Raw genomic sequence first — 144179 nt, forward strand, 5'->3', positions numbered from 1 at the left:
AACTTTGTACCTGTAAATATACTTTTAATCGATCCAGCGGTGCAGTTATAGTCCTCGATACTACAAACGGAAATATATAGTCATAAATAGCGTAGTATAGTAGTGGATGTTGAAGTTGTACTGTATTTTAATTTGCTACTTAATTTCAGAATAGCGTAGTAACCAAAGATAGATGCAGCATTACGCGTTTACCTGCTCCGGCACCAGCACCAGCGGCCAATATACGCCACCACAAATCAGGCCCCATCACTGCTTCAGCATATTCATCAGGTACGGTCAAGTCTTCATTGATATCACTAACCTATTGGAACAATACCATTTTACATACATATATAAGAATACTTGTACAAATTCTATAAGATATTTTGAGAATGTTGGGTACGCAATTTACCCTTGCTAATTTCCAAGAATGGGCTAAATGACTAAGATCTGCATAAGGTTGTAAAAGATATAACTCTCTCCACAAATTCCAATCCACTTTAACGCTACCATCTTTACACATGCTATTTAGTAAAAAAATTCATATTATTTCATATAAGGACAATGTCATAGCAGTATTTCGATTCAAGCTAATCAGTATTTATTTTAATCGGATCGATATTGTTTTCGTTTCATAGTTTAACTGTAATATGATAATTATCTTAGTGGAGTTAACGATTTTTATTACATTATTATATTTAAATATTTTGGTGAAAGCATTGCTGCCACGTTAAAATCTACATAACAGGTTGAATTTACACGTGTTTCACTATAAGTTGCTCCTAATTATTCATAACGTCACTTGTACATTCATATAGATTAGCCATAAAAGTATTATTATTTCTGTATACATTACGTAAAATTTGTTACCATACACTACTAATATCGTCTCAAGCTTATCAGCTTTAAACAATGCTTGGAATCAACAATTGGCATTTGAACAAGGTACACTAGCTACATTGTGGCTGGGTAAATAATTAGGACTTACAATTTATGAATTTTATCGATTTCCTCTCTAGTAGCGTGAATTCCAATTCGATTTAAAGTGATTAAGATATCGTCGACATCAATTACTCCTATGTTTTTTAAAATATTAATGGAATTGTTATGATGCGCAATTGAAAAATTCTTTAATTTAAGTAAAGTTTGTACACAGTCATTTCGTCGACAATCGATCGTCTGTCAAGGTTGCATTATTAGTCCTTCCAACAATGTTGAAAACTACCATCAAACTAAAATTATCAGCGTACTTCCTCTATGCCTAGATATCTGTTCTCAACTAGATTGGCGTATGAGTCTTGAATAGCAATTTAATTCTGATGCGTGTACTAGATATAAGGTCCACTTTTGATAACAAGGTAGTCAGGATTTGATTTATTTAACTACGAGTATACCTGTAAGTATGCAGTACTTATAAATAAATGTAAATTGATTTTGTTGCTATCAAAACTACTTATAATATCTCTAAAGTTTCCGCTTATTATGTATATTTAATTCGTAAGCATTCCATGGGTACCTCCATAAAACTTACCACTGCGGGTATGATCAAAAGTATCAAATATTAGCCATAATCGCTTTTCTTGTTCAGTTACATATCGCACAAATTCAGTAAAATCAAGTGAGCCATCACGATTTAAATCGCCGATATTGATTACTTCCTATAAGTTAATATAATAAGTAATGTAGAATCGATTTTTAAAGAAGCTATGTTTATCTATTTTAAGAATCTTTAGGGTCCATCTTGTTAACAGTATTTTATAGAGTAATACATTTACGACATTACTATTTCATAATTAGGATTGCTATAATTATAAAATTAAAATAGCTTGATCTACTGATATTATCACTGTAACATTTATATAATAGTATCTGGGATAAACTTGGGTTAACAACTTATCTAAATGAGTTTTGCTCTTTCATATAACTCGTAGGGGCTAATTTTAAAATGGGATTATAGTTATAGGCCGAATGATTGTGTATAGCACTATCATCACCGACGTACGTATTGTTATACTGCTATCAATAATCATAGCTAATTCTACCGATTTACTAATCAAGCTCAGTTTTGCGGTAAAGTAATAACGAGATATTTTTAATAGGCTTACTTGATGATGCCTTTAATCTTTGACTTTTTAAATCATGTAACATAGTACAGCAGCTACAGTTCAAGATAATACTGCCTATACGTAACAAATATAAATCTTCGGTATAGGTTGCCTTTCTATTTGTATAATGTATAGGTTTTCTTTCTACTTACTTATTGTACTGTATATGTCAGATATACATCCCTAACGAATTGTCACCTACACAAATAATATAATAAAATATTGGCCAGTGCGTTCCTTGCGTATCCCTTTCAATAAATCTCCTTTTCGTTGGAGTTCAGCCATGACGTAATGTAAAGAAAGTAACAGCAATACTCTACCGTACTAGTTGATTCTAAATGATGTTGATGGTTGAGTTTGACTACCTATGAACTCTATCCTTGTATCTTTCCTTAGTTTTATCATTCTTCTTTACTTGATGTATAGCTATGGCGTTCAATGGTGAACTAATTATATAGCCATACATAATAAGCCAGTGAAAGCTGAAAGATGGCTTTAGAGGATTAATTCCTAATAAAGTATCAACGATCGGTTACAACTGCCATTCTAGTTCACGCTTACTACGTCTTTTCTGTTTTGTATATGAAATGTATCCGCATTTCAATGGAATCTGATACCAATTTCAATTTTTTTCTTGCAACAGGGCAACAGGTATGACCCTATTCTGTAGTTTGTGGTTGATGTTTTTCTATCAAATGGCGATAGATCAATATGGATATCACCCACCACTCGACCCTATGCTAGATTTATCTTTCTTTCTTTATTGATCTAGTTGTAGCTTAATGGCGAAAATAGATTCTAACAACAACAGAGTCAACTGTATATGAGATGTTAAGACACTGGGATTGTGACAAGAGCAACGCTAAATGATTGCCATGTTTGTACTACAGTGCGTACAGTACTCGCATCGATATACTTTAATGTCGAATTCATGGTAATTTTTAGCCTATTTCACCTAGATGCTATGTCGGTCTACTTTGTTGGTTAGGTCATTTGTCATTCAATCAATGGAATCAATTGAATGAATGATGGACGAATGTGTTCCTGGAAAGTAAAGAGTTGATTTATTGCTAGTCTGATGATGAAGCTGAAGCTTGGAATAAAGCGAACGGTGTAGGTAGACAATATTCGTCTACGGTATGTTACTCGATGTAAAGTTGAATTCAACTATGCATCGATTAAAATCGAAGAAAGTGATGGCAAAGACAAGAGTGCACCATCCTATTTTATTTTATGGAATGGAAAAGGAATGAGTCGATAGAATACATTGCGAATGATGGTAAGGTTTAGTTTTTGCAGTGGTTGAATAATTTCAAGTTGTATCTACACCGACAACGGTCGGAGCAAGTGATGATGATGAAGTTGAACATAGAGCCATAGTCACGAGTAAGCTTGGATGTAAGTGGATCATATGGTCTAGACAATTTGACTGTAGGCTCCATTCATGTAGTTTGTGTCTATCAAGATTGGCATCATTAACATGGAATTTTATACGGGCATCCATTGAAAGAGAAAGCCAAGAATTGAAAGGGAAATATAAGCAAGGCTCTTTTGATCCATGCCTTGTTATGGTGTAGACGAGGATGAAAAGTGTGACTGTCATGGCAAAATCGATCTGACTCCACTACTACTCTACTGTATGTCATGCATGACACATCATCATGGTAGCATGCATGGATAGAAGTCGATGTTGTTTCTCAATTCAATCTAATGATGAAATGAAAATGATGGAGGCAATTGCCATCATCATCGTTAAGGTCAGTATTTCCTTTTACCTGTGCATGCTCCAGGGAAGCCGGCATTCGCGATCTTTCTATTGCATCACGTAATTCGTGTATATCAATTCTACCATCGCCATTCTTATCGAAACTTTCAAATAATCGTATTAAACGTTCTTTGTCTAGCTGATCAGGGTAATTATTACAAGTATGGAGGATGATAGAGTCTTTCTCTGATGCCATCAAGAACCAGGCTAGCCAGGCAAGCACACCTCCATCAAGAAAATTAGCATGGGGATCGATGACTAAACTCGTCTCGAGCTGCTTGTCGTTGCCAAGAGGTTGGGCAGTCGTGACTAGGTCGGTACCGTCTTCAAAGCAGGGGTAGTGCCTTAAAACAACCATCTATGCTGACTACTTTCACTAGCAACGATGGGAATTTTGCTGTTTGGCTGCCGTCGTGCTGGATTGCCCATACTGTGCACTAGATCCTCCATACAGTATAGTACCGCCTTTGATGACTGTCCTAAGGGCTACAGTATGACATGGTGCGCTATACCGTGTGTCTACACTGTCCACGTTTTGCGGCTCAATAAGGCTTCCCAAAGTACAAGAAGTTAGCAGAGTTTACTGCAAGAAATATCACTTGCAACATAACTACCATAGAGTACAGTAGTTAAGAGAGAAGAGGTACGCTGTTATACATGGTTTGGCTAGTTAGCATACAAGGTAGAATAGCCAATATATGACATACAGTGAGTACCAGCTGCATAGTGCTGGGAAGTCTGGGGTGACCAAGGTTACGCCAAAGCACCAATCCATGACCAGATCCAAGGACTATTACTAGAATAACTACTACAATGACTAGTACAATGACTACTAGAATAATTTGTAGAATTACTTGTACAATTATTTCTACAATTACTTGTAGAATTACTACTAGAATAACATGTGGAATTACTTATAGAATTACTACTAGAATAACTTGTAGATTTACTTGTAGAATTACTACTAGAATTTCTACTAGAATAACTTGTAGAATTACTGCTAGAATCACTTCTAGAATTACTACTAGAATTACTTATAGAATTACTACTAGAATTACTTATAGAATTACTACTAGAATTACTTATAGAATTACTACTAGAATTACTTATAGAATTACTACTAGAATTATTACTAGAATCACTTGTACATTTACTTGTAGAATTACTACTAGAATTACTTATAGAATTACTTCTAGAATTACTACTAGAATTATTACTAGAATCACTTGTACATTTACTTGTAGAATTACTACTAGAATAACTTGTACATTTACTTGTAGAATTACTACTAGAATTACTTATAGAATGACCTTCTAGAATTACTACTAGAATCACTTGTACATTTACTTGTAGAATTACTACTAGAATAACTTGTAGATTTACTTGTAGAATTACTACTAGAATTACTTCTAGAATGACCTTCTAGAATTACTACTAGAATTATTACTAGAATCACTTGTACATTTACTTGTAGAATTACTACTAGAATAACTTGTACATTTACTTATAGAATTACTACTAGAATTACTTCTAGAATGACTTCTAGAATGACTTCTAGTAGCTTTTTCTTCTAGTAGTCCATGCATTCTCATCGACTGCAGCTGAAAAATTATATCATTCATTCTTGTATACCCTAGAATGGATGTTTCACTGAAACTGCCACCAATAATTCACACATATGCAGCCATTTTACAAATCATATTCAACTGTACAGTACTGTGTACAGCTATGATAGCGTTATTAACCCGTCCTTTTTTTAGTCAAGCTTATACGCGTATACAGTACAGTGCTGCATAATTAATTCATAAATGATATAATATAGATTATATGGATATGTTACGTATAGATAGTAGCTCGTCTATTGTAGATCTGAGTGGACTGAAAATTTGAGCTGGATCCATTTCGCAGTGGGCATGAGGAAGGTAGCTTATTTTAGTCAACGTTGATGAAAATACTCTATAGGTATTGGTGCAGTCAGAATTTCCCAAAGCCAACATTTCAGCACGTAGACCATAGTAAAATGATAAAGGGCAGGGAGCCGAAAATAAGCGCTGATAAAAAATCTATCAAGTACCGTAGAATGTTATAACGACACGCGTATACCGTATAATTCATTCAACAAGACGTCCATTTCTTGTCAAACTTCACACTTTATTACTCTATATCGATTTCGAAGAACAGAATGGACAGCATTTTGACATCTACCCACAACAGATTATTTTCATTGGCCAAATTGACATGAAAATTCAAAAGTGTGATTTGTTGAAATTTTCCCATCCAATTTCCATGTACGTCTATTATAGAAATTGGATCACTTTTTAGCTCAATTTACCGTTGATATTTACAATCTTATTGTTGGCTTTTGCCGAAGAAAATAAATGCACTCCTCTATATCTATACTGTATAACACAGTCTTGTACTATTCACTCTAGCATCTGCTACAAAAACATGATCTACTTTCATTTCAGTGTTCAATATATCGCGTGTATAGAGGTGGGCGACGGAATTTGCAGTGCGCTATTGGTTTAGTGTGAGATATCAGTGGATGAAAAGTTTTTACCATACTTTAGCTGAAACTGTCGTACCGCTAAATACTTATTCCCTCTCTAAAAAAAATTTCCAATGGGCGTTCATTTGGAAATTTTCAAATACAGAAGTGTTGCAAATTTCAGTCTAGGCACATGCACAACCGGTGGGTATTCGGTCAGCGATTACTAAACTCTTTGTCCCTGATTGGGTAGACGTACAGCGTGAACCAGTTCTAATCAGAGTACTTTAAGGTGCCCTAAAATCACAACTATCTGTACGTATAGAATTTTAAGTAAATTTTGCAGCTTTACTACAAGTTATTTTGCCTAATAGCACTGTAAAGAGAACTGGCTCTCATTGTATGCGTACACGTGTAGGAACGCTCAAATATACGGAGTGGTGAGAAATGTTAACTTTACGTGTATCAAACTCCACTTGGTGACAAAAACGCCACTTCGCTTGTAAAATTATCGTGTACTTCCGTACAAAACATTGGTGGTCGGCTAGCCCTGGAAAGCATTTCCGGTTTAAGCGGGGACTCCATATTAACCTTCAAAAAGAACAACAACAAACCGGTAGATCCATTCTTGGACTATTTGGGTGGCCATTGGAGCCGTACAGTGTACAGTGTACAGTACCATGATGTCGGCCTACAGTACAGTACACTGTAACAAGAACAGCCAGTACTGCTCATACAGCGTACAGTGTACAGTCCATTGTAAATAGTACTGTGGACATTGCACTGTACATTGTACTCGACAGTACAATGCATTTCCTGGCCCAGGCTGACCCGCTACTGTTGCTGCCGGGTATTCGAAAAGGCACACGTGTCTATTGTCGCGTCAAACCCCAGAAAACGTGACACCACCCAGACTCATCTGCAAGTTGAAAACGTTCGCCGATGGGTCAATCAGCGGCATGTTGGAGAATGCGCCGTGGAGGAAAACTCTCCACTCTCTGCTAGATCTTGTGGACAACACCATCTCAAGTGGTGGAAAAGCAATTTCTTAGATTATTAATAGTCAACGATCTTGCTGATTTCAAGGAAGGATACCTTGGACTATATCGCCAGGTCTTGATAATATTGTTGGTATTATTTTGAAGCAGTTTTATGGAGGATACAGGCGTGCATCTGTACAGTATTGCCCTAGGATAACCATTGAAAAACAACAATCATCAGTTAGTAGTTGATTTGGACGGAGGAAACCATTCCACTCAGGTTTTTTTTTACAATGTTACTTTATCCTAGACTAGATCTGAGAAGAAAGCTTCAGCTTCATTCAATCCAAAATAGAGAGACATAAGATGAAAGTGAATCTGCTTGTGATGGCTACTTCAGTCAGATTTTTACAATATTATTTTGCAATACCGTGGTGGTGACCAGTGACCACTAACTCTGCCTTATTATACTGTAACAATACTGATGTATATATATATATATATATACGGTTGATTCGATGAGCTTACACAGTCTAAACTGATAAAATGAGTAGTTCTAGAGAAGCACAAGATCAGTACTGTACTTAGTAGACGATAGATAGACGTAGAAGAAAGCCAATTTGTTTCGAGTAGCTACTTCAGTCAGATTTTTTTCCCACTGATACAATTACAAATTGGCTTTGTAGAAGAAGAAACAACTCAATACCATAGACGTAAAATACAATCTATTCTGATCAGTTAGTAAAAGTAAAGGCTATGCCAGTCAGGTTGAACAATTTTGCTTTTCCATGCCGGCTTGTATCAAATAATGAATTATTTATGAATTATAATTCACGTTCACTGTAGATTATTGGCTAAGGATAAAATTACAAATTGATCTTTATAGTAGAAGATAATTGTACTCATGTAGACGGTCAATGAAAAGTATTATCAGTTCAAAGTGCCCCTTTCTAGTATAGTTGATTCACTGTCAACTGCCAGTGAATTTTTACTGATGGCATTTGCTTTCATATTATTCTCTCTAGATTCAACATGGATTCTGATGCCAAACACACGTATGCGACACCGACACATCAGTATGATCTTGCAAGACTCAGTCGGACCGATCTCAATAGTGATAATGCCCGTGTCTTACGCAAATCAATGAGGTAATTAAGCCAATTTAGTATTGATAAAGGAAAAGAAAATTGTTGAAGGAGTGCAATATTGCTATGCATGATGTACAACTATATACAGATAGTTATAATGACAACTGGAAAGCTTATTGGTCCATGCTATGTCTCTCGAAATAGCATTAAAAAAGTAATGTACTACGTGATTAACTTCGATGGCAAGATGGCGTCGAAAATTGAAAGTTGCAATTTGTTACAACTCCTGTTCAAAATCGATATGTACAGGCAGGAGGATGTCTGCAGAACATGAATATGATGATAAAATAAACGTACAATACGATGCCATAGTAAAAAAACTTGTTTTAATGGTAGACCGTTACTTCAGCAAAATCGGCCATTTTTTTACAGTCGTATTAATAATAGTATTATACTTGGTACAAGGGATCGTACCTTAATGCAATTTCAACCATGCACAAATACAATGGATTACTGATCCCTATCTAGTAGAGTTAGGGAAGAAGTAAAACATCAATCTACAATTTTTATACTAATAGATGTAGTTTTGAAAAACGTCCATTTTTAGATCAAGTATTGTACGGTCGTACAGTGTGCGCTACCTTGCTATTTAAATTGATTGGCATATACATAAATGTCACCATTGTGGATACTCTGGCGATATTTGACAATTGCTCTTTATTCTCCGAGCAAGAGAAAATTACTAAATCCAAAATTGATTATTATACTTATCGTTGCTACTCAATATCCGTAATGATATTATTGAATGATACAGTATTACGCGTAGGATGATAACAAGAATTTAAATACAATGAAACAATAAACTTGAATATTTTCATACTTTTAAACAATCTAAAGTCAATGACTTCTTTATGCTGTATTCAATCTTACTTTTCTTTTCATAATTTAATACAATTATGGCACTATATTATTCTCTAGGACATCGATGATGATGAAAATCGCACTCCTGATCTACGCTATTGCCATCACTGTCGTCGCCATCGTCTTACTTACCATATCACAATTGAATAAAGAAAGTAATCATCCCTGTCGGAATTTCTATGGTATGCTATTACATCTTACTATGTATAGTAATTAAGGAATAGTATCGCAAATCATATTGCTTTCTAAGAAATCGAAAAATTGACCCAATTTTTTCTTGATTAAGAACTACCTTTATAATTAATTTCAACTACGCATCCTTCTTTAAATACCCTAGTGCTACTGCTTTGGGTTATTCTGTAACTGTAAAATAATGCTACTGTTGTTACGGTCAATCACTAGGATTGACCGTAACACTGTCAGCAATAGTATATGCCAATTGGAGCCATTTCTTACTGTGTATATGTAATAATAACCGAATTGATTTAATCCATTTAATAACTAGACGATAGGCGTATCCTGGTTCAGTCTTCACAAGTTGTGGCTCGAGCTACCAATTATTTACTAGCACATCAACGGGCTACTGGTGGCTGGGGGAGCATCACATTAACTTCTCAAGTGGTTATTGCGTTACGTTTAGGCAGTGGAATAAATGTCGCACGAATGGTAAAGTAAGTGTCTCAGTCAAATCATGTATACCAATCATCAATTGATTTTCGATGTACAGTAATTACGTAGATACTGCATTACAGCTACTTTTACTTTACCAGCCATTTTTGCATTCATAGGATAAGCCACCTCTTTATTATATTAACTCATCCTAGTAATGTTAATTGCTTAGTGTAGCAAATTACCTTTATAACAATTATATTCAAGTCGTTACAACTGCCGACTGTATAAGTAATCATAAATTTTTTCCTTACTAACTTCTCTTCACTCATCTTTTGCCAGTTCATCATCCGCTGTTAGTTCTCTTTCTATCGATGAATATTATGTATCAGTAATTAAAAATGATATGTATCAAGCCAACTCTTCTATTACACCAGGCCAATTGGCTTACATTGTAATGGCCTTACATGCTATGTGCAAGGATACAAGCCAATTTTTTGGAATGAATTTAAATCAAAAATTAATGAACAATTTAGAAGATTATCCAAGTAAAAATTTTAATCATCCTTATGCTTATAGTTTAACATTACTAAGCTTATGCTTGACAAACAGTAAATATAAATCGAATCTAGTCCACAAATTACAAGTAATGCAATCATCAGATGGAACTTGGGCTGATTTAGATACAACAGCTTTGGCAATTTTAGCACTAAATTGTGCTGATAGCAGTAGTAATAGTGCCATATCCAAAGGCATCCAAGCTTTACTCTCCAAGCAATCCAAAACAACTTATCAATTCGGGAATGAGTATACAACTGCTCATGCGGTACAAGCTATGCTGTCGCAAAGAATACCTATATCAAAATGGAATTATATGAAAGTACTCCAAGAACTTATGAAATATGAGATCGCCAACGAAGGGTTTGGCAGAATTGACAACACAGCTGCTGTATTACCGTCGTTGGCAAGTGCAGTTTATCTAGACTTGAAAACTGTAACCTGCGATGAGCCAAATGCTAGTACTGAATCTCGTATTATCACTATTGTCTACACTGTTCGATACCAATGTTTACCTTACGTCAATCGAACAGATGAAAAGTCAGTCGCTGTGGCATCAAAAGCAGATAGCCCTATGCTAACGTTTATGCGTGCTGCTGAAGTAATCAATCCGGCATATCGATTTACAGTCAAATATCATGCTACATTCAGCGCTTATACGGTGGAAAAAATTAACAATATCTCAAGCCAAACAAGTAACCAATTATGTCATTGGTTCCTTCAAGACGATGTGACTAATCACGAAATAATGTTGGGCGTTTCACACTATATGCCCCAAAATAACGCTAAAATAGCTTTTATTTATCGTAGGCCATAGACATTGATAATAATTCAGTAAAATGTAAATAAGTTCAGCAAAGTAAGATATGGCCTTATTAAATTAGCTTATCTTAGATACACTGCAATCCAAAATTGTAGGTTTTACTTCCCAAGTTTTTACTGTACTACATTATAAATTTACACTTAATCAATATTAGTATAACTGATATTGATTGCATACATTTCTAATGTCATTTTATCCACAAATAGCAGTTTCACCAATTATTCTATTCAGTATTCCCAGATAAGTCTTTGGACCTTGAGTGATCATATCGAGCAATAAGACTATTTAAGCAGTATTTGTTAAAAATACTTTATGTTCTATTGTAATTTATTTAAATTCACGAATTTTTTTATTTTCTAATTATATCCAATGCATTTTAAATGGTTACAAAGAGCCTTTGAACTTTAATCAAACTATTAACATAATGGATTGCACCTGTACAGCTGTTCTTAGCTGTATATCTGAGTATACGAATGCTGTACAATGTCAACTTTGCAATTGTTTTGCCTCCTCGCTTCTCACTTTTAACTTGATATGACAATGATATTCTATTGAACAGATGGCATCATCAAATTGATAGAAAGTGTCAGTCACTAGACAGCAAATGGTACGGAAGTAAATAAAGCAGTAAACTTACAAAAAAATATTGCATGGTACTTAAGTTTCTGAAAGTTGATCTTATCAAAGTTATTAATTTAATTAGTAAAACAATAAATTTTGTGACCTAAAGAGTTGTGATACTTTAGCTCTGCAGCATAGAAGTAGCCAATTACATGTTGATTTCATTTTAGCTTGAGTGTTGACCACAATTTTAGGCTTCATGCAATCGTGTAGACTACTGTATTACACGTACAGTCGTGCAAGTATCGGAAGAGTATATGAAAAATCACGGTTTTATTTGATATTTATAAGAAATTGATGTATTACTTAGAATTATTAGATATTTTATTAGGCTTTTCTAATAAATTCGTTCACAAAAGAAATGGATAGGGTACTTCTTTGGATATACGCATCTTTATTGTAAATGAGATCTAAATACGTATATTCGTGCACTTAGAAGAATACTGTACGGCGATAGTTAATATTACTGTAGTAACTTTACCAGCTAATTAATTATTGCTTCAGGATTAATGCAGATAAAGAAATAGGTTCTTTCGTTATATTCTGACCATCAATTTATGGCAGCTTGGTTTGTATTTTTTGTTTCATTTAAATACTATAAATATTCTACTGTAATGGGTCTCGTAAAAGTTTTCTACATTTAACAATCTCCTATCTATTTGAGAAAATTTTATGCGATAACTTTCGATGCACGTCAGATATTACAATCATCGCTCAATGAATACTTAACTTACGTCATTTAACCTATTTATTTATTTTACCTTCAAATCTTATCCAGCAACTTCTGATCGTACTATATTATCAAAGTATCGCTCTTAGTATTTGAACTAACATATTTATTAGAGTCATACCATCACTTGTTTTAAATTGTACCTGGTAACTTCTCCACGTGTTGTGTATAACGATTACCATCGATAAATAGTTTAACCTAATTTAATTACAAATATAATCTCACACTCAAATCCTGTCCAATAATTCACCAGCATATCTGGTATAGCGGTCATTATGACAAATAGCTTCACTACTTTCTTTCCAGGAAATTCATATTGCAGTAGAAGCGTAAAGTCTGAATTTAATAATAGTTGATTTCTAATAAAATTGACAATAATGAATATCTGAATAAAAATGGGACTGTTTTCATCTTTTCATCATTTCATACAATACCTACAAAGGCTATAATTAATAGGAAACTAGAAATAATGGGCCGTGAACTGAAATTCTAGTAATATCCGTTAGGCATATATTAAGAGGGGAAAAAAAAATCTCCATTAGACTATGTGAGGTACTAAATGACAATAATTAGACTCGTAATGGTTTTCATCCTTTCTTCTAATTTTCAGATATAGCAAAAAATGATGGGTATGACTAAATTCGATTAAAATGTGATAAATACCCTGTAAATTAATTTAAACTTTGCTCATTCCGTATTTAAGATTTTTATTAAATTGTAGTCATCTTTCTATGGCATTTAGTCTTGGGCACATTGAATGATAATCTTCACATTGAAATAATCTTCTGTCTTGAGACTATCGTTGAAGTCGCTTCTCTGCCAGATTAGAGAGCTATTCAAGTGTAGTTCTGCGAAGAAAAGTTTGACTAAATAGATAGTATTTATTATAGTGATAAAGTAAAGTTTTACTTACATGATGATCGTCCTAATAAAAAAGCAAAAATTTCTACCGTAGTAATAATAACAATACCATATTCTATCACTGTATTATTTGATAACAGATTAGAGGATCGATTATGTACAATTTTGTAAAGGATTGCTCACTTGATCAATGAGTTATATTCCATTACATATAACGGTGTGGAAGGTAATGTAAGACTTTGTTAGAGTAATGATCGTTTTCCTAGAGAATCGAAATTTCTGTCTTCAAGCCAATAGTAATACTTTATTCTGTCGTTATACAAGTATTTAGCAGATCCAAGAACCGATTGTACGAATATATAATTGTATATACAGCCTTATGAGGGAATTTTAACTTTATCAATCCATCAGGACTCTACTTTTTATAACAGATCGAGCAATTGGTGCAAGAATTCATTTGTAGTAAATAGTGACCATCCTAATATTATTATAAATAGATTAGTTTTAACGATATTTTCTTGTACATAAGCTATTAGTAATATCATATTCTATGGGTAGTATCATCATCATTATTATATTTAAAGAAATGGGTATCGGATCTTATCGGTATCATCTTATAATGGTTGCGCGAAAATTTCTAATAAGAAATCACGTCTACTAGTGTTTAACTGTAAAACTGAGACTTGCTGATTGCAACTTTATCATTAAGGCTATGTAACTAATCTGTCGTAGTGCATCATTCAGATGAAAAGAGATACAAAATAGACGACTACTTTTCATTTGCAGTAAATGGAATTAATATGGGTAAATTTCGTGGTGACGTTTATAATACGTGCGATAATAAAGACCAGAAAATGTTCACTACTGCGAGCTTATGAATGCCTTTAGCCTAAACAGCCTACTGTACAATAAATAGTCTATTATCATCGTTATTACCTATTTCAGACGTATTTGTTCGACATGCCTTACTGATTTCAGGCCAAAATAACTATGAAGAAACTAGCTGATGTTTGCACGCCTAGCTGTACGCTATCAATACTAAATTTTGTCATATTTTCAGTATATCTCTGATCGCTAACGCTCAGTCATGACGGATAGGATGTAGACACCAACATATAAGAGCTCTCTTTGTATATTTTAAATCCTAACTTAATTTCCAATTCATTGCTAGATTTATATCAAGATTTAGGTATATTAATAATAATAAATAAATTATGCCAATCAGCTGCTAATTCCATATAATCCTCTTTCGCAGTAAAATCTATTATAACAATCTGTGCCTCATTAGACAGCAGTTTATAGCTTCGATTTGTATGCTATGTTAATATTTGCTTCATTACGAATCAGTTGAAAATTTGAGGAATTATGTTATAAGCACAATCTGGTTAATGAGGCATACAATTTTTGTTTACTCTTAGTAAAATAATGTAAATAGCATTTTAGGAATTTACTCAATTTTATTTATCTGGTCAAAAACAAGTAAATTACAAGCTTAATTATTAGAGTGTAATTCTATTAGTATTGTCGTCGCAAATGGAATCAAATTACAAACTTTACTAGAGGGGATATTAATTGAATAAAATCCTAAAACAGATCTATCGGTATTCTCATCAAACAATGGAATTACAACCTTGATGAAAAAAATTCCCAAAATGGGTCTGTAAGCATTATCATCTTCTCCAAGAGAATCCAGTTGGAAACTCGATACAAAGCCGGGTATCAACTACTAAATATCTAAATTGGATCTGAAGAAATTATAATCTTCTTACCAAGAATCGAGTTGTAAACTAGGCAGTAGAAGATATCGAACTGAGTAAATTTCTAAAATAAATCTGCAAGAATTACCATCATCTCAAGAGGAATAGTAATACAAGGATCTCATAAGGAATTCAATTTAGGCTTAACGGGACCATAACTCAGTACAGCCCTTGTTACACTTTCTAGTTTATCGTAACAATAATTTAATAGTCCAGTAGGGCTTGAGTACTGAACAATCACGAGTCCAATAGAGCTTAAGTACCGAACTAACTTTATTATGCGTTAGGAGCCGTTATATATAAGAGACAATTACCAGTAACGTGCAATAACGGACATACCATGAATGTTAACGACAATCTTATCTTATTCATAATAAGATAACAACTTATTTTCCTAGATATGCTATCTAGGACTTAATCGTCATCATTACAGACACGGACGTACCATGAATGTTAACGACAATCTTATCTTATTCATAATAAGATAACAACTTATTTTCTTAGATATGCTATCTAGGACTTAATCGTCATCATTACAGAACAACTGCAGAAATATACTGAATAAACAAGCTTATTCAATATGATAGATCTTATCGATACTATGTCTACAACAATTGTATTATTTCGTAACAGTCCTTAAAAGAGTATCTGTGATAATATAATTAGAATATTTTAAATCTGTGTTACAATCGATCTAGCCCATAACCAAACTGTAAGAAAGGGTCATTGCTGATTATTTACTATATATATAAACTATTGCAAGATATTGAAATGAAAGTTGTAGATTCGAGTAACCGTTATGCTGTAATCTGAACTTAAGGTAATTAATTCGGCCATTCTCAAATGCCTTCGTATATTTCTTTGTCACATCGAATCTTTAAATACGACTAGCCATACTACTGTAATTTAAAACATATCTTATTTATTTAGTCAACTTTATACTAATCATACTCAAGTAGCTTGTAGCTTGCATACTGAGAAGGTCCATATTAATACCTTAAACGTGTTAAGCAGAATCGCTATAGTAACCACTGATGTCCACTCCCATATTTGTTTCCACCTTCATCTTTTATAGCTTTACTTTGGACCGTGTGAGAATTTTATCATCCTCATTGCAAATACATAAGTGTTAGGCAGTGTAAACTGTAAAGATATAGAATAAAGGTGTTAATGTATACCGATTAGTTGTAAAGGATACGATCGATATCGGATTCCTATTAAAAGGCCCGCTCTTTGCTTTCTAGTTCATTATAATTTTCTCGTCGGCAGTCTACAACCTCAACTATTAATAGTGAAAGGTATCAAAGCTTTCAAGCCGAGCTAACTGATTTGTGGAGAATTTATCGACTTTTTTGCCTTGTTTAACCCCCACAGTACTAAACGGGTAAATAAACTTACTTATCATGTTCTATTACATAACTTAACGCATACTTATCTCGTAATACTCATACGCTGTTGGTGCATATTTCTATCTAGACTTATTAAAGGATACATAATATGGGATCTGAAGGTGCTGAAACTGGGTTTATCTCGGATGATAATTTAGCCAAAAATCGCACGCCTAAACATACTCAGACAGGGGGTCCAATGATGCAGCGATTAAAGTAATGTCTTATTATTACTAATATAATTATAATTAAGATTGAAGGCAGTATCCGTAGAAAAGATGTCATCGATAGCCTTTTACTCGAGATGATTTAATTCGTCTTTTGTCCATCAATTTTATTTCAAACCGAAAAGTTTCTATTCCAATCGTAGGCGGTAGCGAATCTATCGCTCTATTGGTATAAATCATGTTTAAAACTAGTGAATTAATAGAGCGAATCCTTATTACAATTTATATTTCGGTCACTAGGGAAGCATTCTTTTCTTTTACCTTCGATAAAACTCTAAGAAATGATCAAATGCTAAGTTGAATCATTTAGCAATGTATATATATGTGTAGGATAAAGTAAGTTATACCACACAAGATATTCTTTTTAATCAATATCTTTTTCTAGAAATCTCCTCATATTTTCAGGTTTTATGGTCTAGCGATTTCGAAATTGACCAATTTATGATATCTTTCTATGTTTAAATTTCTTTTATTAATTGTAAAGCTCTTACCTAGTACTGATTCAATTAGTATTTAAGTCACCAGCTAATTAATGGCTCTAGTTGTACCGTACAATGCTAAGAAGGGCTTACTTAGTTTACTACTTTCAATAGGTTCCGAATTAATAACATACTAAACTAAAATCTGCTATAGTTATAATTTAATGGGAAAAAGACAATATTTTAGGATTATGCGAGCACCATATCTACATTTTTCACAGGTATTCTGATTTGCAACCTGTAGCTATGATTTATAGCCCATTCTTGGTTACTTATAGTAAGAAGTCACGACTAAATTTTTTATAATGTCAGTTCTATCGTTCGCATAAAGCAGAAAATATTGCTTAATATGATTTATCGATTGGGGCTAGTTTCCCGAGTTGTTAGAAATACACTCTTACGTTTCAAAAGCATGAAAGATTAAATTGGATACCAAGACTAGCAGTATGCTCTAGAAATATCTTGACTGAGTACAGCTCCACTAATTTTAATCGTAAACGTTGAAATGCAACTTTAATACGCTTTTACTACGTCGTCAGGAGCTAGCTTACTGTATATTTTCAATCCTGAACTTGTTAACAAAAGTTAATTTCTATTCTGTTTCCTTTTGTTCCTCAGGTCTCCATTTGGCTTAAAAGTTACTTGGGCTTACTGTATAATTATGACTATCATTACCTTAATCCTATTAATTGCTCTGGCGACAAGAAATAATGATAAATTTTACGGTATAACTTATATCTGATCAAAATAAGGCAAAGTAAAAATCAATTGCGATCAATATTAATTGATAGTTATCGTTTGCTTGGTTTATTGAAAATTATTAGCTGAAGAGCGAATGGTTGCAGTACAATCAACACAAACTGTAACTCGCGGTATCAGTTTTGTCCTTCAAAGACAGAAGGCTAGTGGTGGATGGGCTACTGTTTCCTTGACAGCTCAGGTAACTCTTGCAATCCGATTAGCAGGAGGATTTAATCCAGCTATGATCAGGTATTATATTGTATTCTCTGCATATACTACATGAAATGAATGTGAAATGGAATAAGCATATTCTATAACTTCTTCTAATCTATATATCTATTTGATATATAGATTATTCAATAATACCGCGAGTATTAAAGACTATCTTACTAAAGTTATACAGCAAAAGTATGTTTTACATGGAACAACTCCGGCTCCAACACAGCAAGCTATTACTGGTGGCCAACTTGCTTATGTTATGCTAGCATTAAAAGCAATGTGCGTCAATACAAGTCAATTTGCCAATATTAACTTAAATCAACAACTGGCACTTCGGTTAAAGAATCCAAACATTGACTTTAATCATCAATATCCTTATGCATTAGCACTACTAACATTATGTTTAAATAACTACAAGAATACTTCGAATTTTGCTTCATTTTTAAGCGAACTTCAAGTACAGTCAGATGGTGGTTGGTATGATGTTGATTCGACATCGATGGCAATCATGGCCTTGCATTGTGTTGGAGGCTATCAGAATGCTGTCCAACGTGCTATTCAATATCTACTAAAAAATCAAAATTCGAAAACTTTCCTATTTGGTAATGAATATGCAACAGCTCATGCAATTCAAGCTTTATTATCAGTTAATGTTCCGATAACTACTTGGAATTATCCTAAAGTATTGCAATCATTATTTAAAATGCGTAAATATGATGGCACATTTGGACGTGTTGATAATACAGTTGCGGTTCTACCATCAATTACTGGTTCTACATTTTTGGATTTAAAAAGTGCAACTTGTAAACCACCTAGTGGAGCTATTAATTCATCTGTTGTCACTATAGTCTACACTATTCGTTATAACTGCCCAACCCTTGACTTTGGAGATGAAACACCGCTGTCCATATCAGCTAAAGCGGGTAGCCCAATGTTAACATTTATGAAGATGGCAGCTGGTATGAGTAGTCGATTTAATTACACATTAAAATATCATGCAACATTTGACGCTTATACTGTGGAAACAATCAACGGTATATCAAGTGATAGTAGTAGTAAATTGTGCTATTGGTATCTTCAATATGATGTCACTAAACAGGAAGTTCCATTAGGTATATCTCATTTTATACCCAAGAACAACGATGAAATTTCATTCGTATATCGAAAACCTCAAAGTAGTAGTAAAAAATAATAAATAGGAATATTCACCATCACTCTTTTACTATTTGTATTGATATCATATAGTTGTCAAATTTTTAGACATGCATGGAAATTATAATACGCGTACTAATGAGCATTGTTGGGATTTGCTTGCCAAGTTTCATTCCATTTTTTTTAGTTGCTATCATTTACAAGGTAAATTTACAAAAATAGTGATATATATAGCATAAAACCCTCTTGCTATCTTCTCATCAAATGAAGCTGTCCATATAGCTAAATTTTATTTAATCGTATTTCAAAATATGTTACTACTGTCATGCGACTATCTAGAGTTAAAATAACTGGCAAGTATATTTGAATTTATAATGCATTTATATCTTACTCAGACTTTATATCCGATTCATTTAAACACATAATATTCTACTTTCAATTTCTTTTACTAACCCAGGTAGGTATTACAGTACGTTTCTATATCTGATATTATAACTATTTATGGCTGTATTCATATTCTCGTATAAAAGAAATAAATTATTAGAAATATAGCGAATATTCTATTCGCTAGTGAGGAAAAAAGAAATGTATGAATGAACCCGATCCACCTTTATCAGAATTTCCGAGCACTTTCGACTACCAAGGCCTCAGCCATGGAAGTAAAAGCTTTTCTTTTACTTTTGCGGCCTCAACTAACAGTTGTACTGCAATGGTTAGTAAAGAAATATAACGAATTCAGGAATTAGCTATAAATTATTGCACAACGCACAAATCAACTATTTCAAAAAATGCAGTATAGTAATGAATGAATGACTGACATTACTATTACAGTAACACAATTATAAAATTATAAAATCATAACTGAACTTATGATCATTATTTTCATAAGTCCACCTCATAATCATGACCCCTATCTTAATGTTAATGTATAGAAATTTTTAAATCAGTTAATCTCCGTCTTCAAGGTGAATAAAATCCTTTATTCAGTCTTTAGCACAGATATTATAAGTAAACTATTAAATGACATAAAAAAATTATGCGCCAGTCTGTGCAGACACTTCAATGTCAACATTGGCTTTTCCCAATTAATAGTAATAACATGGCATTATTATAACCCCAAAAAAGTCAATCATATTGATTATGAAAAGAAACAGATAGAAATTGATTGAATGCCTTTATAAATCAATCATATATTCCTTGAACCCGTTTCGACTTTGGATCGAAAGGTGATTGCAAATGTATATTGGCATCAAACTTATTACCAATACTTTCGATTTGATACTTTCCTGATTTTGCAAAATCTGCTGTGATAACTTGGCCTTCAGGGGCGCGAATATACCCATAACCAATACTCTTACCTAGTGCAAAAGCAAAGTCACTTCGGCGAAGGAATCCGACACATTCACCATTACGCCAAATTGTTTCTAATCCATGCAGCATAATGTGACTACAAGATAGCATAAAGATCAGCAATTTGAGTAAAAAATTTCTAGATATAGCAGCTTCCAAAATGATCGTGGTTGTCACACTATAAGAACTTTGCACTCACTCATCGACAGAGAAACAATACAACTTCTTTTTCAATCCTTCACTTTTCTGCTTTTCTATGGCATCTCGACCAAAGAAATCTACATTGGACTTTAATTTGCAAGTAAAAGCTAATCCAGCTTCGAGTGGTGTATCTTCAGGTCTGATATCAGCATGCCAGTGTCTAAAACCCTTTTCCAAACTTAATGTATCAATTGCCCTGTATCCTGAATTGCAGATATTATGTTCAGCACCCGCTTTCATAAGCGCTTCGTAGACAGGTACGCAAGAGTCTTTAGGAATATGTAATTCCCAGCCAAGTTCTCCAACAAATGTTGCCCGAATAGCTCTCACTTTATGACCTGCTATATCGATTATTTTATTGGTTAAGTATGGAAATGCGTCATTACTTAAGTCACTGGAAGTTAGCGATTCCAAAACTTTTCGGCTAGTAACGAATGTTAGAAATTAGAAATTAAACTATAGTCTGTTGTTATACATGTAATATATCATGAAAGCATGATAATATTATAAAAGATTAAAGGCATACCTTTTAGGACCTTGAACGCTTAACATGCCCACATCCTCTGATAAATCGATCAATCGACAATCCCATTTTTTATCTTCAACTATTTTTCTAATGTGTTCAAAACAGTAAGTAGCGACCGCTCCACCGACTGTGACATAAAATCCTCTCCCTACAAAATGATACATATTAACTCATATTTATATCCTGTTTGTGTCATATGCTAATAATAATATACATACTCTATCGATCAATTGTTTATTTTTACCGTCAAAATTAGGTGCAACAGATGATTTGCCATCCTCAGAATCAATCATATTAATTATCATGTCGCCTTCAATTCCTCCTTTTTTGTTCAGCATGCATGTATACACGCTATTACCTATTTAACATAAGTTTAAAGCATTACATTAAGCTAAAGCACATTTTAAAGGAAGACATACCATCCGCCTTAGTCATATCATTGCTGAAGATCCAATCAGCTGCTTTCTGGCTATCAGGCCCAAGAAGGTAAAATTTTCCAAAATATGACATATTAAAGACTGCGACGCTGTTACGACAAGTTAGACATTCTTCTTTGATCTAGAAAGTTTAAGTAACATTTAAAAGTAACTTAGTAGTTTCATGCTGAAGGTATTTGTAACTAATAATAATAAAAGGAAGTATTTTATTTATTGCTATTATCTGTAATGTAAACTTACTATATCATGATGCTTGGTAAATTCGAAGGTATAGTCATATTCTAGTTTATCCCTATAGGGGTAGTTTTTATGTGCTTCATTACCATAGGAGCCGTAGTAATCGTAAGAAAATACCTAAAATGCAAGTCATACTGTAATTTCTGCCCGAGGAGAGAATTTAATCAACATATTACTGTATTATTGCAGTAATAAATCACCTCTGTGCCAGTTCCAGATTTGTCAAACCATGATGGTCTTTCCCATCCATGCTTTTCCTGATAGACACAGCCTGCATCTAAAAGGACTTGATGGAATGGATCCTTTCTCATATTTCTACCAGCAAGGGGTTCATCTCGTGGAAAAACAAGGGCATAGTTTTTAGCATACGCTTCATGACTTCTTTCTTTAACCCATCTATTATTATTTGTCATTGATGGCGCGAACCGTCTGCAAGTTATTAGAGAGTGATTAATATAGAATTGGATGCATACAATGTAAGAAAGTGGCTATCATAAAGGAATATCATAACACAAATCGTGATTAAATCTTTGTTGCCTGTTGTACGTAGTAAACTATGTAATAAACATCTCTGAAATAATTTTCAGTACTGAAATACCGAATATCATATCCAAACATGTCCAGGTCGGGAGAACCATGCAAAATCCATTTGGCAAGCTCTCTTCCACAACCCCCACCTAACATCATTCCACTAGAATTGAATCCACATCCAAAATAGAAGCCTCGAACTTCATACGACTCTCCCATTAAGGGCTTATGGTCAGCAGTAAATGACTCTATATTAGGAATGTAGGACAGTGACATTAGTCCTTACTTATGCTATTACATAAATAGATTTTGCACTTATCAATGTATGCATATCAAAAACATAGAATGAAATAGACATGTATGCTATCAATTAATAATGCACACCAGGTCCACAGACTGTCGATTTTATGCCAGTTTCGGCTAAGATAGGCATGCGATTAACACACCCATCTACATGAGCTGCAAAAACATCCCAGTCCAATTCGTACAAACCAAAGGCAAAATCATTGGGAACCTAAAAAGGTGAAATGTTTAATAATATAAGCGATCTTTATTGAATTTAAAATTAACGTAATCTGCAATCCATAGTACAATTAAATCGATGTGTGTTTATAACCGGATTCGAGTGTTGTTACAATTGATAACACATACGAAATAGTAATGAACAACAGCGATCAGAATGAACTAAGACTTTGCAATAATAACTGTCATTACTAAAAGACGAAATCTTGTAGAGGGCAGCAGCTACGGTATGTACCTACATTATAACTACCTCAATTCAACTAATGCTAACCTATATAAGGATTAAAATTATTTATTGCTAGTTATTAAGAGTGGAATTGAATGATTAAATTAAATAGAGTCTAATTAAATTATTATCTATGCCATAGTCGTTAATGAAATACAAAGTACACACGATATCCAATGATACAAGTTCTGCTAATTTTCTTACGTCAGTAAAAATCGGATCTGGTTCGTAACCGCCGAACGATATTGCATCTCCTTGAGTCTTCAAATAAACTGAAGAATCATGATCACGAATATTAGGTAAGTTATGCACGCCTTCAATCCTTTCAGTGACGACATAAGCATGTTTCATAGGTACAAGTGGGACAGTAACGCCGGCCAACTTTCCTAGTGCTGGAGCCCAAACACCACAACAGTTGACAACACAGTTGGTTTTAATTTCACCATACTTCGTTTGGACACCAGTGACAAATGGTACACCAAAGTCGTTAATACTAGTTGCTATACCAGTCACAGGGCAGTTTTGTATGATCTAGTTTGTAATTTTTATGGTATTAAAGCATGTTTTAGAACTTGATAACTATCGGTAAGAGATTAATAATTAATTTATTGATATAAATGTAAACATCAGTCTTGACTCTAACTTTTAAAATTCAATTTACGGTCGCCACACTGGTTATAACATGCACACTATCTTAAATACTATTACAATATTTCCACCCATATTAAACAATATTTGCGAGCAAACAATATTGAAATTTGAAAAACACATCTTAAAAAACTGCGGATAAAACTCTTAGGTATCGAAATAGATTATTAACTGAGTAGTAATATGATTAACTCATGAGGTTGTAAATTGCAGCTGGAGGGCTGTGTGTATAAAACTTTTATCAAGTTTCTGAATACATCAAATTGCTATTTTAGACTGATCGCGTGTTCAAGATTTTATAGTAGGATTACTGTACAACCTATGCTATATACGTATTGATATACAGTATCTGGTAAGTATGCGGTAGCATAAAGTAATCATACATACGTTTACCTTCAATTGGGCAAATATTATAAATAATTATAATACTATCAAATAATACAGTTCAATAAGGCCACTAGTGGAATGAAGGTGATCACTCGGCTAAGATCTGCACAAAGTTAGAAGAGAGGAGAGCATGATGTTCTTACCTTTGCACCCTTGTTTGATGCAGCTCTTGTTAAAGATGTTATAAAGCCAGCTGGATCAATATCTCCATCGCCTGGACTGTATAGAGCACCAAACATATCATCGACGTTCATTAGCGGATGAACATCTTTACTTTCGGAGGGTGATAGGACATAGGATTCAACACCAAAATTTTGACCGAGCTAAAGTAAGAATGAAATGTCATACGATTGTAATGCTGGAATAAGGCTGAGTGTCTGCCTGCATCATTGTTAGCTATGGCTGATTGATTTTTAACAGACTGTTGTGTACTGTAGTCTATTGCAATAAATACTACAGACTAAGTGGGCAATTTGATTTCAGAAAGCGTCTTTGTCTCCATCTTTCAACTACACTAGACTAGGTGTACGTCAATTACGAGTATAGTAAGCATCGTTTGGTGGATGGTAGTGTTGATGATGAAAGCATCATCATCAAACAGGCAAAAACAAACAATCCAATCAACATTTACGAAGGACAATTTAAGATCAATGCAGCCTAGGTTCTTTAGGAAATGAATTTATGATCATCATACCGTCATCAATCTTTTATATTCATCCAATCTCTCCTTATTGGATGCAATGAACAAGCCACCTTTTTGAATCCATCCAGAGGAGATCCCCGTCTCTTCTTCTAGCGTATGACTGACTAGTTGTCTGGTATAATTCAAAATATCAATTTCTTGATCGCTTGGGCGTAGACGCCAAACTAAACCAGCAGTATGCCAGGTTGTACCAGCCGTTAATTGATCTTTTTCAAGAAGAACAACATTAGTTGCGCCCATCTTGGCCAAATGATAGATGGTATTGGCACCTAATGAGCCACCACCAACTACCACGACATCCGCCGATGCAGGTACCTTGATCGCTTGTTCACCTACTTGCTCTTTGAGCGTTTTATAAGGAACACCTTCCCCTACACCTTTACTATTCCATCGCACTCGATTCGATCGAGGCAAATAATAAGCTGGTAGGCGACGAGAGCACGTTCTCAACATTCTTCTCTATATAGGATATCAGGCAAGTTGTCGATGTCAAAGCTAATAAGAAATACAAATCATCATTTCAAAACATGCTTAATATAAACATATTGATGGTTGACGACTCGGCGTTTTCACCATGATTGCATTCGAACCCAATCAACTCCACTCGAACGACAAAGACTAAGTCCAAAATGAGTGCATAAGATACAACTAAAACACATGCAATCTAAAAGGAATGAAAACGATGCTAGAAAACTATCTTACCTGGAATGATCTTGCTAAAGTAGTGTAGGCGTGTAGGAAATGCGCAATAAAATGCGGCTCCAACAGCTTTTCCTTCACGTATTAATTCCCCAGCGGTTGTTGATGTTGATGTTTGCCCAAGTGGGTGCAGCGTGGATGATGAGGGTATAGCCGAAAACATGGCTTGGCAATATAGTGACGACTATCGATTAAGGGTGATAGACAAGAGTTGTATGGAGATTTTCAAGCCACAAAACAGCCCCAGTGTGTGTGTGTGTGTGTGTCAAAAGTGGCGTCATTTGCCATACCGGTGACGCTCAAGTGTGCACATTAGCCTTCCCAGCTACAGTACAATGTCTGCTAGTTACAGTACTCAGTATTGTAGCCATCAGTCCAACGACTGTAGAAAGTCGCACATAGTCTCAGCCTGCCACGCCCCAACGGGAGTGACAGGTACTGTAATAATCAAGCAGCCAAACTGGTTTGCAGTTGACAATCAGGCTTGGATGGCAAGCTGCTGCATGGTCTGCTACAAGTTGAGCCAAGCAAATTGTTTTCCAGTCCGGTTTAGCAAATTAATTCAATCAATCATTTGACAATAATGAATTGGAGGTGAATCAGAATTAGAATAATATTGATTGATTGATTGATGAGCCTAGCAGTGGTAATGACTCGATGACATCAACGGTGCAAAGGACCTGTGGCATACCGGCTCGAGGCCGAGATGCGGATGGAGATTTCAATCATTTGATGTATTGCAAGCTGCCGCTGTTGATCAGCATCTTGAAAGAGTGACACAGTGGAAGCGTATGGATTAGCCCAATAGGGACTATTAGTAGTGCACACAGCTCTATACTGTCATAGAAACATCAACGGTGCAAAGGACCTGTGGCATACCCGCTCGAGGCCGAGATGCGGATGGAGTTTTCAATCATTTCATGTATTGCAAGCTGCTGCTGATCAACTTGAAAGAGTGACACAGTGGAAGCGTATGGATTGATCCAATAGTGACTATTAGTAGTACACACAGCTCTATACTGTCATAGAACAACATCATTGTACATGTCCAACTGCTCTACAGTATCAGACTAAGCTGCAACCTCACAAATCGAAGCAGCAAATGCAATCAAAATAACCCACTGGTATGGACTCAGATGGGAATAGAGGGTTTTACAGACTGCTGCTCTTGACAAACATCTTGATTGGACGTGTAGTGATGCACCCATAGTTGATTCTAAGGATGCCTATATACAGTAGGATGCAGTTAGGCTACTCTGAATAGCTATTATCGTGAAGTTAATATTACATGATTGCTAACTACTATATTAGAAATGGGTGATGACTAATTATGGTACAAGATTGATGTGGCTAGAAACACTGCAGTCGTTAAAATGCCTTTCAGAGAAAGGGGCTAGAAGTTCATAGAAGAGTAGTGACATCTTCAGTAGAACGATTTGGATTGTAGAAGGTAATGATGTACTACTACAGTATTTGAGGAAAGTATTTTGTTGGATGACTCATGTCTGATTATAGATTAATCAAGTTGTCATAAATGGATTGAACGAAATGCAGATAACCACTGCACAGATGAACTCAAGGGAGAAGAGACTTCACTTCGCTTGGAGCTCGGAATACGTCCGATTTAAGATTAGATTCTTGTAGTCATTAATTATTGCTCTACTACTCCTAAAACCTTGTAATAAATTCCTTTTAGAAATACTATTTGACTAAGATAGTTATTGTGAGACACTTTTAGTACAGGACTATACGTTAGACAGTATTGATTTGCAGAACAATGGCGATGAACAGTAGTCGAAGAGTCTAAAAATCAATATCCTCACCAATGTCTACAGTGATCATGGCTACTCTGTATTATTATTTGTCAGTCTCTTGTAAAAACTATCACCTCATCCATTGGAGCAGCAAGTGAAATGGAGTCAGCCATTGATATGGGCGGATGCGAACAAAGATTTGATGTAGAGTCCTTAACTAAATGCAGAGTCTAGTGTACGTACATTGGTGAGAGATAACTTTTAGTAAAGGACGAGATAGTAAAATAGGTAAGCACAAGCGACAAGGCTATGAAGCCGGTCCCCCAAAATATTCATTACTCTTGCCATGAATTGAAAAATTAGAATTGCATGCTATTGCATACTAGTCTGTATAAACGTTAGCCTGCAAACAAAATGAGCTGATGATGATCTATCAGGTGCTGCTCTACCGTATTTGCAATCAAAGGTGACAGCCTAATTTTGCTAATCTTTCTGTATGCCATTTCTAATAGTGCTAAGTTGATTACCTCTAAACTCTAGCTGAAATATGAGGGTAGATTGTAAGTTTCTTCAAGATATTTACAAGCAAATCAGCTACGATCGGGTTACTGCCATATTGCTTGGCATACACAGTCACAATTCGGTGCTAGAAAGCAGTCAGTCTATAGTCTTGAGGTATCCGCTTGAGTATTAGTATAGCAAGACAAGAATGATACACTGAACCGTACAGTGTTCAGTAGTTTGGGAGTTTAAGTCTGCTGCCAGTCCACGAGTGAGAACGCTAGCTGAGCCTGCAAGCATATCATTTTTGCACCCAGTTCCTATTCAAATCCCTTAAAATCGGCAGTATTAAAGATTGATAGTTGTATAAAAGCAGAAGGAATTCAAGTACTTGTGGATTACCACTTTGGTATCCCATTGAACGTTATTACCTAGTCAGCCAAGAGAGAAATGTAAAACAACCTGGCATATTTCAAATGAGCTCCTTTTAATACTCGTTGTGCAGCTAGCCTAATGTCCAAACTACGTATGATATTGCCTCCACAATTCAAGCATTTGAAATTATATCCTTATCAGCCATTGCTCGAATTAAGGTATAGTAATCAGGTTATCGTAGATTCTTATTTTGAACCGCTTTCAAATGATCTGCAGTGACTGTCGGTCTTCTTGATCAAAGGTAATAATACCCACAACTCCAGCAAACTTGTCTAGCGCTTTGCTCATCCAGACTACATTGCTGTACAGTAGTTTACAATAAGGCGTTATTTATAATTATAATATAATTATGATTATGAATAATATTATGTCATGTAGAAAACAAGATATCCTTGATCAGTCATTACTCAAATTGAAGGGTATAGCAAATCAGTCGTTGTTTCAATATTTATTAGTCATCCAACTTGCTTTCTAGAATGACTTTTTGATCATTTCATCTTACGTAATTGTAACGACTGCTTTACTGCTGGATATTAATGCGAACTAGTCAAGTACTCTAGCAGATCATAAGAAATTACATTCAGTAGTATTTAAGGATCTCATATTTCTTTTTATCATTACTCGGCTTAAGGTATGTAATCAAGTCGCTGTTTCAATTGTTTACTCGCGAACAATGATCCATAATGATTTTCGATCATCTTGATCCAATGTTACTGTATCGTTTATCAACTGCCGCAAAGTGCAAATCAGTTAATTGCTATAGCTGCCTACTTGCTTCAATCTGTTATACTATTTTCACTATGTCTATTAGCAGTCAGTACGAATCGCTTGCTAGCCACTGCCTTGTTGGCTGCACGACAAGATGAACTATAGTTACAACTGTCTACAGCTCTTACAGTAAAAAAGAAAAACTCCTTTTTAACATCGAATTAGCTGATTTGTTGTTTCATGCTTGAGTATTCGCATACGGCAACTTCAAGTGCCTGATTACTTCTAGACAGTGCATCATCTTTACAAACTATAATGCTAATCTTGCTAGAGATGAAACTACGGTAGCCGTATAGTCCAGTATTGTATTAAATTACAACATACTGTACATCTCCGTAGGATAGACATAATTTATTTTGTATGCTTTGGCTTTGCTTAACAGTGCAACCTGTTTCTATATTAAGTCATTTCTATCCTTGATCTAATGGTATTAACCATGGCAGGAATAAAGAACGCCAGGTATGCCACCTATGCAAGTCATCCAGGAAGTACTATTGCTACGAATGCAATGTTATGTTAGGATTAACTCCGGATCAAATACCGAATGTAACTTTACCTGTACATATCGACATGTTAGTTCACTAAGAATATTCTATTAAAACACAGTAAAATTGAAAATCGCACTAATTTGCAATTATTGTGAACTGGTATAAGGTTAAAAAACTCTTTTCGTTGTTTTAATAACACTATTGATAGCATTAAACATTATGCTGAAAAAGCTTCCAAGAGTACAACATCACATGCTCGGATATTTGCTCCTCAATCAACATCAATATATCATTATCCGGTTGGTTTGAATTAGGATACAATGACTATAAAATTGCATCATTGAATATAGTGCATGTATATTACTATAATGATTGTATTCTGTTTAAATATTAATTCCGACAGAATATGCCCTCCGTGAAAAATAAAAGTAAAGTAAGTTCTTTCTATGATGAATGTCCTTGCATGCCAAAATTTCCACCTTTTATAGTTTATACTCATAAATTGTTTCCATAATGTTTAGGCTATCCTGGTATATCCATGTAAGGTAAAGCGTACTACTCTATATGTATTATCTAGAACTTATTCCAATCTAATTTCGATAATATAATTATATTCATTAGTACTTGTGATGTGATAATAAAATTTTGTATTTAGGATTCTTGTACCATTGAGGCATTGTCCTCTAAAATTAGCCATGGGCAACTCGATCAAGTGATTTTTATTGATAGTACCTGGAATCAAGCGACATCTATTTTTCAAGTAAATGAAAATTTGGGGACTAATTACGTAACCGTTTTCAGCTTTAAGCTACATGTCGTAATGAATGTAAAATTATTCGATACTCAACAAACTAAAATAATACGGTATGCTCCCACTTAGAAAGTCTTACATTGCAAATACTTATAATTTAATCTCAATCCATTCCAGAATGAAATGTTTTCAGATATACAAAAAGTCCAACTTTCTACTGCTGAAACCTGTTACTGGAGGTAATGTCATACAAGTTGTAAATTCCATTATCTTATCGTGCGAAATACTAATATTCTACAATTATCGATGGAAAATTTTGCAATATATATATGGGGCAAAGGCTACGAACTTGAACTATTTTCTATGATTGGAAATTATATTTCAATTAAATTTGAAGTATTTTATCTTTAGACCACAAGTGAAACAACCATCGACATATTTAGCGACGATAGAGGCTATATACTATTTTTGTGTGGAGTATCACAAGTACATTTTGAAAAGGTGAGTTGATGCACAAGCTGATAAAACTATGCAATTGTACTAGACTATTTTATCGTAAAATGGTGGTCTTAAACTTAAAATCGTGTTTCTATATATCTTTCTCTAGAGAATACCATGGAGAGTATGATAACCTATTGTACATGTATATTTTTCAGTATAATCTTGTACAAGAGAGCACGAAGCAACATTATCTTGATCATGAAAAGCAATAAAAATTATTTGATTTAAAAACATTCTTCCATGTCTTTTACTTTATCTATATTTAAACATGCCTGTAAATTTTGATTCTGTAAGATAATTAAATATGCGGATAAATATGAAGATCCTGAAGCCTCTTTCTATTTTAATGTAATTACGGTACAACGGTTTTCTTAAAATTACTACAATAACACCTCTAAAATAACAATCTATCGTGATATTTATTCGAAATCGCATACACACTCAATTACTCTTATTATGATTTAAGTTGTTTTTATTCATATTTCAATCCTATTATAAGATTATGCTCTTGTCTGTTTAACTGTTAATTTCAATATATAACTGTAATCAATAAAGATTTTTAACTGCTATCTTGTCACTAAATAGTGTAACAGAGTTTAATATAGAATTGTTGCTAACTATTTTTATCGTTCTTAACAATCATAATTGAATTATTGCTATTCTATAGATACGCCTATATCTTGAAACTTTTAATAGCTCCAAGCAGATATCTCTTATTAGAATTGAATTTATATTACGCAGAACGACAAGCACACTTTACTCTTGCAAAATAGCGCGTAGCAGTGATATAGCATTTTTCGTTAATGAATACGTTTGACCTCCTTATCAGACACTATCCAGTTATGCGAATACCATTCGAGTCATTTTATTCTGTGCGGCTTTTTCGTGCGCTTCAATTTTTTGAGCCATGGCAAATAATTTGTTATAGTATTCTCTTACTATTTCTTTTACTTTTGCCCCACCTGCTCTTTTCATGTTATTTTCGTAAGCTTGAATTTTGTCAACCAAAGCCAAAATTTTCCTGTATTGCTCTTTTACTGCTTCCTTCACTTTTTCTTCTTTGTTTTGTGAGCCTACTCCGTGAGCTATAATTTTCTTAGCCAAGGCAATTCTATTTTTATAGAATTCCTTTTCCATCTCTTCCTCTTTTGCTCTATCTTCTCTGCTCTGCATGTTTTCTTCATGAGATTTAATTTCTTTAGCCACATCAAATAATTTTTTGCAGTAGTTCTCTGTCATTTCTTTTTTTTTAGCCATATCTTCTCCGCTCTGCTTACTATTTTCAGAAGCTTTAATTTCGTTAACCAAAGCAAGACAATTTTTGTAGTGTTCCTGTAGTATTTTTTTTGCTACATGATATCTATTCTGCGCGTTTATTCCACGATTTTTAATTTTATGAGCTAAGTCAAATTTTTTTCTGTAGTGTTCCTTTATCATGTCCCTTATATTTGCCGTATCTTCTCTACTCTGTGTGTCTTTCTCGCGGGCTTTAAGTTTCTGAACCTTGTTAAATAATTCTTTATGGTATTTCTTCACCATTTCTTTTCCATTTGCAGTATTTTCTCTGCTATTTCTGATGTTTCCAGAAATAACATCGATCATGGAAATATCGGCTCTACAATATGGTGCAGAATGATTATGATTTAATCCATAGAATTAAAATGAAGCAGCGTTTTTACTCGAATATCTGGATTTCCATTGGCTTGCAATGAATTAAATACAGACTTCAACAAGCTATATAACAAAAGATAGCCACTTTATCCGGTTTGTATAAATCTTAATTCTACTAGACAAATACAAGATATAAGAGAATCTACCACAATTTAAATTTTGAAAGTGCAGTTTTTTCCATCTTACCCGACTGGATCAGTAGCTACAAGGCTATCTATCATATTTCCGGCATTCGGCATTAGTGGAAGCTTATTTTTCCGGTTATGATCATTATCATCGTCATCGTCATCATCTTTATCGCTATTAAATTAAGACATGTAGGTTTAAGGCTGATTTAACTGTCCATGGTATTAAAAAATATACGTAATACTCTTTAATGAATGATTTAGAAGGTGTAGTTTACTATATTCATAAATGATTAATGGATTAAGAGAATTTTGAGAAAATTCTTTCTCGCAATTAATGACATTATATCAGTTATCAGAAATTTACGAAATTAGGCACTTTGCAAAATGCCTGAAATCCGAAGCTAGAAAGTCATCAATTCAACTACCGAACACAGATTAGTAATCTTATAGTGATTTTACTATCTATGGTCAAGATACATCAAATTCCTAATTGTATCATCTACACTCTATCATTTCTTACATACATACTACAAGTCTGAACAGTGATATAAGGTTTGGCATGCGCATGCAAATGATATTCTGCTGATATTACTTTTCCTGTTACTTTCATTTACTCATCTAATTGATTACATCAGAAACGACATATACGAATCGTTAACAAATCCGATATAATAAATACGGATAAATATTATGACGAAATCTGTTTTTCCCCTACTGCCAATATTTATGGCTTATTGTGTCATTTTATGCGCAAGAAAGTTAGAAATTGGTATAGAATTACGAATAGATGTCGTTATACATAACCTATTGTTTCATCTATGTTACATTGTTAATAAATTTAATGTAGCGATGCTATGAAGTAATTTAGTTAATAGCTTAGTTAATTAAGTTAGCAAATTTGGCATTTCGATGGAATCATTTTTTTATCTATATGAATTATTTTAAATGCGTGTATTGCGTACAGTATATACTGCATAATTTAGAAATTTGACAGAGAATTACAAAACATACTGGGCATCTTTATGGACAATTTTTTCTAATATATTTTATGTACTTTATTAATTTGATATTATAGTACTGCTAAATAGTTTTATTAGCTGTAAATTCTTTTTTCTTATTATTATAAGCTTCCTACAGTTTAAAAATATCGGTAAAATAGATCATAGTCTCCATAGTTTCATGAAACTTTTTCCTAGTTGCTTTGACTATAACTTATTCTGCATAGTTAACAAATGTAGCATATTGATACTGATAGATATCATAAAGAAATGATCTCTATGATTGTAGAAACACTTCTGTTTGTTACTAATTATTTTTGGGGCAAATTTTCCATTCATTTACATACCGTCTTGTAATTTCATCTCTCCTAGTCATTTCTTTTAATGCTTTATCGACTAAAGTTTCAAGACTGATGTATTTCGTTGTGGCGGCGCTCGCCAATTCTATGATACGATAGAGGATGTAAAAAATACGACTTCTTAGAAATTTAAATTACTTACTTTATCATCTTATTTATTATACATTAGATATAATTCAGTTTTCATCATAACGTTTTACGCTATGATAATCAAAAATGAATAACAAGAACGATTTTTATCTACCTGCTTGAATGATAGTGATAGCGATCAGTAATGTAGCTAATTTCAGACAGCACATTTTTTTACCTTCCAACTCTGAACGTTAAGAAAAGAAAAATGAGATCATCAGTTTTGAAATGTCCTTTTTTATATGGCAAATTAATATAAATTTAATTAATTCCAGTTGAAGTATTGACAAGCTATCGCATTTCTAAAATGCACTAGTGTAAATCCTTTATTTTATCAGATGGATACTATATTTAAATAAACTTTTACCAAATTATTAATATTCAATGAAGCTGGAAATAGCCTATCGAAGAAGTGAACTTTTTAATTGAATTATAAAAGCTGAATTCTAGCTTATAGCAGCCAATCAATAACGTTAAAATAAAGTAACCGTATAATTAGCCAATTGTCATATCGTGCAATAAACTATCATAATATTGGATTAATCCGATGGGTAGAAGCCTGTGCCTGTCATACTAGATGAATAATTAATGTTGCTTATTTGGCGATCATTAATAGGTAAATGAAATGATAATGATCATTCCGGATTAGATTAATAATTTACTCGCTCAAGGGTTTTATTATTGGGCGATAATTAAGTATTAGCAGTATCGTTTCCAATTTTAGTTTAGATTACATCTGTTTATAGTAATGGCTCATTTATCTTTATTAAATGAAATTAAAGACATTGCCCATTATTTTATCCCTAATAATATCCTATTACCGATACTTTGATCAACATCTAAAGTTGGATCGTCATGATACTCTTTGGTGCCTGCGTCTAATTAATCCTATGACAGTGGGCTTAGTCACTAGTAATACTATTGCCCAACTACGCCAAGAAATATAGAGCAATGATTGCCATTAAATGATTATTGAAATATCACACCATAGATATGTTATATAAAAAGAAAATGCTTATTTACTGAATAATATATTAACTTTCAGTAAGTGCAAGCTACTGAATATCAAATTAGGGAATTAGATATAGGAATAGCCAGAATATTATGGTTGTATTAAGAATTATCAGAGTAAGCATAAACAACATGGGAAATAAATTGTGGACTTCAGCTGAGATATTGCTACTGAGCTATTCAGTAATAATATTTACTCCTGAATACATATAAATTCTTTCATTGTCTTGAATATAGACTTTTTTGTATTTTTAATCGTGGCTCGATTATCCGAATTATCGCGTCCTATTTTGAAGACATGTAGTGATGTAAAATGGGAAGCTAGCGTAAATTTATAGTGAAAGTGGCTGTCAAAGCTGTTTATTTAGAATGATTAACAAAGAAATTAACACTAAATATAACACTATATGTAGAAATTTAGTTTAGACAGCTGCTGAACATGAAGTAATGATATATTCATTTACGATGTAGATTACTAAGTGGTAGGTTGATTCCTAGACAGGGAAATGTTTATTTTATGTACTTTGTAGACAAGTGAAAAAAGGTGCGATTGATAACGAAGGCGAAGGTAACTGTTATTGAATACAGGGTAAAAATTATTTATTTAACCTAGAGAATATACTGATAAAATATCTATTACATTCACAACAATTTCTATTTTCGTACGTTATGGACTTAAGTTGTAGATTTCGAGCGCAGATATGTAGTAGCTAATATTCACCTCAAAAGTGTCAGCATGTTTATTGAAATAAAAAAAATCCAAATCACTAGATCTAAAAGGCTTCAAGAATAAATAAAAAATCCGAATTTTTTTCTCAAGTTTACAACATTGTTTTACGTGGTGCTAAAGTAGTTAGAGTTCAAGTAGATTCTAGAATGAAGTCAAAGTTTATAAATTAAAAAATTCTTTAAGCTAACGGCTAGGTAGACCAATTAGATGGCAAGAAGAATAACAAAATTATGAGTTCCAAAAGTTAATAGCATTACCTTAAGATCTTCTAGCAAATACAGTGCTGTATTAAGACTCAGGTAAATTTATATGAAGGCAGAGCTAATAAATAAAAAATGCTCCAAAATAACCGTTTGTTGAATCGATAAGCTGTCATGGAAAGTAACAAAACATTCAATCTCTCAAATTTTACATAGGCGCTTTCGCATCCTTCTATAACTACAAGAATTCGGTTGAGTTTTGTAATTAAGGCCGGGTTTTTAGATAAAAAGTACTTCAAACTAATGAATCTGCCAACGAATCTATATGAAAGAAAAACAATTTTAATGTAGCTCAAGTTAATCTAATTGTAACTGTCATATTTGTGGATTGCATCAAAAATTTCCAACGGGTCTAGATAGAATATTTATCTGATAATCCATATCATAAAAGATTGCCATATTAGATATGACTAACGCGTATGAGCACAAAAGCTTATAACAGATATAGATTGCTATTATTGTATAGCTGAATGAAACAGTGAAATACAAAAGGGAAAGTTGTAGTAATAAAAATATTTACTACGGTATTTCTCAACACTTAAATTGCAAGGCTGTGGCGGAGTTGCGACAATTATAAATGCTGATCATTCAGGTTTTAACTCTAAAAGATTATCCTTCTTCGTCTTCAGCTGATGACGAAAGCAGCTATTTTATTAAGATTAATTTCATAAAAAATGATTACCTGATGTATATAGTATACTATTAAAGGTAATTTTGGTTCATAACCCAACAGATTAATATTGGATGAGTGTAAATACGCGTATCCGTAACTTTAAATTCTGCTAACAACTAAGTCAACGCTACCATTATCAAAGATTACATTATAACGATATTTTATAGCTATTTTTTTCATAAATTCCCTACAGGCCTTATGATCGCAATGTACCACTTAAATCCTTATACTTCAATGATATCAATTTATCAATATTATTATTATGTTACCATCCTCGGAAAATATTTATTATTACTTCTCTGTCTTAAACTAGCTTAATAGCTGAACAACCAAATAGTAATTTAATATCAGGATCTCTCAAATTTCTTCCATGACTTACTATTTTATTTTTCGCCAAGCTAATCAGTCTATATAGATCACGTTCGCTTACACGGGTTATGCACACATATGCATATACAATTTCTTGAGTTATTGTATATCATCATAAATTCTCGTAACTTGCTATTGTATATGCGCATAAAATAAAGTATCAGTCTTCTGTTATCGCGATTTCTTTTATACATGTTCTTATGATTCAAATTATTGTAGCAGAAACAATCTGAAAATTGATATATGACCTAATAGTAGTGCAATTCTTAGAGAAATACGAGATATCAAATTCTCATTAAGTTTAAAGATACATGGCACGGTTTACAATTTAGATTTTGTGTAAGCTACTAACTAACTCAATAGCCAATCTATTCATAATTTAGTGTCAATTTTCCGTTGACTTCTAGTATAATTTGCTATTTTTTTGCAGAGGAAAAGTATATCTCTAGTGATACTTTGCTGTACACATAACGTATAATTGCGTAATTTCGATTTAAGTCATATGATATCATAATGCGCGTGAGCTCCCATGATTCTACATCCGGATGTAATAAGGCTACTCATAACCAATATTTTTTAGGATTCCTACCATAACGTACTGTTACCTACTGTGACAGAAATAATTTGTTGCTTTAAAATACCGCTGATACACAGTGGTATAGTTTAAGAATAATGCAGTAAAGAGCACAGCTAAAGTGCAGATACCCGCTTTATCACCCTTATGGCGAGTTTTTTGTATGATTCAAAATCGATAAACCCAAAATTACCTAACTAGAAGTACCGGTATGCATTATGAAATTTGTATGATCAATTCATCGCATAAGCTTTAACTGCTCGACTGATATCCATACGTATGCAAATGTTATAATTTGAGCTGAACTATTAATGCTGGATAGTACAATCTATTTAGTGGATCAAAAATACTATAGTTAACATATATTTTAATTCGGGGAAGGACCAAGCTAGTAATGAGTGACGAAAATAATTCTTAACAGTATTAATTGATAATCGATTTATTACTGTATATCAGCTCTTGGTTCAATCTTCTAAGGCTCATTTTAGATTGCAGACGGTAATGTATATATATATAATAATATAATACACAATAGAACAAGTCTTTTTTCTATGAGCGAATGAAGGATTTCAGCATTAACTCGAATCAAAGCTTTCAAGCCATTCAGCTGATGCAGATATTTGAATAATGTGATGCACAATTGTACACGTAGTAAATTCTAGAATTCAATTTATATGGTTCAAGTAACATTATTGCTACTATTGAATTTACTATATTTATGAGGACCACTGTACCATTAAAGGAGCTATTTATCCCAATATCAATACCTATATATCTTTAGGTCTCACATCATAACAAATAGTGAAAATTTACGATTATCTATTATAAAATGGATATATAAATTATGAGTCAAGAAAGGGTGTCTTCCGGCATAACACAGGTGTCTACCTAGGCGTTTAGTAAATATAGTATCTAAAAATTGATGTAAGACGTTGTTGACAATACCTTTGTTTATCTATATTGATGTAGCATATTTGAAGAGAATGTAAAACTGTCGTTATAGGCTACCTATCTATCGCAATAAACTATGGCAATATAGCTGGAATGATGATAAAAGTATAAGCTAGTTAGCGTACTGCACATAATAGCCGGATTTTATACCGACTACAGTAGATAAGGTAATTATATCTTGCTTTATGGCAAACGTGTTCATTATCCGTAAGTGAATACACTTAGATTTTTTGTTAGGATTCTTCCGTAAATTATTCTTATGTAATTGTCAAATTAAATAAGTTCATCAAAGAATAATTGAATCAAGTCATACGTTGTCGTAAACATGTTAAATCTAAACAACCGGCCTTAGATCCGATGGCATTAAAAATAAATCATTTAATTTATATTGTTTCTTCAAAGTAAGTTTCATTCTCATGATAACATACCGGCTAGACAAAGAATACATGATATTGTTGCTCTTAGCAGATTGCTTACTATTTGTAGCACTAGATGAAATAATAATCATACGAACTGTAAATGAGATACGTGTAAAGACAACTTTAATCAATCCATGGTATTGTTAAAAACAATATCTAATTCGTTCCTGCTCACTATATATCAATTTATTTTCGTGATCGGCATCAATGTGCGTTATATTAATACCGCTTGATAGGCTGTAAATCTCTCAAGAAAATAATAATATGGAATTCAATATTACCCATGAAGCAAGAAGTTATAAACTTCACAATTATTTGTTTACCGCCTTTCTTTATGTACGATACACTTGAATATAACGAATGTCCTTATATTTAGGTTACACTATTAGATGCTCCAAATATAAAAATATGAAATGTTTACAAAATATTAACTATATAACTATTACAATAACACCGATAATCAGACAAGTTTGACGTCTAGAAACAAAGATAAAGTAGGTTGAATGGAGGCAGTAAGACTTATTTGTATATGAAAAGAATTGATAATGACTACGTAGCTATTGCTTTCATTCACATTACTTCTTATAATTAATTAACAACTTTAAATTTATAGCATTATTCATACAAAATTACTTTTTATTGTGTGTTCAAATGCATCATTCATTCTTAGGTTCATTAATTAATATAATACGAAGAGTAGTGTGATCAAATTAATATTTATTAAATTCACAAGCTAGATGTTTCCCGTCAATAAACTAAATGGTAAACAATAATAAACTAGATGATGAATGGAATTACGTTTAATAAACGATATTCTACAATTGAAACAGAAATGCTAGACAGTATAATTCCTATTAATAAATCTAATGATGAATATGATACGGTTTAGTGACGAAAAATTTTTCAAATAGAATAAATGATCAATTTAATTAAATTGAGATCGCTGGTTTGAAATTATCATATACTGTAAATTCCATCAATAGACCATATTTTGAATGCAACTAAGCTTAATGAATAAAATTTTACGAATAATACAGGGCAATCAGATTAATTTAATTAGATTTGCAAGTCTGATAGTAGATTTCTCTCAATAAATCAGATAATGAAAGCGATCAGTTTTAGCGATTGAAATTTATCGGCTACAGTATAGGAATGTTATATGGACAATACAATCGATCTTGGATGAAAATATTTACAAACAGAACAGATCCATTAATTTAATTATGTTAAAAGTTTTAAACTTGATATCATGGTTTCCATTAATTAAGTCAAGTGATGAGTATGATTACGTCAGTTTATTTTTATATGTATAACAGTAATTTAATTAATTCAATTAAATTTGTAAGTTTGATAATATATTTCTATTGAGGGATAATGAATGTCATTTAACCTAATGAATGGAAGTTTACCGATTGCATGAAGATAATATGATCTATATGATTGGTTTAGGACTAGGAATTATATAAACGAGATAAAATGAACAAATTAATTGCTTTGAGCCTACAATTTAGATAGATAATTTCCATGAAATAAGTCGGATAATAATATAATGAATGAGGATGCGTTTAACGAATTAATCTTTATGAATAGATAGAGCGATCAAATTAACTTCATTGAAGTTTTGCGTTAGATGGTGTAATTTTTATCAATAAACTCATTGCTGTGTACTGATGAATTAAATGAATGAATTTTACCGCTTGTAAGATTATTATGTAATGTGTATTATTGGCTTTGGATATATATTAAACACGCTATAACATGTATTGGAATTAATAATGTATCTCATTTGATATTAAAAATGCAAAGCAGTAGGCAAGTTACTCTTATTTTATTCAAACGTCTCATCAGAATTTCACCATATTGCCCATTCAGTAAATATCTATCACGTGGAAATTACCAATTCTACCAGAATGATAGATTCAATATTGCGAGTTGGTATACAGAAGATGCATTTATAACCCAGCTGTTCACAAGGTTTTAACAAATAAGAATTTATTATTAATTATAGAATGCAAGCATCCGCCATAATATATGCTCTTTTATTAAGCGATTAAAAAAGTGATAGAAAGACAATCTTTAATTTAAGGTAGTAGTGATAATGATATCGCTTGCGATACAATTGAATCAATTTACACTAGCCAATTCAGTTAAAGATGTCAACAATTTATGCTATCGAGATAGAATAATATTACTAGAATAGTACATCCTGAGCGATTTCATTATACTAGACTAATTAATAGCTTTATCAAATGTGACCTTGACTTGATAAAATCAAATATTTTAACTCACTGTTTTCATCCTTGCAATTATATTGTTGCCCGCGTTTTCATTATACTTTCAACAGCTATCTAACTAGTAAGCTGACTGCAATTATAAAAATCTTAATTAAATAATATTATCCTAAATAACTTGATGCTACTATCTAGAAACCTTTGACTAAATTAATAATCGTTTTATTACTCATCGATGAATTACGAGTAGTTTCCTGTTCTTGATTGTTGGTTGTCAACGATTTAAACGGAAATTAGGTACTGTAGTAATAGTAGCGGTTGTTTCGATACTTTTCTATTATATTATTATGTAGGCAACTAATTCACTTTTATTATAATGTATTATTAAAGCTGAAAAATAAGATACTGAATTCTAAAATACTAGTTTTATAAATCATTAGTAGTTACCCTAACAATTTATTTTCGAAAGTTCTAATGCAAAGATAATCGTTTTTATTTTATCACTCATCAACTAGCAAATATATAATTACCGGTAGTATTTTTATATTATGAATATAGCTATTTAATTATCATGAAATAGCTAATAACATCATCGTTTCGAATTTCTACCCCTCATATTCGTTTAGAACTAGAAGAATTTATTTATAATGAATCAGAAATGGTCCACTTTCTGATGCCTTTAGGTAGTTTAAGCGTAGAGCCTTATGTACCATAAATACTGCACAATCTCCATGGAGTAATGTAATAAATTACTTCAGACTCCTACGCTATTCACATGAAAGAAATTATTTAAGGCCTGGTTCTAATACATAACGTTACAAATTAGGCTTATACATGACTAACTAAGAGGGTGAGTGGGTTGAGATAAATCCGATTGATGAATCATTATTTCGATTGAAACCTTTCTAGCCTTAATACTTTCAGTGAGATATTATGCTAATTTCCATCGTCCTATTACAGTAAAGCTAAGTAGCAAACATTTTTGAATTCTTACTATAGTCGATGAAAAGATTGCATCATTTTTGTCGTGTAAAGTCAATAATGGAATTATGGACAATTGAACGAGGTAATAATATATTAAACGCGTGCACAACAATGAATTCAGTTTTCTTATCAAATAAATAATATTCCATTATAGCGATAAAAATAACTGATCGGCAAGTATTACTGATTTATACTGCATAAATGCCTCTATTCAAACATATGCTTGCGATGACTACTGTCAGCCGCCCTCGCTGTTTGAAAATTACATCATGCTGTATTTACAGAAGATGTTGTAGTAGGGTAAAGTCCGATCGGTGTAGAACAGTTTCCTATTGAGCAACAAGACTAATTAATCAGTGATATTAGGTCTTTAAAGTATTGACTTTAAGTCCTACTTAGATCGACGACGATATGAAATAACAATGAAATCAGATGTCTTGATCTATCCAATACTGTAGATTGTTTCATTCCTAGCCGGTGATCATGTATAACCCAATTTTGAATTATAACTAGATAATGTAATCCAAAATATTCTAGATATTTTACTTCGTTTATCAGCTGTACTAACTGGTTATTATATCAAAAATTAACTTATTTTTACGTTTGTACATATTTTAATTGATTATTTCTAGCTCGTACGTACATAAACCAGTGCTAAGACATAGCTGGATTATTTATCGCAGCTTTTTCGAGCCATTTTGCATCACCTGTTCACTTTACTAATCAGCTATCACATCGAGAATTGAAGCTATATTTTTCCTAGTCGTATATTTCGTCCCTAGTTTCTTCGAAATTAATATAATTTAAAGAAATGGAACGAAGAGGATACAACTATTGTGACGCCATTTTCAATGAATATTTTCATAATAGGTATCATCACTAAGATAAAAATTAATAATTTAATAAATAAAATTATTGCCAAGACGTGCACGTTACATTGTCTATTGATGAAGTAGCCCAAGGCAGCAATACGCTTGGTTAATATTTTAAAAGTATTCCGTTTGTATTATTTAAGATTTGCCTTAGGGTATTGTCTATTGTTAGAGCAGAGCAATCAAATTTACCGATTTATTTCCTAGGCTGTAAGATAAACTTTATTTTTTACCTAATGTTACTTTTACTGGAATAAAACTATGAGCTTATAAATAGGCCCTTTTATTAATAATATACCTAATAACAATATACTCCAACAGAAGTATTTACTAATTAAAATGCATAAGTATTTCCAGTCTGTTCTCTTTTAATTCTAATTAGTATCTATATAAAATGCTGTATCATAGAAAGGTTTCTAATGCTGGGCCCATGATATTTAATTAATTAATTCTTTACTGGAAAATTAATTGTAGAAATTTTCAATTATGATGCTCCTTTTTGGTGCTTCTATAGTACTCTAATTTTGTATAGAATATGTTTTAATACAAGACTTTATTGCTACATCTATAATATTTAATTAAGTAATTTCTTATTAGAAAGTAAAATTATTATTTTTTTATCAATTATCAAAGTAAAATTATCATATTGGCATCCCAATTGGGTTGTTCATATTGCAGATTCAATTAAGATCTATTTTCATACTGATTGCCATATTGCGAAAGACTATTTTACCAGTTTTGCGATATCTAGCTGATTTAATTTTTTTGCTAGATAATAAATCATAGAAATGTCCATTAAGATATTTACTTTTGTGAATTCAGTTGTTACTTACTCCATATTTAATGCTGTAGTACTATAGAATTTTACTAGATGCTTAAGTAATCAATTTTGCTTGAAGTGGACTATGGAAATATTCAATTGGAGATGCCCATTTTCATTGTTTTGATGCAGTCATAACCGACTTTTGAACTACAGCAAACAGTCTTTACAGGAGAAGAATGAACATGAATTTTAAAGACAAGTAACAATATCCATTTAATAACGGAGAAAGACGACAGAGCATTATTGTGACTGTAGAATTAAATTCGAAGTCTGATTTTGCAACAACTACATTTTATGGCAAAAATGATTCTTAAAGTTTTAGGGGGTATTTTCAAATTATCATACACCTCTAAGATAGTACATATTTATCTATTATAATAGTTGACAAATATGTAGAAGCAATACAAGAATTAGTAGATTTAAGTATAAGATATATAGTACAGTATCATTATTGCATGTGAAGTTAACATTCTGTAGCTGTAATCAATACTATGTTAGCATATGTAATAGTACATAAACTGGGGGTAAATTGCAACTTATACAACGGACTAATAGAAGTATAATATTGTAGTTAGATTATAACTATTTTACTCAGCTCTTGGACAAAATTAAGAAATATGTTATTCTCAATCGATTGCGTCTTGTATCATTTTTCAATTTGGTTAATATAAAATGATCTTTCTTTTATTAATAACAGGATCTAGAATTGATCCCATTTCTGTGGCGATAATATCGACATCTTTAGAAGTAGCTGATTAGTTAACATTGCGGTTGCTGTGCAACCCAAGCTCGACGATGCATTGCTGCACAGTAAAACATTACATGCATACATTTGTTAATAAGTATCCTTCTTTCTATTATTGAGAGTTCTGGTAAAGATTCTGAAAAAGCATGCAGAATCACTATTCTATAAATTATTTTCTTTGCTGTAGTGCAAAGGAGTTGATTCTCATTTATTGTATGGTTAGTATTGCTTTGTAATCGTCTACTAGGAGAAGATGGCTTCCAGATTCAAAATGGTTAAAGGTACGAACTAAAACGTTACAGTAACAGTTTTTATGTAGCAGAAATGTATAGAAAGACCAACTAATAAACCTTTTATGTTTCTGTCCAATTACTTAAATAAATAATTAGTCACTGAAAACATTAATGCCGTATGATTATTTACATATTTCAGATATTCCACGCCTATTAGATAGCTGATTACAGACCACAAGAGCTGTCATTTGCTCCTGACGTAATATCTTTCACGCGGTAATTGAATTAGTAAAGAGCTGGAAGCCAAGTTTGCTATTGTAGAAAGCAGCGATTGTCCTTTAGAATAACTTTATACCTTTAATAAATATCGCCCTTGTTGTCATCGTACAATTACCTACTACGGATACATTACTGATTATATGCACAAGTGAGGCATATTAATAAGGGGTTTATAGTATGATTGTTATTGTAGGCGAATGTAAGCAAATACAAGGATATCAATAAGCTAATATTTTTTACTATTAGACAAGAATAGTAATACAAACCGCCCTCCAATAGGAAGCTATCACGCTTAAAAAAATACTTGATGGATTGTTACATCTCTAAATAAAAGCTGATAGTATCATCTTGTGATTATATCAGCGGCCTCGCTCAGATTGTTTAAGATAATGTAAATTGCTATACAAAGTGATGATTACATGCTAATTTTATTGCAGTATTTGACGATGATATACCTTAAACTATTGTAATTGAATTCAGAGAGCGAATAATCTTACTATGATAGGTAGATTGTAGATGAGTACAGCCATGCCGTAACCTTGATGTGCTAATCAGTTGGAATTCAACAGTATCGTACAGAAATAATGTATATTGGATAGGGCCAAATATTTTTGTCTGCTTCATGGAATATTTTCCAGTTTGAGCTGACGATTTACTAGCAAGAAGCGATGATGTTCATGTGCGAGTAGCTTGTATTGCATCTTGCAGATTGGATGATCTATGAGATAGTACTAATATCGTCGCTACGACATTGCAAGTGATTTGGTCTAAAACTTTGATATTGCACCCTGTCATTTCTTTCACATGTGTTCGAATCTTCAGCTGTATTATATATATGTTACGTCTACGCTACGGTGGTAAAAGTTAAGATTATTAGTTTATTACACTTGGTTTGTTTTAGTTCATGTCAATTTGCGGTCAAAGATCGCTAAGTATAGATATTTGTTTGCAAGTAAATATTTAAAATGGATGTATCATCCTCAGTAAACTTACCGCAGCTCTGTCGTACACAATAATACAAGTATATACAATGTAGAACTAGTTCGGACTATCGGACTGTAGCGTTTGCCGTTAACTGCACAGAATAGCTTTGGAGTGAGAGTATTGGAATAAAATCAAAGCGACTATTTATAACAAGAAAAAATGTTTACCTATTTTGTATACTTGTACATGAGGATGCTAGCAGATGTTTGCGTTTTTATATTTTCGTATCCTAGACAATTCTACTCTACAGTACAATGATAAAAATAACAGCTTAAATTGCGCCATTTTTAGGGAGCTTATTTTCTAGCATAGAATTTTTCTAGTCTAATAGGAATTGATGTTGTCAAGAGTTATTACTTTATTCTTCTATCTACCATTATGGATTTGTCGATTTTGTGCATGACTTACTATAGGATAGATAATCTATACGCGTCCTTTCAACAATGTACGAAGCGCATATTTCAGAGTAATTTCCATCTGCATATTTTCTACACTATACCTGGCTAATGTAGCATAGACTTCATTCTATGCAAATCACGATTGCACTGAGTCATACAGTCTACATTTGGGCGATGAGGACAAATTATAATTATTGGAGAGAATATGGCAAGGTTAGCCCAATCATGATCCATTCTTTTATACAGTTTGATAGTATTTGACAACAATAATAAATAGATCATAACATAATTTACAAGTCAAATCAGATAATAAAGTTTGCTATCTCTGGGATGACCCATTTGGGTGGGGGAAGAAAAATACAATCCTATCCAAAATTAGTGATGAAGTTTAACCACCATTAGATCCGAATTATTCGCCGTCATGAAAGGATGGATTAATACATAACATAAGGAGAATTTTATGTGTCATGAATACCTCATGTGCTGTAATTTTCGGTTATTGCTACGGTATTATGAATGGCTGATTGACTAGCATGGTATGAAATGGTATAACTGACAGTTTAGTCAGTCAATAGGTCACAGAAGGGGGTTTGACTATGTTGATCTCGCGAAGCGTTGAACAATAATTATCTGCCACTCGTATACGATTTTGATGTGTATAGCATGGCAGATAGACTACTTTCATTGTCAAGTTGTTACATGACGATGGAGATAATTTGATATAGCATGATGATAGAATCAACTTGTCTATTTCAAGACGGTGCCACCGCCTATTGAACATCAATCGTTTTTCATAGACAATACAGTCCATTTGTATTGCAAGTCTGCTGGACTGTAGTGTACTTTCTTCATCTTATTACAGTATTTGTCCAGTCATGCTAAGTTGCATTAACAAGTTCTTCTTCATGCTTGCTAGATAAACATAGACAGTGTAATAGTCGTTGAAAGATCAAGGTATACGGATCCATTTTTCAACATTGGCAGCGTAATATGGTAGGTATTATGGAGTATTCTCCACGTTGGTAGTTTATGTAGTCTTTTGATTTTTTAGGGGCGGTGGAGTCGTTGTGATACAGTCAGTACATTACTTGTACAAGAGTGCAGTCACTGAGCACTGAGTAGGTCTTTTGTTCACCATCTACTGTATACGAGGGATGTTTACAGTATACACGATGTGTCCACCTATTATGGTGGATTGGATAACAGAGTCGTTATCCAATAGGATCGCTTATCATTTGGAGCAATTGAAGCTAAAAGTTGGATTCTATCGTAGGCTAAAATAGGATAGTACTATTACTCCTTTCTAAGAATTGTTTTATTGAAGGCCATCCATTATCCTAATATTCATCGATTGAGCGGAAAGGCTTTTTTGGGTTTTCTGGTAGTCTAGTAGTCAGGCGTGCAAGATGAATGCACAGAGTACAGTATAGTGTCCATTGTACTCGGTACAGTACAGTATAATAATTCTGAGGTGCAGCGTTTTCCCAAAGCTGTGTTTTGGTCATACAGTACAGTACTGTCGATTCCAGTGCGTAGTACTGTAGAGAAGGACTCTAAGTGATTGTCATGTGTGTCACGTGTGCAAGATTGGACTGTACTCTGTTTGCATGGTACAGTATTGGACGTGGGCGTCAGCGGCGGATAAATTGTTGTCCTGTCCAAGTGTACAACTGAACAATTTACATGTTGCAGTGTTCTGAGCCTTTTTGACTGTACAGTACAGTCCAAAACTGTTAGCTTACTCGAGTAAGCTAACAGTGTACATGTTGCAGTGTTTTGAGCCTTTTTGAGTGTACACAGTACAGTCCAAAACTGTTAGCTTACTCGAGTAAGCTAACAGTGTACATGTTGCAGTGTTTTGAGCCTTTTTGAGTGTACACAGTACAGTCCAAAACTGTTAGCTTACTCTAGTAAGCGTAGCGATGTACAGTACATGTTGCAGTGTTTTGAGCCTTTTTGACTGAACACTACTGTACAGTCCAAAACTGTTAGCTTACTCTAGTAAGATAACAATGTCCAGTACTGTACAGTACAGTGTACAGTACAATTGCAGTGTTTTGAGCCTTTTGGACTGTACACTGTACAGTACTGTACAGTGCGATACTGTAAGCTACAGTACTGTACTGTACACAGAAAATGATGAAGCGGATTGAATTTTCCATAGTACAGTAGACTAGATTGTGTGCCGTGGTTAGGGCTGCTCTACAGTATTTGGATATAATATACTGTAGTCCACTGCATGTACTGTACCCTTCTCCAATGTATCGACACAACGTACGGCCGATAGGGTAGAAAAGAACAAAACCCCAACAGTGCCTTCACGATTCCGTACCGCTGCTGAGAGTTGAAACTTTGGAATCTGGCTCGAATTCTGAAAATCAATTTTACTGCTCAGACTGGATCTGGTGATGAATGTTATTTTGGGTATTTTTTTCCTGCATCCATGCTGAAAGAGTCCATCGGCAATCGACTGAAATTAATCCTACAAAATAGGCGAGGAAGCCATTGCCATACAACATAATCGGACTGCCAGGATAAAAAACCCCCTGTTTCTGTGCTTGACTTAGCCGACGAAGCGTTCCTACGATACTGTCGGTCTATTTGGCTACGTTCCAACGATCCATTGGATTTGCAGTAAGTTCAATTTCAACTTGTTATCGATGTGCTATAGGCAGCAAGTGGGTATTTGAATGCGGCTGTGCTATACTGTATAGTTGGAGTTTTAGGGAAATGATGTAGGAGGCTTGTGGCTTGTGAGCATTACTCCTTCACTAGACCTTTGTTAGCAGCAAAGTTGGATACTGCTTGTACTGTAATTGTTGCAAATGATGATTGTTGATTATCAAGTTGGGTATGAGCACTTGTAATTGACTTTAAAAATTGCAATGCTACTTTGAGGAAAGGGTGTTGTTGAAATGCTTAGTTACAATCTCTTGTGCTCACCGCTTATTTCATAGACTGTAGCAAGTGGAGATGATGACGTTAATTAATCTTTTCATCGCTTTTGAAAGGTTGTTTTGGCCATACCCGTTTTCCTCATTGGTCGTATGGTACAACAGTGAATCATTGAATTTTGCTGTCGTATGTTCAAAAGCTTCATTGGCAAGTTGACTAGGTAAGCATCAACATTACTACATGTTTCAAAATGATTCTCCAATACTATTGCATATGGTCGTTTTGTGTTGTGCTATCATCTCTGCTAGAAGATGACCATGACCAAGTACGGTATCATCCTGAATTTGAAAGATTGCTGCTGATACCATACTGTACGTACGGTGGTGTTGTGTTTTCCCAAAATGATGTAGAGTAGAGTACAGTGGACGATACCACTCAGGTCTTGCTTGCCACCCTATAGCTGACTGTGGACTGTTTTGGTGCATTGCGCAGCTTGCATGACAGTCGTTTCCCGAGTAGCAAAACCAATTTTTCTTGACATAGTGTAGTTACCGATTCTTCTCAGCACGCTATTGATTTCATACTTGACTGCTAAAAGCAAACCTGAGTTGGACTGGTCGATCAAGTGGGCTTACAGTACCTCATTTGGGCGCTACCGTATCACAACGCCTCACTGTGATGATGACTACAGTACTTTGTACTCTACTCCAGTGAGTCCATTCTCTCTTTCTTCCATGGCTGTTGACTGCAGTCCAGTGTACAGTACGTACTGGACTGCAGTAAAGTACAATGTACTGTAGTTGAATCCCATGCCAAACCCCTTACGGTACCCCCTTGCAGTCCAGTACGTACAGTACTGTACTGGACTAGGTTGTGTGTACAATGTACTGTAGTTGAATCCCATGCCAAACCCCTTACGGTACCCCTTGATGATTGGATTTCTGCAGCTGCGCACTGCAAGTTTGTTATTGTTTACATGGGCTAGGAGCCATGGGTATGCTAGGCACAGTGTAGCAGACAGTCCTCAATAGCAGTACAGTAGTCAATACCGTCATTCAAAACGAAGACAATTCATCTGCTGAGAATCGCGCTTCGACGTACAGTACGTACCTACAGTACTGGGTACTGTAGTCGACGAGTCTACTGCACGGTCAGTCTCTCGTGTGGACAAACTTTGCAGTATGCCAACCACAGGCTCACGTGATCACCGTACAATGGACTGGACTGGTATGGATCGCATTCTCTTCTCCATCCAAAAACAACAACACTCGCAACAAGGGTCCCATCAAATCTTGTTACAGTTGAAGTAGAAGAAATCATCCAGTTGGAAAAGTGGTTGGGTTCAAGGCAGTATAGTTCAGTACATCGGATAAAGAAATAGTCTTGATTATGCATTGAATCATGACCAACTCTGCTTCGTTATCAGGCTTAGTGCTAATTCAAATTGTAACGACGGAAGTAATCGACAGCAATCAAGAAGAAGTTGCACATGTTGAGGATATTACTGAGATTTTAAAAAGAAGAATCAGCGATCATTTTCATAGGAAAATAGTACTTTAAAAAACAACTCTTACTCCCATGGTCAGTTTGGGTATATTGAGTGGGGCAGTCAGCCTTGTTATTGATACGCGTGTTGATCATTGAATCAAAACATTTTCATTGCATGTCGACATGCAAGGATTATTTTATTATTACATTGTATGTACTTTTACTCCATCATGAATAATGATTAGGTGTAGAATATTTCCATCTTTTTCAATTGCACCCACATTAGTACAACATCAAGTATTGTACAATTATCACTGTAGTCGAAATGATCAATAGGTTACGCTTTTGCTGTTGAAAAACCATTCAAAAGATGATACTACATTGATTCTTCGGCATACAGATTGACATTGATCAGTTTTGATACGTACGCCTTCATTACAGAATTGCTGCAGAGACGTAAAATTGCCCATTTGCAAATAGTCACCACTGAGGGCATGGTTTCACGGTCATTTCATTCGTGAACCATTCCTTTGCCAAGCACTACATAAGACCTACAGTGTACATTTGATTCGTCGGCCTGCTTTAAATCATCGTTATAGGTGATTTTACCCACGACTGTTAATGGATCTTAATAAATGTACTACATATGCGTAATTTACTATACTATTATCAATAAATAATATACCGTTGTTCAATAACTACCTCGTCTCATTGACCATCATTCTCACTGTCTTTTTCCACCATTTTTACAGCGTGCTACATGTTTTTTATTCTTATAGTCAAGATAGTATTCAATACTACGATATTATAAAAAAGGATAATTGAACCAATTGACTCCACTCTTCGTTAAGGCTTAACTGATGATGTTGTGAATGATACCTTTTGATATATAATTTATCTAACCAAGTTGCTCTACCAATGTTTATCGCATCGGTTAGCTTGCATGGAGGACAGATCGTTTAAAAAAGAAGCTCAAGCTGATAAATCCAACGGTAATTGCCTGGTCTGCAATGATCGTGCTTCAGGTTAGATATGTCTACTATGATAACACTGTCCACGTTACGAAATAACTTCACTACAATAATCGATAATTTACAACTTCAGAAAATGTATTTAATTCATTAAAAAATACAACATTGGGTACCGCTTTTAAATCCTACTTACTAATTTTTGATAGCTTATCAGCTGTATAATCGTTATCGAACAACTATAAACTAAACATATAACAATAAGAAACAATTCCATAAGCAATGACTATTCAATTGAATGATATGCTGAGGCAATAAGTTATCAGTACGGTATATTTCATATTGAATAGTATCATGTATCATGTACTATCTCAAATTGAAGGTATTGCTACACATTATGGTAATGGTTTTGTGTGATAAAATTACCCATAGATCATGAATTGCTACTAATGACTTTATTGTCGTATCACTATTGTAGTTTACTGATAAATTACTTCATGGTAATCTTGCTGATCATTCTTCACTCATTCATTTCCTAACCAATATCAGTAATGATTAAAGTCACGTTTTGATTAACGATATAATATGTGAAGGATGAGTCATAGCAATTGAATTGATAACTATAGGATACTTGTTACTTTAAGATTGCACACTTTTGCTAGTATACCGATATCTAACTTGATAACGGTACTCTTGTTTCTGTAGCTTTGTAGTTGTATGCTATAATATATATTGAACTATTTCTTTCTAGGGAGGCATTATGGCGTTTACAGTTGTGAAGGTTGCAAGGGTTTCTTCAAGCGTACAGTGCGCAAAAATTTAACTTACACATGCCGTGATAATCGAAACTGTGATATTGATAAAAAGCAACGAAATCGATGTCAGTATTGTCGATACCAGAAGTGTCTGCAAGTTGGTATGAAGCAAGAAGGTAAAAAAGAGTCTTTACAATATTGGTGATTGTAATAGCATAACTTTGATTATAGAATTTTAGTATTTAATTTTCTAGCTAGTAACAGCATTGATGGACAACTAAATTGTAGGAGTTTACTAACACTGTCAATCGTATTAATGAAAGCTATAGCGTGTTTAATGAATTCCTATTAGATTTTAGTATTTTTGACTTCTATAAATTACTTTTATGAATCAATTCAAAAAGTTGTAAAGTTGTAGTATTGCAGTATAGCGTTAATATTGACGAGAGTACTTTGCGAGTCCATTACATTTCAGATGCATACTTCGGATTGTGTTAAAATTTTATAATAATGCATAAAATATGCCTTTATTAGAATTTCGATAGTGGTCATTGATAATAATTGTTTATGGGAGACATTGCCGGCGACTAAAATCGCAAGGGTTATTGTTCGATAAATAATTGTCTCTTATACTATAGTACCTGTTCTAAGAATCATGGATAGCATTCAATAGTGTATAGCCCATTGATGTTTTTCAGCAAACGATATCTCAAGTATTAGTTTACTGTACATACTACTGTTTTGAATATTTGAAATTTCGCTTCTTACTAAAATGTTATCATTCGTTATACGTATATGCAGTACATACACTAGATAAAGTAATTGCTTATGAAGAAATATTTATTTTTAAGGCGCTTTTATATTATGAAGGCACTATTTCGGTCAAATTTTTTGACTTTTTAAAACTTAAATTATTTCTTTTTATTATTGGTATTATCAATTTGCTGTTCATGGTGAAAACCATTACATTAATTGAGCTTACAGACGAATGTTTTGCTCCTTGTAGTATTGTCATGTTTATACTTTATTTCTAGCTGTCGACGTAGTAAAATAGGTAGTGAGGTATTTGGTACATTTTTTTATCAGTAGTCAGTTATCGATAAATTGGGCCTTGATAAAATAACTATTTCACTAGAGTTAGGAAATTGGATAACCTTAAGAGCACTTATATTATTCACATATATAAATAGGAGTGTAAATGAAGCTATTATTGTTGATTTATTTTTTAAACTTTGATGTGATCTATATATAGCCGTGCAGGAAGAGCGCGTAAAGAATAGCACACCAACTAGTAAAACCACCTTACCGATAGCAATAGCGGATGGCTTCCCATTACCGACATATGGGAACGATGAAATGCCAGTTGAAGCTATCCGAGATGCTGAATCTACGCTTAATATGAATAGTGTACCTTACGTCGAAATGCAAAGTAACCCTGTCTTAAATATTTGTCAAGCTGCAGATAAACAACTATTTAATTTGGTTGAATGGGCCAAGAAAATACCCCATTTCTGTGATTTATGTGTCGATGACCAAGTAATACTTCTGAGATCTGGTTGGAATGAATTACTGATAGCTGCGTTTTCGTTTCGATCAATAGCTGTTGAAGATGGCTTGCTCTTATCGACTGGGCATTATATTCATCGCACTAGCGCGCATAATGCTGGTATTGGGGCTATATTTGATAGGATTTTAACAGAGTTGGTTAATCAAATGAGATATTTAAAAATGGATAAAACTGAATTGGGCTGTTTGAGAGCTATTATATTGTTTAATCCAGGTAGAAGAGAGAATAGAATAATGAAGGAAAATTTCTTGTAATATGTTTAACATTTATATTTGAGAGGACATACAGTAGATTGCATATTATATTTTGGTGATATAAATTGGAACCGGTATCGCAGATTGTCACTACTGTCAAACAAATGAATATTGCGCTTTTGGCTAAAGTAACTTATAGTATCGTGATACAAATTCGAAAATCATACAGTAAATTGTCACCTTCAATAGCCGATATGTAATGAGCATAAAATGTTATACAATTTTCTCATCTATTTATTTGTTGGTAGTAACTAACGCTACGGTATTAGTATCGTCTAAGTGATTTTTATGACTAAAAGAGAAATTTTAAAAATTGTTTTATTCTACTGCTAACTTTTGATGTTTTGTATGTGCTAGATGTTCGCGGTTTGACATCAGCTGATAGGGTTGAAAAGTATCGAGAGCTGGTATATGGAGCTCTAGAGGCTTACGTCAAGAAAAGGTTTCCTGACCAGCTCTGTCGCTTTGCTAAACTACTGCTTCGATTGCCGGCCTTAAGAGCGATAAGTTTAAAGACCTTGGAGCATCTTTTCTTTTATAAATTAATTGGTGATCCACCAATTGACACATTCTTAATGGAAATGCTGGAAACAGGCAGTTCTTAAATAGATCATTTCCTTTCTTTCAATCCTTTTGTGTTGAAAGATGATGAGATGGATTGTAAAATAGTAGCTGTCTTGTATTGTGGGTCAGTAAGTGTTGTTTTTGTTATGTTACCAAATTTTTCGTAGTTAATAGAAAATGACCGAGAAATTGTACTGTAGTTTGTTTTAATATTACTGTAATATTTGATTTTTATCTTCATTTTATATAAAAATTTATCCACCGAATCACTCTTGTACATAAAACTATATGTTAAATCGCTGTTACGATATACCATAAGATAGCGCAAAGTTAAACATAACCTGTTTTGGCAATATGCAGTTTTTAATCTTAATTTCGTTTTACTTTTATTGCCATACCTATCGATGTAGCGTAGTAGTATGAGTTATTGTATGGCGTATAATAGACTTGTAATTTACTAGTGTAACTTACCGGTGTCGATACAATAACAACTACTATGAAGATCTTCAGGCAGCAACCTCAACTAAAATCTAATTAATTAATTATGAGTGCAGATTGGTTTTTTTATTCCTATTGTTTAAGACGCCTATCTTCTATTTAGTCGTAATGGTGGTCTTCGATTAAAGCATGCCTATATTATATGCGCATTTAATGATAACTAAAACTTTTAGCGATTGAATGAGACAATTTATATATACGACGTATGTGACTCTTATTTTATTATACATCGTATACTGCGATAAAGAGAGAGATCGCTAAGTGTATAGCTAGATTTCAGGTTTGCTATGCAGCCATTTTGTCGACTTTTCTTTATAATCTTGCTTGTTTTAATAACAGCAATACGTCAAACCTATTAGGTCTATATAGGGTTGGAGATCGACCCAAAATCATGTTTCGATTAGCTTTAACTAGCATTGAATGTATATTATTATCTATAGCCCAACGAGAACATTATTTTGGTTGTATCATTATTACAAGTAGCTTGACGTTTAATTTGCACAATTTGGTTACTAGCCTTCCTAGATAATCGTAGAATAGTAATAATGAATAACTGTAATTGAAATAAAGAGTATCAGATAACTAAAATGATATCAGAGTGACAGTTCCTACGGAATGAGCATTACGCGTAATTTAAATTACCAGTGTTTATTGGAGATATCGTGAATGTTCTGTTTAACTTTAATTAGTATGAAAAGGCTATTTAATTATCAGGTACACGCTGGTAGTCTGTATACTTTCCATGGGTGATTCCACAATAAAATGTCGTTACTTCTCAACAAAGATGATAGAAACAACATAAAGTAACGTAAAAGCCTATTGATTTGCAGCGATGACCTTTCATGTAATACATTGAATTAGTAAACTGAACTCTACATTAAATATGTATTAATATTTAAATATTAATAACTATGATAGAAATATGGCAATGATATTGCTATGGCGTTTGCCAGTCCTTGTTATGTTTACTCATTGAGTATTATATATTTTATTAACGTTATTGTCAGTTATGTACAGTATAGTATACTGTATGCTGTCTTAAAGTCTATTATCTATCTAGCTTTTTATCGATCAACTACATACGGATAAAAGAGCGTTGTAGGCATTTATTCGGAAATGTTAAATATTCGATTATGTTGGCTTTTATTAAATATATTTTTATAATATAATTAAAACGAGGAAGAACTCAGCCAGGTGGTGTAGCATTTTAAAATGATGTTAGGTAGTTATTAGATATCGATGGCGAAAGAATCTTAACTCTCCATATAGGATATTTACTAACTTATCTTAAAATATCTAAGATACATTTGTATTAATACAGTCGCTGTTCTCCGTATATCAGTTTTATTTCAGAATCGATTCTGGAATGCGGTTGTGATAGGAAACCGCAAGCGTTTATTTTGCTATGCTATTTTGACGTATATACAGTATATATGTACATGTAATGTAAATGGTTCAACGCTGATGATTGCATACCGGAAAATACCTCATCATGCTAATAAATTTTAAAAATTGATGGTGAAAGGAGTGCATTCATACTTTACACTAGCTGATAATTATGTACTTTTCTTACTGATATTGACGTAATTTATGCCTAAACAAGACAGTACTAGTGATTGCAAATCACTTTCTTCATCAGTTAAAGCATCAATTTTAAACATAACCTGGAAAAAATCTTTTAAATGTCTTAAAAATGCTACAGTATAATCTGTTAAAGGTCCAGTTCTAATTTTGCCAACATCAGGAGGACCCAAAGCAATCATTAACAAGGCTAAGGTTTGATGTGTTGCATCGATACAACCACCTTGCTTGATTTCAGATAATAGCTTATATGCAGCATATTGACCAATATCTTCAGGCAATTTCTGATCGGATACATCAGCAGTCAGTTGTGACGAATACATGACACCGGAGGTTGTAGTAGCTGTTAAAGTAACACCAAATCCAGGTGATAGACCACTTTGGTTACCTTTACAATGATCAACATAAATGTATAAATCGGAAATAAAGGGATTTAAGCTATTTCGACAGCTATCAATAATACGATTAGCCATGGCGGGCGATACACGTGTTGTATAGCTCAGACCGCGTATTTTCTTGACTTTACCCGTTTCTAACATATTAACAGTGTTCAACTGCCTAATAACTGGGCAACGAAGGAAGATTTCACCTCCACCTTTAGGCATGGATCCGCGCTTATTGATGGTTAATTCCAATCCTTCATCTAAACCGAATTTTTCCATTAATTTTAACGTTACCATTTTAATAGTATCAACGCTAGGATCATGACCACCATTGGTGATACCTTGTAAAGTTAATTGCAAGGCAGTCTTACAAAAAGGTGCTAAGCAAAGTATAGGTTCTAGATAGTATCCAAGACTACGACTTCCGCTACTGCAATCGTGACTCAGTATACCACCATTGATAGTACCTGGTTTATACATCAACTTTGTACCAGTGTGATTGATAATTATTTCGCTACCATTGCACATTTTTTCTAACAACTTGATGAAATTTGCTTCATGTTCTTGCAAGCCAGGCTCGTCATCTTTGCTACGTATATCAACAATTTTCACTGGTCTTCCACTCAATGTCGATAGTAATAATCTTTGCCTAAAGAAATTACTGCCATGATAAGTTAACCATCGAGTTTGATAATCACTTGGCATGTTGATAGCTCTACTTTTCTTGCCAACTTATCCTATCTGCAAGGTTGAAAACGACAGTATACTTGATTTCTTTCTTCTTTTAAGATAGTTTTGCAGCAATTATAACTTTTAGCTCCCGTGAGCTCGTGACAGTGTTGGGACCTGGCCTGGCCCAATACGCATGCGTTAACCTGATACTGGCAATCATTCATCGACAAGGTGCTTGAACTAAGGTACTTTCTAGTATGCGAGTGAAAAACTACTATCCGAAGGTAATGTTGTAAGCAGGATACTCATAAAGTTGTGTTATGTAGTGCTATAGAAGAAGAAATGGGGGAGTACTCAGTCATGGACGAGAAGTCCATGACTTAGTATACAGACAGCATGATGATGATGATACAAATATCATACAATTCTGTTCAGTCCACTGAGAGACCACAGTACTAATTTACAGTACTATACTCAGTACAGTGTACTGTATTGTAGAGGGTAATCAGATTAGCAGTAGAGAAATTATCTCTAAAATAGAGAACCGGCTTTCTGCTATTTTAAAGTTGTCCCTACAACAGTACATAACAAATTAAAACTCTTTATTTTGAATAAATACAGTCCGTGACACATCAATGTTTATAACCTGATACTTGAGATAGAGAAATATTAACACTTTCTGTTTTGATAATTACATACAAAGTAAATCATAAACTAGGATATTAGACAGATTCCATAAATGCTCATTTCCAGCAAGTACGAAGTCCTCCTTCCATGAGTTATAAACATGCCCTATGCATTAATTAACATTGCTTTTCAGATCTTACTGTTTACTCTGAGCAACGAGTTCTAGTTTAGATATTGCTATTAGATATGATTATTGTCCTATGCAAGTTAACAATGCAATCCATAAATAATTCAATAGTGTTTTCGGCAGTTATCACATATTTGAATATAAAAATATAAAAATTGGAACATTAAGATAATAATCTTATATATCATATCCAGAACTTTTGCTTCTTTCCACAAGCTTGTAAAATGAAGATTGTCCATCGCTTAGCAATTTATCCGGTTTTTCAAATTCAATAACACGTCCGTTGTCCATGACTAGAATACGATCACTGTCCAAAATGGATGACACCCTACGGCCAACCAAATAGACTTACATTTAGCATAACATTAACCCTAACCCTAACCCAAATCACAGTACCTAAATAATATTTAATTTTTACTTTACGACAATCTAATTAGTAAAGTATCATCTGAAAGTATATTAAGGCATACATAAAATTGAATTATTAAATTTTCAAAGATTGTTCAACTTTAACGAAAGCATAAGTTAAAATAAGCGCTAATTCTAGGTTTGTAAATTGGAGTAGTAATATATTGCAATTTGCATTAATTAATTAATGTGTACGAACCTATGAGCAATAGTTAGCACAGTTCTCTGTTGGAATTGTCTTTTAATAGTCTCTTGAATTAATTTGTCGGTGTTGTGATCAACACTAGCGGTAGCTTCGTCAATGCATAAGATCTGTGAAAATTTACATTATTGCAATAGTGTTACCATATCTAAGCAGAATCACCGAAACGATATGCAAGATAATAAACGAGTATATAACATATTTGAAACCAAACTTTGATTATGAACTATACCTGAGCATTCGTCAATAAGGCACGAGCGAGACATACAAGTTGCCTCTCGCCGACAGATAGGTTTCGCCCTTTATTACCAACATCTGTTTCAAGCCCATCTACAGTACAACGGTATCAATTGCGAATAATACTTAAATTAGTAGGTGTATAATATCTTTTCAATCTTTTACAGATATTTTAACACAATTATCACCTCTGTCTATAACATTATTCAGATGACATTTTTCCAATACCATTAACAGTTCACTATCGCTATGGTTATTGAAAGGGTCAACGTTATTTCTTATTGTCCCATTAAAAAGAAATGGATCTTGTGGTATTATAGCCATTCGAGATCTAATGATATAAATATTTAGGAGTGATAATTTTTAGAGTTAGCTAAAGTTTTTACGTAACGGTGTCCTAAAATTTTAACAGCCGGCTATATTCAGTTACCTCAAAGCGGTTGTAGGAATAGTGCAGATATCGATATCATCAAGGGTAATATTACCAGAAGCTAATGGTTGCATACGAAATAATGCTAAGAAAAGACTTGATTTTCCAGAACCGGTGCGTCCGACAATGCCAATCTAGGTAAGAATTTATATATAGTACAATAAGACATAACAGTTAAGATAGTTTCGTAAGATATTATCTTCAGTTCTTGCGTAATAATACATGTATGTATATACCTTCTCTGAAGGTCTTGTAGTAAAAGAAACTTTATTTAACGCTGGAGGTAGCCCTTGTCTGAAATTAATTTTAAACGTTATCAAATCATGAAAACAGAGGTAAATTCTAAAAGAAAAAGGAAGTAACCTGTAAATTAATGTAACGTTATTGAATTGTAGAGTCCCTTTGCTAGGCCACAGCGATGGAACCTGAAAAAAGGTATAAGATAATCTTGATTTATGGTCACATAATTTTTTTCTTACTATTACATTCGAATGCTTGTGAGTCGCTTTGCAAGATCTTTGCAGATCAGAATTTATACCAGCGCTGGTAAAAAACTTGAATTCTTTTTAAGTAATTTAGTTGAATTAAAATACCTGGCAGATGTAATCTTGCTGTACTTCTTCATGATGAATGCCATCAATGTATTGCTTGGCCCTCTCAACGCTGATCATTTCCTTTTCAGTTTCTGTAAATGCAGTCAAAACTCCTGAGAGCTGTGACGTTACCGATAAAGCATAGGATATAGCTAAGCCAATTAAACCTTTCAGCAGTGAACAAGATAGTTAGTCATATAACTCAACATATGGTTAATGTTGCAGTATTGTACAACTGTGAACTTATTAAAACATTATACCTGGATCCACCGTTTGAAAATGGTGTTGAATTACGGCTATGAATCCAACAGCTGTTACCATTCCAACTCCCAATAACTGAAGTCGGATGCCTAACCATTGAGACACTGCTTGACCTATTTACATATAATTTTATTAAATTATATTTATCTAAATGTAAAATAAATGGCATCTGAATTGCGCAGTTTGGTTTATTAATTTGAAGCAGTAATTTTCTTACTAACTGGCATAATTTGCTCTTTGGTACGTTTCAAGTCGTCTTTCATTTTCTAGTGAAAAGGCTTCAGAGGCTCTGAAAGCTCTTATACACTGTAAGCCATTTAATGTCTCTGTAAAGTGAGTGTATATTGGAGACAAAGTAACAGTTGATAATCGCTTAATTTCTCTTTCAATGTCATAGTTGAAGATAAAAGTAAGTAATATATTAGTAATAAATAAAATGTTGATATCGGAAAAGATTTAAGATTTTAAAATGATAACATGAGACGACTTAATGCTACCTCGACGTCTTTCTATAGTAGCGCTGGATGAAATAGTATATGATACCAACTGGTATTAAGGCAATCATGAACCAAGGCAACCCTATGCAAGTTATAACAATCGTACCGGCAAAACCATAAAGTTGTGCCAATAGAATGTTCATAATGAACGGTAATGAATCGTCGATAGCATACTGTTTATTAAAAGGACAAATATTATTAATTAAAAAAATTATTTTTGAAAGTACTGGATAGATGAGCTCATTTCGATAGTTTAGAAAACGAAGAAAAAAGTTACTAACCGCATCAGACGAGAAGCGATTAATAATTCTTCCAACCTATAAGAAGTCATGTACAGTAATAAATTGGACGACATACATTGTAGCTCAAGAAATAGTACGTGTATATTAGATTTTAAATTCAAAGTATGGCTGCCACATACCGGAGTGGTGTCAAAAAATTGAACTGGTGCACGGAGTACAGAATCAAAGAGTTGGTTATGTAGAATTTTCGCAGCACAAATACCCCCGTACGCGTATGAAAATGCTCTTAAAAGCGTAAACATCTAGTATAGTGATATATATATAGTATGTGAATTTTCATGATATGCCCTTGAGTAGCTATAATCCTAAAGCCAAAATCACTTACAGTATTTCCTATGGCTATAGCTGAGTATATCGTCAAGTAGAAAGTAACGTTGCTGTCGTAGGTATTTAAAGCCAATAAATTTTCTGAGTTTATACTGTTATAATGGGCTATTTCGATGAAATTATGCCCTGCTGATGGGAAATACTCTGGTAATAATGTGGCACCATACGTATTTACACCAGAACGAGAATGATTCTTTGTTTGTGATATCCAGAACGACAGCCACCAATCTGATACGTTACGGGAACCTATTAACAATCGGATTTGATGCACAATAAAGGCAAAACTAGGTTAAATTTGTAATAAATTTTTAAATATACTGTATGTCAAGTATGTCGCTCAAATAAATAAGTTCTATAGGTATATTTGCATAACACATTTAGTTACCTTGCATTAATAATAATGAGGTGAATATTATGATGGACAAACAAATGCCGACGGCCGACCAGTATGCTTTATATACTGATAAAGCTACCACACCTTCGTATTGTTCCTCTTGCGTTATCAGGGTGTCATCGTTGTCATTTATGTCGATGCTTTCAAATTTCTGCAAGGTAATTGTTGAGACTGACTGTTAATACAGAATCAATGGTTTACATCACACATAAGAGCAATTATAACAAGAAATAAATACATCAGATTCTTCTTTGTCATCTTCTTTGTCGTTATCGTTGTTCTGAGAAAGTAATTTTACTGTCTCACTATCCAAGACGGACTCTGGTGGACCTGACTGTATTATTCTTCCTGCATCTAATACCGTTACTACATCAGCTTGACGAAGAAACTGAGTTTGGTGGGTGCACAGTATTCTAGTACAGAAGAGAATATTTATATCTTGTAATAGCATCTTAATTAACGTAGAAAACTTATGATTTAGATATTGAAGAGTTCAAGTTACTTGCATCCTGACAAAGATTTGTGAATGATACCTAGTTTTGTGTTTAAGTATTCCTAAGATGCAATGTTGAAATAGATGTTGTGCTACGTGCGAATCAACTGCAGCTAATGGATCGTCCAAAAGATAAATTTCTTTGTCTTGATAAACAGCACGAGCAAGAGTAAGTCTTGCCTTTTGCCCACCGCTTAACGTTACGCCATTTTCACCAATTTCGGTACAGTCTCCAGCAGGTAAAATCCTTAAGTCTTCCTCCAAAGCACAAGCGAAAATGGTAGCTTTATATGCTGATTCATTGTAAGCTTTACCAAATAAGATGTTTTCTTTAATTGTTCCTTGCTGAATCCACGGTTCCTAGAGAATGACCAAAATAATAAAAGGATAGGAGTTTATGAGCATTATGCGTAAAAATACGTAAGTATACAGGAAACTAATCAAAATCATATTACAATACTTTTAAGTATAATTGCCAACCTGTGTAAATATACCGAAACCAGACTGTCTCTGCGGAATACTTATTTGACCAGTAATTTTTCTTAGTTCTCCTGTCATGGCTCCAAGCAATGATGACTAATATCAAAAAAAGATACGTCGCTTAAATTATATGCGAATAAAGTCGATATTAATTGCTTAAATCGAGATGAGTATATGGACTAATGTTTTATTTTCTTTTGTTAGTCCTGCTATATTTATTTATACCTTTCCCGAACCAACTTTGCCAACAATGCCTACAAGTTGCCCTGGTGATGCACTAATAGCTATATCAACTATACTAGGTCGTTCACTTTCAGTATGATCATTATAACTAGGTTGCCAAGTAAAGGTTCCTGTAAATATTTAGCTATTTGTTATTAAAGGTGTAAAATTATACACAATAGCGATGTTGTCAATTGAACTGCTGCCGTACCATACATGTGAAAGTACCTGAGTTGATCTCAATTTCATGCTCTGATCTGTTCCTTTGTATAATAGAGTAGTATTTCTCGCTGTCAAATTCTTCAACGGAAAGAAATTTTTGCACTCTTTTCACGGAAACCCATGCTTCCATCAATCCATTAAGAACCCAAGGAAATGCATTGAGCGGGCTAATTAGCATGTTAAATAGTGCAACACTAGTGAAGACCTAGTGATTAGTTAGAAAACAATACAACATTAACTGACTCGAAAATTAGCTTATTATAGCACTTTCAAAAGCGTACTTTAGCTGCAGTTAGTCTATTCCCCAATGCTGCGTAAGTTGCAAATGTCAATATAGAAATAATGACTGGTGTTGTGGCCCAAAAATAAACACATAATGCATCAAGGTACTTCCTTCCTTTTAAACTCTTCAGCTCAGCATTCCTATAAAATTGCATTTTTATTAATGAAAGATTTCATAGATTTAATGGAGAAAGATTTTAACCTCAGTCTTTCAATTTTGTTTGCAAAATTAGCTTCCCAGGCGTAAAATTTAATAACTCTAATACCATATAAAATCTCGCTCATTGTATTGACACGACCGTCCTTTTGTTTCATCATTTCAGTGCTCAACTGTCCAATTTTACCTGCTAACCATCTTATTTATAGAAAATTTTGACATAAACGATAGAGAATTTGAGATTGAAAGATATTAAATATCGTAATAATAAGTAACTATATTTAGCAACAACAGTTCGTACTTATTGATTGGTATGAGAAGGATTATGAAAGCGACGCCAGCTAAGAATGATATTCCTACTTGCTGATATAAGAGATATAAAGATATCGCAATTTGGAATGGCAAACTCCAAAACTGATGAAAGCTTGGGCAAAAGTTAACAATTCGGTCTGTGTCAGTACTCATTAAATTTACAATTTCACCAGTATCGAATTTAGACAATGAGGCAGTATTAACGGAAAGTGCTTTACTATAGACGACAGCAACCAAGGCTGTTCTAATTTGAATTCCAACTTTATTGACCTATATTAAGCAAAGTGAATAAAAGTTAAGACATTAATGGTAATTGAAATCTTTTTATCAGATATGATTGTGTCAAATACTATCTACTTATTATAGCATATAAGTGGTAATTCTGTGTAAATGACTGTTCGATGTTGGAAATATTTGCTCTTGCAATCATAATAGAGGCTTACTTTGAAAGTAAATTGGGTATTTAGAATTGCACTAATACCAGTGGCAAAGAATAATCCCGCGGCATAAATATATCCATTAATGGTTGGTTGATTTTTGTTTTCGACAAATGTGACTAACTGATGCAATAGTAGAGGTCCAGTAAAACCTAATAAATCACTACTTAGTTTTAATATAGCTAATGGATAGTAGGTCTTTCCAAAAGTACGATTAAGAGCTGTCAATAGTGAAATTCTGATCTTGACATTATCATCTGTTTCGTCATTTGTGTGTTTATACGTCCACGCTCGCATAAATTGTCGACGAATGTAACTTGTCTTGAGCTTTCTTGGCAATAAGAATAGATCTTTAGCTTGCCTGAGTTTACCAGCAGCACCGCGAACCATCATTGGTTGCACCCAACAGAAGAAAAGTCGCGATAGATCGCTATTATTATCTTCGGCAATACCTAATGGAGAAACTTCTTCACTCTTTATTGTATCTATAGTAGAATAGGCAGGTTGAATAGTCGTAGTTAATAGTCTTTGTTCTTCATCGTCTTCATCATCAACATTGATGCCATACCTTAAGCGAGACATTGCTTGGCTAATGATAGTACTTTGATTGCTACGACCACTAGGTAATAATAAAATAAGATATAGCGTCTGAAGCCCAAAATCTGTAAAGACACTATAGTGTTGTATAAAATAATTGGCTTTCGTTCGCTTGTGAGGATTAAAATTGCCAATTGCTCTATAGAATTCAGTTATTGATGCCAGGTAGCACAGTAGCCATGCTAATAATAACCATAATGGACCTCGGCCAATCTTTTTCAAATCAGAGCTTCGCATTGACCATTGGGCTATTAAAAATGATAACCAAGCGAGGATACATGAACCTTTACTAAGCAAGACGACAGGCTTGAATACAACATGAGGTATAATATAAGATACCAACTGAAGAGTATAATTTATCATGCATAAAGATGTGATTAATAATCTAATTTTGACGACCAGCGATGCTGCCGATTGAAAATTACCAGACAATTTTTTATTGTACCCAATGTAATACCATGAGATACAAACTAGCAGCACGCTAGAGGGAAAGCAAATAGCACCTAATTGGAAGCATCGACCAAAATCACTACCCAACCAAACTCCTTTGCTTGTTGATCCACAAAAGTCATCTATCCACGTCATCTTGATACAATAATATCCAATAGGTGAATTTGGTAATTATAAATGTTTACAATCAAAGCAAGATCTACGCATATGAATTAGGAATAGATTAATCGTCAATCGGAGTGAAATAGTTCTATGCTAAAGTGACAAGAAGAGGAATATACTTTATTGTAGTCCAGTTTTGGGGTTATAGCCTAAAACGTAAATCTTGACGTCATTGATAGACTAGGATAAGGAAGAATAGAATTAGCTTGGAAACTGGAATTCTACAGTGCTGTACAATGAAGGTGTTAATTAATAAGAGGTAATAATGATCTGTCAGAGCACAAGCAGTGCAGTAGTCTACAGACCTTATGCATAATATCATCATCGCACTTTCTTTAATGCTTACCGTATCATCGAGTCTGAATTCAACGTGGTCAATGTTGACAGGAGCAATTTTGACGTGTTATAATTATCAGGTGAAGATCACGCACGTAGTGAAAAACCAGTCGGTGAAGACCAACAGGTAACGTTCAACTCTTACCACAGAACATCGATCTAACATCTATGTCAATCTGATATAATTTATCATGGCTTTGGTCTACCTTACTACTATCACTGTTGTTGCTTGCAGTGAGAATTGAAGATATTCAAGCTAGGCACGATTCCTTTTCGATTTGAACTCTCTGCCACTTCTTGTCTTGTCTAGTCTATGCAGCGAGCTCAATCTTCCTAGGGAAATGAATGATACCCTCAAGACAATAACAAGGGCTAGATAGGCGACAGTCGCTGTTGGGGTGACCTGTTTACACGCTACAACAGTACTGGACGGTAAGTTATCCTACAGTGTACAGTACTGTCTCTACAGTAGCAACACTTGGTACTGTGAAGAAGTACTGTAGTACCTGAACTTACAGTACTGTACAGTATCATCGTTGCTTGCAGTGAGAATTGAAGATATTCAAGCTAGGCACGATTTCTTTTTGATTTGAACTCTCTGTCACTTCTTGTCTTGTCTAGTCTACGCAGCGAGCTCAATCTTCCTATGGAAATGAATGATGCCGTAAAGACAATATCACCGTTGTTGCTTGCAGTGAGAATTGAAGATATTTGTACAGTACTGTACAGTACTGTACTGTACTACAGTACTGTACTGTACTGTATACTAGGCATTTTCTGGTACTGTACACTGTAGCGTTAGCAGTGTGCTTCACTGTTGGTAGTTGAACTCTATAGTATTTCATAGTCATAGTAGAATACTATACAAGTAGGAGTGTTCATTTACAGTACAGTACAGTACAGTAGGAAGCTATCCTACAATGTACAGTACTTTGCCTACAGTAGCAACACTTCGTATTGTAGGAAAGTACTGTACTAGATCGTACTTGAAGTTGCCATATCATACTGGAATACAGTACTGTACATTGTACAAGTTGATCGTGTTGATCTGCGACACGGTTTCAGGCGGTTTTCACCCTATTAAGCTGAAGTCAGTGGATGAGACGCCTTTTAAGAGTGAGCTACCTGCGGTATCATACTGTGTTGCAAACACGGTGTTGGCTCTTATACAAAGCCATATGGAGATACTGTGATTCAATACGCTGTATTGATTTGTAGCACGGTTTTACTCTATACCGTCGGTTTTAGGTGGTACAGTCCAGTCGTACAGTATCGCATGACAGTGAGACTTGCCTAACTACTAGAGTCAATAGTTCCGACGGCCTCCTTGTGCGCCCTTCAGCATCGGACTTGCACATTTTAGACTTGTGCTTACTCTTCGTCAAAGCAACAGAAAGTGGCTATTAAAGATACCACTGGTAGTCGATATCATGGTTGTGGCAATTCGTTTAGCACTGCATGGTTGTCGTCATCGACCTTTTTACCATATAGTTGTTGCTAATAAAAGGAGTAAGAGGAATGGACTCCCACTTGAGCAGGTGAAGCTCTAATGATGCCATATTGATAAGGGCTAAATGAAAGATAGAGCCAACTTGATGCAGTATTTCCTAGCTACTTTTGCAGTTGTTAACCTCATCAATTTCTCCTTTTAGGTTGGTTCATTCGATCCATTACCTAATAGAAGCAATGAGAAATTGGTTGCTTTAAATATTGAGCGTATAAAGTAAGTTTTACGAATGTTACAACGTCAGTCGAGGAGCATCCTTTCGCTGCGTTGCAATACTGCCTGTTTTGATACCTGTTCAAGATCTAGTTTAGCTTTCAAACCTTTCTCTATTTCAATATCGAAACCAAACCAAGCCAAGTATCTACATAAAATTCAGTGAGCTGCTGCACGTATCTCACTGCCCAATAAACTGCTTCTAAAATTACAAAATCATGCAACACGCAAGTGAACTTTGTATTCTATATCCAATAAAGAGAGGCTTATATTGTACGCGTAATAATTTCTCTAGAATGATAATGGAAATGTAATAGATTATAAATATAGCGAAAAGTAGCGCCTAGTTAATAGTTATCACACTAGAATGGGGAATGGTGAACTGCTACGGTGCCATTCTATATTTCTTTCTAATGTCCCTTGTTGTCCACAATTTCGATACATTAAAAGTTAAGGCGGTACTTCATCATAGACATATTGGAAAAATCGATTCGTATATGAAAGATAAGCAGACTTGACATTTGCACTTTGGCAGTGTTTCAGATTTGGATGATAACACATTTTATAAATGCTATGCATATTGATACACTACAGTCCTAGAAATAAATAACTTAGTGGCCCATTAACGATTTATTTCTACGTTTCAGGTATTGGCTAGGTGTCGGAGCTCAACCTACTAAACCAGTTACAGCTCTTCTCGCCATGGTAACGATAGCATTGTAGCATATCGACTTCTTTATATTATCAATACATATGCTCCCTGTATACTATAGCATGTGTAACTTGGCTATTCTTAATTGAAACATAGTGGATCAGTCATAACGACATCAATATCCCCTTAGTACGGAGCGTACTTATCACACTAGAATATATCTTATATGAGATAAGTGAAATAATTCTTTGTATTGTAGGCTGGAATATTACCGATACATCCTAGAATAGAATACGAAGCCACTAGAAGGTTAAAGATGAAAGAAAGTAATAAAAATACTGAAGCATCGGAAGACACTACTGCTTAAAAGGCTTTTATAGTACGCTAGTAACCATATAGGCGTACTTGTATCTGCTGCGTTAACGTTTGCATTTAGGTATAGCCTCTCGAAGAAATAATCACAGCTGTTGCATACCGTACTTCGAAAACTTCAATTTAATAGCGAAAGGCATTGTACTATACACTGTATGACCTGTTATGATATATTTAAAGACAAATCAAATATTGTTTATTTAAGTATACTTATAATTAAGATATATATATATATATGTGCTCGTATATATTTTATATTATGTGATCAATTTGATGTGAGTGCACATGTAGACCTAAGAATTTTGCCATCATACAAAAATGTAAAAATGTAAGAGTGTACCTAGTTTTTGTTATTATGAATGTAATTGCCATTTAGACTGTTTTTTGAAACTCCTGCAAGGAGCCGTGATATTAAGCTGATATTCATAGCAAAAATAAATAATGACACTCCAATAGCAGCATTTGAGCGTACTATCGTATGCATCGTACATCCTTATTACTTTCAAGCGTCAAATATTTGTGAAGACCTTTATCTATTCAATACGATAGGTCGACAGCCTCTAATGTACGAATACGGATTTAAATTTTAATATTTCTTTTTCGTTTCCAACGATTCCATTAGAGCTGGAGCACCCCATACTGTCGTAAATACAGATCTGCATATGAAGGATTGATGTAGTTAATCCCAGTAGTAAAAGTAAATAATATAAATATGCCAGATAAAAATTAGTTATGATGCTTTACCTTTCAAACTGCAATGCCTGATCAGTCCCTAAATCATCAGCATAAGTAACTATTTGTTTTATTCCTCTTATAGAGTTTACAGGACCATCAATGATTTTCTTTAACCAATTCATACCTGCATGTAAGGTTACCTACAATTTGGCAATGGAAATAGGCAAATAATCTTATTTCTTTTACGAGTATGATTAATTAATTAGTTTGCATAATTCAGCTGACGCAAAGTCTTTATCATGGACTGGTATCTTAACAGTCATACAGTATACAATATCTAGATATATTAAGTCGCTACTAACTTGATCACTACTTATTATGTCATCGGCAAGACCGTACTGCAGAGCATCCTTTGCAGTTATTTTAATACTACCAGCAAGTAATCTCAAAGCCATACGCCTTCCAACAATATTTACTAATCTTGAACCACCGCCCCAGCCAGGTGTCACTCCTCTTTTGACATGAACGAAACGTATCTCTAAAGTGAACAAGATCATAAGATATAATTTACCAGTATTGGATATCGAATTGAGCTAATTTCGTAATGTCATAAAAAGTTGATCAATGTAAAACATCGTACCTGCATTTTTGGAGATCAATCGAAAATCGCACGCTGTAGTTAGCTAATGTGTATGAATATATAGCACGATCAAAATAATGTTAATATCATCTTCATGACTTTAATTTAACATAAATTACATACGAAGAGTCAAACAAATTTTCGCTACAGGATGGAAAGAAGTAGTTATCTAATAATTAAAAATCTTATAACTTGTAGGGGATTTAAAATACTATCCCTATAATACCATCTCATCTTGACAGAGGTATGTGTATGTTACGCTCAGTACGGAAGCAATAAAGCAGTGATCTTCCATAGTTGTTATAAAAAAGTCGTTGCAGGATTAATCAATTTACCTCAGCACCTCCACCGAGAGCCTTGCCTTCAATAACTGCTAGGCTAATCATGGGTAAACGTTTAAGTCTGGTCAGTGTTGTTTGCATTAATTCACACATTGCTTCCCCATGTTCAGGTGAATTAAATTGTTTAGCAAGATTTAAATCTGCTCCACTGCAGAAAGTACTACTTGCACCAATCAAAATAACTCCTTTGCCTTCTTTCCACTCTTCCAGTTGGTTAATAGCATCTCTCAATTGTACCATCATGCTACCACTTAAAGCATTACGAATTCTTTCATTATCGATTGTTAATACAGCGATTTTGCTATCATCGAACTTTTCTAATTTAATTTTACCACCTTCAACTTTTTGTAGTTGTTGTATTATACTTGTATTATCAGTAACACTCAATACAGATGTTCTACTTAGATGGCGATAGCAACCCTTTCGATTGATTACACAGCTTATGCGATTCACTGTACATAATAATTCATTTCTATTCTGAATGGACATAAAACGCCACATAATTTATTCCAGACTGTAATTCATCTAAAACACAAGTAAAATGAATTTCGTGCTAACTAAATTTATGCTGCAGAACTCTTTTAAGTCACGGTTTAATCCACAGCATCTCTGCCAAAGCAAATCCTAGCCAAGATCTCAAAGTAGCAGGCAGGCGCACCGGGATGAAAAGTCCAAGCTAGTCCAGTACGGAACGGTACCGTACTGGACTGGACCGGACTGGTACCGTTCTGGACTGGACTAAATAGTTCAAGTGCTCAACAGCCGAACATTGCAAAAAAAGTGCAGTGTAAATTATTATTCGAGTACTGCAGTTCTTAACACTTTACTGTCAACAGCAGTAGTAGAGGATAGCTTATTACTGTAGCCAGCAACCAACTTGCTCAACTCGTGGCCTGGTAAAATTGGAGGATACTTGCTGGCTAATTGCAGACTTGCAGCTGCCTTGATTCAAATCAAGGCCGTAAGATATTGGATAGAGTAAATAGAATAGACTCCTGTGATAGGAAGAATACAGTAGCTCAAAATAGCTAATACAAGCTACGATTTTATAGAAAGTGCTGATTAATTGACTGCATAGTAACAACTTGTAGCTTGCTTATTCATCCCTTAGTCGTTTAGGTGTGCCTGTGCAGCTGTGCTCCAATATTCCTACGATATTCTAAACCATTGGTATACGATGGCTGCAATAGATTCCCTTAAAGCGCATTCACAATATTTAAATACTGCACTAGAGCTAATACCAGCTAAGATTTATTTTAGCAATGATGGAATTAAAGAAAAATACTGGCGTAAGGAGAAACGGAAGAGTAATTCACAACAAAATAAAGCTGCAGCAAAACTAAGCAAAAAGTTAAAGCTAGATCCAGCTCAACACAAGAGTAATTTGGACATAGCCAAAGAACGAGACGAGCAGGAAAAGATCTCTAAATCTGTTGCAAGTGATGAGGAAATCGAACAATCGCCAGTAAAAGCAGCAGGTTCGGACGTGAACTCTGTTAAGCTTGCTTTTCGGAATAAATTACATCAATTAGAAAAGAAACGGAAAAAAACGTCGCAAAATGATACAGCAATGACTACTAAAATCAAGAAGAGACGAGAAGATAGTCGGAAGAAGGCTAAAAAGACCAAGAAGGTTGCACCTGCTCAATCTAATATCTCGAAAAGTCAACAATCGAATAATGATGATCAAAATAGCGCAAAGAGTAATAAATTACTTTATAGCAAGTTTGAAATTGATAAGCAAGTTTCTAGTAATCCGAAAGTCAAGAAAAAGAAAAAGGACCTTCAGCAAATGCTTAAATCTATCGAAGATAAAGAAGCCAAAATGAAAGAAATAGCTAAAACCGACAAAGCAAAAGCGACGGAACTGAAGGATAAGATGGTATGGAAGAGCGCTATAGAAAAGGCGAGGGGTAATAGAGTCAAGGATGATCCTAAATTGTTAAGAAAGACTATTAAGCGTCAAGAGCAAAAGAAAGAAAAAAGTAAAAAGGATTGGAATAATAGAGTGCAAGCACAGCAGAACGCCATGAAGGAACGTCAGAAGAAACGAAAAGCTAATATTAAAGAGAGAGTACAACGTAAAAAGGTGAAGAAAATCAAGAAAGCAAAGTAAAAGTTTAATGCATTGATTGGATTATTTTAATCCTCATCATTAAATTAATGTGGATTTAATACTTCAAATGAAAGTTAATTTGTTAAGTCATTTCTGAAATTTTATGCATAACTAGATCTGAGATATGTCAATTTTCATAATATAATGTATATCAATATCAGCAGGAGATACGTGTACATACATGTTAAGCAGTATTGCTGGTGGAAATACACACGTAATTTAAAATCTTAAATTAATTGCATGTTGAGAATAGTAAAATAGCTTAAGCGGTAGAGGATTATATAAAACTAACATCGAACGTCATAATTGTGCACCTTTTGTGAATGAAAGCTCTTGCGAGTGGTTGCCATCTATCGTTATAATACGCTTTTAGTTATCACTTCCTGGTGTTGAAGGTTAACAATCTATGTAAAAAACAGAGATCAAGCCTGCTCAAAATGCTCATACTGGACAGTGTGTTATCCACAACACTCTTTGTTTTGAGTCTTTCGTTCAGAAACAGTTTTGCTCGCTTTGATATAAGGACGGATTAGATATAATCATATAAATGTTGATGCAAAGTTCCCTCACCTCTTCTAATATTATCTTACTAGTTTAAAGTAACTGCTTTATTTCAATATTTCATGAAGCTAATCTTGCCTAGTTTGCTGATCATGCTAGCTATCTAAGCCTAATGTAAATGTTTATCACCGAGGATCGCACTGCTAGCTTACTAGAGTTACTGTACACTACATTCTGCAAACGAATGAGTCATGAAGCAGTCAGATTTAAGAATTTACTCCTTTTTTATAACGTTTTGCTACTCCTTGATGTAATCTACGATATGAATGGTACTAACGATGCGGATTTCTTGTTATGCATGAGCGCATTATGAATACGTACATTAAGGCTGCACGATTAGCAGCACGAAGTTTGATTTATATGATATCGGTTTACTGTTAAGAAAATTTTTTAAGGCTGAAGATCAAATCGTAATGTGCAATCTATATCAAGAATACAGAATTATCTACTCATCCTGCATCCTTCAGCAATCTTATCTGAAAGTTGTCAGCGAATTATTGGATAAAACTCTATCACTATATATAATATCATGTCTTACATGCTTACCTCTGTAAGTACTCATTGTTAGTTTGTCGCCCATAGTGGTGCAAATAAATCAATATCCATGGTTTATAAATAGCGTACCTATTAGCATGATGCATAAAGCAACTAAAAATTCTGTGGTTTATTTTAACCGCCAAACGTTAATTAACAAACGCAAGGTAATGAATATTTTTTCTTATTCCATTCCTTTATATTTGATTCGCAAATAGGGTTTGAGGCTATTATTAAGTAATTTGAATTAGATTCTTGCTATACCTTCAGGAGTAAGATACTTAATACGGCACAGTAGGTGTCTATTGCCTGCGATACTGGAAAGGTTTGTCCTTCTCGATATTTGACAATATTAAAAGGCTATCTCAGATATACATATACTAATAAGATTAGTAATGGGATAATTTCGTTATCGAGATATACTGTACTGTACTATACTATGCCATTTCTACTGGTAGATGCGTAAAATTGCTTCGTACAAGTTAGTTGTAGTCGAGATTTATATCGAATCGTTGAATGTTCGCAAAATTCATTTATTGACGTTGTTCTCACAGCGGTGGATATTAGCCTGAAAAATGTTTCAGATTAGCTTCACTTTATGTATGTATATGTGAAACCTAAATGCATACAGAGAGCTATGGCGAGCACATGTGTAGGTTGCATAGATAGATCGTAGGTAATTCAATAATTGATCAGAGAAAATATAGTATAGTAGTTTGCAGTAAATTTCTGCGACTGTATGATATACGCGTATAGCACAATAGAAATGTAAAATTTGGCATAGCATATGCATGATTCACGCACCCATAATAATATAAATCTATTCATGAACTACTGAAATATTTCCCTGAATTTTGCAAACTTTAATCTCCACTATCTGCGGATATGATGTGTTTATGACTCCAACCTATGTTCGCCAGATGAACATTGTTGTTTGCATTTGTACAACAATACAGTAGATCATGTTGTATCGAAATATAAATTCATGATGGTCCTCAGTCATTCATACACTATTTCATACTTTGTAGTATTACACACTACACAATTCGGATCAAGTCTAATACTGTTAGTTAATTTCTTTTGAATGTAAATCATTAAAATCGTACAGCAAAATTCTTATAGCAAGAAGAGTTAGCTGAATAAAGACATGGACTACTAAAATTTAGGAGCGTCATTCTGACAGTACCGAGAAATAGTACAGTACAGTACATGGTATGCAATGTGTAGTACTAAATACTGTAGAATACAGTAATATACTGTACTGTACAGTACTATTTCATTGTTTAATCGTTTAAGCCAATGTATTTACTACTGTACTGTACTGTACTGTACAGTATGAGTATCTGAGTAATCGGGTGATTATGTACAGTACTGTACTGTAGGTTCGTACGATACGGTCGTTCATAACGGCTCATAATTTTCAACTAAATTTCGGTGAAATCCATGGAAACCATTCATCCAAATTTGCAATGTGGCAATCACATGATTTTCTCTGCAATATTTTTTATTATGAAGTTATTTATTTGTACGTGATGTGCCTTTTGTCTACAATCTTTTACCTTAACTTTTAATTAAGACACCGAGTAAAAGTTCAAACAAACAAAAGAGTCTAAAATTTCAAAAAATGTCCGTACAATAGAGTTGACAGCACTTCAAATGATTACAATACTGTCGCTAACTGTTATCAATCGACATTACGTCAAGTAAAAAAAAAGGTTACAGGCTTACAGCGCGTATTCCTCGTTAAGTGTACTAAGGCTATTTACAATTGGTGCACTCTACAAGGTAGCTAAGCTGCTCAATCTATAGTACTGCAGCGTATGCTCGGTAGTTTGAAGGATTTTCAAGCTTAAGTTGAAAGCCTTCTTAATAAGCAAATAATAGCCTCAGTTAGCTTTAAATACGCTACAGAGCTTCAAATAAAATTCACTTCTCCCTGAATTGCTTTGAGTTCGTTATCGACTCTACTTTCAAATAAAACACAGACATGTATCGTTTTTTGATTCTTGTCTCTCTCGTTGGTATTGCTATTGCAACTGCACCTAAACCATGCTGTACACCAAAGCAATGGGAAGGTGTTGTTGAAGCAGCCGGCATGAAGGTAGTTGGAAGCGGAAAAACTGCTATGAACTCGACCTTTCGCGTTTTGATACATGCTTCATATGATTACCAAAATAGCAAGATTAGAATTGATGAGGACGTATATCCAACTGGTGGTAAGAAAGTCCGTGTTACAATCATCGGCGACTTTAAGAAAGCAAAGAAGGTCTATACTGTTTACAACGGCAAGTGCACCTCAGTTTCCACCAAATCACCAATGCCCGAGGCCTGTGTTCCTAAGAACGCTAGTTTCTATATGGGAGGTACGGTTGGAGCTACATTAAAGTATAATACCTTCGCTTATTCCAAAAAAGATGGATCTTTGGGAGCGATAATTGATGTATCTGCAACGGGTTGCATTCCAATTGCCGAATTAGCTTTCCAGAAAGCAAAGATACAGAGTAAAGCTAATACCGAATATATTGCAGCTTGGTTCAAGAACATTACTGCAGGAATCAAAGACTCCTCAGTTTTCGACAAGCCGAAAGAATGCAAGTCTAGTAAAGATTTGGAAAATGTCGTTGTTGACTTTGATTACTTGAAGTACTTCCAGTCTCGTCTCTTTACGGTATCTAGAGAAAATAAGATGTACTTACAGGAATCCATTGAAGATCTCTTCCGAAAAGACTCCGTTAGACGCTTGCATGAAACATTCCTATTTTAGGCTGTCATAAACAATACTTGTACTAACAGCAAAGTAGATCAGCTCGGATGATGAATCATATCTACATATACTATACAAGGCTACTCGATTCGGTGTGTAATACCTATATCTCCAAAATAGCTTACCTGTACAACCTAGACGTCCAGAATAATCTAATTGTAATGTAGTGTAGCATTTGTAGGCCGTTGTGATATGAGTAATAAGATGCTATCATCATCATATGTTCAACATTGCTGTATAAATGTCAGCTACGAGATATATCAGCGCTGAAGTATTTTTAACATGTGTGTCTATGAGTCCCTATTATAATTATTAGACTGTAGATAATTTTAAATATAAGAGATATGGGTACTGTTAAAGCAAAATAAAATATGTTTTTAAAAAAAGATATGAATATTTCTTTAAAAATAACATGGAATAGTTAAAGCAAATTATTAGAAGCTTTTACAAACATAATGATTGTAAATTGCGAAGGCGATAGAATGCTGTGAATAATCGATTGGCAATTATAATTTAACCAGAAGTAAATGTAGTACATACTCGTACGTGTTGTTCATAGTTAGTGCGTGGCATGTAAACAAGCGCGCCTAATTCGCTTGTTTCGTAGTAATTGCATGAGAACAGTTTAGAAATACGGATAATATATGATTGTTATCCGTTAAGCGCTTACATCGGTTACTTCAATATTTAAACTAAGTTACTTTGAATTTTTAGTATTGCAACTGCCATAGTGGGGCGGTTTCAGGGTTTAGGTTACCTCTTTATGCTTTCTGTGTTAAGCTACCTATAGATTTAAGACCTATCTGTGATTTTATATGACTATATAGTGTTTAGAAAGATGCTTAAATCGCCGCCATTTCTTTCTGTTAGATGTATTGGAAAGTGCAAAAGACCACAACATGACATATTAGCATGTTTCATATACCAATAAAGATTTTCATGTTAGGAAGATAAATCCGACCGCTTGATAACGAGTCAACAAATTACGAGGATGGCTTTTGATAACAATATGAAACTTGATCTGATATTACCATTACATTTACTCTACATATAGCATTGTCACTGTATATCAATTGCTTATGATGATCGTTCTTAGCTCGTAAAATTCGAAAATAAGTAGTGGTACCTCACCTAAGATTCCTATAAATTAAATTCGGATAACTTGGCTCAAGATCTTAAAGAGACTGCAGTTAAGAAATCTTATACATCGATAAATAGTTTTAATGCCTTACTGACATAGTGACTATTTCTAAACGATTATGGTTATATAAATATCTATTAACTACTGCTGTGCTAATAACGGTACGGAATAATAGTTTAAGTAACTTACGATAATAAATATATAAAAATGAATTCGGTACGATATATAGAAGTTATTAGAATGTCATCATCTCGCAGTTACGATTTATTGTTTAATTAAAGCCGTGATGGAGCTGAAGGTGACACCTATCTACCACATGCTGGTTTGGTAATCATACATTGTATGAGATATCAGTTAATCATGAAAAACGTGACACCAGCCTATTAAACTATAATTGTTTAAAAAAATGAGAATAGCAAGCCCACGTAGTCCATTTGCTACAAGTTACAAACTCAAGTCAGTCTCAAATTTTATTAGCAGATTAAATTGCCATCTCGAATAAATGCGAATCGTGTGAAATAGGCTGTACTTAAACTGTACTCTTTTAAGAATCATAGCATTCAATTTGCGAAAATGAGAATTCTAGTAACATGATTCAGAAGCAAGGTTTTTAATTGTATTCTAAATTCTAAATGACTGTAACACTTTGATGGTAAATAAACAAACACAAGTTTAGGTATCGACGAATCCATTTGAGGTGATACAGTTTCGTTATCGCAATTTATAAATTTTTAGTTAAGAATTGGTAATTCAGTAAGCTTCACAGAACTATATGATACCAGCAAAAATTCTAACTCAACTTTATCAGTTAAAGAGTTAACTTAAAGGGTGTGATTCCACAGGGATACCCCTAATATATGAATCTGTTGAGGATATGCCGAAGTGTGCGGATGAATTTGAGTAGAATTCAGGGAAAGATATCATCTCACAAAGAAACACGCATCCATGTCTAATTATTTAATATTCGAGTTACCATTTATTAAGTAAATAAAGATCGAAATCTATTTACAGAAAAAAGAGTAATTTTACAAGTAACAAAAATAATCTAAAATTGTCGCTGATATAGTTGAATTTATTTAAAAATAATCCATTGAATCCGTAATATAATCCGTACTATAAGTTACAAGTTGTTGAGATTATGATAAAATCAAGCTAGAAAGTTACCTAAAAATTCTTCCATGAGATTTTTACTGGTATATTGAATTTTATTAAAAATGAAGGTTAGTTATAAATTCTATTCTTTTCATACAATTTTGATTTATGAAAGCTAAAAATTTGAAAATCGTCTAATTTGAAATGTAGCAAACGAGTCGTCACTTTTATGTTATTTATCATAATGCCCGCAATCGGTTTAAGAAAGTCGTTGTGCAGTAATTTCTAAAAGCAGTGATCACCAGTTTCCATATTGGATTGCCCTGGTCCGCCAAAACTGAAGTATTTTAATTTGATCTCATTGAAAATCACATTTCCTATAGATGATCCCGCAACCACTGACATGAATAACCAAACGTTGTATGACATAGTAACCAACATCATAAAATATGCAAGTGTTATCTGCATTATTTGTAGTATCAGGTGTATGAATATAGTCGTAAAAGGTAAATTCATGCAATAGCTAAAAAGGGGCGATAAAAAATTAAATTCTCAGTTTGTTACTAAACATTTTTACAGCTATTGATTACTGAAATATTGTCAATTGTGTAAAAAAGACATGGTATGAAATTAACGCATAATTTACGCTTATTATCTGAGACTCGAAGGCATGATAATAATTTTTATGCAGGTGTACACCAGCAATAGAATAAGTATTCAATTAACTGGATATTAATGTATGTATACACTGAATATTGCAGTATGCTTAGAAGAATGAATTAGTATTCGATGTTTTGCGATTAAGCTACTTTTCGATCTTACCGTTTACGTCTTCTAATAGTATTATCCATCACTAGAGGGGAATAACTATCAACTCTATGCAACTTCTGCAGGCGTTGGCGTTTAAGTACGTAATATTCTTTTAACAGCTTTATACCCTCGTACATAAATGATAACGCAAACCAAGCTAAGGCCGTGCCAATTAAACCTTATTGGATAAATAAATCAAGGATATAACAGGTCTTTAAGCAACTTGAAGTATTTGATTGAATTTCCCAAACCAGATTAGGTTATGTTATTCATTTATAACTTATTATGTAATATAATTGTTCTTTACACTAAAATGGCTAGTTGAATTTAAGCATTGAACAAGTAGTTGATGTGGTACTTATTCAACAAGTATTTAAAACATTCAAAATTTAAGAGATGACATTTGTAAATAGTTATGTGATTTCGATATGTTATCAACACGATGCGGAGATGATTCAGGATCGAAATAGGCTTTATTATTTTAACCATGTACAACAACGGGAGGGATTGAGATAGAGATCACGAGATAGTGAAGCATGGGCTGTTTTCTACAGCTAGAGACTGTACATTACTGTACTGTACATACTGTTTAATAGTCACTATCGAACTTAGAGTACCGTAAAATTGACATTAACTAAACCTATCTTTATCAGTAGGAGTATAAGTGCAACAGATACCTTGTCATCAAAATTAGTACAAGAAAATACCTTAACGCATGTCAGCGCATCTATGTTGATACAATATATTACAATTAGCTTATAAATTCAAGTAATTTAATATACTGTAAAGGGTTCAAAGGGAAAACATAGTTATATAATAAGTGCTACCATATATCAGTACGTGTAAATTTACCTCCAGCGGTTTTAACATTCCAAGACTGGAATAACACGATCACTTTGTTACCGAAATGGAAAAACATGTGCATCATCATGGTGAAATTGATAATACAGTCAACATAATCAGCTTGATGTAGTTTTCTGCTAGAGACATGAAAGAAATAAGAGATTAGTACGTTGTAAAATTACAAGTGGAATCAATCCATCGAACGCGCAATATTCTCCTCTAGAAGTTGTTTGTTCGTTTACCGTTATGATTACTAATACGTTGGTGTATCAGTCAATCTTGACAGCATCGATCATGGAGATAAGAATAAAGATTAAAGTGAAAACGCTATCATTCACATCATCTAATAATCTGTATAACTTGAGTTCGATGTAAAATGCTTCGTCATGCAAAAATGTATAGAAATTCTTCTAAGCATTCTACGTCGAAATAGTATAATAACCAAGTCATACAAAATGCATCAATATCAATGGAAGACTTATGTAGAAGAGAACTGTACAGTATAGTAATCTATGTAAAACAACTTGGCATGATTAACGTCTTTAAGATCAGAAATCAATTGGTTCATTTTATCTTATCTATTTACATAATTTAGATTAGCGATTGCTGTGACCGTTCGAAATTTTCCCTCAGGCTCAGCTCACGAGTGATAGGAATGGGATGGGACGGCACAACGGCTTCGGCACCTTTATACTGTAATGGATAGCAATGAGCAAGAGAAGTACTGTACTGTACTGTACGGTACGGATACAGTACAGTATACAGTACAAAGTACTAGTGTACAATGTACTGTAAAATACAGTCACTAGAGGTCTGCATGGTCTGGTCTGGTCTTGTCTAGTTGAATACTGTGAGAGTGTGAGTCAGTGCGTTTAATCTACAGCATTGGGATTTTCAAAGCCCTTTTAAGTCAAAATATGAATTGTTGGTTGTGATTGAGTTGTGTCTTGAAGAAACTAAATTTCAGATCGGGCTACGCCAAGAACAGTAAATTCCGTCAGAGACTTCTAATAAGGGGAATTTCTTCTTTAAAAAATTCTGATTTCGTCGCTGCAAATCTTTACTTACTATGATACAGAGCTGACATTGACCAGGCAGACCAGATAGAGTGCATCGTTAATACAGTCAGTGCAGTATATTGATTTACTGTATTTATTGAATCCACACAATACAGTACAGTGAAAATTCACATAACTTCATTCATAATTTGAGTTTGCGAGTGCTAGAGATCTGCATTAAAGTCGAAAAGTTTGTTTTAATTTGTGAATACCGTACAATATACAATACACAGTCCTAAATTGCCGAGGGGGTAATTCGAGTCAGACTGGAATAATGCATTATGTAAGTACGTATTCACAAATGTTTCCAATGCGTTGATGGTTCGTGAAACGTCAGCAAGTCATGCAAGCTATAACTTTCACTATTACTAATCACTTGTACAGGATATTATATTAATCAACAATAGTATTACTTGCAGAGATTATCCCACAGGGTGCAAAAATGAATTGTATTAATGTCTACTGCATAGCATTCGCTTCCAGTGAATCAATCAAGACATTTATTTGATCGAAAAGGTAGCCGTGAATGTTTTTAGCATGTCTATTGAATAGATTCAACACAATTGCCTGATCTAAATAAAGGTAATAAGTAAGCAGAGATTGATGTAGCAGTTCAAAGACCAAGAGTGAAATTAAACCACTAATTCTCATCTCGTATATTGAAATGGTGAATAGTTCGTGGTCGTTAATCATGTATCTGTGTTTCATTGATGGCAATACCAATCCTTTAATAGATTGTTAAGATGACATTTACAATCCACAAAGTCCATCTCCGAAATACCCTGCTCACATTTATACGTACACTATCAGTAAAGGCGTAGGATAGGCTAGTGTTTACTTTATGGTCAATACACTATTTATAATGATCAATGGATACGTAGAAAGATCTTGCACGTACACGTTGACAGCTCATACTGTAAGCAGTTAGTTAAACTTTATTATATCACACACCAATAATAAAATCATTCAAAGATCATAACTTCCTGTACACGTACAAACTTTATTTATATTGTAGTATCACACGTATTATTTTACTTAACAATAATCCTTGGTAAAATGCTCTACTATTAAGTTATATAAGGCAAATTTATTGCAATGAAGTAAATTTCATCTCAAGTCAATTATATTCTAGAAGATAAAGTTGAGCATTAAAATACGTGTATAAATTAATTAATCAGAACGGACAATGAACGTTATTATCAGAAGTAAAAATTGTAATATAGCATACAACATCAATTATCAATTATCGATAAAAGCAGTAGACGAAGCATCATCAATCCTAAATATAGATTATATCTACTGTACATTCAGTACAATTACTGTCAGTGCGATTTGGAAGCCATTTGCACTCATTCTATAAATGAAAAAATTGGACATGGTCCAATATTGATCAATATTGAGAAACAAAATGCCAAACAGGATCATGCAGTAAACCACATCCTACTGATAGTACAGTACAAATACATTGGTAGTGTATGAGTAAAGAATAGAATTTGGTGCACTAATACACGGGCTGAATTTTTAATGTTTTCTGATATACGCTAACAAACCGTAGTATACTGCATCAGTAGAGTAATGAACCCCCTTAAAAACAGAGTATTTACGAATTAACAACGACTTACATCAATGACCAATATTAACGTAGACAGGATTCGAGTAGAATAAAACAAAAATTACAAATAGACCGGATTCTAACGTTTTGTAACTAAAAGCATGAATCGTATATAGATGGGTTGGTTACAGGAGTTTTATCATGAATATTCTTTCAATTAGATAACTTTTTTACGATAATAACTGACGGAAAGATTTTAGAGAATTAATTAAAGATTGATTGCATAACCCTAGGGTTTATGTCCTTCAACTTTATAAAAGATTACATTATTATCACATGGATCAGTAGCTTGCCAATAGTTGTCAGCCAGAGGAGTTAATTTAACTGGGAAAGAAAGCTTTGATATTAACATTTCAGGATCTTCGAGTTCAAAACAAAGGCGGCAAACTTCCATTTTGACAGTTTTCTCGTCAGGAACATGTATAATCATTATCTCAAAATCCTTGGCTAGCAGGAACTTACAATACTCAGTGACATCGACATCAACATTGAGATTGTCGTAAGCAGTTTGCCCAGTAACAGTCGAATAGAACTCTTTCATTTCCTTATACTTCTCACCAATATACAACTTCAGAACTGCACCTGCAGCTACGGCTCCTTGCCGAACGGAAAATGGGATAATTCCGTATTCTTTATAAGCGTAAAATATTTCAGATCTACCTGGGACATTAACGACCTTTGACATTGTATCTGTTAGCTGGATTGGAGCCCAGTCTTTACTTGTTTCTAGATACGATTGCAATTTGCCACCCAGATCTTGCACAACAGGAACGAATCGTAACGATAATATCATGGAAGGAGCAATTTTGCCTTGAGTTAAATCTTTCTGTTTATAATACCGAATATCTTGCGATGTTTCGGGTTCTCGAACTGAAACATATCCCATTGCGCCAGAATAATGTTGTAAAATTTTATCGAGATGGTCATGTATCTTATCTCCTTCGTCTGGTTTACTGACAATTTCAACATAAGCTTTAGTTAACAATATATCTTGCTCGACAGCTGAAAAAGGTTAATAAATAGTGTAAGTGCAATATATACGCGTCATATTTTTTTTAAATCATAAGAACTTGATTCGTAATACTGTACATTATAGAATCCAGTATGCACTTATCGCTAATACTGTAGTTACACAATACAGTAGTGTAAGTTGGCAACCATGAATTTTTGATCAAAAATTCCTTTAGATGTGTTTACAGTACAGCGATTTTATATATTATTATAGTTTGATAAGATCATAATAAACTCATTCAAAATAGATAGATAGAGTCATATGTTAAAATGATGCACAGATACCCCACAATTAAATTAATGATTAATGAATCAAAGGTGAGATTTCGCCATGTGTTTTTAAAGTTGGATAGATAACTGTATGTGTGCTAAAAAGAAATGAGTATGATGTCCAAGGGTGAAGATTTTCGAGTAAATTCTATGATGAAATGAGGTCAAAACAGAAATAAACATTGAAACTCCTTTTCTACTCGACGCCATTTTACTGGCACGGTATTATTGTTTTCTGATATATCTACTTAGAATAGCATTGTCAATCAATTATTCAACTATGAACAGTAAACACTAAGAAGATTGCCTATTATTGAAATTTACAATAGTTAAATGAGTCCTTTTTAAAATGACTCACGTTCAATTCGTAGGACTTTATGACCTTTCAAGTCGGAAAGTTTATTGGCCATGAACGCTTCCCCTAAGGCATTGAAATCCTCATTTCTAAATAGGTACACGATAGCCTGTAGTTTACGGAATTGATGGATCTCTGCGAATTTGCTCTTTTTGCTATTGACGATGCCGCAACTTTCGTAAAGCTTCTTGGCAACAACATCGATATTATCCTGATCTAGGCCAGGGCCTTCAAAAGTCAGTAACAGTTGTGTTACGTTATTCTTGAACGTGGTCAGCTCCGTGCTTCCCCATTTCCTATGTAGCTAAAGCGATAAACATTTTGAATGATTACACATTATGCAATACTTTAATAAACAATTACCACAAGCAGGCTTGAGCTACAATTTGATGCACGGATAGAATCAAAATATTTTGTATATAGGCTACTTTTGAATGGGATGACGGGTTTAGCGAAAAGAGAACGAGACAAGGTGCATCATTCTGTAATTATTGAAGTAGCAGTAACTACAGTAATGTGAGACTTGATGAATAGCAAAGAAAATGGTAGTCGCAGATAGTCATTTCATTAGCGTACAGTAATTAACTTAATAAAGAAAAAACGTAGCAAAAAGAGCGGTCATTGATTGACGATAGTAACTTCAGCACTTTGAATTAATGGATTGACTACTTTCAATTCACTGTGATAACCATAAGATAGAGTGATCAATCCTGATGAAACTGTTGCCCATCAACGCTGCGTCGATCGACAGAATGGTGCTGTCTACGTCAACAAGTAAAACTAATCAGGCTTCAATAAGAGTCGAGATTAGAATAACAACAGCTACAGTACCGTCCTTGAAAGAAAAATGCGGTCTGATTGACGCTTAGGTCACTAAAGTGCTTGATCAACAGTTTGAATGTATTTTGCTCCTAGTGCAGTAAGGTCGTTGAAATGCAATCCATCCTTGTTGAATCTTGCATGCTGCAGCCAGTTCCCCCCAAAATCACGAATTGATTTACCTTTCTAACGTATCTTGGTTTCAAAGAAGATGCCACTCCACCATCATAATAATAGACCTTCTCCAAGACAGCTTCAATCGTTTTGGGTAGAACTTCCGCGATGCCATCCACAACATCCATGTCGTCAGCCATTTTGGTCTTGTATTTTATCAATTTTTCCGTCAAATAGTCCACTTGCAAATAAGGCACAACGATCTAGACACCGCTTACTGTATGCTTGAGGGCTTGAAGGCGGAACCACCAAAAGCCTATCGCTGCAGATTGATCAGCTTTGGTGCTTCCTATAGTCTATACTTGTATATACAGTACAGTACAGTATATATAGACGCGCCTATACAATGCAGTAGCTACTATTTATAGTACAGGCCGTTCAAGGCACTGGCAGAAAGTTCTGGTAGTCTATGGTCTGGAACAGCTGTTTCTATTCGACAATACTGTATAATAGAGAGTTGCGGCGGATGTGGCTAATAGGGGATTTCCGTGCGACGTGATGAGCTTGCGATCCGATCAACTTCTAGAAGTCTATGGGAGCTGGGAGGTAGCAAAATAGCTTGCGATCCGATCAACTTCTAGAAGTCTGAGGGAGCTGGGAGGTAGCAAAATAGCTTGCGATGAAGTATCCAATGAATGGTCTGATGAAGACCATGGACTAATTACTAGCCTGTGATAGCTTGGGGCGATGAGCGTGGGGTAAAATCTCCTCAATCCTCATACTGTACTCATTTTCTTTTCAGACTCAGAAAAAGGCAAAAAAATAGCGCTGAAACTAAGGTAAAATTACTATACTTTATAGCGTTAAGCAAGAACAGTCCATCCCAAAGTTGGAAACAAAAACAAAAAATAGTACTGAATCTACAAGGTAAAATTACTATACTTTACATCATTATGCAAGAACAGTCGAAGCCCATAGTAATAGTTACTATGTACGGCACTTGCTATCCCAAAGTTGGAAAAAGGGGAAAAAATAGTACTGAAACTAAGGTAAAATTACTCAACTTTATGGGATTATGCAACAACAGTCGAAGCCCATACTAATATTTGCTATGTGCTAGACTGCTAGCTATGTACTTGCTATCCCAAAGTTGGAAACAAAAAATAGTACTGAAATTAAGGTAAAATTGCTATACTTTATAGCATTCTTCAAAAACAGTCAAAGCCTGTAGTAATATTTACTATGATCTGTACTTTGCTATCGCAAAGTTGGAAACAAAAACAAAAAATAGTACTGAAACTAAGGTAAAATTGCAATACTTTATAGGATTCTTCAAGAACAGTCGAAGCCTATAGTAATATTGCTATACTTTATAGCATTCTTCAAAAACAGTCACAGCCTATACTTTGCTATCGCAAAGTTGGAAACAAAAACAAAAAATAGTACTAAAACTAAGGTAAAATTACGATACTTTATAGCATTCTTCAAGAACAGTCGAAGCCTATAGTAATATTGCTATACTTATAGCATTCTTCAAAAACAGTCAAAGCCTATAGTAATATTTACTATGATCTGTACTTTGCTATCCCAAAGTTGGAAACAAAAACAAAAAATAGTACTGAAACTAAGGTAAAATTGCTATATTTTATAGGATTCTTCAAGAACAGTCGAAGCCTATAGTAATATTTGCTATGTTTCCAACTTTGCTATCCCAAAGTTGGAAACAAAAATAAACACATTCTACAGTACAGTACATACTTTACAGTACTGTGCACTGTGCAAGGTACTGTATGTACTGTAGAACAAGAGTGTACTGTACTGTACTGTACTGTACAATAGTACGTCCATGTGCTGATACTATAGTCTAATTCTGGGCTGCTATCATTTCTACAAAGATCGTTTGTACAACTGACACATGGATGGATGGACGATATCCAGGGCAGAACTAACGGTGACATCCAAACTTTATACGGTTGCGCATTTGGTAAACACCAACACGACTGACATACTCAGGCGTTGAGGAGAGAAAGTTCTTCTTGTTTATCAAGTTAGTAGCACCGGGTTGAGTCGATGTTCAGCATGGATTCTGAAACGAAATCGCAATTAGCAAAATTAGAGAACAATCGTACAGGTATGGTTTAGCTAAAAGATAGATCAAGATCGATTCTAATTATGATTATTATACTGTGACACTATAGACGTATACTCTACACTCTACAATCGACATCATCGTCGTCACCAAAAGTCTTGATGCATGTTCTATTACTGTAGAGGAAGTACACCAACTGTGAACATACACATCGTTCGATACAGTACGTTCAAGAAGTAGAGATATGCAATACAGTGTATATGCCTGAGAGAATGCATCTTAATATCCAGTGGATAGATTTATATCATCATCCTATTTTTCTCAACTTGTGCTTCAACATTAAGTCGTAGTCAATTGAATTTATATGCAACAGCTCAAGATGTGAAAATCAACTAAAGTTAAAGTCAATGATTGCTAATACTAAAATTGATGTGATGATGATGAGATACCATTACACTTCTATTCAATGTTAACAAATTATATATTCCAGATCTCCAGCAACCTCAGCCATTAGCGATAGACATGACAGTAATAGAGTATGGAAGTAGCGGTGAAACTGAAATTATCCCAAGAGTTCATGGAGCTTTCGGCCAAACAAACAACTTTCCTACAAGGGTTCAATTGGTAACATACAATTGCAATGACTATATAATACCGGGTAGATTCTTCCGGTAGCTTAACGCCCGTAATTACCATTGATTCAATATGCAACGGAAAATTGAGATTGGATGCATAACAATACAAGTGCGAGAGCACATCCAAAAATTGCCATGATTTTACCCTGAGTTTTGAGCTAGAATGCTATAGAAACAATGTCATACGCTAGAATCCTTATCAAATTTGATGAAAGTTTGCTGTCTGTCCCATTTATTCTTATTTTATACTATATACATTATTACTTACTATCTATTTATCTACCTATATACTCGTATACGCGTATGTAAGGTCTTAAGGGAAAATTAATTTATTATCACAGTTACCGTGCGGTTTACCTCCATCTGAAGACTCTAATCTCAGAAATGAATTAGAAAAACTTCTACTATCACCGCAAGACTTACCTATCTTTGAGTTGGATAAACTGCAGCAGTAAGTATACTACTGTATGAATGGCCCTAACTATCGTGCAGTGAGAACTTTTTGTAACATACGCTTACATATTTCATCATTTAAATTGTAATGTATTAAATAATACAGTTTTACAGCACTAATATGGAATGAACCTACTAATTTTTAAAACTATGGACGTTAAGATGTTACTCTAATAACAAAACTGTGCGTTTCTTTTGCTTAGGTTTTGGCCTCGCAAATCAGATCCTTCATCTCTTTACCATGTTAATTTGAAACCAAATCAAATGACAATAAAAGTTACGCGTGATATGACAACCGGCAGGCTCCAGGAATATGAAGAGGTAACCTGCTTACAATGATGCTGTTAATCACAATTCATTGTATATGCACAGTTCTGCAAATTTGAAATTTTCAGCGTTAAATAAGTTACTTAATGATATACTGTACAATGCAATCGAACCTTTAATTGATTGATTAACGTTGCACACCAAAGGTATCAATAGAAAATGGTGATTTAACTAGTCGAAATTCAACATCATTGAAACGATCGCCTATTCCAGAAAGAGATCGAGGTCCCGTAACTGGACAGTCTACTAATATGCCATTTTGGCCAGGTGAGTTAAACAGTAGGCTGAAATCTGAAGTTGGTGCATTTTTCAGGAAAGTTTACAAATTTACTATTAATAATATCGTATTTATGACCTATAAAGGTGGATTTGATCCAATAACGTCGTTACCTCATGGTGTGCAAGAGCTAGATGAATTAAACTTCGATACTTGTGGTAAGTATAACACTAGGCAGTTGCAAGTTATGAGGTATTATACAACAAAATACTGATGCTATTATACAAGGCTATAATCGAATCTATGATGGTTACTATCATTAATATTAGATCTACTTTCCAATCCTCCCAATTTTGGTCCGGGAATGAAGTTTGATCAGATGAACTCTTCTGGTAAAAGGATATAATATAAAGATTTAAAAAATACGCATATATAACTTACTTATAATACATCGTATGATAATGTTGCGCTGATTACTACTAAATTTATTCTACTATCACACCACTACAACTAAATCACATTTTACAGAGAATCAAGTAGAATTATCCGAATCATCGGAAATAAATATATCAGATATTCTTGCTGCGGATGTTCCATGGATTAAGGACGAAAAATTAAAAGAAAACACAAATGATAACTTAGACAATGAAAATGTATGTGAACATTTAACTCTAATTTTAATGCTTATCAGGTAGCAGATTATGCTAGGCGTTAGTTAATTGCATCTTAGCAAATAGTATTGTTGCAATATACTAATTTACGTACGTACAAATAGCGTTCAAAGCAGACAGCAACAGATGCAGTTTCGAAAAAGAAATCTGCCGGTACGTACAGTATATAGCTACTCAGGTATTCAAAGTGATAAAGCACAAGTAAATATGAAAATCCATTTGTTTGACAATTATTGTATTCAAAATATAATGGCACTTTTTATAACGTTTGCTGAGATACGATGATGCAACTGCAATTCTTCTAAATCCAGTTTGATTCTATCGACTATTAATAGGAGAAGAAGAAATCGACTCACTGGTTAGAACTTCAAACAAGCGAAAACAAAATTATGAGCTATGATATTACTTGTGCTTTAAAAGATTTTATGTATCACTGTAAATATATTTGCAACGGTACAGAACTATCAATTTTTTTCATGGTCATTCCAATTATAGGTGGTTAATTTAAAAGTAGTTAAAGATAAACCTAAAGCTACCAGTGAACGATGGTTTTTCCGCGTCAACATAAATCAGGATGTCGATAAATTTCATTCTATAGTACCAAATATGGCATTTACGGTAGTTACTTGAATTCTGTAATTAAGAAAATTGTATTAGAATGTAAATAGAAATCTAATTCGAGCTTCATTTATTTAGTGGCCGTTTGAATTAGATGCATTCCAGAAGCAGGCTATTATGAAACTAGAAAAGCATGAAAATGTGTTTGTTGCAGCGCACACTTCAGCTGGGAAGACTGTAGTTGCCGAATATGCAATTGCTTTAGCATCGAAGCATGTTACGAAGTACTATTTAACATCGCACAATACGCCTTTGACACTGTTCTGAATGTAAAATCCTTTTATCTTAATGGGCTTAAAAAATTTCTTGAACACTTTTAGGGCCATATATACTTCTCCTATAAAGGCTCTGTCAAATCAGAAGTTTCGCGATTTCAAAATGACGTTTGGTGATGTAGGACTATTGACGGGTGATGTACAAATAAATCCCGAAGCATCTTGTTTAATCATGACAACAGAAATTCTTCGGTTTGTTTCAAAGAATTTGCTTTATTGAAATTACTTTATAATGATTGACATAAAAATCTAATGCTGGCTGTTTATTGTTGTGCAATTACATTGAAGTTCCATGCTATACAATGGTTCAGACACTATTCGCGATATAGAATGGGTTATCTTCGACGAAGTGCATTATATTAACGACGATGAGGTATGCCAACCCCATTACAGTGAATGGTTAGAAAATTAATTTGTTTGTCATGGATAAATGAGATTCTACTTTTCAATTAATAATTTAACTAGAGGGGAGTCGTTTGGGAAGAAGTAGTCATATTGTTGCCTGATCATGTTGGTCTGATATTATTATCTGCAACGGTCTCAAATTCGGATGAGTTAGCAGACTGGGTTGGGTATGTCTATTAAGAATGCTTTAGGTCTTGAATTTTCTATTATTAACTTATTCCTTGTAAATGGTTTAGGAGAACTAAAAGAAAACAAATACATGTTATCAGTACAACTAAACGCCCTGTTCCCCTTGAACATTTTCTATATCGTTCACCAAATCAAAAGACAGATAAAGATTTGATCAAAATCTTTGACAGTAAAGAAATAGTTTTAAATGATAAGTGAGTATGCGGTGGTTAAGTATTATATATTTTCAGTTGAATATTGCTTAAGTATATTATAAACTTATGGGTGTAATCTTCCGTTATCAATCCAATAGCCTGAGAGAAGCTTTTAAACGGCCAACATCTACTAAACCTACACCAAAAGGAGGTAAACCTACGACCAAAGTTAAAGATAAAACGGTAATTAAAAGAAAAAAATAGCATTAAGTAATTGAGTGATTGAATCATCTTGGTAGACGTCCGTTTTAAATTAATTGTGTAAGATATTTTTATTCATGATATCAATAAAATTCCCAGGTTCATGCATATAATGTGCAACGATTTATCTATAAATTCTTTAGGAAGCGCAAATATACCAGTCATTAATTAAAAATTTAATAAAAAAAGATCCTCCTATGGTTCCAGCCGTTGTTTTTGTGTTCTCGAGGAAGAAATGTGACAATTTGGCCGGTAGCTTATCAACTGCTAATCTTACTACTAAAGATGAAAAATCAAAAATAAAACGTTTCATCAAGAAGTCAATTTCAATACTAAGCGATAAAGACCAGAAACTTCCTCAGGTTTGAATCATCTACTTTTCTGTCCATGTGCATTCATATGATAATTTTATCGAGCAGTTTTCGTTCATGATTTCGTATATCTATCCACAAACTTTTAATAATTTGTAAAGGTTGACGCGGATTCTGTTATTAAATTTTTTCCGTTAGGTAGTTTGGCTCTGTGAGATGCTCCAGCTAGGAGTAGCTGTACACCATAGTGGAATTCTCCCTGTGTTAAAGGAGGTTGATAGCGTTTTTCTTTTGATAATGTAAACTTTAACAGAGCGGTTATTGCAATGACTTGACAACATTTTTCTTAAAAGATAGTAGAAATGGTATATCAGGAAGGCCTCGTAAAGGTTATTGTTTGACTAAAATAATTATATATATACCTACTTAAAAATCTATAGTTCTCAAATTCAATACTGCAATGATTAAGTTACTGAATGTTTTTTACTATCATATCCTAGTGCCTATTTGCGACGGAAACTTTTGCTATGGGGGTCAATATGCCCGCTAAGTGCGTTATATTTGACACAATATCTAAGCATGACGGCAATAGTCGTCGACGCCTGCATCCTGGTGAATATATTCAAATGGCAGGAAGAGCAGGCCGAAGAGGCAAAGATAAAACCGGAACAGTTATCATGTTATTAAAGGAAGAAATAAATGAGATTGACCTTCGGCAAATGATAACTGTTAGTGTTACATCCATAAGGAATAAACTGTATTGCTGATAAATTGTGTATCTATATCAACACTTAATAGTGACAATGAGCGTGCATTAATTAATAATCTCATTTAAAACAACGTAGGGAAAACCGCAAAAATTGCAGTCTAAATTTAGATTAACTTATGGTATGGCACTAAAAGTATTACGAGTAGAGAATCTAGAAGTAGAGGATTTAATGTGGCGTAGTTTTGCGGAATTGCACAAACAAGTCAGAAAATCGACACTAGAAAAACAGTTGTTGCCGTTACAAACTAAATCAAGATCGGAAAACTTTAGCTGTCCTAATTGTATTAGCAGTATCGATTTATATTGCGAAGTGTTACATGACTATTATCATGCTAATGAATGCTTACAAGTGAGTTTATAACCATATTTTTAATTGTTGATACTGTATTAAAATGTAGATTTCGGTCAGTAAATTAAATCTTATTTTAGAATCAATGTTAAGATTTTTTTTCTTGGACAATTAATTATTTTCAAGAAAATCTTATTAACTGAAGCACAATCGAAGATTAAAGGAAGATTCGTTGTAATAAATAATGATAATCACCACAACGCGTTGGGCATTGTTTTAGATACTAAAGTGGACTCGAAACGAAGATCTTTTTACAAGACATTCATTCTAATCAATGAATCTGAAGAAAAATCAACTCTACTGAAACCGAAAGGTTGCTAAGTTGTCATACTACACGACAGATATTGTATAAACATTTTCAAGTTTTAAGTTACTTTCACAAGATTATTTTGGTAACTAATTACCGAAGTAAATCTGCATTGCTTACTTCAGAAGGGTCCATTGCCGTTGACTCTAGGCCTGTTGCTGGTACAACAATAATGTTAAGGGTGTTTTGAAACTCTATGTTTTATTGTATAGGGAGTAGACCTTACTCTAACCAATTATTCATACCATACGGCACGTGTCAATATAAAGTTGAAGATATTGGCGAATCTGATATCGCTGCGATATCTAAAAATTCCTCTAAAGTTAAAGTTGATAAAATTATGGTTGAACTTACTGGGTCGAACTTCAAGAAGTATATCTAATTTTACAGCTTTGACAATTTTATTAAATATTTTCATATGTACGATTAGTATCATTTTTAGATAAGATAGGATAATACGCTATAAAATTACATGCATTTGTCTGGTTACGTTATAATTTTTTCTAATTGTCACAGAAGCATTGACAGCGAAGAGCACATTAGTGCAGCAATGCTGGAATTAAAAAGAGTATCCGAAAATAATTCAGACGGATTGCAAACTGTACTCTCGTTTAGTGATATCAAAAGATTTGATGCTGAATTTAGAGATATTAAAGCAGTCTATGACGATGCTATAGCTAGAATGAAGTCTTCGAAATGTGTGAAATGCCCTCATTTTGCCGAACATGTAAATTCTCAATTAACTTTTTGCGTGCACTTATTGCGTATGGTATAAATGATTTCACTATTACTAATAATGCTTTTGTGATATAGCTTGTCCAGGCTCGAGACCGATTTGTAAGTCGTCAAAGACTCGAAAGGGTAAAATTCGAGTTATCAAAAGAAAATTTAGTATTGCAAGCCGATTATAAAAATCGTAGAGAGGTAAAGATGATAACCGACATTTGCCTAATACAACTTTAATTGGATTGTTCATAGTTGATAAATAACGATAAAGTTATCCAAGTTACAGTTTACAATATTGGCCTTAAGTGAATATCGTACTGCTATTGTTAATTACTTCAAAATAGCGAAACTGATTGCAATTTTGAAACCAACCTTAACCGAGGTATTTCTTTAATTGGCTTTTTGCTAAAGCTGTTACAATGCTTAGGGTACATTGATGAAAGGGGTGTTGTGCAATTAAAAGGACGAGTGGCTTGTGAAATTAATAATTGTGAATTGCTTATTACGGAGTTAGTTTTCGATAATATCTTAAATCCTATGGCACCAGAAGAGATTGCAGCTTTGCTGTCATGTATTGTATTTCAACAGGTATACTATTAAATCGGATGTAGAACTTAAATAACGTATTCTGTATTACCTGATAATGCTAAATTTTGATATTTTATTGTGATATTTTTAACGCAGAAAAATTATAGCCCACCGGAGTTAACGAAAGGATTACTTAATGTACTGAAACTTCAATGCGAATTTTTATTTTTTGACATATATTTTTATTAGTACCTACTTACGTATTACTACCTACTCATATGGCGTTACTTTAGGGAGTGGAAGTCATTAGAGGAAAAGCAAAAGAATTGGATAAACTCGAAGCCGAATATAACATAGATATTTATGAAAAGTATGAAGACATGATTAATTTCGGTCTTGTAGAAGTAGTGCATGACTGGGCTAAAGGAGAGGTAAATATTGACCAGCACACGTCTAGATAGGTTTTATTCACGTATTTCAAATATGGTTGTAATGGTTAGTGAATAATTGATGATCTGGACTGTTCTATTATTTCAGCCATTCGCGAAAATCATGACCTTAACGGATGTATCAGAAGGTAACAATTGCAAAGAATTTGAAAATGTGGATAGAACTACATAAATTTATATAGATGTTGTCTTAAAGTGTGCCGTTTTATTTCTTTACTGCTACTTCAATTGAGAATAATTTACGGCTTCTTAGGTGTCATAGTGCGATGTATACAACGCTTAGACTCAGCATGTATGGAGGTAAAAACAGCTGCAAGAATTATTGGCGATCCTGTTTTATTCGATAAAATGATTGAAGCTTCAAGAATGATTAAACGGGATATTTGTTTTACAGCTAGTTTATACATCAAATAATCTATTAATTATTGGGTTATGTGGCATGTAAAATAGATATCGATAAGAATATGTATATATACGTGTATTGTTGATACATCACTAGTTTTCAGTTACAACTGATTGAACATGTAACGCATTTTTTGAAATTGTACAGTCAAAGAAGTGTATACATATATATCAATTTGGAAAATGTATTACGTAATTTCTATTAAGTCGATAACAATATGCTGATACAGACTTTAGTTAATATTACAAATAACGGATAACGAATTAATCATTTGGTGGAAGAATGTGAAAACATAATCTTGAAGAAATGAAGGTTGGTAATATGGCATACGAACGTAAATGTTCTCATTAAGGCCTTTTAAGATAATTACTTGCAATAATATTGTATCTTTGTGATGTAGATCACTGTTAAACAGTAATGTTCCTGTATGTATATAAATGTACACATTATATATATATCTATATTATGTATCCTTATCATAAAATTGTAATGTTTTGATTAAATTGACTGATTGTATCATTATCAGCAGCAGTTACATATCCATAGAACTAAGGTCAAGTTAGTATGTAATTTTACGTTTACATAACTTTCTATATTTCCCACGTGTACAGAAATACCAGTACATGTAGAAAATGATAACGCCTGCGGTAAGATACATGATGATGCAAAATGATATATCCACTGTATTCATTAAACTAACATCCCAGCCCATTTGGATAACACCACTTCCACTTGGTGCTCGAACGTAATTTACATGTAGCGGTAATTCCGCACCATTTTCGTTGTATTCAATATCGGAGTAAAATTTTTGCAAAAATTTCAAAACATTATCTTTATTCCATTTGATGGTACTGTCGTTGTAAGACTGTGATGGCAATCGGCATGTAGGACATAAATATAAAGGTGGAAACTGAACTTTAGGAAATTCAGGATCGGTACTTTTGTCGTCCTTTAATCTTGAATTGGCTTTATTATGAGCTCTCCATAGCCACAATACAGCATCGTCATTGCTTTTAACTGTTGAACTGATTGTGGCAGCTTCTTTCAAAAAGTGATAACGACATTTCTGACAGCTAAAAAAGTATTGTACAAAATTGCGGACACCATATAGTATTTTCCGGCGATCCATTGCCATCCCGAAATTGCTTTGGCAATTCTGCGTCATTAAGGTATGAAATAAGGTCCATAAGCCGCATGGATAGCCACGCAAGTGCGAATGACTACCCATACATTTAGACCAAACTATTTTCTTTGGTAAACTAGCATTCTTAAAGCGCAAATAATCGTAGCATTACATATATGTGTATGTACAGAAACATTAAACAGTAATACTGATATTTTTTCCTCTACATCGTAGTAAATTGTAATATACAGTACCACAATCATTAAACAGTTTGATCTTACCATACTGTCAATAAAAGTTGTAATTTGTTCAGTAGAAATTTGATTAAGGTATTCTCTTTTATTCATCCATTTGTAAAGCAGCTGAAGAAATTTCATTCGTCGTGGAGAACCAGGATAACACTATAATATCAATATTGGCAAAAATAAAATTTAACTGATGAACGATCTCTATAAAATCTATAAAATAGATATAAATTTTCAGACTGATAAACAGGTATTAAGCTACCTTAGATAGTATCATGACAAAGTTTCTTAACGCTAACGTTTCATTTTTATTCAGTGTCGATTTTAAACACAGCTCTCGTCGAAATGCAAAAGTTATAGCTGAGTCTAAATCAATGATATTGACCCTATAAGTGGAAATCATAGAAAAAACATCATTACTCCCTATCTTTATTAGAGTGGTTGCTATGAATTTTTTTGTGCTATTATCGCTATCTTTTACAACTACGGTATGAGTATGTAGTAGTTTCATAGTTACTTTTTAAATTGTCGATGATGTACAGAAATACCCTACGTAAATTTATGATCTTGTACACACTAATAGCAAGAAAGAGGCTATGCATACATGAATATATGTAATAGCCTACTTAGGTCTCGCTTTGGCAAAGCTATTATATAACTAATCCAGGATCGCTGAACTTTTAGGGTGAAAGTGGAGGTATATTAAAAAAGTGCAATAAGGTCACTCTTTAGATAACATTAAGTATTTCATACTTGGCGGCAACGGATGGCAAATGATGATTGTGTAGGTCTGTTTTCTTCTGATTCGTAGAATTAAGTTTAAATGACGATATAAGACCCATATTTTTAAATGATTTTACGTATAATTTTCGAGATGAGTTCGACCTAGAACGTGTATACACAGAATTAGCTTATCATCATAATGATAATATAATCACTTGAACAGCTTTAGATAAATGCTTTTGATGTATGATGCCTTATAATTACTCTTACTTTACAGCAATCTTGACAATCTTGCTATTACGATGCAAGAAATAGACAGATGGATAGCTAGTGACATGAAATTTCGCGCTTAACAATTTCTGCAAGGAATATAAAATACAATAAGCAATTAAGTAATTATGACGATGAATAAACTTACGTATGTCGATTAGAACCTAGAGTATTATTTTTATAAACGACTACAAATTGAATTACTTTATTTCGATCTACTCGAAAAACGATCATTTCTTTATTGCTTGTTAAGTCTAGAGCCAGCTAGAGGTAAAAAAAAACACGTGCTTTAGTAACAAACTTATTGAGTATATTGTGGCAATTGGTTCTGCAGTGTAAAGTAACGATGTTAACAACCTCACGGCCTAAGTAAGAATGAGAATCTTCAAATATAACAATGGCAGCATGATGGATAGGTAACATATTGGATAAAAGAGCACGAAAATGCTCAAATCTGTTCATCAAAATGAGAAGATACATGAAGATAAATAAAGACTCATACACTATATATAAATACTTGATTATTACTCTATCTTAGAAATATCAACCATCATAAGTTTCATGGCATAAAACTATAGAATAAATCATAAATGGTATTTTATGATTTACACTATGGCAATAAAATGTAAATAAAGTATTCATTTAATTTCTATTACTTGACAAAATGTAACCAGGGCAAATTACGGTTCCAATGCTGTTTAATGATATGGTCCACCATTGCTGTCCTCATGTCTTGAATGTTTTTTTCTCCTAATAGATTCATATCGAGAGTTTAGAAATATACAACACACTTGATTATTGCGATGCTAAAGTACTGTCATGATGAAGTGGGTAATCAACATCGGGTTAAATAAAAACATTCATAGTATAATTTTCTGTCGAAGTGTTTTATGGGTTAATAGTGAGGTGAGAATACAAAAAATATTGAGAAAAGCAATACGGCCTACGGTAGTAAGGATTAGCTGCAATGAGGCTATCGCTAAGGAAATACAGTCATGCTTTTCGATCTTCTACTTAGTATTTACTTGCTGGACATGTAAGTTTATGCTATGTACAACTGCATTCTTTACGGTACGTACATTTTTAGATGGACCAGCATTTTATTTTAAAATATAAAGTCCATACTCCTTCAATATTGATGCGTTAATATACATATAAATGATTATGTATAATAATCAACTTTACTTCGAAAGACTGGGGATATAATGAGAAAGCAATTTTACACGGGATGCAGAGAACTCTTTTTCATTCATAAATAAATATTATTATTGCAAAATAATCAGGAATTATGGGTATGCAAGTAATAAGTACTCAATGTTGGAAAAGGTAAAGTCAGGTCTGCAAATAGTTGACATACAAACTAAAGTACAGTCGACCGCATTCCAACAAAGGATTAGAGATCAAAAGAACAGCATATATTTATGTCGTCACAAATAACCATGACATTCTGTATATGGAAACATCTATAAAGACACGAAAGCTAATCATAAACTACACAAATGAATATTAAATTTAATTCGTTACCGTCATAAACAATTGCGGTTTTGGACAAATCGGAGGACATGAGATTGACCAGCTATAACAGTAAATGATAAGAAATATACGTATTCTAAAAGTTAATGATTTTTTCATATGTACTACAAAAGCAAAGTACTCTACAAATCATATAAGTATCTCAAAGTAGAGGATATATTGGTTTTTGAATTTATAATTAATTAATTTATACGAACAATGATAAGATACAGAAGTCTACCGGATGGAAAAGCAAATTAAAATAACTGAATCCCGTTGAAACTGCGATATTAATTAATTATATCTGACCTTAAACGTTGGAAAAGCATCAACATGATGACGACGACAAACAGGAACATTTCTAACATCGGAACAATCGACAGCTGCTAGAGCAATAACTGATTTCCAACCTTGACAATAAGATATTAAAAGAGATCAAATGTTAGAAAAATTTTGAGGCCGTAATTTGGCAGTTATTTACACAGTCATTGCCGTCCATTGTATGTCGATTACTATAACTCAGTCACTAGCTACTGCAGAAATGAAATTTCCCAATGCTGTATCAATGAAGCATTTGAAATTATATAGGGTATATCGAGTTTAAGGATAAAGAATAGCCTAGGTGATTGATTATAGATGGAGGAATAATTGCATAATATACAATGTATATTCTACCACGCTACTGTACTCTATTGTTTATTAAACCTCATCCTAATACTACTGTACTATTAAAGGGATTGCATTCATCATCAACATGTTACAATTTCAAATTAACCACATTGTATACTGTATGTATGAAAATTTAAAGTCCGGTGATTTGAAAGGTATAATCACGATTATAAGGAATCGAACAGTCCTAGGATATAGTTTTGAAGATTACAACAATAATTTGCAGGTTTACGCGTACCATCGCTAACGTATCGAGAAAGTGCTAAAAATTTACTTCCGATACTATCTCAGACTCAGATTACGAGTATGTAAAATTCTTTGAATTAATTATCGATTCGATGCAAAGCCGATGTAAGGTATCGTCCATTGCTGACTAGAAGATTAGAAAGATTTTACAATCTTGTGTCTGTTATCGTATCTACTAAAATTTAGTGGCAATTACTCAGAAATTTTCAATTGTTGTAACCTTTATGTTACTCGATTACGCATTCGGTATCGGTTGTTTAATATGTTCGTACAGCTGCTGTACTGCAGGCAGAAAGTCAAACTGTGGCTTCCTTGATTACAGTATATACTTATATTAATTATTGGTGTCTGCGTTTCGATGTTGTTCACGATAAGCAGTAGAGTCAATATCATAACTTTCCCACTACTATAAATGTTATTACTTCCATCGTTTGATAAAAGTGAGACTACATCTTTCGTATTCGATTATCAAAATTTAAAAAATTAAGCAATCAACATTAAAAAATAAGGAATTGAATCGATTTTGTACCACCGCCATTACATCTCGTGTCGTTTATAATGACACGTATGAAATTGTTAAGTGTTGTCAAGGATAAGAATAGAAAGGTAGAGTATTTCAAAACATATTCATCAACAGTCCAATATAATACCGCTGGTGTTAGAAATAGAAATTAAAATGTAGTTTGCTCGGTTTGATATCAAAACGTATGCGTATAAGAACAGAGTCGATATGTCGATACCAATGCATTGAATGATAGGAATTAATCCAATACTGTACTAGCAGAGATATTACTACATGGACCGTGACACTACCATTGAATCTGATTAATTTTTCCTACAGTACAGTATATATCATTGCGTTAAGACGAGAATTTCAAGTTCTCTTTTGTTGGATGAATGTTGGATTAAACAGTATATTTACTGAATTCTCATCCTCTCCTATAATTTCACATTGCTAAAAATATGGATAGATAGAAATTTGTGGAAAAGAATTGGCTGGGCTTGATTTCTTACTACCGGTACCCGTTGTACAGTACTGTAGAGTGTCACGTATTGTTTCTATCATCAACAAACATCATTCCTATCCTACCTGCAACATCTTCACCTAAACGAATATAAGTTGGTGCAAAACTTTGGCAATGGCCACACCAAGAAGAATAAAATTGTACCAGCCAGCATCGATTACTTCTGACCAAGTAGCGATCGAGTGTATCATTGTTTAACGACTGAATATTAGTAATGCCTTCATATAATTCAGCTTTACAATTTAGCCCTAACCAAGGCAAAACAAGGATGAGAATGGTGGCGAAAAAATACAAATAACGATAGCTAGCCATTCAGGAATGTATCTAAGGCTTTTCCTTCATTACTGGGTATTTAAACCACAATTAATCAATGACCCCGCCACCAATGGCAATGTTACTGTTGGCAGAGAAAGAAATGAGCAACCAAGACGAGAAAAGACGAAGGTCAATTGACCAAGTTGTAATGGCAGATTTTCTCTCCTTTTGATAACCCTTTCAATTAAGACAGCCAATCTCTACCAATAATCTGTGTCGTTAAGTCTTACCCTCAAAGAAAATATACAGTAAAATAGGCAATAATGTCTTGGAGGAGAATTGACTAAGTCAATCAACAAGGTAAGAGGCAAAAAAAAGTAAACTCAATTCTTATGGATTAGGAAGCCAGATTTTAATTATCCTCTCTGCTGGCTGTGAAGAGAAGAGTGAGTGAGAATTGAAGTACTGGAGCATAGAGATGAAACGAAAGTCTTGATATACAGTACTGTACCGTCACGTTTACTTGTCTGCCTGTACTGTAGATTATACTCTACGGGTGTTTTGGCTACAGTCGTTCATACGGTAGGCAGTTGAAGTGAGACCTAAGTACAGTACTGTACCTATACAGTAACAGTACTGTTACAGTACAGTATAAGTTCAAATTATCCTATAGTAATCCTGGTATTAGATCGTCAGAACGGATGGCAGCCAGGACGACTTGAGTCTGACTGTCTCAGAGTGACACTAGCACTGAGTAGCACAGTGACAGGTTGAGACGAAGAATTGCTTTTGCGCGGACGCAGTACAGGGAGTACAGTACAGCACACCACCAATTTTTGCTAGCAGTACAGTACAGTGTACTCTACAGTACACTCAGCGAAATCCATATGAAGTCCCGTTCACGTGAAGTTTGCAACACTTCACCTTCAAGTGAAGTGAAGTTTGCAACACTTCACCTTCACGTGAAGTGAAGTTTCAAATTCCAACTTCACACGTTCCCTAGTTGAGACTAGTTGAGACAGTCAGACCTCCAATATCGATCTCTCCATTTTTCTCTCTCTCGAAAGCTGTTCAAATCTTCATTTTTTCAAAGTATCTCCCAAATGGGGATCTTGAATGATTGTATTCAGCTCCAGTGTTTCCTAATATTACAGTACTGTACAATCATCATACTCAATAGCGTTGCGTAAGAATTTTTCCATTTCACTGTACATTGAACCAGTACTCCATACAATCCTATTCACTACTACAAGATACTACAATTAGTATCGCTTCGACATCGTACGAGTGACGCTAACCGCGAGACTGTTCTAGATATTAGTACCGTACCGTATCGAAGGAGACAAAAGAAGAAGACTGACGTTTTAATCATGCTGATAACGGACGTATCCGACAATGTTCTATACTTTGTATAGGTATTGACATAGTGAGTCAGTAGTATAACTATAAAATCCTCCCGTTTTCAAGACCATAGTACTACTGGCATGGTACTGTACGGTCTGTACCATCGTATCGACTTCTGGACTGGAGTACTGTGTTGAAAGAGCAAGTGAGTTCACAGTCGTCACCATAGAGATACGTAGTACCTGTCTAACCACCGCTGTAGCCCGATCGCAGTAGCAAATAATCATTAGTTAAATTATGGCAAAACATTGCCTAACGAACAAGGATGAAACTGACCGTTGTAGAATATATAATTATTATAGCAACTACATCAAGAAGAGAGTGATAAAGCCGATTTCTATACAGTATACAAAATCATAGGGATAATGCGGATATCGTCTAAGGAATCAAATACAAACTTGACTGGATATACGAAACCCTCTGGAGGCCTACATAATACCAAATTGGCCCCCTAATTCCTATATTTAATACCTGATATCTCCAAAAATGTATGGACCTTCATCGTAGAATGGATTAGCAAATTTCCCGTATCAAAATAATTACGGTAGCTTCTCCCTGAGGAATAATTATGATAGATAATAAGTTGTCATTGACATACAAGAGGCCTACAAGTTAGTTTTTACAGTAAGTGATGAATTAGAATGGAGTTGATTCGCCCCCTACGATATACAGTACTACTGTATATCACTGCTTTGCCAAAGTTTTATTTGCAGGCTACAGCCTGGCTTCTATGGTACTGGATAAGCATTAAGAGCTCACTTAACAGGCGAAACATAGCTAAACTATCGAGGGAATAATGCCAACGGCTAAGGACCACATTAAATCATATCCAATTGAATCTTGAACGTAGTAGCAGTCAGGCACCCATTCGCGATTTACCAACTATATACTGTACAGGCAAATACATCAATGGATAGAGACCTAATACTGAATACTAATTGAGTGGAAGTACTCCACATGCAATATGCATGAATTAAACACGTTGCTAACGTAAAGAATCAGTAACTGCTTTGAATGCTATTACTGGAATATAAACCCCCAAATACACTAAACGTTCTCCAGATAGGAAGTTTCCTAGAATTATCTTAATTCAATGTCGAACTGTATCAAGCTACATTAAATAAATAAATTAACACAAAGAATAATATAATGATGTAATATATATCTCCTATCTACAAGTACTACATGTGGAGATTCATTTTATTGTTATAGCACAATATTACATTATATTCTATACGATTGTGTCACAATATTGCTGTTGGCAATAAGTGTATACAAGTAGGAGGCATATCATTTACTGTAAACATAAAAGCGCAAAGCACTAATTAATTGATTGTCGTGTTTTACTATATTTTCTACACTTTGATTTGCTAAATGCAATCAGAGAAACAGTTTAATCTCAATTACAATAGTATAACATAGATATGATAACATACATAATAAAATATGAATAGATTACCCAATTTATACATACAATCATCACGTACTCAGCTTAATAACTGAATAAACTGCCGGTAGCAGATCTTTATGCTGCATCATCACGTTGGAGGATATTGATAATCAAAAAATACCACTAGATTTACAAGCACTGTTAATCCTTAACATGTACGGATATAACTATCACTATCGTATATATCCTGTACAGTATACGAGTATACGCGTATTCAAATTTGGATCATTATTGATGTCGACGTAATCATCATCAGCGACTCCAGTAGATCTAGCTACAACGTGCGGCACAGTAATCTTTCTATGCAGATAATTACTGATATCTTAATGCAATAAAATTCACTTTATAATTATACTATATATTACTACTACTCATCATGCTCACTCACACAATCATCCCTTATACAGTAGAATTTGATGAACTGCGTAAATCATCTATATGAATGGTTATATCATCGTTTACAGAACTCATGTAATTATGCATGTGTATACTTATAGAAAAACACTATTGACATAAAAGCGACAGATTAGCATGGTTATAGATTTAATCATCTCCTACAATGTAGAATTTAATAAGCTATATATATCTGTATAATCGTATTACTACTTAAAGTATACGTATACACGCTATATCATATATCAGCAAAAAAGTTTATTATATTTAAGGATGCAGTCATTTATTGCCCCTGCACAGGATGATTGGAAGAGAACCGGCATCACTATGCATGCCTGTATCATGAGGTAAAATAGCAACCATATGTCATTAAAGCATATATATATCCTAACCCGTATATATACAAAGTATTATACATGTTATATCGTCTATCAAAAGAGGATCATTGCTTTTTATGGATGTAATCATATCCATCGCCTAAACGGCATGATTAAACGATTTACGAAACGTATCTTTTCATAATTTCTCAAGACATTTCTTACAAATCATACATCGCAAAGTAGACCAATAGTAGATTAACAATGATTTTAGGATACATCTTTTCTTGTGTAATATAAATTTGATTTTGTACAGTATTCATCCAATTTATTGGCACTATGGCCAATAGCGTAAATTAATATAAGCCCTATATTCTATTCTCATTTGCAACTAATCATTGCATTTATTCAATGTAATTATATCCTTAACATCATAATTTGGTGAATAATTGCATCAAGTTAATATATAAATATATAGTTACATCATTATCTACAATATAACATACTGTTTGTTCAAGTTTATAGATCATCCTATTGACAAATTTTAGCATGTCTGGTGAGAATATAAATACAGTACCCAAACTCCTTGTGACCATTTAATGACCTGGATCGGCAATAAATTTGTCCTATTCATGTATCATCACTTCTACAACAAACTAAATCATCTACGCACTTGATATTATAGATTATATTACTCATATAAGTGAGATTAATTGCAAGATAGGATAATTTGATTGCCTAATCTCGTCGAAAATTTAATGGTATCATTAAAGACATCACGGTCTGAGAAATTTATATGTACGCTAGATAATCCAGATTGGTGGCAGCAGATTATCCAATTTTACGCTTTTGCCAACTCTGTACCGATACAATTACAGTTTAAAAAGTACAGTATATAAGCACCGATATATAAATGATCATGCTAATCGATATCGTCGCTTCTCCTACAGACTAATTTGACAAATAAACCTCGTTAAGCATTCTATAGTGCTGATGTAAATATCCATATTAACATGGATCCACACCCTATATTATATACTAACAATAGATCAGCCTGTCTAATTACCTATGGATAGAAATACCCTTTATACAGTAGAAAAGAATAAGCAAATTAACGTGATAGACCATTCAATGGCATCGATACAAATGTCTGTATGCTGATGGAAACCAATGCTAAATCCTAGTCAAACCTATTATCATCAATAGTACATCTTCTATTTTAGTAGATAGTATCATCGTCTGTTGTCCTACCATTTGATATACTCATAGGATCAACCTAATTAAATTCAAATAGAAATATCGACGACTACTGACCCATCGCTTTTCAATCATTTAGTTAGTGGCGGATAGCAGATTACTAAAACTTATCCACTAATTAATACATCGAATTGCTATCCACGCATAACCTAGTTTAGGTGTGCTATATGATATTAATTTCTATAGTTTTTGGATAACGTTGTTCTACTTGGTAAGACTTTAACCATCATGGCAAACGGCAAGAAAAAAAAAAATCAAGCTACTAAAAAACTACCAACTATCCATAATATTTTCCAGGTAAACGATAACTACTTGTAAATAAAGCTAGGGCTTAAAGCTAAAATATTAACATTACAGATTTTTCTTTCTCCAACGATGGAAAGAGTGCATAATAACTATCGATAATTTAATTTAGTGTATCATCATTTTTAATTTTTTATCATTGTCGTTCATTTTTGGTGTTCGTAAATGAATGGATTTCAGTTTTACCCTTCTGATCCTTGATTAACGTGCATGAAAATAATGCATGTTTGTCCAATCATATATACTTGCTTACCCTATTAAAATAGTATCAAATCAAAATAGCTTAATATTTAATAATTGCTACACTTGTAAAGTTGCTCAATAGATACCTTAGTGAAGCAGTTTATTCAATTTCAATTCGCTTTATCTCGGAATCAAAATTTAAATGCTGTATTAATCATGGCTATGAATAATCTTCTTTGGAAATCAGTCTACAGCTGAAATAGAATTGAAAAAGATAATTCCATTTTGAAAAGATTCAAGAATCTTAAATCTCACTGATTTCTGTTGCTATTATTCTACAAATTATCTTTACCTAATTGAAGGATCAAAAATATGCTCTCCTACTAGTGATCGATATAAATGATCTTCATTCGATACGATAAATTCGATAAGAAAGGGATGGAGAAAATAATTACCTTTAGCGTGATTGCCAAGTTTTAGATCAAATTGATTTTCTTAGTTTTATCAATCACGGTAATCTGATGAAGAATAATGTTTTACAGTGCTATAATATCGAGAAATCATAATTTTCGGAGTAAGTGATCAATTACTATAGTCTAATAGCATCAAACCACGAGTATGAAGATCGGAAAGAAAGTTCTTTCCGATTGTATTCCGCTTTAGCAACTTGATACCGGATAGAATCTAATTTAATAAGCGGAAAAGAATCATTTATTGCATTCTTTGTGAACGACTTATTTTAAAATTATCATATAAGCTATTCTATCATAGAATAGAGAAGTAGTTCATAAAATAATTATTTTAAAATGAATATCATTTAAAATGATAAAGCCATATCAATACAGTAATTCCTTTCTACTTTACATCCAGCACGTAAATCATCGAGATTGAAATGTGATAAAAATCATTTATCGGACCGATTGATGGCGAAATCATTTTTTCGTCATTTATAAATAGTTATCCTCACAATCGTAAAAAAATACTACACAGATCCATAGAGTGAATGAGAAGAAAAGATTCAACTTGACGTTTAAGAATGGCCTTATTCATAAAGTAATAATAATTATTGTAGAAGGATTGTCATATAAAATAGCAAATAAAAGCAACAAAGAAAATTTAATGTTAAACTGCTTCGAGCAGTACAAACATCAGTTATGGCCAGAAGGTCGTAGAAATAGCAAAAGGATAGACTAGAAGAAATAATTTCTCATTTCCCTTTTAACTTATTGCCTTAAATCATAGACTCAATATGTTTTTTTACATTGGATCAATCAATTATAATTTTAAACTTGATAGGTTTAACTAATTTAAATTTTACTTTAGGTCGCGAAAAACGGGACGATTGATATCTTAGATGACATTCTCCCCGATAAAGAAGATTTCAATCGGATGTGTGAAAAACGAGATGAACATGGTTTAACGCCCTTGCATTATGCCGCTAAATTTAATCAAATCAATGCCATTACTCGCTTAGTTACCTGTGGTGCTGGTAAGCTAAATCGTTATTTTAGCAGGACAAGAAAGTATTTTTCATCTTCATTTATCAAGAACTCATGAATTTAAGTTTTAGCACACTCAGCCTCGGTAGAAATATATATCAAAATGATTTCATTCTAAATTATTGATTCACTCTATGGATATGAAGATAGGGCCATAATTCTGGCCATAATATCTTTCTTTAATTGAAGTGATTGGCAAACGTTTTATCCCATACATTTATTATCACTAACTGAAGATACTATCGAAAATTCGGCCTCCTATAAGAAGAATTCTCACTTTCTACTACCATAATAGCGAACAATCTTTGATATTCAGACAGTTTGAAACAATGTTCCTAATAAATCTTGTTAAATTTGCCTTCGGTGCATAGAAGATTTTCAATTTAATGATGGAATCACTAATATCATTATACTTTTTGATCTTCTTAATGTCAAAAATTCAATCTCACCATTGCTTAGAATTAAACCTTCATTATTTCAAGCGAATATGCCACTATAGATTTAGTAATTCCATAGCTTTAATCCATCCCTTATTACTTTTCATACTCTGAATAACTAACCCTATTAATTATAAATCAATAGAAATTATTTAAATTTGTGCTGGATTGTAGATTAACTGCTCTACAGCTGCCAAATGAAACGGTCTTCCATTTATAGTCTAACAATTTTCCTAGTAATATTCTCGCATTTGACTGAGCAACCGTGAAGTAAAAATTACTTACTCGTTTCACATCAATTTTTCATTTTCAAATTGATCAATAATATATAATCAATCATGGTTGAAATATCCACGAACTGCCAGATAAACGGTCTTCATGTTTGTCGCAAATCTAAACTCATAACGACAAAAATTAGAACTATCACAGAAAACTAAATCTGCAAGCCCACTGTCAAATTTATCCTGCCTGATATCTACTTCAGTATAACGCTAGCTAGATACGGACGACCTCATGTCGTCAGGAAGAACCGTAATTAGCAGTCTCTGTTTGGACAAAACTAATACCAAACTTTATTGAAAAAATCACTCAATTTATAGTAAATCCACTTAAATATTAATTGCTTAATTATCAATTTATAGGTAATATTATATAACTATGCAGTTATGTATTAAGACATGTAAAGTTATCTTATGGAAATTATACTACGATAACTATGCAAAAATTACTCTGTAACAACTTTATAGCCTAATAATTCCTCAGCAGTATTTTCAGATCGATCGAGCAACCGTGAAATATTTTTATCTATCTACAGTTCATTCCACATCCACTCCTCATTTCCAAATCGATCAATTACTAGTCATGATTTGAGTATTCAGCCACTACTTTATGAAATCGACTTCATTTCATATCATATAACAACCATTTCCTAAACATAGCTAACTATTAGTAATTTATAATTTTGATATTGGATGAAGTCTGATTAGAATAGTTGCAGAATGTAACTATAAGAGCAAGCAATATTCATTGATCTTTATTGTGGGTAGATGTTGATGTCAGAGGTATCGATGAAATTGCTCCTCTTCACGTGGCTGCCAGGCATAACCATAGTGAAGCAGCAAAGACACTATTATCTTTACAAGCAAAATCTGATATTGGAGATGATGATGGTGATACTCCATTGCATGTCGCTGCCAAGTTAGGCTATCCTAACGTTTGTAAGGTTAGTAAAGAAACAAATTCGAAAAATGATAACTATACAGTAGGTATAGTTTTGCTTCAAATCATAGACAGCTTACCTAGAGTAGTCTAATAACAATATTGCTGATATCATCTCAATGATATACATTTGTCGCTTGATATATCCCATTTTTTATCAGATCTTGATTGAACATAATCCATCGCTGATCAACAAAGTCAACAAGGATAAAGTAACCCCGTTACATATAGCATGCAGGAGGAATAGACTCTTAGTCTGTCAACTATTGGTAATTTTTAATAACAGATAATGTTGAAAAATATTCCAATAAAGCAAACATAAACTTGCTTGATAATATTAAATAGGCATTTGTATATTTAAAATCGATGATACTGAAATAGATTGGTAATGCTGCTAATGCTATGCTCAAATCGGTGGATGGTAGTTTACCTATTCACTTTGCAGCATCTAAAGGCAGTTGCGAAATTATCGAACTATTGCTGGACATTGCTGCTTCTCGTAGCGAGCCTAAAACCAACCATTTAGCTATGCAGGATAATGAGGGGAAAACTGCTCTACATAGGGCTGTTCAAGGTGGACATGTAAAAGTAAGGAAACATCATTATGAATTTCTACTACTATAATGATTGACCAACTTACTTATTGCGGTACATAGTTAAACTTAAAATGCCATATAGATCTAAATTGAAATTTTCCTTAGCTCAATAGCAGTAAATATCTGCTGACAATGTTGCTAACTTGACTACTATTTTTCCCTTAGGCAGCAATTACATGTCTGCATAGTGGATCTGATATCATGGCTACTATGGTAATAAAAGTTATTTTGAAGATCTTGAGTCTAAGATACAGACAATTTTACCACAACCGCTATTCAGTCTAAATTCTTTTTGTAAAATTAATTGCAGAATGATGGGCTTACACCTTTACACGTAGCAGCCAGTATTGGATCACCAACCCTAACTAGAATTCTGCTAAAAGATGGAGCACAAATCAATGCCAAGTGTGTCATAGGCCGAACTCCAATTCATTTAGCATCTTCGTTTGGTCATACTTCTGTAATCAAAATTTTATTAAATCAGGTAGTTTATGTAGACTAATGAAGATTATCATGCTGCTGTTTCAATATAAGCTTCTATTTACATATTTGCATGAAAATATTCAAGAAATAAGTATAGTAGCCTCGTTGCTACTACGTTAGGTTCGTAGTTTAAAGATATTACAGTATTAGACGGACTTAGATTACTTCAGCGTTTCATCATCACAATAATCATAAAAATAAGCGATTGCGAAGGGATGATAGATTAAAACCTTGAGATGCATGCAATCTTTCACAAATATCTTTCATCAGAAATGATAGAGATGGCATTGGCTTAAGCACGCTTTTCAGTTAAATATTAGCAAGTTACAGTCTAAATTGTGCAGCATTTTTTCATCGAAAGAGATGAAGTAAAATTCTTAATGCAAATTTTCATTCCTGTATGTTTAATTCCAATCTTTTTAAAAAGTTTTCACCAAACTAAATCTGCTTTTTAAACCACAATATCATAAATACAAGAAAAAAATTACTGAGATTGTCATTCTCGCATCAAACCAGACTTTACTGCACTCATAAGAAATCATATCTGATTCGGATAAGCAATCATGTTGACTAAATCAAACTTAATTCTTCTTATTTTTAGGGAGCTGAAATCAACATTGTCGATGATAAATTTCAAACTCCGCTCATGGTTGCCACAGAAAATGGAAATTTATCATCCATTAATGAACTAATTTATCAAGGTGCAGATGTTTCAGTGGTAGACGATCAAAATAGAAACTGTTTACATCTAGCTAGTCGAGCAGGTCATCTAGAAGCTCTAATTGCTATTTTTAAGGTGATGGAACGATGATATCCACTTTTAAAGTTGCTATGAATGGGTTCTATTAGAACTAAGAATCTTTATCGTCGCATTTACAGAATTAGCTCATAGTTTGTGTTGATTTCTATCAATATTTATAGCATGGTGGACAAGGCTATGTCGATATTTTAGATAGCTTAGACAGAACTCCAATCCATTATGCAGCTGAAGCTGGCCATCATAGAGTAAGATAATTAAATATCATATTTGCACATGAAATTTTTTCCTGCTCTCACGTCCTTTTCTGGTAATACGTTAAAACTTTTAATTTAAATGTTTCTTGTTTTTAAATCCTCTCTCGATAGATCATTGAACTATTGCTAGCCAATGATGCTGGATTAGAATTTTCTGATGCAGACGATAACTTACCAATCCATTTAGCATGCAAGTAAGTTCCTGAAATGATCATTAGCCAAATGAAATAGACTGCATTTTGCCTTGACTTTAATGCTACCTGAATCTAAAGGTAGAAAAGAAAGATGTAGCCTAATAATGTCATTAGAATACAATTGAAGATGTTTCTGCCAAATTATATGAGAAAATGGCTTCCTTTTAATTATGCAGATGCAGTCTATGTAGATTTCAGCTGTAAATCAGTTCAATATTTGTATTTACCTCAATTGCGCATAATTCTAATTCAGTATCTCAATCTATCTGTTATGGCCATATAGGTCTGCTAATATCGCAAGTGTTAAAGTTTTATGCGATAAAAGCTTAACACATTTAAACAGTCCTGGAGAGCGCTCACGCACACCTCTTCACCATGCCATCGTCAATAATCTTATTCCTATTGTTGATTTTTTGATCAAATATGGAGCAAACGTTAATAAAAGGTAATTTTATGAAGTTATAATCTCGTTTGCCAGCGTTACTATATAGAATTAAAATTACCACTAGTTATTTGCTTGAGCCACGATTGAATATTGTACGTAAAATAGATGTTCTAAGCAGTACTAATCAATTATAAAAATCAAGATATTTAATTAAGCTTAGTATTAGATGACTCGCGTCTATCAATTTCTTAGTATATTTATTGAATCTCTTTATTTCTACCAGAGATGGCAGCTATCGAACGCCACTATTATTAGCTGCTGAAAGGGGTTATTTTGATATCACCAAAATACTTCTGGAAAATAATGCTGCTATTAATGATCGAGCATCGGATGGTGTAAGTAAAATACTTTAATTCCTACTCTCAAGCTGACATATTCGAAGATAGCTAAATCTATTTTTCATAATAATTTTTTTATAAATCTGATATAATAATGTTACATTTAAAATATCCCTATAGAAAACCGCTCTACATGCTGCTGCGACTTCAGATAACATTGAAATTACTGAGTTTCTACTCGCTAATGGAGCTGAAATTCTTAATGATAATGACAATAGAACTTGTCTTGATATTGCAATTGAAAATCAAAGCAAGAATGTTGCTATGGCTATCGTGAAGCAAAAAAAGTAAATGCAATCTGTTTACTCAATATTAAAATAGTAATTTGAGCTACAATATCCAATGATATATAACTTTACAAGAATTAAAGCCTAAAATTTTCAATCCTTACCCCGGAATTTACACGGTATATTATAAGCTGCCCTATTAATCAAAAGTATTTGTTTACTACCATGCTAAAAAGAATTAAAGATCTATTTATGAAAGTAGATGAAGAAGGTAGAACAGTAATGCAACGATTAGTTGAACAGCTTCCCGATGCAGCTCAGGTATGCTTACGAAATTAGCCAATATTTTTCAACTCCATGCAGCATTTCTAATTATAATCCAATAGTTACGATTTTTCAACATAAGAGACTTTTACAGTTATTTATAAATATTCTATTACCAATGATGATCATTTCTACTATTCTAATCCTATTAATTATGGTGCATTAGATGGTCATGGATCGCTGCATTACTCGATCCAAACATTTTAAAGGGCGCCAAAGTCGCGAAGTAAGTCAAATAAACTAATTATAAAGAGTTGGTTAAGATCTTGTTCACAAAATTTTACGCCATACATGTGTGCAGTTCTGATTTAGCCACTGAAAGCTACGGTATGCAAATATCTCTTACTAGGTTACATACGATTTCTCTTTCATTGATCCCGGGCCAACATTTGAAGAAGAAAATTTTTTAGTAAATCAAGATGACAAAAAGACATCAATTAATTGCAATGCTGTACAGGTAATTGCAGATAATTATAATTACAGCTTTAAGGCAGCTGCTTAAATATGGAGATCGTTCTATTAGTCTTAGCAAGGTTGTTTTTATAATTATTTTCAATTCTACCGTCTCATAATCATATAATTGCTTACGAATGAATTTTTTCCTCAACTCTAACATCTCGATAACACAGTAGTTTCGAATGCCATCAATTAATGATTTATCATACTAAACAAGCAGAATAATAATTTCTTCCCAATTTTAGACTATGAGAAAATTGAAAAGAGGCAATTTAGTGAATCATGAACTATCAAAAGCCTTACTAGACTACAAATGGTAAGAGGATAAATAATATCTCCTCCTTAATCGGTTTTAGCTTTAAATCAGCTTATCATTCCGCTTATTGCTAAATATAATTCCGGTATACCCATTTCATAGGAGAAAGTTTGGTGCTTACGTATTCTACGCCAATCTATCCATCTATGTTATCTACTTGAGTTTATTAACTCATTTCACCGTCAGCCTGAAAGCTAGTCCAAAGAATAATTCTTTTAGCTCGGCTTTTAATCCAGCTCCAGTAACAGTCGCTCCAACGACATCTTCGATAACATTGCCAGACAACAGTAGCATTTTTTCCACTATTACTACCGATCGGGTTTGTACTCTCATCACAAAGATTTCTAAAGTTACTTGACACCTTTTGCAATAGCTGATTGAATTATATCCTTAACTACTTGCTTAATTGCTATAGTTCCGCATAAATCTTTATTTTAGTATTGTATGTACACAATTCATATAGCCAGTAACCGATTTTCTAATTACCTTTCGCACTCATAATCTTAGCCCCACTTATCAACACTTAAGATGATCTGTGATAGTATTTGAGAGCATCGCACGCATAAGTTGAACTTGGAACAGTATAACTAATTATTGTTTTTCTAAAACACTCTTACGGATTATAATTTGAGGATACCCTTGAAATCCTACTATAATGAACTGCAAAGATATCTCAATCTTCCTTTCACCAAACTTGAATCTGTAATAGTTCATTTCTAGCCACTCTTAAAATACTTTAAATTGAAAACTACCTTCAGGATCTGCTACAGTGATTCACTATGATATCTTATTTCAATTTGGCACAAACTGAAACTAAACAGTCCATTTACTGTACTAGCATTTACTTCAGCAGTTATCGTTTAACTCTTTGAAAATAAGCTATAATGACCTATGATAAACAATTAACGTATCATGTGCACTATTTGAGCCTTATGCCACAGATATTTTCTGTAATTATTTCCAATAATGTCCTGTTCTATCTTATATTCAGATCAAATCTATAGCCAATTTGTTTATTTAACTTCATTTGAACTTTTAGAATTTGAGCCACCAACAATATTTGCAGTATAAATGTGGCATTCCATATTATCTAATGCAGATCTTAAAATCGCCGTAAAATAATCTTTAGAATCTTTTCTACGATTATAATTTAACTTACATTATTGGCTTTAATGATACATATTCGATTTTTGGGGGATGATAAGGACATCTTAAAACCTAAAATAATTCATTAAGTTACATTTTTTACCTTCTTTGATAATTATTGCCTTTAATTTAAATCATTTTCAAAAATGGTGTAAATTATAAACTATGATATCTTAGTGTAACTCATGTGCAAACATTGATCAATTAGGTTCCAAGGCCGTTCAATATAGTTATTCAAGTATCTGTCCTCGTTTTTTCTATTATCAACTTACTAAAGGAATGCTATCAACTATTACATTTGGTAAGTTAAACAACTAGTATATATTTAAATATTTTTGAATTTCATTCAATTTTATTTCTCCCCTGCAAGTAACCGTCAGACGATGATTATTCATTTTTTAATTTACTTTTTCAAGTATATTATTGGGACGCTAATTTGACATATGAGTTTTGCATTAAAGCAGACTTAAGTTCAAAAATTTAAGAAATGCTAAAGTTCCTATCGTTATGCACGATAACAGGTCAAACTACCATCCTTAGGGTTATAAGGGGGCACAGAACCCATTCACTACTATTACTATAACTGAAGTAATAATAAATAGAATCTGAAATGGATATATATGTAGTAACAGTCGTAAATATAACTATTTCTTATACAGTACCAATGAATTTGAAGAGAATCGAGTAGGCACTAATTCATGTACTTGACACTGGTATGTTTTCAGGACTTGAATTTGCCTTACGGGTATATGTTCTATAATTCATTTGCAACGTTATAGTCGATAGTAAGTTGAATCGAAGCATTACCCACGCTGTAAATGTCATGAGGGTTTAAAAGACATATTAAAATTAAATCAGATATGATCAAATGCTTTTACTATAAATTAAAGCTTTGCTAAGAAAGTCAACTTTGTATGCAATTGCTTATCGTTTAGTAGATTAACAGAAATATCTATAAAATAAAGAAATTAGCTTTATCTGTTTTGATCTATTTCGATTATTTGATTTGAAAAGTAGCATCTAAACGATTAGAGTTTTATAAAAATAGAACTTTCATGTGCTATAATTTGCACAAGAATAGGTATAAATGGGCCAAAGATATAGTTTAGACTGCATTGAAAAGTGTTTGATATTTCTGATCTTTGGAATACAGGGTTTTGCCTATTTTAAGAATATTGGTAACTACATGGAAATATTTATGTATATTTCAACGTTGATATTGATTACTCCACCTGGAAGAGTTCCAAATGATTGGCAATGGCTATTTGGATCATTTGCACTCTTTCTATCATGGATTAACCTTTTGCTTTTCATGGAAAGGTATCCTTTAGAATTATTTTTACCAAATATTATCTACGCCTATAAGAATTACTTAATCAGCTAAAAACTTTGCCGCAATTGATAAATAACATAACTATTGAAGTAAATTTTTAAGATTTGCTTTTATAATCATAATGAGATTGAATTTCGTTTAGGATATCTGCTTTAGGTATCTATGTTATCATGTTAAAGTCCGTACTGTTGACCTTTCTGCGGGTAATTGAATCAATATTAGAATTAAGCTAACACCTACAATGACTGCTTCAAACCTGCAACTATTCATTTGAAATTATAATTAACTATCCAATTGGATCATTAAACTCTTTGGGTAACATAGATCCTCGTTGTTCTTACCATTTTTATGGTGGCCTTTGCATTTGCATTTACAATCTTAGCAGGATCAGAAGTAAGCAGAAACATTTTAAAATAAATTGAATAATATTACATACAATATGATCTATATCCCGTAAGCATCACATCAATATTATTTATAATACTCTTACGTTATATTGATAATATTACTAAGGTATAAAGTCTTTTATATAATTCTAGGATGTTTTTAGCACTATTTCATTAGCTATGATTAAGGTTTTGGACATGATGGTGGGAGAAATTGATTACAAAGATGTCTTTGTGACTGCTATTAGTGGTAGAACTATTAAATATCCGGATAATTATGTTCTCGTTGCTTTTCTCGTCATCTTTATCTTCCTCATGCCAATCTTACTGATGAATTTAATGGTAAAAGCTTAAATATTATAGATATATATATATAAAAGTAATTTGCTATATATGAGATTATGCAAAAAAGTTATAAAATGAAAACTGACACTTTCTTAATGGTTATAACTATTTGTTTATGGAAAATGTAGATTGGTTTAGCAATTGGAGATATCGACAAAATTCAAAGAAATGCAAATATAAGGCGCTTAGGCATTCAGATTGATTTTTTAGACGATTTAGAGCGATCATTACCAAGATGGTTACGGAAAAAATTTCACTGCGTCAAAGATATACGGAATACCCAAAAATATTTATATAAGGTATTGGTCTAATGTAAAACTAGCTAGGAGAATACTTGTAGAGTAACTTGATGGAAAAAGGAGCTACTTAATGTAAAATACTTGTAAAATTAATGGAAAGAATATTAAGTAATGCTTATGGGCAGTTATAAGCAGCCAGTGTGGGATATCAGTTGCAATTCAATCTTAACATAGCGAGGGAAATGTATGTAAGCATTGTTGATAGATAAGAGATACTAGTACAAACTCACGTCGCTTTGCTGACGGTTTACGATAATGTACCCATTTGTTAATAATTAACAGATACATATATGAAATATTTAGCAAACTATAAGTATTACATGATATTAGGTGCAAACATGATCGAAACGATGGTTATGATATCAATAGATAGAAATAATAAATTGTTGTAAAGTATAATAGTAATTTGATATTAAAGGAACGGAAACCTTGCTAGTAATTGCAGCTTTTATAATTATTAATTGATTCTACTATAGCAGTTAGTATCTTGACTAATTTTAAATTGGAATGAAATCTTTTTATCATTTTAGTTCTACGCTTACGTTTATGGTGAAGTTACTTCTAAAAATGAGGAGGATGTAGAGGAATTTTATATTGAGCAAATTGATCGAGTTTTAACAGAGTTGGATTGGCAAAAGAAGCAGTAAATTCAACATAAGAATAGATTATAAAATAAGTACTAGGATTACTATAATATTATTATCATCCATGACCTATTTGACTATTTTCTTGATATAGAATAAGAGGAATATTTACAGAAATGGATAAAATGATGGAGACTATACTCGAAATTCAAAGCTTTCAAGAATTCTCACATCATGCACCAAAGGGAGGATCAATGCAGTCTGAAGACTCTAAAAAATCAGAAGGCCCTAAGGCGTTACTAAGTCCTGAAGCATCAGATACTTCGGATGAGAAGACCTACTTGTAGAAATTCAATTTTCCAATACCCTATATATGTGATGCACCAAGTATCTAGCTTATACTTTCATTACAATTACAGTACCAATCACAAGATCTTTAATTTATATTTGGCTTCCATAAACGTAATGTTAAATTCTAGCAATTGGACTTATAAACATCACTTGTATTATGTGTAATTATTATTTGAAACAGATAAATATTTTACTTGGTCTATTACAACGACATTTATTTGTCTTAGGCGGAGCTTTACTGAATGATAGATTAAAATATCTGCACCTCCGATATTTTAGAAATCTCGTTTCGTGTTGTGATTTATAATTTTTGCTATAAGAAATTAAGCGTACGTATAATTAGAAAGGTTGTCTATACGTTTTATACTAAATCGATCTATATTTTAGCCAATATGAAATTTACTTCAGCAACTTTGCAATTCTTCAATCATTTTTCATCTTTACTACCATAAATAGATATACGCGTGTTCATGGATTTAGTAGCATACTCTGACTTAATAATAATGGAGTGTTGAGAAAATGAGGGCAATCTAATAGCTTTCAATCTTAATTTAATCTTTAAATGGATACATATTTGCTATGGTATTACATTATTCTTATTACAATTACCTAAAGCTATATAACATGCATAAATATACTGCAGCTCGTTATGAAAGTAACGTAGAAAAGGACTGTTATTAGTACTCGAATCTAAGGAAAGAAATATCAAAAGATTCGCTCAAAAGGGAATAATATCTGTTATTGGCAAAATGATAAATAGGCGCGGACACTGAACGAGCTATATGCCCGATCTCGTAGTCCCTTTGATTATTTATGTTGAATATAATATGTATGCAAAAGATGTTCTTTCAAATAGCAATAGAGTAGACTAGCAGCGATAGGCTAGATATAACATCCCTTCGATCGTTTGCTTTCAGAATCGGTTTTCTATATAGCTATTAACATAGATGGCTGTAGAATGTGCAGTCTGGCTATTGTACGTCTTTGATTCTGTATTTTCCTCGTTACCTTCTTAAAATCACTAACATAAATCTCTACGTACTGATTTAAACAAATAATAAGGCTCCTAGAACAGGTATACGCATCTGTTATTAATTTCATCGTCATTTAAATGCAACGATCTCAATATGACGAATTATCTAAGATAAATCTTAAAGAAATAGCAATTATTCGCTTTTATCATCATCTACGCCTAGCAAATATAACCTAGGCTTACAAATATAAGTTAGATCAATGTCGAATTAAGCCAGTGCAAGTTACAGTACGTACTATTCCTTCAGTCATTTATTTTTGTAGTCTCCATTTATATGCTCTAGCTGTTGAAATAGATTACAGCATTACAAGAGAGATTTTACCATTTCCGCTAATACAAGCTGTAGGGAACCGTAGTTAGTGGAAAGGGAAGGGTGTGTCAGATTAGGGAGGAATTTTTTTGATAATTTTGTGATAGAATTGTAGAAGTTTAGAGATAGTATCGCGGGTTTTACTGCTCTACTACTATAGACTAGCTTACACGGACCTTTTAAAATATTGTAATAAAAGCAGATTTTATCTTCAGTTCGTAGGCCTAACTTTATTATGGCCTAGTAAACTTATACAGAATAAAATGTAGTCAACCGCAATACACAAGCAAATATCCTTGACCAATAGCTGCTAATAGAGAATTTAGAAGCATATTATTTACGCTAGGTGATTTATGCTAGATAATTTAATATATGTAATGGTAGAGTTGGGTACAATCATTGCTGTGGTATCACTCATGATGGATAACAATTGAAGTATGGGATGCAATAAGTTGTGTAATATGAAAACGGCAAAGATTGGAATTTTAAGCTGGATAAATTAAACAGTTGCAGTGTAGGTTGAAAAATAAAGGACAGCTAGAGATTAAGAATATTATTATTCAGCACCGCAATAATAATGTAGTATAGTGACACTATGAATTAGTGTAAATTGATATTGAATAAGAAGAATTCTATTTCATCCTTTCCTTCCACAGGCGGTATTTCTGTATCAAATGGTACATTATACTGCGAGCTAATTCTAATTAATCTGCCTACATGAAGAGTGACGTGCCTTGATAACCTGCAGTTATTTTTGGTTCTTATAATTTTATAATTGCCACTTATACCTTAAAGTAAGCCAAGAACATAACTTATAACAAGGTATAGTTCGTTATGGGCCTATGATGCTCATAATATCAACAGTTTACTACTCGAAATATGACTACCATACTGTAACTGCTTTTCAGTTATTTCTAGTTCAAGATCTAGTTTTTTGTTCTTTGTCAGTGTATAAAGTATGATTAGATCATTAATTAATTTTATGCATTGATCGAAAACAAAAGAAATATCATTAACAAATAGCATTGTCAGCTATTGCAATTTTTTGTTCTTATCTATGGGCGAATCTATGCGAATATAAATTATGCATTTCTACTGCCTTTTTGATTATTTCTGAACTGCGGTACTAAATTAATAAGTTGACGAAGAGACAGGATCGATAAACTAATGACCATTTCCAATCATTCAGCTCTAAAATAATTGCAATAAAGTACTATTTGGATTAAATTATCATAAGTGATATGACTCTAGCTTCTTGGATGAAAGATTTATTAGTAATTAGTTAGCAGAGTATTTAAAATCAATTACCGCCTTGTTACAGTGTATTAGTTAGCTATCTATTAATTTAGAGGGCTATATAAACTGTCTTCGTGCATCATTCCGTAAATTTGGATTCAATTATTGAGCTGAGAATTTCGAATATTGACACGTTCTGACGGTTCATTTCTTGGCTGCCATGAAATTAAAAGTACATTAATTGCAAAAATTTTATAGTTAATCAGCTTAACTTTATAATATTAAAAAAATATTGTAAATAAAGCTGGAATAAAACGGAGATGTTGCGATTGCTGGTATAATTTTATTATTTTATCGCCCGATTGCAATTTTTTTCCATTTAACCTTCAATTACATAATTATGCTTGTCAAATAATCGGAAATTTGAATACGTTGATAGATCTCAGAAATTAGAAAGTAAAAAAAGCCAAAATGAAATCACGAGAGGAACTAGAGTGCTTAGTTCTCATGATATTTTTCGAGCAAGGTCATAAAGCAAGAGAAACGATTTAAAATTTAGCGAAAAAGTTCTCTTCGATAGACGATTTTGTCATTGAATTACATTAGAAACTAGTTACTATCTTCTAGCCTTGCTTACGTTAACTTAGTTCGGATTAGGTTTTCGATTTCCTGTTCCTGCCCAAAATTGTGCTTTTTAAGAAAGATGGTGTAGATGCAATCATGATCGTTATATAATGGTACAGTACTTCCTATCGCTTTCAATGCACATTATTCCGTGTCTTTTAGAATAAGTCACTTAATTTGAATGTATTAGAGTTTGGCTTCCTATTTCAGTCGAATTAAATGTTAGAAATGAAGAATAATAACGTATTAAATCCAAAATTTATTGACTCAATTCAAACGCTGAAGTAGAATTAGACTGATAAATCAGATCGGAATTACCTTATGTAGCTAACATTCTATCTATGGTAAATAATTATGTTACCATAATTTTCACAGTAATATTATAGGCAGCATGTGTATACTGATTATTTATAATTATAAGAACCATTACAATAAAATTCAAGTCATTCAGTCATCCTCTAAATCTAACTGGTACACCATCAATGTACTTTTTAATAAGCATTTACTGCTCATAGTCAGTAAGCTAACTTTTTGCATGGATTCAAAATGAAAAAGTAATATTGCTTCAATCTCAACTATATTTTAATAACTTACAATCATTTTTTAATCCAGAAAGCTGCGCTATAATTAATGAATATGGTTTGCACTAACTGAGGCGATATTTTAGCTTGCGTACACTCCTTAGTTTGTGACTTGACATTTAACAACGTTGACTAAATCTTTCTAATGACACCCTAACGATATATCCAGCAAATATTAGCCACATAAACTGCATATACCTGCTTGATCGGAATTTGCTATTAAAATAATACAATATCTTCATACTTTGTGACTAGACATTAAGCCAGGCCTATTAAGTCCTCCTAGGATATTCTAATTGTGCATGAAAGATAGCAATGTACGTACAAAAACCAATTTTAACCTAACTTTTTAATATACTAATTTCAATTCCATCAGGCTGCTAGGTCTAGTGATATCGAATTGCTTAGGGAACGCTTTAATGCAGTGGTTAATCATGAAAAAGATTATTACAACTGGACTGATCATTAGGGATACGCTCCGTCACATTACGCAGCCCAGTATAATGAAATCGACATGGTTAACTTCATGATCAATGATACTGCAAGTAAATGAAATATTAAAAGCTAACGTAGCTATTTCTTTTCTGCTTTAATCTATAGGTGGTTTAGTTTATTAGATGTGTAGAGAAAGAAACAAGCCAGAGAACTGATCTACTATACCTTTCAGAGTTAAATGATAGACATTTTTCTGATAAGTTATAATGTTGTCGTTTTACGACAGTTAGATATCAATATTCAAAGCAGTAAAGGAAAGACGCCACTTCACATAGCTGCTAAATACAACAGCTTAGAAGTAGCACAGATCTTACTTGATCATGGAGCCATCATAGATGCCAAAGATACAGATAGTTTTACCCAACTACATGATGCCGTAAAAATTGGCAACGTAAGTCTTTGCTAGGTGACCTATAATCTTTCTTTATAAGTATTTTCCCAAATATTTGTGAAAGAACTGAAAGTATATCAACAAATGCGGCCTAGTTGCTTGCATCGATTGGTATCTAGACCTTAATAAAATATTTAATCCAATACCTAAATAGCTTTATAATAATTCCAACAGTTATATATATTTTATTGCTTTTGATAGGAATTATTAAATCGTATGTCATCCTTAACAAAAGCTCTAAATAAGGATTTAATATCACCTCTTCATCTTGCTTGTCTACGGGAGAAACTGAAAATTAGCCTGTTACAAATCTCTAAAACAGTAACTACAAGTATAAATGCATAGCTTGCAGTTTCTCATATTAAATTAGCTTTAATATATCTTGGGGAATGATATCGATCTTATGCTGTAGGTTAATTCTATTCAATTCAATTTGCCAATTTGGTTATTGCTAATCATTTGTTTAGATACCTATTTCTAATATATTCTAATCATTCTAGATAATTTACTTACGTACATTGTGTTATAGTCAAAATATATCGAAAGAAATAATTTCCAAATGAGGGTTTGCATTTCAAAACAACCGATTGATTGATTCCAACAGGTCACAAGCTCGGAAGGTGTTGTAAGCAAAGCTATTGATGGTTTTCACTACTTCATTATACTGCTAAACAAGGGAATGTAGCTATATTACGAAGAGTAGCTCCGTAAATTATAAATTAGGCAATAATAATTGATTAACCCGGTTGTTTACCATTTTGGTAGACAACCATGGGGCATTAGTGCTGGTTGTTTACAATTATTATAAATGGAGCAATCAACAAAAATTTAATTATATTTAGCTAGATATAATATTGTTTAATATAGGATTAGCTTATGGGAGCGCACTGCTCCAACAATTAATTACTCATATTGGTGCTGAGCTCAGGCTCGTTGATTGGCACGATAATTGGTTGTTTTTCATTAGTGTTGTTTACTACCCAAGCTCATACTAAGTTATGTTAATTATCTGGGAGTAACTCCCTATAGTAACATATGCAATTTGTAGAAGGAGCAACTTACTAGTATGCCCCACAAATGAGTGGGGATGGTATAAAAGACCGAGCGAATTACCATTCGCTAGTAGTAGTCCCTACGGGCTAGGACAAGCTAGTAGAGACTAGAAATCGGATGGCCGAATGAAAAGTACTAGTGGTTTGAAAGAAACCTGAGCAGTTGTGTGACTGTGAGGAAAGAGTTGGTTTTCCCTTAGTAGAAGACTCGCAAGTCAGTGGAAGCCTTACACAATTACCTAACATTACCTGACATAACCAAATCACAAGCGGGATTTGTGACAAGCTATTATGCAAAGTTTACTGCATACAGGTAGTTCGCAGGAAGTGGCTTATGATGTCCATTTAGATTAAGAAGATAATGAAAATTTAACGGTTCTCCATCGAGCTGTGCAGGGCGGACATAAATTGATGTAATTTCAGTTTGCTCTGTCAAACTCTTCTCGATTAAATTTGAGATACAATTATTATACAGTATTGCCGGTATCACAGTTTTTTGAATCTAGCATCTATTTAATTAGTGTCGGTTTATATAAAAATATAAGCTGGCCGATATTTGCAATTTCTGTCCCATTAATTTATACTCAGGCGGTTTGGCTTATCTTCATCATGGAGCCAATATTGCGGCTGAAAAGGTACACATTCCGTAGGTTATTAAGTTCTAATATGCAAGATTACTAGTTATAATTTAGCGGATATCAATAAAGTTTTCGCCCAAATACTATAGTAATTTATCTAATCATAACAATATTTCGTAGGATATTAATTTCGATTATGCAAAACTGCAAATTTTAATTTAGTGGATACCTATATATATAAGTTTCAAGTTTTAGTGCAAATGCTTTAGTAATTTTCTAATCATACCTATATTTGTAGGATATTAATTTCTAATATGCAAGATTACTAGTTATAATTTAGCGAATATTTGTAAAGTTTAAGGTTTTAGTGCAGGTGCTATAGCATTTTATCTACTCATATCACGATAAATTACTGTATATCATGTATGGTAGTTCATAATATTATTCTTATAAATTAATACGACGGATAGGCAGATGATAGGACTCCACTTCACCTTGCTGCAGCCATCAAGTAAATGGAAATTATCAGAATATTATTATCAAATTAGGCACCCATCAATTATCAAGATGCAAAAGGAAGGACAGCTCTACACATAGCTGCTTCTTTCGGACATGAAAACGTCATGGAAGTCCTGATCAAAGCTGTACTACAGTCTATAAATTTTGCAGTCACCAGTTAGCTGCTAAATGGTCTAAGCAGATCTACTCAATCATTTGTATTGAAAATTTGCTCAATTTAGTAGCGTAATTTTCTGAAATATTACGAATATCTAGCTATTAACAACTTTGCAATACTCCGTTGTATCCTTAGCTACTCAAATGGACTATACTCACAGCAGTCGAGTTAGAAATATCATAGTTAATAGTTGAATCTGAGTTGGGAAATTAGACTTTGCCATTTCTGTTTACTTTTGTGATACTACAACAGTGTAATAAGCCACTTAGTAATCATGTGCAAATCTATCCAACAAGTGTTAGAATTAATCAGTGATAAATTGGCTATGTTCTTGCCGGTCAAACGGATGAACCATTTTCAAATCAGTACTAATATTTGAGCTAAACGATTTTAGGGGGCAGACTAACAGGTTACTGATTATAGAATGTAACCTACATTTTTGTATGCTGTGAGAAAAGGCCAGTTACAGGCAATTAAGTTCTTGCTTGATAAAGAAATTAACATCGAAATAGTTAATAATCAGCTCAAGACTTGCTTATACTTGGCAGCAATTCTTGATAATGAAGACATTTTAATTACTTTCGATAAATTTATGCCGAATGTCACCGATTTTAAAATTAAATGCAAAAAGGTCTATAAAATCAACTGTTGATATATTAATTATAGAATGGAGGTAAAATTTGTATTAATAGAAACGACATTTGGCCAACACCAAATCATTATGCACCTAAAGATGGAAATGATAAAGTATTTCTTTAAAGATTTCGTACTGTTACAAATATAAAAAATATCGATTTTATTTACCATTTATGTAGCCATGAAATTAATATCAATAAGAATCTGAAGTGCAGTACTACAGAGATTAGACTAATCAACTAGCAACATGTTATAACCGGTCAACCTTCCTTTCTTCACTGTAGTAAAATTCTATTTACGGCACTTTACTACAAATTTAGCAGAGCAGAATTTTCTAGCAAATAAGTTTTAATCTTCTAAACCTCTATATGTATATTAGAAGCTTCTATTAGCATAGTCTAGTATTTATGATTGGAATCGTATTCATTTCTGACCAAGGTCGTAAAAATCTTAATCTCTAATGGAGCGAACGCTATTGATTTAGATGGCAATGCAAATATACCATTTCATTTAGCATGCAGGTAAGTTATACTGTATATTTATAATTGCGCAAAACTACTAAAAATTATATTTAGTGCGCGTAGAAAATAGTTAATATAACACACGTATTTATCAATAAGATTTTAACTGCCAACGTACAGTTCATGTAAGTCGCCGGAAACTGCAGTGGATAATTTAATTACTGTGAATCAATCTTACTGCCATAAGACCATGTCATAATTTCATAGTAATTAATGTAATCATAATCTAAGATGATTAAATAATCATATATGGGGACCGCTAGTATACCTGTAACTTGTAATCTTAGTAATGTAATAGCATTCTGGTTTAGAAGATAAATAACACTTAGAGGACGTATCAAGTCTTGTATACATACGCACATATCATTGCGAGTACTAATATTTAAATAGTCAGTATTCGAGTACTCGGGACTCGGTTATTTTTTCAGTACTTGGACCCGAGCGTTCACGATTGTTAAATTCGAGTTTCTCTCAGGAGATTACAAGTCCTAAATTACCAGCTAAAGAACTTTAGATCTACGCGTATTACGTTACTCCTAGCATTTAATTCCGTTCAGTGCTGTAAGTAGTGAAATAAAGTAGTAGTAAAACAGAGGTTGCTAAGTTTGTTTATGATTCAGTAGAGCGAGTACCTCGTGAGCTATCTCGGCTCCGTCTACTTAATATACAAGTATACGGAACATTAGCATCTGTGTCATAAATTATTCTTAATGTTGAAATGACTCCCGGCTAAGATAAACCAGACAATTATCCTGATACGTGGACTGTAGAATTATCGTGCAGATTACTAATATTTTCTATAGTACCAAGTACTTATGATTAGATAATCCCTTTTTTGGTTAATTCTGAAAGAATCTTAAAATTTACGCGACACTACAAGCATACATTTCATTACATAAATAGCCAACCTCAATAGTAAGTTCATACAAATGAATACTCATTATAATAACATGATATTTTATAATATTTATCATGTGTCCTATTAAAGTCATCTTAAAGATCAGTAACGTCTACATCTATTTCTTTATTCAATCGTTCAACCAAATTTTTTGTGTACGATACTGTACTTTCGTAAATATAGTATGTCAATATTTTAATTAGCAACAACATTGATTGTTGTTCTTTCTAAGACTGTAGCTATTATCGTACAAAATCAATCCCCTAATGCCCATCCGTACATGGCACCTTGTGAATAGTAATTCTGGTCACGACATTGCATATTTTTCTACTCTAAAATTGCAGCTATTGCAGCGTTAGTTAATCTCTAACGTTTATCTAAATATTATTTTGTTGCTTTAGTAAAGTATAATTATCTATCTATCATTATTCTATCAAGAGACTGTACTATAGTTTAATTGTGCTACCAATTTATAATAGGCCTTTACAAATTGACAGACTGCTCATCTTAAATGATAATTCGTACTGATCATAATTAAAGGCTCTTCACATACAGTATATTCCTTTTAATCTAGAATTAAAAACCATATCCAATTAATTAAATAAATCGATCAAGTTAACACTGCAGCAGCATGGTCGATCAAGACTAAATATTAAATAATTACTATCAAGAAAATTTAAATATTCCTTTCTTCGTAAATTATATAAACATCCTGTGCATTGAGTCTAATACGAGTACAGTCAAACTTCATCATAATTCATTGACATGTCGTTCAATAATTACTTTAATATTTCACTTCTTGATACAAATCAAACTTTGGGCCATCATTGAATCAATGACTTATAAGACAGATTAATTAACCTAATACTTCTATTTTGGGTAAATTTTATGTACTTAAAATGATTTTTCCTAGTCGATCCTTTGCAGAATAAAATTGATAAACTCATATAAACAATTTTTTTATAATAATGTTGGTTACAATCAACTTCATTATTCCATAAATAATTTTAAGATTCTTAACATTTTTTATTGACTCTCTTTCAATAAAACCAGCTCTATAAACTAGCAAGTTGGTCTTTAATTAATTTTATAGGATGGTAACTTTACAATACCTTGACCTAGTTATCAGAGTTTCTAATAATATGGAGAATGTTGTCTTAATATCGGATAATATTAATCCATTTCACCACGTATACCAAGATCAAAATTCGGTTGTACATCGTAGTATTCAGCAAACTTAATTCTTCTCATGTATCGAAAGCTTTATATCAATGGCGTTTAGCACACATTATGATACAACTTTAGTGTTATCAGATATTTACATTGTTGCAGCTTAATAATTGCTGCATCATAGTATAATGAGTAAATAAAAGTCATCGACTTATTAAGTCATCATTTTAGAGCAAAGCGTAATTAATCTCAAATAAATGTAATACAACCAGCTGTGACACAGTTCTAAAATGCATTCGATGTAACAATTAGCAAGTTAAAGTATTAAAATAAATCCTTTCTTTTGATTCACGATCAATTCTATTGCTGCAAATCAATATTTTCTGATACTAGGCTTTGTTTTTTAAATACAAATTGATAACTAAACAATCAATGGCTGATTTTATTACTGACTCGTACAACCTTACGAATGTTAAAAATATCGCGGATTAATTTAATATAAAGCAATAGAAATTGTCTACTGATTTATCCTTTTCGTTGCATTGCATCAGTGCTAAATTTGTCCTAGTTGAAACTATCCATTAAGGGTGGAACAGATTTAAATCTGTATCTGTCTAACATGATTATTCCTTTATGCAGCAGATTAATTAAGATATCGATTTTAAATTTAGCAGACCAAGAGTTAGCAACAATCAGTTAGCCGTCCCGTTCTTTACCATTTACATCGATCATAAGGCACTGTTGTCTAAAATGAATACCGTCCTCGATATCCATTTCTTTTAACAGAATAGTCTTGTGAATTAGCTGAACAATTTCTGATTGTATGTTGCTTTGGATTTTAGCTCAGTTAGATGGTTAATGATGGCCCAGAGGTACCATTACAATAAATCTATGTTACAACTATAACATAAGACATGATCAGTCAAAAGTAGTTAACCGATAACACCGATTAATTCAAATCCATAACAAAGAATTCATTCTTTTTTATGAAATCACGTTCTGAGTTATTCATTAAATCAACGGTTGATTATAATTATCACTACCAATCTAAATTTACATAAGGTTATATGAATAAAGGCCTTAAATCATCAACAGAGAGCGCTTCCATAGCCCTGTGTGTTAGGATTGTTTTGATAGGCGATCAGAACACACCTCACGATTGGAGACAATCGAGTAAAAAAAGAAAATCAATAGCCATGACGGCCATAGCGTGCATCCATATTGAAGACTTCATTATTTCTATTATGTCGGCAGCTTGATTAATTCAAGTTTGTTACGTAAGCTGTATTGTTTTTTTTAAAAGAAGGCTAGTATTTACTGGTCATGTTTTGGTTTACTTCGACATATTAGTTGAGTAGATGGCAGCAAGAGAGTGATATATTTAGGCTTGGTTCTAACATAGTGTCAAAAGCAAATGCCTGTTGATCCAGTAAATCCAGACTACCACAGCTTGAGATCTATTTTGCATTATCAGATGACGATTTAAGATAATTTTCTCTAATATAGGTTACAAATAATCGAATGCTTGAATAAGTTTGCAATAAAGTGCATTTAGACTGATTCAATATATTCTGTAAAAGATCAAGATTGAAGATCTTCAACTTATTTTCAATTGATCTTTATTCATGGATTAATCTGGCATTAACTTGATATATCAAGATGATGAAGTATAGAAAGAAATTCAGCGTGGCTAGTAAATTATCAAGTTCTCACAGTGTCTTTAATGTAAGAAAATGATTTATAGCATTTTATATTAAATCACTATTTTCAATTTAACCGGAAGAAATAGATACGAGTCGTATTGAATTAGGATAAGAATTTCGTTCTGATCACAACGTTAAGACATATTGTTTATTTTTTATTTGCAATCAAAGTAATCTTGAAATCTTACTAGTACAGACTAAGTTATAGTCGAACAAGATATTCATTGTTTTTAATAAATTTATCTATTTTACCGTTATCAAATTATGATTCGATGGCCATCGATGATTTAAAGTGGAAGGTTACGATTGAAATTGGTAGTTTATTAACTCAGTGTTATACTAGTTTAGCGTTATCGAAAATTTGAATTCTAATATAGTCACAAACTTACGTTGCGAATTACTACACTAAACTAATAGATTACTTATGCCTTGCTCCACTACACCTGGAGATCTACTGTATGGTAGTTCTTAACTACTTACGGTCACACAGGGATAAGACTGTTCTAAAAGATTAGTATAGTTTTTATTAGTACCAATATGATCCATTAGATAAATACTAACAAAATCTATTTAATTGGCAAGTACGGTGCTTTGCTCCGTAGCAATTATGTACTAGATTGAGAGAGTAACTGCTTGCTTACCTCTGCAACATGTTTTTATTGCGACTTAAGGTTATGATTGTAATCAGTAGCTTATTAACTCAGTACTATAATGGCAAATACTAGTTCAGCGACACAGATTTAAATTTAAATGCAATGGATTAAGATGGTAACTGCTTGCTCGCTCCTGTAATATGTTATTATGGGAACTAACCGTTACGATTAGAATCAGTAGTTTATTAACTGAGTGATACGGTGGTAAATAATAGTTTAATGATACAGATTCGAGCTCAAATATTACGTATTGAGATAGCAGATCTTTTTTTTACCCTTTTAATAATAGTAACTAAAGGTTACGGTTTGAATTGATGGTTTATTAACTCAGCATAACGATGGAAAATATTCGTTTAGCGATATAGGTTTAAATTAAAATATTATAGATTGAGATACTAGCCGCTTATTAACTCCTGTAACTACTATCCGCTGTTATACAGTCGCTCCTTTAACGCAATACAGTGCATTACTAGGTCAAGCGATAGTTTAGCGGTATAGACTAGGACAGCTATTGGTGGCTTTTAAACTTTATATGATAATATGGCTAGAATTAATTTAATGCTTCATGTATAATAGTAACTTATAATTAGACATTCTCGTTATGACAACAATCATCAGTTGAATCGTAATTGCAATAACAGTTTGAAATAGTTAAATGTTATCTGATGGTATTATCGTCAGTTTAACGCCGTGCGCGATGAAAGAAAGATATAGTTTAATCCTTTGTGTCGTATTCACAAGTAGTAGTATTTTGCAACTAAGCGCATATATGACGGCATTTAGTAGTTTAGCACCAGACGTGGTAAAAATAGTTTATTAATTAATAATGTTTTGGGTCTGGTAGCAATTGATAGCGTTTTTCTTGTAATGGTTATCGATAGTTTATGTCTTAATAGTTAGGCGAACGACTGTTGATAGCCATAGCAAATGTCATCGTGATAATTATATATATATATAATCAATACGGTAATTAAAACTATCTGCAGCCAGTGCAAGTGGAAATTTGATTCCATATGCTTAGCAATAGTTGTATCTACTTGATTAACCCTTTATAGGATAATTAGAAGGGGGTTTGGGAATACTATATATGCTATAATTGCAATCAGTAGTTTAACATTATTTATTTTGGTAGTACCGTATGGGATAATTTTGATGCCATCGGCATAGATTATGATAGCAGCCGATAAGTCTGACTACTTGCTTTACCGCACAAAGATACCGTAAGTTAATTAAATGCATAATATACAGTAAACAGTTATTGCTATTTCTAGATACGCAGTGATTACAATTCCTAGTTTATAGAAAACTATAATTGGCTATATATAAGAATAGCAATGGCTAGTTCAATGCTCTATGTAATGAATAAAATGCCTGAAGATCTCGTTAAAAAGTCCTGTATCTTTGCTTAACACAGTATGCACATAACGGTAACAATCGATACTTCAGCGCTATACCTATATTATGGTAATAGTTGGTGATTTGAAATCATTATTTTGGTCATAGACCATAAAATAATGCACTTTTCTCATTTAATAATAACTTACATCTATGTCATCTTACATAATACTCGTATACATGCTGAAATATCGCGTCTACAAAGTTTGGTCTGATGTTAAATTGACTTACGAGCATATTTGCTGATACTCTTTTGTCATCCTATTTAGGCGGCTAAATCAGGCGATGTCAGTCTGATCCAGCTATGTAATATCCCTTCATCGGATTATTCAATCCTTAATTCTGAACAGGATGAATATGGATTAACGCCGTTGCATTATGCAGCCAAATTTAACAATATCAATGCAATAGAACACTTTCTAAACCGTGGAGCAGGTTAGTAAAAATAAGTAGTAAATATAAATCGAAACATTAACTATTTTTTATATACCATAACTTACTTCGTTGATACAATAAGATGGAGTATACAGTAGCAATAAACAATTTTAAGTATCGTATATAAAATAATATAGGTGAATTTAGATTTATTAGATAAACGTTGAGTAGCCAAACGGCATTTGTGGATGCATTCATAGCTCTATGCCTGGTATCTTAATTTATGGACTAGTAGTTATAGAGCGAGCCATTAAATACTGATACGCTTAGCTTAGCTTTAGCGGATAGAACCCATTGATGATCTTAAAATAATAATTAAGTGTCTGCACGCATAGATAAATTGAATTGGCTAGGATTGTAAACGTTTTGTAGATCAGTAACAGAGCAGGTCCACTTTAATATTGATGGATAGGAAGTGTATCTAGGAAAATAAACATAGCTTAAACTAAATTGATGCTAAGACTCTCTAGCTACTGTGAATTCTTCCCTTATTTACTGTAATACTTTAATTCTCTTCTTGGTCAATCTTTCCGTATGTCAATATTTTAGATGTCAATATTAGGGGACATTATGAAGTTACTCCACTTTATATGTCTGCTAGATATAATCATATCGAAGCTGTAGAAGTTCTTCTCAAACATGGTGCAAATCCAGAGATCAAAGATAGCGAAGGGGATACTGCACTTCATATTGCGGCCAAATTAGGATTCCCTGACGTCTGCAAAGTGAGTACTTATTCGTAACTAGATGATCTTGATCTATCGTGATATCTCTATATTTTTAACTGATTTTGGCGCATAGGCTCATTTACTATTAATTCATGCAACGTTTAGATACTGATCAATAAGAAACCTTCCTTAGTTAATGAAGATAATAACGATATGTTATCGCCTTTACATCTTGCTTGTAAAAGAAATCGGTTTCTAGTTTGCCAATTGTTGGTAAGTTCATTAGTTAATGAAAGAAAATTACGGTCTAGTATAGCCTTCGCATCTTACATGTAAAAGAAATCGATATTTAGTCTGTCAGTTGTTTTTAAGTACTACTAAAGCAGACAGAATTGAAAGTCAGCAGTGCTGATGCTATTTTAAGATCAAAAGAAAACTATTTCTTTCCATCTTTTTTACTCTATGACAATTTACTGGCTTAGATTGAAAATGCTGCTAATGTAACTCATCGATCCGTTGATGGTAGTCTACCCATTCATTTTGCAGCAGCCAAAGGTGGTAAAGATATCATCAACTTGCTATTAGATGTTGCAGCGTTAAGAAATATACGCGAAGAAGACCATTTAGGTCTGATGGACTATGATGGTAGAACAGTGCTACATAAAGTTGTCACTAGTGGTAACATATCCGTGAGTTTAGCTTCCAATTTATCTTTAAACATGTTTACTAATGCATGTTCAAGCCTTGCCAAGCATTAATTATAAGTTAAAATTTAGCTAGTTCGTTGTAAAATGTTATAACATCATCGTTCAAATCTTCACCTAAGCATTTCTCCGATATTTTGCAGTTAATTTAACCAATCGTAAGCAAATCGATATGACTGGTCATTAATATTGCAACTAAATTTATAGTTTGATACTTAGTTTATTATTAAATTGGCCGATTGCAAATTTAGACGAAGAATAGTACTTAGTAGAGAATCATATCAAAAGGATAGACGATAATATAAAATAATTAACTTCTATCTAATTGCGACACCGTGTAATGATATTTCACACGTTCATGTCGAATTTCTACTGGTCAGAGTATTTTGATCATTTTTAAAATAGTACAATACTTATTTCTATTAATTTAGGCTATTCTAATATGCATTAGGAGAGGTGCAAACATAATGGCATCACAGGTAAGGAAAATAACCTTGAAATGTCGCTTATTGAGCTTACCGCAGAGCAACAAATTACATGCTGGCCTATTCTTGGATTTATCATTTTGCCTTCTATTTTAAATATTCATTCTAATTTGAGCCTATTTCAAGATCGGCTAGTATTAACCATCCAACATTATTCATTAATTGCAAAATTTTGAATAGGCTATATCAACTATACTGATACATATTAACTAAACTTATAATAATCAATTCTTACTTGTAGAACAACGGAAGTACGCCGTTACACCTTGCTGCCAGTGGCGGATGTCACGTAGTCTCTAAGGTCCTTATTCGTCATGGAGCTAAAGTCAATGCGAAATGCGAGTTAGGAATAACTCCATTGCACTTAGCTTCTTCCTTTGGTCACATTGAAGTCATTAAGATACTGTTAGCGGAAGTAAGTACCGGTAGTTTATAATATTATGAAATAAGGGTATAGAGTAGGCGATGTGCAGGCCTCATTTCGCCTTCGTGAAGTTTGATCGACTGGGTATGATCTTTTGATAAAATTTTTCATTTACTGCAACATTTCTCTTGTAGGGAGCTGATATCAACGCGGTCGATAACAAATTTCAAACACCATTAATGTTTGCCACTGAAAACGGCAGTCTAGAAGCGATTAAACACCTTATTAGCCAAGGAGCTGATACTACCAAGGTCGATGATCAAAATAGAAACTGCTTACATTTAACCTGTCGCGGAGGACATGATATTATACTTCCATATATTCTTCAGGTACAGGCATTTAAAATCTGCAGTTTCTACTCTAACAGTTTAGAATTAGAAGTTTATGAGTAAATCGAAAGATAATCCTAAAAAATTACGTTAGTTAAATTATTAAGTCGTGGAGGACATGATATAAGATTTCCATATATTCTCCAAGTATTGGTATTTGAAAACCTGCAATTTTAATTCTTAGAGATTATAGTCAGAACTTGATAAGTAAATCGAAAGGCAATCATAAGAAATTACGTTAATTAAATTATTGATCATCGAAAATGGATGTTACATAATAGTTTCTTTAATTCAATTTCGATGGATATCGGTGCCGACAGGCTGAAGGAAAAGATCATATCAATGACACAGATTGCCTAGATAGGACTGCGCTCCATTATGCTGCAGAAGAAGGTTATCGCAAGGTAAACAAGGATACGAAATACCACTTGAAAAGTCTCAATAATATCGACAAGATTTGATATAAATGACCAAATCTTCCTTTACATTCCCTATCAAACTGCAAATAGATAATAGCAACTTTGTTATCCAGTGGAGCTACATTTGAAATCTCTGATGCAGATGATAATCTACCAATTCATTTAGCGTGTCGGTACGTTAGAAAACAATTAGATTGCTTATTCTATCAAATATTTTCCGGCATAGGTTACATTAGTGGCTAAATACTATAATAAACGTCTTGAAAGATGTCTATAACTATAATTGATGGCACAATCTTAATGAATTGACGTTGGGAGTATTGTGTTATCCAATGCTGCTAGAATATCAGATCTCAGTCAGAACATCAACAGTACTGTTGTCGTCTTTGAACTATAGCTATTTTGTGATTGATCTTCAATTAATAGAAATGCTGATCTTGCAAGTGTGAAGGTCCTATGTGCTAAGTCGCTAACACATTTAAACAGTCCTGGTGAAAGATCACGAACACCTTTACATCAAGCCATCGTCAATAACAATATTCCTGTAGTTCATTTCTTGATCAAATTCGGAGCAAATATTAACAAAAGGTACGGCATCTAAATAGCATCGTGATTAATAATACCGGCTAATTAATTATAAATGTGAATTTCATAACTGATTTTCCGAAACGAATACTACTATAACAGTCCAGATTGAATCGGCTATCTCTCGTCTATTTCACATCTATCACATGATTCATAGTTTATACGTATATTATTTTAAATTGTAAATTCTAGGTGATTTGCAGTAAGCCAGCCATTTTCATAAGATATTGACTTCATTTTAAAGCACCGTAAATAGTACATTTTATCAATTTTCGTTATACTGTACATCATTTAATGTTGAACATGATTGAACAGAGTTAGAATGCTTGATTAATTTGATAATTATTAAATCCTTTATAACTTTACTAGACGAGATTTATGCATGCAAATATCTTGCATGTTGTCATCATAATTAATATTTATTTCATGTTACTACTGTATATTAAAAATTGTTGGATTACATTCTGATATTAGCTAATTATAATTGCAATAGGGACGGTAGCTATCATACACCATTATATCTGGCGGCAGAAAGAGGGTTTTTCGATATTGCAAAAGCATTAATTGATGCTGGAGCCTGCATTAATGCAAAGCTAATCGACGGTGTATGTAATATTTTATGAAGATACCATCTAGAAAACAATTATGTGAAATATTACACTGTTCATGATTCTATGACTAGCTCATTCAATGAATTATCATTCACCTTTAAATGACAATATATTGTTATTTATCGATTAGCAAACGGCATTACATGCTGCTGCAAGAAAGGATGATGTAGAAATTACAGAGTTATTGCTCTCTAGCGGTGCAGATATAACCCGAGATTTAAATAATCGGACATGTTTAGATGTGGCCATTAAACATCAAAGTAAAAATGCTGCTCTAGTTATCGTTAAGCAAGCTAAGTAAGGATAACATGACAACCATTATTGTATTTAAGTCGAAGTTATTTCTATCAATAGGGAATGATAAGGCTAAAATCTGAGTTCTTAGCTAAATTAATGCGTAAAGCAGTCATTTAAATCTAAATTTATGATATTTTACATCTTAGAATTGCGAATATCTTACAAAAAGTTGATAACGAAGGCAAAACTGTTTTCCAACGATTAGTTGAAGTTTTACCTGAAGTTGCGGAAGTAAGCAGAACTGCACGTGGTTATTCAATACTTTAAAGCTTTACCAAGCCCTATTTTACTTAGATTACCTATGATATCTTTTATCCAATATAGGTTGTGATGGATCGCTGTATAATTCGTCCTAAATTTAAAGAGAAATATCAACATTACACGGTAAGTTGGATTACGCTATTCTCCATTCTTCTATAATTTTGATATCTTGCTAAAATAAGTCAAAATTAGGTGCATGCATATAGCGGATAGTTCATTATTTTGGTTTATATCCCGCCCTACCACCCCATAATTTTAGTTCGCTTACATTTTTAATTATTTAAACAATTGCTGTCCGTATTTTTTAGATTAGTAATTCTCGAACTATTTTTAGGTCAAATATGATTTCTCATACATCGATCCAGGACCAGCTTTCGAGGAAGAACATAGCACTACAGACATAGAAACCGATAAAATTATTTCTATCAGATGCAATGCATTACAAGTATGCCACGTGTTGCTTAAGATACCTATGTACCGATGAGAATGATAGATAAGATACCTTATAAATTTGAAAGACTTAGCGATACATAAATAAAATGGGCGATATTATACAGTTGAATGGAATGAGCATCCTTATATAAATACGTAGAAGATACGAATTCAGTAATATATTTTATATCTTGCTTATTTACGCATTATTCTGATTCATTTTATAGACTATGAAGAAGCTCAAACGAAGCAATCTTGTTAGTCATGAACTATCCCGAGCTGTTCTTGATCATAAATGGTAAAGAAAGATATTGACAATCATATTAATGCCAGTTAATCTGATCATGTTAATATACTGATTAACGGAACATTAATTAAATTTACTTACATTTATAGTCATATATATATGTTACACATATATTGACATATGATGCAAATTTTTGAATGCATATAAAACACGTTATTCATAAGTAACATTTTACATGAATTTGGATAGCTAATGCAGTTGTTAATTAACATTTACTTTACTACATAAGTCATTTTATGACTCTTCTATTATAGAATGACTCAAGCTATTTATTACTATTGACAAAACTAGGAGAACCTTTGGCGCCTACTTTTTCTTTCTCAATTTGGCCATTTATTTGACCTATCTATTTCTTCTGACTTACTTTGCCATTCAATTGAAGGCAGCTCCTAGAGCGAATAATTATAGTTCAGCCTTTGCTGCACCTACCATATCAACTCGGTCCAGACTACTAGTAACAACTATGACGAGTCTATTGAAAACTAGTAATCCGGCAATAAATACATCTCAAATTACAACAACGATTGAGCCACTAGATAAGGTAGAATTGCTAGATTCGTTCTCTGATACTAACAAAAATATGCGGACGACCTTAACTCTATTTAAAGAATGCTAACTAACTTCTTTATTTAGCGTATCAATAAATGTAAGTAGTTCTTCTATCTACCAACTATGCATTCCTAAATGATGAGATAGGAATAGTACGATACGTATAGAGAACCCATAAATGTATACATGGAATGTACAGTAAAATATAACCATCGTCATTACCAATCATAACAAGAATTATTTCCTATTATTCTTTACTGAATTTACACTTCAAGGTGATAGCTTTAATGTCGATCTATAATTTAACGGAAATATTTTATGACGTTAATAATTATAAGTTTTATTCTATGATGGCAGCATAATCAGATAGACTTGCTTTTTCTAAATCTTTTGTAGTTAAAATTAATCTTGCTTCGTTGATTTCATTTCAATTTCTTCTGCACAAGATCTTGTCTGGTTATTGATGAAGTATCTGTTTATATCATTGCACATATAGGTCTCTTCCACTTTCCACATCGTTCTACAAGTTGTAGTTCTAATCTTTGTAGTAATCAATCTCGTTAAGGAAGTATATCAAATATTTCATTCGGTAAGTTTAGTATTATATTTACTTCGACTGTAGGATTTTAGCAAAATTAGATATTTCATCCAACTTGGCTATTAATATTGCTAACGAAAACATAACAAAGGCTTGGCGTAATGACTATTTAGTACAAGTTTTATGCTACGACACTTAATTTTGCCAGTGATTTGCTTGACTAGTACATTTCAATTTGTTTTGAGCGATTGCGGCTGTATTGTAACGAAAGGTTTGAATAACTTTAAGAAATTATTGATATATTATTCTATCCATCGCTTGATTGATGATTAAATTCAGGCTTTCTTTAAAAACTGTATTTAAAAATATATGCTAACTAAAGCATTAAACAGCACGAGAAAATGGTCTAGAATAGTGAGAGAAAATTTTATAATCTAATGCGAGTATCTTTATTTCGCCGTATCATATAGGGTTATATTTATTTTACCAGCTTTAGCAACTATATGGAGATTATCATGTATTGCTTGGTTATATTAATGTTAATCCCACCCAATATGACACCAAACGATTGGCAATGGAAGATAGGTTCAGTAGCATTGTTTCTAGCTTGGATTAACTTGTTACTATTCATGGAAAGGTAGATTAAGGCATCGTCTAAATTTGAGTTAATCAAAAAATATATTCTTTAGAGTCGGTGATAAAAATGTTCTATAGATACTGATTTTCTACCTTAAATATCATTCTTATTTAAAGGATCTCTTTCTTGGGCCTTTACGTGATCATGCTGAGGAACGTCTTAGTGACATTTTTGAAAGTAAGATTTCCTCATTTCTTATTAATATAAATTAAGGTCATAATTAAATAACTAGTCTCTCATCAAATGTATACTTCATTGATTTTTGATATTAAAATGGTAATTTTGAACTAATACATAATTTCAATCTCCTTTCGATTAGATTATTACCGTTGTTGTAATTTTTATCGTTGCCTTTTCTTTCGTATTTATCATTTTGGCTAAAACGGAGGTAAATCATTAATTATCAAACTTTAGCATATACTACGAATGAACCAATTCTAATCATATTTATATTACTTTATTGAATCGTAAAGTTAACGACTTCAACTGCAAATAATTATATAAATTACTGAAGAGAGCTACATATTAGTAGTGTATTTATTAGAACTTTGAATTTTATATAGGATGTTTTCAGCACTTTTCCACTAACTATGGTCAAAGTCTTGGTTATGATGGTTGGAGAATTAGATTATAATGATACGATCGTGAAAGCTATTTCCAGTGGCCGGATTAGCTATCCCAATAATATCTTGCTACTGCTTATGTTTGTCATATTTATATTCCTAATGCCGATTCTGCTCATGAATTTGATGGTAATGCATATCAATGCACTCAATTGTGATTAATACTTGATGTATTGATAAATGTTACTGTTCATGTGCAAGCTATGGTAATCTACGAAATGAATTTTATATAGATTGGTTTGGCTATTGGAGATATCGATAAAATTCAAAAGAATGCTATTTTGGGACGTTTAGCAATACAGATTGATTTCTTAGATGATCTGGAAAGATCGCTACCTACCTGGCTTAGAAAGAAACTTTACTCAAGTTCTGTTGTACGAAGACCTCATACATTTGGATATAAGGTAGCTTCAGTAGCACGGCTTATAAATGCGAAGCGAATAACTAGGAAGTAATCTAAATTCTGTAATTTTAGTGTATTTAAGTAGAAAATGAAAACATGGTCTATGACTTGTCATTAAAATTATTGAGTAATCCTCTAGAGTAAAAATTTATTGGAGTAACATCATAACTATCTTTGAGAGCAGTTCAAGCGTGAGTTAAATTACATTTCTTTCTTTTCAGCTCTATTCAGTATTCTATGGCGATATAGCCCAACATGAAGACGATGATAATGAATTATGGGTGGAGGAATTTGAGAAACTTCATCGCGAAAGCGATTGGCAGAGAAAACAGTTCGTTCACTAAATTTGTAACAACACTAGAACTGCTACTTGCCTCAGTATGTATAATAAGTATCTTTATAAACACTTAATCTAATATAACATACATTTTTCTTAGGATTAGAGCGCTATTTCATGAAATTGAAAAGATAACTATTGCATTAACGGATATCCAAAATAGCAATAGAAATGATCAGATTTTGCCAGTTGCACAAGACCCTGCATCACTGGATAGCCATTTGGCAAGAGAAGATAATCTAGATAATACCTCACAATTTTAAATCAATTACAGACCATAACAAACAAGGGATGCTATTACCGCATAACTTTGCGTCTAAATTAGTAGGTTGATTCGAAAAATTTATTCTTATTCAAGTACACGATAAATATAGTTTAAAGTAGAAATTGCATTCATCTCTCATCTCTAACACTTCGTCTGCTAAAACTAACTTGAAAGTAGGATAATAACTTATTAGGACGGTAATGAATATTGGTACGCTTCGTAAATATAAACTTAATTAATATTGGTTCTAATGTTGAATCTACTAAATAATTAGATATCAAACTAGTAGCAAAGATCAGATATCTATTTTAAATAAATCCTGTTCTACAAACATTATTTTTAACAAATGTATGTGGCCTATATTGCTCATAATGTATAATGAGAAAAATTAGCTAGTTATGATTATGTATTGGTATTTAGCTTTATATTCTATCTCACAGATTACTTGTAACATTAACAATGCCTTTACTTCACATTACATATTTCAAAGAAGTAGAGACGATATTTCCATACTCATATATTAATTTAGTTAAAATGAGTTACAAACAGCGGTACATTGGCATACCTGTGCATGTTTTATATCATACAAAATTGATAAAAGCGACCAATGTATTAACGGTCCATCATGCTAGGGCAAATGCTTACTTTCCTCTACCTCTAATCCAGTAATAAATGAACATAGTTATCGATAGAATATTTGAGTTAGCCTGATAGCTAATTGG

General features: G+C 33.2%; 17 protein-coding genes across 17 annotated transcripts in view; 9 read left to right on the plus strand and 8 right to left on the minus strand.

Moving 5' to 3' along the window:
• Positions 1-4045, minus strand: part of TRIADDRAFT_21490 (uncharacterized protein) — a gene marked incomplete at both ends in the record, with an annotated part of 5384 nt that extends 1339 nt beyond the window's left edge. Inside the window, 6 exons of the mRNA XM_002109976.1 lie at positions 11-60; positions 193-301; positions 392-503; positions 968-1055; positions 1511-1637; positions 3860-4045. Coding sequence (XP_002110012.1) covers positions 11-60; positions 193-301; positions 392-503; positions 968-1055; positions 1511-1637; positions 3860-4045 — 672 coding nt within the window. The remainder of the gene's footprint in view (positions 1-10; positions 61-192; positions 302-391; positions 504-967; positions 1056-1510; positions 1638-3859) is intronic.
• A 4304-nt stretch (positions 4046-8349) lies between these two features.
• TRIADDRAFT_53510 (uncharacterized protein) lies at positions 8350-11310 on the plus strand (the record flags this gene model as incomplete). The annotated part of the gene is made up of 4 exons (XM_002109420.1): positions 8350-8465; positions 9384-9508; positions 9832-9997; positions 10278-11310. The coding sequence occupies 4 exons, from the start codon at positions 8350-8352 to the stop codon at positions 11308-11310; spliced, it is 1440 nt and encodes a 479-aa protein (XP_002109456.1).
• Positions 11311-16782: 5472 nt separating this feature from the next.
• On the plus strand, positions 16783-19531 carry TRIADDRAFT_53511 (uncharacterized protein; the record flags this gene model as incomplete). Its single annotated transcript, XM_002109421.1, has 4 exons — positions 16783-16889; positions 17998-18104; positions 18204-18369; positions 18472-19531. The coding sequence occupies 4 exons, from the start codon at positions 16783-16785 to the stop codon at positions 19529-19531; spliced, it is 1440 nt and encodes a 479-aa protein (XP_002109457.1).
• Positions 19532-20673: 1142 nt separating this feature from the next.
• TRIADDRAFT_53512 (uncharacterized protein) lies at positions 20674-26118 on the minus strand (the record flags this gene model as incomplete). Its single annotated transcript, XM_002109977.1, has 14 exons — positions 20674-20938; positions 21041-21466; positions 21569-21716; positions 21813-21926; positions 21988-22126; positions 22246-22359; positions 22443-22671; positions 22841-23018; positions 23155-23284; positions 23723-24049; positions 24697-24876; positions 25248-25715; positions 25847-25920; positions 25959-26118. The coding sequence occupies 14 exons, from the start codon at positions 26116-26118 to the stop codon at positions 20674-20676; spliced, it is 2952 nt and encodes a 983-aa protein (XP_002110013.1).
• Positions 26119-29849: 3731 nt separating this feature from the next.
• TRIADDRAFT_53513 (uncharacterized protein) lies at positions 29850-31280 on the plus strand (the record flags this gene model as incomplete). The annotated part of the gene is made up of 7 exons (XM_002109422.1): positions 29850-29872; positions 30110-30200; positions 30305-30334; positions 30423-30446; positions 30557-30661; positions 31064-31153; positions 31260-31280. The coding sequence occupies 7 exons, from the start codon at positions 29850-29852 to the stop codon at positions 31278-31280; spliced, it is 384 nt and encodes a 127-aa protein (XP_002109458.1).
• Positions 31281-31993: 713 nt separating this feature from the next.
• On the minus strand, positions 31994-34608 carry TRIADDRAFT_53514 (uncharacterized protein; the record flags this gene model as incomplete). Its single annotated transcript, XM_002109978.1, has 3 exons — positions 31994-32768; positions 34298-34394; positions 34554-34608. The coding sequence occupies 3 exons, from the start codon at positions 34606-34608 to the stop codon at positions 31994-31996; spliced, it is 927 nt and encodes a 308-aa protein (XP_002110014.1).
• An 11888-nt stretch (positions 34609-46496) lies between these two features.
• On the plus strand, positions 46497-55506 carry TRIADDRAFT_49897 (uncharacterized protein; the record flags this gene model as incomplete). The annotated part of the gene is made up of 4 exons (XM_002109423.1): positions 46497-46524; positions 53077-53256; positions 54333-54860; positions 55259-55506. The coding sequence occupies 4 exons, from the start codon at positions 46497-46499 to the stop codon at positions 55504-55506; spliced, it is 984 nt and encodes a 327-aa protein (XP_002109459.1).
• Positions 55507-57519: 2013 nt separating this feature from the next.
• Positions 57520-58632, minus strand: TRIADDRAFT_21493 (uncharacterized protein; the record flags this gene model as incomplete). Its single annotated transcript, XM_002109979.1, has 1 exon — positions 57520-58632. One exon carries the CDS (start codon positions 58630-58632, stop codon positions 57520-57522), a length of 1113 nt encoding a protein of 370 aa, XP_002110015.1.
• A 958-nt stretch (positions 58633-59590) lies between these two features.
• Positions 59591-66251, minus strand: TRIADDRAFT_21627 (uncharacterized protein; the record flags this gene model as incomplete). Its single annotated transcript, XM_002109980.1, has 25 exons — positions 59591-59741; positions 60021-60133; positions 60256-60353; positions 60449-60591; positions 60691-60824; positions 60927-60984; positions 61054-61115; positions 61284-61450; positions 61544-61657; positions 61766-61926; positions 62042-62214; positions 62323-62358; positions 62463-62585; positions 62669-62775; positions 62854-62916; positions 63056-63239; positions 63363-63477; positions 63598-63917; positions 64038-64133; positions 64263-64390; positions 64488-64686; positions 64763-64904; positions 64966-65118; positions 65222-65502; positions 65676-66251. 25 exons carry the CDS (start codon positions 66249-66251, stop codon positions 59591-59593), a joined length of 3897 nt encoding a protein of 1298 aa, XP_002110016.1.
• A 2393-nt stretch (positions 66252-68644) lies between these two features.
• Positions 68645-69953, plus strand: TRIADDRAFT_53518 (uncharacterized protein; the record flags this gene model as incomplete). The annotated part of the gene is made up of 4 exons (XM_002109424.1): positions 68645-68752; positions 68867-68937; positions 69582-69639; positions 69846-69953. The coding sequence occupies 4 exons, from the start codon at positions 68645-68647 to the stop codon at positions 69951-69953; spliced, it is 345 nt and encodes a 114-aa protein (XP_002109460.1).
• A 591-nt stretch (positions 69954-70544) lies between these two features.
• TRIADDRAFT_53519 (uncharacterized protein) lies at positions 70545-72115 on the minus strand (the record flags this gene model as incomplete). The annotated part of the gene is made up of 5 exons (XM_002109981.1): positions 70545-70614; positions 70703-70833; positions 70996-71171; positions 71274-71316; positions 71609-72115. The coding sequence occupies 5 exons, from the start codon at positions 72113-72115 to the stop codon at positions 70545-70547; spliced, it is 927 nt and encodes a 308-aa protein (XP_002110017.1).
• Positions 72116-73385: 1270 nt separating this feature from the next.
• Positions 73386-73721, plus strand: TRIADDRAFT_7408 (uncharacterized protein; the record flags this gene model as incomplete). Its single annotated transcript, XM_002109425.1, has 1 exon — positions 73386-73721. A coding segment is annotated over one exon (336 nt), but the record flags the coding sequence as incomplete, so codon positions are not given.
• Positions 73722-76812: 3091 nt separating this feature from the next.
• On the plus strand, positions 76813-77938 carry TRIADDRAFT_63667 (uncharacterized protein; the record flags this gene model as incomplete). The annotated part of the gene is made up of 1 exon (XM_002109426.1): positions 76813-77938. The coding sequence occupies one exon, from the start codon at positions 76813-76815 to the stop codon at positions 77587-77589; it is 777 nt and encodes a 258-aa protein (XP_002109462.1). The 3' UTR covers positions 77590-77938.
• A 6436-nt stretch (positions 77939-84374) lies between these two features.
• On the minus strand, positions 84375-86914 carry TRIADDRAFT_53522 (uncharacterized protein; the record flags this gene model as incomplete). The annotated part of the gene is made up of 3 exons (XM_002109982.1): positions 84375-85147; positions 85785-86085; positions 86783-86914. The coding sequence occupies 3 exons, from the start codon at positions 86912-86914 to the stop codon at positions 84375-84377; spliced, it is 1206 nt and encodes a 401-aa protein (XP_002110018.1).
• Positions 86915-91646: 4732 nt separating this feature from the next.
• TRIADDRAFT_21387 (uncharacterized protein) lies at positions 91647-96841 on the plus strand (the record flags this gene model as incomplete). The annotated part of the gene is made up of 20 exons (XM_002109427.1): positions 91647-91724; positions 91803-91948; positions 92045-92191; positions 92288-92372; positions 92465-92571; positions 92641-92762; positions 92840-92955; positions 93132-93350; positions 93498-93572; positions 93653-93688; positions 93800-94027; positions 94145-94417; positions 94544-94730; positions 94937-95096; positions 95244-95451; positions 95538-95648; positions 95862-96038; positions 96272-96409; positions 96516-96555; positions 96681-96841. Coding segments are annotated over 20 exons (2814 nt in total), but the record flags the coding sequence as incomplete, so codon positions are not given.
• Positions 96842-97389: 548 nt separating this feature from the next.
• On the minus strand, positions 97390-102955 carry TRIADDRAFT_53524 (uncharacterized protein; the record flags this gene model as incomplete). The annotated part of the gene is made up of 11 exons (XM_002109983.1): positions 97390-98097; positions 98235-98354; positions 98461-98584; positions 98952-99083; positions 99192-99280; positions 99396-99455; positions 99549-99645; positions 99848-99941; positions 100716-100767; positions 101013-101113; positions 102709-102955. 11 exons carry the CDS (start codon positions 102953-102955, stop codon positions 97390-97392), a joined length of 1824 nt encoding a protein of 607 aa, XP_002110019.1.
• Positions 102956-118084: 15129 nt separating this feature from the next.
• On the plus strand, positions 118085-120192 carry TRIADDRAFT_53526 (uncharacterized protein; the record flags this gene model as incomplete). The annotated part of the gene is made up of 7 exons (XM_002109428.1): positions 118085-118218; positions 118374-118434; positions 118556-118624; positions 118771-118959; positions 119091-119261; positions 119792-119904; positions 120000-120192. The coding sequence occupies 7 exons, from the start codon at positions 118085-118087 to the stop codon at positions 120190-120192; spliced, it is 930 nt and encodes a 309-aa protein (XP_002109464.1).
• Positions 120193-144179: the final 23987 nt, after the last annotated feature.

This window comes from Trichoplax adhaerens, genomic scaffold (genome assembly GCF_000150275.1).
Source record: "Trichoplax adhaerens TRIADscaffold_2 genomic scaffold, whole genome shotgun sequence".
Classification (NCBI taxonomy): domain Eukaryota; kingdom Metazoa; phylum Placozoa; class Uniplacotomia; order Trichoplacea; family Trichoplacidae; genus Trichoplax; species Trichoplax adhaerens.